General features: G+C 37.0%; 8 protein-coding genes across 9 annotated transcripts in view; 3 read left to right on the top strand and 5 right to left on the bottom strand.

Moving 5' to 3' along the window:
• Positions 1 to 18,979, top strand: part of arhgap17b (Rho GTPase activating protein 17b) — a 50,215-nt gene extending 31,236 nt beyond the window's left edge. Inside the window, 11 exon segments of the mRNA XM_059348025.1 lie at positions 1,843 to 1,954; positions 2,047 to 2,128; positions 2,310 to 2,390; positions 3,552 to 3,665; positions 3,746 to 3,837; positions 4,664 to 4,802; positions 7,428 to 7,724; positions 9,270 to 9,391; positions 10,664 to 10,755; positions 10,757 to 11,078; positions 17,966 to 18,979. Coding sequence (XP_059204008.1) covers positions 1,843 to 1,954; positions 2,047 to 2,128; positions 2,310 to 2,390; positions 3,552 to 3,665; positions 3,746 to 3,837; positions 4,664 to 4,802; positions 7,428 to 7,724; positions 9,270 to 9,391; positions 10,664 to 10,755; positions 10,757 to 11,078; positions 17,966 to 18,111 — 1,599 coding nt within the window. The 3' untranslated portion in view covers positions 18,112 to 18,979.
• A 5,972-nt stretch (positions 18,980 to 24,951) lies between these two features.
• Positions 24,952 to 38,219, bottom strand: slc5a11 (solute carrier family 5 member 11). The gene is made up of 15 exons (XM_059348029.1): positions 37,948 to 38,219; positions 37,427 to 37,498; positions 36,552 to 36,656; positions 36,402 to 36,461; positions 36,201 to 36,305; positions 35,234 to 35,339; positions 34,615 to 34,695; positions 33,573 to 33,778; positions 32,184 to 32,319; positions 30,889 to 30,996; positions 30,623 to 30,773; positions 29,242 to 29,410; positions 28,863 to 29,078; positions 27,175 to 27,349; positions 24,952 to 25,635 (listed from the first exon to the last, which is right to left on the bottom strand). The coding sequence occupies exons 1-15, from the start codon at positions 38,092 to 38,094 to the stop codon at positions 25,400 to 25,402; spliced, it is 2,073 nt and encodes a 690-aa protein (XP_059204012.1). The 5' UTR covers positions 38,095 to 38,219; the 3' UTR covers positions 24,952 to 25,399.
• Positions 38,220 to 45,008: 6,789 nt separating this feature from the next.
• Positions 45,009 to 94,482, bottom strand: grid2ipa (glutamate receptor, ionotropic, delta 2 (Grid2) interacting protein, a). The gene is made up of 23 exons (XM_059348139.1): positions 94,027 to 94,482; positions 90,408 to 90,661; positions 89,012 to 89,344; positions 87,760 to 87,914; positions 71,091 to 71,366; positions 67,398 to 67,483; positions 67,156 to 67,225; positions 65,589 to 65,885; positions 63,282 to 63,433; positions 61,809 to 61,970; positions 60,425 to 60,531; positions 59,609 to 59,756; positions 57,312 to 57,643; positions 52,589 to 55,075; positions 52,383 to 52,470; positions 50,787 to 50,876; positions 50,481 to 50,677; positions 49,038 to 49,193; positions 48,047 to 48,133; positions 47,798 to 47,927; positions 46,894 to 47,012; positions 46,629 to 46,793; positions 45,009 to 45,489 (listed from the first exon to the last, which is right to left on the bottom strand). Exons 1-23 carry the CDS (start codon positions 94,106 to 94,108, stop codon positions 45,409 to 45,411), a joined length of 6,054 nt encoding a protein of 2,017 aa, XP_059204122.1. The 5' UTR covers positions 94,109 to 94,482; the 3' UTR covers positions 45,009 to 45,408.
• A 5,435-nt stretch (positions 94,483 to 99,917) lies between these two features.
• e4f1 (E4F transcription factor 1) lies at positions 99,918 to 111,822 on the bottom strand. 2 transcript variants are annotated; one of them, XM_059347250.1, is made up of 14 exons: positions 111,709 to 111,822; positions 111,350 to 111,456; positions 110,076 to 110,160; positions 109,658 to 109,839; positions 109,146 to 109,266; positions 108,902 to 109,054; positions 107,665 to 107,855; positions 106,067 to 106,789; positions 104,957 to 105,074; positions 104,583 to 104,800; positions 103,566 to 103,764; positions 103,325 to 103,488; positions 101,985 to 102,047; positions 99,918 to 101,245 (listed from the first exon to the last, which is right to left on the bottom strand). In XM_059347250.1, the coding sequence occupies exons 1-14, from the start codon at positions 111,803 to 111,805 to the stop codon at positions 100,871 to 100,873; spliced, it is 2,796 nt and encodes a 931-aa protein (XP_059203233.1). In that variant the 5' UTR covers positions 111,806 to 111,822; the 3' UTR covers positions 99,918 to 100,870. The 2 variants fall into 2 exon arrangements, with proteins under 2 accessions (XP_059203233.1, XP_059203234.1); XM_059347251.1 differs by having other exon boundaries at positions 106,067 to 106,309.
• A 1,407-nt stretch (positions 111,823 to 113,229) lies between these two features.
• On the top strand, positions 113,230 to 121,219 carry narfl (nuclear prelamin A recognition factor-like). The gene is made up of 11 exons (XM_059347252.1): positions 113,230 to 113,307; positions 114,709 to 114,804; positions 114,887 to 115,030; positions 115,938 to 116,067; positions 116,154 to 116,288; positions 117,086 to 117,204; positions 118,074 to 118,203; positions 118,289 to 118,361; positions 118,455 to 118,592; positions 119,126 to 119,283; positions 119,651 to 121,219. The coding sequence occupies exons 1-11, from the start codon at positions 113,242 to 113,244 to the stop codon at positions 119,890 to 119,892; spliced, it is 1,431 nt and encodes a 476-aa protein (XP_059203235.1). The 5' UTR covers positions 113,230 to 113,241; the 3' UTR covers positions 119,893 to 121,219.
• A 4-nt stretch (positions 121,220 to 121,223) lies between these two features.
• Positions 121,224 to 129,039, bottom strand: LOC131982696 (hydroxyacylglutathione hydrolase-like protein). Its single transcript, XM_059347255.1, has 9 exons — positions 128,924 to 129,039; positions 128,543 to 128,683; positions 127,184 to 127,248; positions 126,966 to 127,083; positions 125,710 to 125,818; positions 123,831 to 123,934; positions 123,327 to 123,428; positions 122,376 to 122,455; positions 121,224 to 122,286 (listed from the first exon to the last, which is right to left on the bottom strand). The coding sequence occupies exons 2-9, from the start codon at positions 128,645 to 128,647 to the stop codon at positions 122,136 to 122,138; spliced, it is 834 nt and encodes a 277-aa protein (XP_059203238.1). The 5' UTR covers positions 128,648 to 128,683; positions 128,924 to 129,039; the 3' UTR covers positions 121,224 to 122,135.
• Positions 129,040 to 129,912: 873 nt separating this feature from the next.
• hagh (hydroxyacylglutathione hydrolase) lies at positions 129,913 to 139,606 on the bottom strand. Its single transcript, XM_059347254.1, has 9 exons — positions 139,447 to 139,606; positions 137,414 to 137,598; positions 134,720 to 134,784; positions 134,198 to 134,315; positions 133,078 to 133,186; positions 132,886 to 132,989; positions 131,845 to 131,946; positions 131,669 to 131,748; positions 129,913 to 130,565 (listed from the first exon to the last, which is right to left on the bottom strand). Exons 1-9 carry the CDS (start codon positions 139,511 to 139,513, stop codon positions 130,466 to 130,468), a joined length of 930 nt encoding a protein of 309 aa, XP_059203237.1. The 5' UTR covers positions 139,514 to 139,606; the 3' UTR covers positions 129,913 to 130,465.
• A 1,919-nt stretch (positions 139,607 to 141,525) lies between these two features.
• fahd1 (fumarylacetoacetate hydrolase domain containing 1) lies at positions 141,526 to 143,596 on the top strand. Its single transcript, XM_059347257.1, has one exon. It carries the CDS (start codon positions 141,587 to 141,589, stop codon positions 142,334 to 142,336), a length of 750 nt encoding a protein of 249 aa, XP_059203240.1. The 5' UTR covers positions 141,526 to 141,586; the 3' UTR covers positions 142,337 to 143,596.
• Positions 143,597 to 144,179: the final 583 nt, after the last annotated feature.

Below are 144,179 nucleotides of genomic sequence, written 5' to 3'. Positions count from 1 at the left end.
ACAATTAGGTTGTTTTATAAATATGATAATTAACTGAAACTGTATTGTGAGGTTACAAAACTAACTAAAATTATAGTGAAAATGTCCTTCGTTTTTGTCTTTGTCAACTTTTTTCATACATAATGAAGATGGATCAGACAAAGGAAATAAAGGCAAAATTTACTGGGACCTCTTTTAATCTCCCACCCAACAAATACCCCATTACAAAAAACTAAACTAATAAAAACTAAACTAAAACTAGCAAACTCACTCTAAAAACGAATTAAAAGTAACTGAATTTGAAAACAAAAATTCACAACGAAATTAAAACTAAAACTAATTCAAAATCCAAAACTATTATAACCTTGCAAGGGAATTCACTGTTCCAATGAGGGTCCTCACAAAGTTAGAAGTACAAGAATGTGTGTGTGTGTGTGTGTGCGCAGACATCTGTTACACATTAGCATGTTCACTATTGCTCTCTTAAAATGTATCTCTAGACTCCCCAAGGAGGAGAAGTTTATTAACGGAAACTAAAGTCTAGCTGTCCGTCTGTCTGTCTGCTACTCAGCCTGAAAGAGCCACATCTCTATTCTGCAACAGAAACACTTCAGCTTGTGTTCCATCCACTCATTTAGTGGACGCTTTACTTCTCGCTTTACTTCTCCTTTCTTAATACCAACCCAGACTCACTTCTTTATTGAAACCACACTGCAAAAAAGGTGTTTAGTCTAAAAACCAGATAAAAACACTAAATCTGAGGGAAATGATCTTGCTGCATTGACAGCAAGCAGGACATGGACTTAAATTTAGATTGTTAAATCTAGAAATAAGCATGTTGAACGCTTAAAATAAGAAATTAACTCTTAAAGCAAGATATATTATCTAACACTTCTAAATCTAAAGTTGTTTTTTTTTATCTTGGTAAGAAACAAATAATCATCAGGTCACTCTGCTCGGGCCAGTTCATCACTGCTGGCAGCTTTAATTTATCTTGTTTTAAGACAGGGGTCTCAAACTCAAATTACCTGGGGGCCGCTGGAGGCAGTATCAAAATGACCAAAAAAAGACACAAAATTACAAAAAAAAAGACACAAAATGACAGAAAAAAAATGAAATTACTTAAAAAAAAAGACACAAAATGACAGAAAAAACACTGAATTACTTAAAAAAAGAAAAAAAAATGACCAAAGAAGACACGAATTACCAAAAAAAGACACAAAATTACTAAAAAAAGACACAAAATGACAGAAAAAAAATGAAATTACTTAAAAAAAGACACAAAATGACAGAAAAAACACTGAATTACTTAAAAAAAGAAACAAAAATGACCAAAGAAGACACGTATTACCAAAAAAGACACAGAATTACTAAAAAAAGACACAAAATTACTAAAAAAGACACAAAATTATTTTAAAAAGACACAGAATTACTAAAAAAAGACACAAAATTACTAAAAAAGACACAAAATTATTTTAAAAAGACACAAAATTATTTAAGAAAGTAATGAAAGGGACCTTCCACACACAACACGGTAAAGTGCCATTCATATAAAACATTATTACATTAAACTTTCATATCAAGGTGGGGGCCACAAAATATCATCACGAGGGCCACAATTGGCCCACGGGCCGCGAGTTTGAGACCCCTGTTTTAAGAGTTAATTTCTTATTTTAAGCGCTCAACATGCTTATTTCTAGATTTAATAATCTTAATTTAAGAAATCTTGTCAAGGTAAATTATCTGTCCATGCAGCAAGATCATTTCCCTCAGATTTACTGTTTTTATCTGGTTTTTAGACTAAACACCTTTTTTGCATGTATGTAGATAAAAACACTCATCAGTCATTTTTTTCTCCTGCAGGGTCTCTTCAGAATAGCAGCCGGAGCTTCTAAACTGAAGAAGCTAAAAGCGGCGCTGGACTGCTCCACCTCGCAGCTGGAGGAGTTCTACTCTGATCCGCACGCCGTCGCCGGTACCAGCTTCTTCTTCTTCTTCTACAAATCCTCTAAAAGTGAAACCCTGTGGTCCAGATCATTTTCTCAGAGCTTTTCTCTTCATACACAGGAGCCCTGAAGTCCTATCTCAGGGAACTTCCTGAACCTCTAATGACGTTTGGCTTGTATGATGAGTGGACACAGGCCTCCAAGTAAGAAGACACACACACACACACACACACACACACACACACACACACACACGTCTTTTTAATATCTTGTTAAACAAACTCCTGCTGTGTTAATAAGCACTGAACACACACCTGAGGCAGTGTGTGTGCTTGCAGGTATTCTGATACTTGTGTGACAAGCAAATATGTTGTGTGTTTCCAGTGTGTCTGACTCTGACAAGAGGCTGCAGGCGCTGTGGGTGACATGTGACCGTTTGCCAAAGACTCACAAAGCAAACCTCAGGTAAGAGCATCCTATATTTGCCACAGTTTATTAGTTTAATAAACTGTATATATATATATATAAAATAGAGCATGATAAATATATGTGTATATATATATATATATATATATATATATATATACATATATTTATCATGCTCTATTTTTTAAGTATTTATTGTTTTAATATTTTTTATCTAGCATTTTTACTTTTTATTTTTATTTACTTTTGTTTTTTATTTCATCTTACCTTACTGTATTTTTATTTATTAGATCTAATTTATTTTATTTTATTTTATTATTTATTTTCTACAATTTATTAGTCTATTTTTTATATATATGTATATCCCCGTTGGCTGTCCTTGTCCCTCGTGAGGTTACCCAGAAATTAGAAATCAATTCAACCGCAGTGCTTTTATTTTGAAGGCGGTTTACGTACATCTGCCTGCATGCATACCCACCTGCAAAGAAACGCGTTCCACTAAATACACTGAGTTACCTCGGTACCTTGTCAAAAACAAATAATAATAAGTAATAAATTACTGGTTTACTGCATAACATACATGCTCTATATTGTTTTTGTGGTTTGAATGTATGTTTAGTAGCATTCCTGGCTGAATGACGGGACTGTCACTACCTTTCAAAATTAAAGCACCCGTTTCACACTGGATGGCGCCTTTTCAAAATAAAACCATCACAACATTGTAAAATATCCAGAAAATGTACGAACATGAAAAAAGCTATATAATACAAAAACACCGATAGGAACTTTGCTAAAGGTAAAAGTGATACAGTGATTGGAGTATTTACTACTTTTTACTACTTTATTTGATTTACTCCACATTAACAGTCTTATCATAACATGTATTCTTATCAGTAGCAGCTCAAAACCAGATCATTTACTGTATTTTATAAAGAGATTAAATTAATATTGAGCAGAATTTAGTTCAGAGTTTTGGTCCGGTCCCTGCAACCTTCGTGGTATTGGTCATGTAGCCCCTTGGGAAAATTAATTGCCCACTCCTGCTTGAATTTATACTTTTTTTAAATGGTAAAACACTTCCAAAATGCCAAATTAGTACAATTTAAGAAGAAATGAACCACTATCTTATAATATCAGTTGGATAACTAATGTAAAGGAGTTGCATTAGAGGTTTTTAAAGCAGCTGAGTCTGTGTTTCAGGTATCTGGTGAAGTTTCTGGCTAAACTGGCTCAGGACAGCGACGTTAATAAAATGACTCCCAGTAATATCGCCATCGTCCTCGGGCCAAACCTGCTGTGGGCAAAAACTGAAGGGTAAGAAGTGTTTACTGTTACCTTTTATTGATGTTAGAGCACAAAGTGAAGCTGAGCTTATTGAAGCTTTCTGTGTTCAGGACGCTGGCGGAGATGGCAGCAGCTACTTCTGTCCATGTGGTCGCCATCATTGAGCCCATTATCCAGCACGCTGATTGGTTCTTCCCTGACGGTAAAAAACATTTATTTATTTATTTATTTGTTTGTTTGACTCACGTTAATACAACCAGTCTATAAATAGTAGCAATTTAATAATAAATAAAATAAATTAATAAGATTTGATAAATAAAAATAAAGTAAGGTAGGATAAAAAAAGTAAATAATAATAACAATAAAAAGTTAAAAAGCTCGATTAAAAAATATGAAAACAATAAAAAAATAATTAAAAAGTAGATCATGATAGATAGATAAATAAAAATAAAGTAAGATAAAATAAAATATGATATTATTTATTGATAATACATAAAATAAAAAGCAAAAGTAAATAACAACAATAAAAAGTAAAATGCTAGATAAAAAAGATTAAAACAGTAAATAAATAATTAAAAAGTAGAGCATGATAATATATATATATATATATATATATCAAATAAATAAAATAAATTAATTAGATAAAATAAATACAAATAAAGTAAGGTAAGATAACATAAAATAAAATATAAATAATAATATTTATTAAAAAATAAATATTATAAAAAATAATAAGAAATAAAAAAGTAAATAATAATAACAATAAAAACTAAAAATGCTAGATAAAAAAATATTAAAACAATGAATAAATAATAATAAGTAAAAGTAAAGCATCATATAGCATAATAAATAAATAAATAAATAAATAAATAAATAAATAAATAAATAAAAGAGAACACTAAGATGCATGAGCAGAAAAAACATTAAAAATGGTTCAAGTAAAAGCCAAATTAAAAAGATAAGTTTTAAAAAATCTGATATATCACCTCCCTCTCCTCTTAACTTGCTCCTCCCTCTCTCCCGTCCAGACGTGGACTTCAACGTGTCGGGCATGTTCGCCATGCCCACCCACCCGGCCACCCCGGACCCCGAGCCCGGCCTGGAGAGGAGGCGCCCCGGCAGCCTGGTGGGGCAGGAGGGGGACAGTCACACCCCTCGTAAAGACAGGTACCTGCTCCGCCCCAACCTCAGCCTCAGCCTGCCCCTCACCCTCCCGTCCCGTCCCAAGACACTGAGCAGGCAGGAGTCCCGGGGCCCGGCCGTCTCGGCCCTCTATGTAGTGGCCAACGAGTCCATTACAGTCACAGAAACACCCACTGAAGATCTGCCCAGTCCAGACTTCAAAGCTGTGCAGCAGCCCAATGTAGCCCCCATGAATCCACTCACTGATAAGTAACAAAAAAAGAAGGGAATGATGTTTTGTGTGATTTTTGCACCACAGTTCTGTTATGTTTGGGTGATTTCAGCACAAGATAATCAGTTATGTTTACTCAACATTGGTACTGAACATGATGAAAAAGCGGTTCTTTTGAGACAAAACATTTTGAAGCATATTGTCTAGAGCAGGGGGCGGCAACCTTTATGAGCAAAAGAGCCACTGTTGGCCAGAAACAGTGGAAAAATGTGGGAATGGAGCCGAAAACCATATCTCAAACCTTACAAACAGCCTGCTAAGTCTAAACTAGCATAATTAGCATTTATCAGTATGATTTTGTCATAAAGCAGTGAGAACCAAAGTGCAAATGAGATGCTTGAAAATTGACAAATATCTCAGGAGATTTGAAATTGAAAGCTAGAGAAGCTAGGGAAACTAATACTAGACTTGAAGTTATCAAAATGTAGAGGTTGTGTGTCATAGACTTTTTTTTTTTTTTTTTTTTGAAAATTATATTTATTGGGTTTTTAGAATTAACATGACACATACATTAATGAGGGTTTACATGCCCACATTCATAGATAAAGAAAAGACAAAACCAAGAACCAAAACAAAGAAACAAAAACAAAGAACAAAACAAAAACAATAGATAAATAAATAAATAAAAAATAAATAAAAAAATAAATAAATTATCACCCTTTATTTCCTATGTAGCTGCTGTGTCGTAGACTTTTGTAAGCTATGATGCACATTCAAGTTAACCAAAAAGTAAAAAAAAAAAAATGTTTGTATGCCGTATAAAAGCTGCACATTTTTACAGTTGAAGAACACAAATTGTTTTGGGTCTACACCAACGTTAAATAAAAATTAAAACGTAAACAAATAACCCTTTTCTTTCGTATAAATGGCCTGAAGGGCCACATGTGGCTCTGGAGCCGCAGGTTGCCTCCCCCTGGTCTATAGCTATAAATCTCATGTGTTACGCTTGTGTACTCCTGTGTTATGTCCTTTGTTTCTCAATTAAAGCTTAGGACACTCTGTAGGTTGCTGGTTTTATGTTCTGTGTGGGCTTCTTCCTCTGTTGCATTTTGTTTGTATGCTGTTGGCATCTTGTCTCTTCTGTCCCTGCAAAGATGTCGCAGTTCTATTTAAAAAGGTCACTGTCGTTTGGTTTTATGTCCTTTTTTTTGGGTTCTTCTCTCTGAACTGGTTTCATTGAACTCAGGAAGTGGCGTCTTTTTTTCTGTTCGCACCATCTCTCTCTGTCGAACCTGGTCTCACAGGAATCCGTGAAATAGCCACGGATTCGCTTAACTCAAAATCCGTGGAATAGCCACGGAATCACTCAAATTGTCAAAGACACGGATTTCGCTACAATGCAAGTTAATGACAGTCATATCCCGTGGCTATTCCATGGATATTTTTTCCTATTGGTTTGTTCCAAGTCACGTGACTTTCAAGGTCCCGGCGGTCAGAACAAAAAACATGGCGGACAGTCCTCTCATTTTTAGTGAAAAAAATCAATATTTTGACTTAGTTTCTGCCTAAAAATAGCCTGGCTAACACCAGACTAATCACAAATGAGATTAGTCTGGAAACCAGCCATTCATTTCTCCGTAGAGGAGGTGTGGTTTACGATACTCCGGAGCCGTTTATTGGGCGCTTAGAATGTCTATCATAAGCGTCTGTAGGTAGCTCTTAGCCAATCGTATCAGTTATACCAGATGACGTATGTAGAGCGACAGAAATTGATGTTTACATAGCCAGACTAGCCCATCTCTACTTTGAGGCTAAAATCCTCAATTCTGCTTCTGCAACGTTTTTCTGCAACATGTTCACATTCAGCCACACACATCCACTGATTTTATGGGCAATAAACAAGCTGCTGCGGGTCTCTCGGCGGCTCCGCTGTCCCCCGGCTTGTAGCAAGATCATCGGTGTTACGGTGGCGGGGCTAGTAGCGGCGCTAGTAGCGGGGCTAGTAGCGGCACTACAAGACTACAAGCTTCCGTCTGCCGAGTAGTACCGTCATCGTCTTGCCGTCCCTCCCCGTTCTGTGATTGGATCCCTAAAACAGGGCTAAGAAACGGCCCTGGTTGCCAGACTACCTGGAGGTTCGAAATGAAATTTGAGCGCGCAAGGCAGTATGGGTATACCCAGGCTAGCATAAAAATGGACTTTGACTGTCATTAACTTGCATTGTAGCGAAATCCGTGTCAGTTTCACAGAAATTTGAGTTATTCCGTGGCTATTCCTCGGATTTTGAGTTAAGCGAATCCGTGGCTATTTCACAGATTCCTGTGAGACCTGCAGGTTGCTCAGTCTGTCTCTGCTCTCGCTGTTTCTCCGTCTCTCTCCGTCTCTTTCACTGTGTGGTTCTCCCTCCTGAACTCTCTCCCCTCTCCCCCCCTCCCTAGCACTGTTAACAAACACCCGGAGCCCACTCCTCGTAGAGCCAGCACTGTTAATAGAAAGCAGCCACAGCTAACCTCACCCACCTTCCAGCCCCCCCTGCCCCCTCTGGAGGCCTGGGCTGCCGTCCATCCCGAGCCCCAGCCCCAGCTTCCTGCAGAGGCTGAGCAGCCCGGCCTGGGTGCTGCTGCTGGTGCTAGTGGTGGTGGTGGTGTTGGTGGTGGTGGTCTGGGTGGTGGTGGGGTCCAGGTAGCCACTGGGCCGCCTCAGGTTGTAACCCAGCTCAGCGCAGAGGAGAGCAGGTAAGGAGGAGCGAGCTGAGGCAGCTACAATACTCCGATACCGCCTGCTCGCAGCCAATCAGCCAATCAGGAGCTCACTCGCCCTTTTTTATGTTTGTTTTATGTGTTTGATTGGTCTTTGAGTTGTCACATGTTCACATGTCGGAAGTCCTAAAAAAGAAATCATGAGAATAACAATGTCTGTAATGTCCACTTCATCTTCTTAAAGGGACAGTACGCCCCAAAATCATAAAGAAATACATACAGGTGCATCTTAATTAATTAGAATATGATGGAAAAGTCCATTTCCACCACACTGCAAAAAATAAAAATTAACTCAAAAAAAAACACACACACAAAAACACATTAAAAAATGACAAAAAACACATGTAAAAATGCACACAATCTAGAAATAAGCATTTTGAACGCTTAAAAATTTGTTTTATGTGTTTGATTGGTCTTTGAGTTGTCACATGTTCACGTCGGAAGTCCTGAAATAGAAATCATGAGAATAACAATGTCAAATCTAGAAATAAGCATGTTGTTATGTGTTTAAAATAAGAAATTAAATCACAAAAACACACTAAAAAAATGACAAAAAACACATAAAAACACAAAAAATGTAAAAAAAAAAAAAAAAAAAAAAGACAAAAAACACATAAATATGATTAAAAAAACACATGTAAAAACGCATACAATCTAGAAATAAGCGTGTTGAACACTTAAAAATTTGTTTTATGTGTTTCATTGGTCTTTGAGTTGTTACATGTTCACATGTCGGAATTGTATAAAATACAACAGATGTGACCCATTTTGCATTAAATTTAATATAAATAAAATAAATTTAAAGTAATAATTAATAAACAATGCATAAGAAATTAAATGAATGAAGACATGAAGTGTTTCATTCTGTGTGTAATGGATCTATATAATGTGTTATTTCCACTTTTTGAATTGAATTAAACTTTTCTATGATATTCTAATTCATTGAGATGTACCTGTACATTTCTCTTACCTGCCACTCAGAGTTATAAAAGGCCGATATCTCTAAATCTCCAACAACTCACACCACAAAACCATCTAGGTTGATAAATAAAACAACAGGTGAGAAGAAAAATTTGTTTTTTTGGGGTGAATTGTCCCTTTGAATTTTGCTTCATTTTAACAAATGAAATAATGTAATGCAAGAAAAAAATCATGTGACGCTTTAATTACAGGCAACTTTTATCCTCCATCCTGCTTGTTTCTTTAAATAAATTAAAGAAACGCTCCACCTCCTTCTTGCCTGCGTGTCTGTCTGTCCGAGTGATTTTTTAATGTCTTTTATGATTTTGCATGTAACAAATGACTGAACTTCTAAACAAATTTTCTGATGATGCATCCTCGTCATTATGTTGTTTTGTGAGTTATTCCACGTGTGATAATCTTCATCTAATGTCGCTTTTGAATGGAAATATGTGCAATTGTTTTGTATATTTTGCATGCGTTCTTGCAGCATTTCCTTGTTGAAATCTGTCCTGATGACTTGTTGATGGATTAACATTTGGACTCGTTGTATTCCCACAGCCCCGCCCGGGAGCTCATGTCCACCCCTCCCCCCCAGAGGAATGGTTCGGTCCATCTCTCAGTAGGAGCCCCCCACTCTCAGGGCGGGTCCAGAGGGCCCAGTCCACACATGGTCCGCAGAGGTGAGAGGTTCTGAATATTTTGATACCATTAATATTGTCAGTTGTCAGTGTTTCAAAAGATGTCTAAAAGCCCTTTTAACCTTCTATGGTACGGTGTTGCCCCATTTTTGGCCTGTCAAATTTCTACAATGCATCTTTTTAAGTGATGCAATACTTTAAAACAGAGGGAAGAGTATAGGGAACCAATAGCAATGCTTTAATTTTGCAGCAGTCTCTCCCAGCTGCAGAGCCGGAGTCTGCAAATTGCTAACAGGCTAACAGTTAGCTCTGTAGCAGTACAGTGTGTATGTGCTAACAGGCTAACAGTTAGCTCTGTAGCAGTACAGTGTGCATGTGCTAACAGGCTAACAGTTAGCTCTGTAGCAGTACAGTGTGTATGTGCTAACAGGCTAACAGTTAGCTCTGTAGCAGTACAGTGTGTATGTGCTAACAGGCTAACAGTTAGCTCTGTAGCAGTACAGTGTGTTAAAATCTCGTCTCGTCTCGTTCTCATGAAAGCTTATTTTTTGTTACAAGGCTAAGTTTAAACCCATTTAACAATTCTAATCCGTTAATAGGGTGTCCTGTATTGCATTTAACCCTATTAGGGTTTATTTGTTTTTATTTATTATTGATTTATTATTATTTTGGTACTTAAAAACAAATCTGAAAAATAATTAGTTGTTAATCAGCACTATTAATGTCACAATTTTTTTAAATATATGTTGTGGAGATGTAAAGAAAAAGGCACATTTAGTTTATTTATATTAAAATAAGAAATTTCCTAAAAATAAATACCATAAACGGCCAATGTAACATTTATGTCACATCACAAATCTTCGACATTTAGGGTTAGTATTTTTAAATAACATCATAAATGTGTTATGTGGTCCACTTGGTCTGTGGTATATCCCCCATAATTCTCCTTTAAGGATAAATAGATCTGGGTTTCTATGGGTTAAAAAACTCTCGTTTCCACCGTTATGGTACAATGTTGCCTGGTACAAACAAACCCCCAAAACTTCCACCAAAAAAAAACATTTCTTCAGATTATCCTAACTGGCATCATAATGCGTACCATAGAGGGTTAACTGCTTGGTTTTTGTTGTTGATTTTATACATTTTTTTTCTATTATCAGTTTATTACTCTCTTATAACTATGACATTTTACGTGGAGGCTTTAAATAAGCCCATCTGGGTTTTCTGCCCTGTTACCTTTGTCATTTTATGTAATTCTGTCTGTGCAAATAACTAAACCAATATATTAATATAAGTAATAATCGTTCCCTGAAGGCACCAAGAAGCAGGCCCCGGCCCCGCCCAAACAGTTCAGCCCCTTCGCCTCCCATCCCGGCGGCACCCAGACCCCCGGCTCCCCCCACCACCCCCCCCATCACCCCCCGACGCCACACCACCAAAGAGAGCCCCATCCACGCCCCGAGCCACCCGCCGCCCCAGCCTCCTCCAGGCCACGCCCACCAGGGGGAGTCGGAGCCCTCCCCCCCCAGCACCCCCACCCCTCCTGACACTCCGCCTCACGATGGGCCCCAGTCCCACCCGCTGTCCTTCCACCACTCTGGGTCTCTGCCCCGCCCCGCCAGGCCGGCCCCCAAGCCCCGCCCCCGGCCCAGCATGCCGCCGCCGCCGCAGCCTGCAGCCAACGACAACGGAGACGGCCTCTGCAGCTCCGCCTCCAAGATTATAACAGGTAAAGGTCTTTTTCTAGATCCTGTTTTTCAATATTTTTATTTTTATTTATTATATAAGAAATAGTGGGCGGTATCATATATTTAAATGTCATCTAATGTTACCTTTACATCAGAAAAGATTTGGAAAAGACTCCTGGAAACTATCAGCTCCCATCTAAAGACAAGTGTTTAGAGTTTCTAGTCTCACTGAGATTTTAGACAGACTGTCAATCTAGCAGGGAAACTATTTACAAGACTACAACTAGATTCTTTTAGCAGTTTTTCCATCATGCTCTTAGTAAAAACTGACTAAATGGAGGAGAAGCAGCTTTTGGCTCCAGCTGCTCTAGTGTGTGCAGTGGTTTGTGTTGAAAAAAACAACAACAACAAAAGGAAGAGAAGACGCCACAAAATGCCCCTCACAAAGCTGAAAAATGGTTTCTGTTTTTATCACATGAAAAGTTGACTATTTTACAGTAAAAATAGATATAAGGAAGAATAAAGGAAAGGAACATTTAGAAATGAATTCATGATATACATTTATGTCCTATTTAATTATAATGTGTTTAATTGAATAATTATATTTATCAGCTCTATCAACTTTCATTTAGTTAATCAAACATTAATCATCCATTATTTATTACTTATTTATGTATACATTTATTGATACATTTTAACTGGGTCTCCTTACTGTTCTTTTTACTAAGAAACATCTAAATATATGACATCACTGTATTTTTATTGAGGCATTATTGTAATGTTCCTTTTTCCTGTGGAAGTGGTTTTACTGGCCAGTCTGTGACTCCAGTAAGACTCCTAGATTTACTAAAGACTTTCAGCTTTTAGTCTGGGACTGGGAAAATCTTTTGGTGGAAGCCCAGCATAAGCAACAAAACTAGTTAAGAATTAGGTTTCAAATGATAAATGCACACCAGGCAGCCAAAAGAAATACCAAAAACGTACTTGTAATGTAACAAAAATGTTGTAAGAAAAGTGTGTGTGTGTGTTTGTGTGCACAACATCTGTACTGTATGATCAAGTTTTTCCGATGGAAGCTCTCATCCGGCTCCAAATAGAGAAACAGAGCAGGATCTTTGATCTGGCTACTTGTGTGGTGCTGTGGTGCTCAGATCAAAGGCAGTCAGTGGTAGAAGAAGTTTTCAGATCACTGACTCAACTCACAGCACTGTAGCAAAACTTAAATAAAATAAAAAAAACTCCATTTCAAGTAGAGATGTTCCGATTCTTCCAATTACCAATTTTCCCCTCCTGATACCAATTCCGATACCAGTATGTCATGAAAAAAATTAGATTAAAGGTTAAACTCTTTGTAAAACATGAATAAATACAGCAGATTCAAGCCATTTATTTATACATTTACTTTGAAATAAAACAGTATACAAAACAGTAATGCAACAGAAAACTTAAACAAAAAATAAATCGGGGGTCCGGGGCCATGCTCCCCCAGAGAACATTTTTGCCCTAAAAGCCTAAATTTGGTGCCCCTCACACATTATAATGCCACTATTCCACCTTAATCATTGCATATTTTACTGAATTATTGTAAAGGAGAATAAGGGTTCTTCTATGTTTTATTGAAGGCGTCTTATTTTGACAGTCTTCTTGTAAATTCTGTGGTGGATTCTGCTAACACATCCATATGCTCTTATTTTGAAAGCTACATGTGTTTCCTTAAACGCACCATTAGCCGCCGGATTCTCTGTGTGCTGCAATGTAAATAGTCTAACTAACGGAACATTAATCCTATGTTTTACCAGCGATGTTGGACTCTGCTAACACATCCATGTGCTCTTATTTTGAAAGCTACATGTGTTTGCTTTTATTTTGAAGGCAGGTCTAACACGTATGGTGTGTTTAATTGACACTCAAAGTCTGAACTTGGAGCTCAGAACAATACTGGTATCGGAATCGAAACAACTCTAATTTCAAGTGAAAGTCGTGTATTCAAAATGCATCTTAAATGAGAGGACAGAAGAATTTAGCAAAATGCACTTTAAGGTATCTTTTAGTAAAAATACTCATTATGTAAAGGCTCCTGTACTGTTAGTGTTCTGCTCATTTGTTATGTCAGCGCGATTTTAATGTTGCTTGAGGTTTAGCTAATTAATTGCATCACATGCTGTTGAGTACAGATTAAACTGAAGTCCAATACTTGAGTGAATGTACTTTTGCAGCATTTTTATTAAATAATTGTACACTGCAAAAAAAGAAAAGTTGGGTGAACTCAAAATTTCAAGGCAACAAACTTCGATAAAATTTTAAGTTGGACAATTAAACTAAATATTTTAAGTTTTGTTTTTAAGTTTGCTCAACTCTGAATTTCTCTGGCATCTTGCCGCTATGAAATGTCAGCTAATGTTGCGACCACAATTTTGAGTTAGCATTGATATGCTAATGGCTACTCTTGTAGCTGTAACAAGCAGCGCCGCTAGCATCAGTTAGCGGCTAGCTTTCGCTAATGACCGAATTTCACAACAAAGAAATAAGAGTTATCAGAACTATTGTCCCTTGTTGTGAACCCCAACTTAAAGATATAAGTAACAACAACTCTCCAACTTGTTTCTGAGCAGACAACTGGCTTCCTTTGTTGTGCTAACTTACATTATTGCCCTAAATGTCAATAATTTATATTTCCAAGTTTTACCAACTTAAATCACTGTTTTAGGCCAAAAAATACAAGTTGGCTTTTTTGCAGTGTAGAATTTCAGCTGTAATGAACCAGCGTGCATGATAAAACATGAACAGCAGCTCATCTTTAGCCTTGTTTAACATGCTTTAACACCATTTCTTCTTCTGTGTAGACGTTGCAATGACTGAGATCACTCTCTGGCCGTCTGCTGATACTGTTCTCAGTATCGAGTGATTTCAGCTTCCTCTCAGGGCATTGCTGTTTTTATCCTCCCTGCTTTTGGTTTCACTGTGTTATCGTGCCTCGCACACTAAATAAAACTGTGGTGATGTGATGCATGACAGGAAATGTGTAAATATTACAGATGTGTGAGCTGCTGGTCTGCCTGTAAGATGAGCTTTGCAAGGCAGGTAATGGTAAGGATCTGATTGGCTGATGTGTTGGTTTGCTTCTGTGTCCCTGCATGTGTGTGTTGCTGTGCACATACTCTATGCATTTATTAATGTGTATTAGTATTCGTGCACTTTAACCTGCTGCCTTACAACACTAACATGCTTCTGTTTCAAAAAGTCTGCAGTGCTGCCTGCTAACAGTTTACAGGAACATCTAGAATAATTAGAATATCATGAAAAAGTTCAATATTTTTTGTCAGTTATTTCAGAAAGTGAAACTCATACATTATATAGATTCATTACACAGAGAGTGAAATATTTCAAGCCTGTTTTTCTTCTAATTTTGATGATTCTGGCTTAGAGATAATGAAAACACAAAACAAAAAAATAGATAATTTTGAAAAGAAAATCTAAAATTTATGAGAAAAATACAAATTTACATGGAAAAAATCACAAATTTACATGGAAAAAAATCACAAATTTACATGGAAAAAATCACAAATTTAAGAGAAAAAATCTCATAAATTTGCAAGAAAAAATCTCATATTTATGAGAAAAAAATCACAAATTGTGTGAGAAAAAAAAAATCTCAATTTTCAGAGAAAAAACTCATTAATTTACAAGAAAAAAATCATAAATTGACAAGAAAAAGCTCATAAATTTACAAGGAAAAATCATACATTTACAAGAAAAAAATAAAAAATTTAAGACAAAAAATACAAATTTGTGATAAAAAAAATTATCTAAAAATTCATGAGAAAAATACAAATTTACGAGAGAAAAAATCATCAAAATTACAAGAAAAACAGGCTAGAAATATTTCACTATGTGTAATGAATCTATATAATGTATGAGTTTCACTTTCTGAAATAACTGACAAAAAATATTGAACTTTTTCATGATATTCTAATTTTCTGAGATGTACCTGTATAATGATAACTAACTAAACAGACTTTAAACTGACCGTGTGCTGTTATCCTCTATGTGCATTCATCTTGAACATATTTATTTATATATTTATGTAGAAAATAAGTCATATTTTACAATTAACACACCAAGGATACACTCCAATAACGGCCTCTGCCTCTAAAAACGTTCCTTAACTGGTATTATAATTGCAATATGTAATTGACTGAATATAATCCTCAATCCTTGGTGTCCTAATGAGTGTGTAAAGGTGGTGTGTGTGTGCTCCCCAGTGTGAAACCATGTGTGTGTGTGTTGCTACTGGGTCATTCCACACCAGTACACCAACATGTAGATCTCCCAGTTTATCTCAATGATATAACCAAATATATGTTAAATTTGCAACCTTTGTTCACATTTGCAACATTTAAAATTCTTTCTTGAGCATGATAGTGTTTTGAAAGTAAAAAAAAGATTCAAAATCACATTTTATGTTGGACTAAAGGACTAAAAAAGACACAAAATGACTAAAAAAAGACACAAAATGACAAAAATTTCGTGTTTTGCACAAAATCGCACAAAATCCCATTTATGTTGTTTTTTCTTTGTTTCTTTTGGGTTGAAAATGTTTTTGTCCAGTAAGTCAGAATAAAAAATAAATTATTATTAGGTCATATAGGTGAGATTGTGCTGAAAAACAAAACAAACCAACATGGCATTATAAACATTTTTAAGAGGTGTATACAGGCAGGATGAAAAGAATTCAAAAATGGATGAAATAGCTCAAAACTCCATAGAGTTAATGTCATTATTTTTATAATTCTTTTTATCCCCTGGTAGACTCAAAAACATGATAATTGCCCTCTTGGTTGCCTTTTAATGGGGAAAACATGATGAAGTGCCTCTAGACAGGTTTTTTTGACTCTTTGCACCTAGAAACACTTTTTCCCCCAAACACTCAGCCAACCTGCTGTTTATATTTCCATTCTAAGCTTCACCAGTTGCCCTTTTTTCCACTTGATTGTGTTGAAATTTGAACCAAACCAACATTGAAGAACCCCTGAGGATCATGTGCAACATGAATTCATGCAAATAGTTGTTGCGGCTAATTATGTTGCAATCCATTTGGCAATGATCCGTCTGCTTTCAGGTGGATTAGCTCAGATTGGCTTTATCGTTTCCTAATGCCACGAGGTAATGATGCCAGGAATTTGTTTAGAAAAGTTTTAAATTGCTAAATATTGTGCGTGTTGTTCTGAGGAAGTAAATGCAATCATTCCTCCAGACACACAACATGAACGACATGGCATCATGTAGTATAGACAGGACCAAATTGGGGAAAAACCCTTCAGAAAAAGTGTTTTCTTTGTTGTTCCTCTAGTATTTTTTTGTGCTGAATCCATTTCTGCTGGATGTCAAGCTGTAAAAGTTACGGTTTAGTCATAATTATTGATTAACTAGCATAATGATTGATTAATCGCCCAATATTAGAAATGGCTTTTTCCAATATGTGAATATATTATGTCTGGTTGTTTGGTATCATTGTAAAGGAGACATCCATGGCTTTCATTTAACCCAAAGTTGTATCTTTCTGACAAACACAGAGGTCACATGACCTCTTTAAACCATAACTTACACACATTTTCCCACAATTTCCGCCTAAACTCTCTAGTTGATGTGATCCCTGTAGGATCAAGGGACATCAGGGACCCAAAAACCAACAACTGCAATACTTAATAGACTCTGTCAGTTCAGGAAAAGTATAATATAGCCAAACTATTTCTTAGTGAGAGGTTATTGTGAGCCTTAAATTAGAAGTCAGCGGCTCAGGCCAGTTCACCTCCATTCATTCTTTGGAGCAGTTTGTCAGAAAGATCCAACTTTGGGCTTCAATGAAAGCCATGGATCCTCCTTTACAATGATACCGTCACTTTTACAGCTTGACATCCAGCAGAAATGGATTCAGCACAAAAAAATACTAGAGGAACAACCAAGAAAACACTTTTACCCCAAAATGCCTCCAGAGTTCTGAAGTTACAGCCCTGTCTAGTACGCAACAAACCAAAACATTACAAGCTGTAACTTGAAAATGTTCCAGTGAAAAACAGGCTCGATAGCAATCACACAATTACAAAACCCTGAAGTCAACATAATGTCGACAGGATTTTTGACATGTGGAGACAAACACAATATTCTCTAAATTCCATGTAATGTACAGCCACTTTAAACCTCTATTTGCAATTGTTTTATCCATCAAACAAACTTAATTATCCTAATCTATATAGAACATATTATTCATAGTTGGACAGTTTTAATGGCTTTTATTATTTTTATTTTTTACTTTATTTACATTTTTTCCCTCCCTTCTCTGTTTTTATAATAATAATAACAATAATAATAATAATAATAATTATTATTATCATTTTATAATATATAATAATAATAATAATTATTATTATTATTATCAATAATAATGATAATAATAAAAATAATAATTACATAATAAATGAAAGTTGCCCCTGAATTATCTTATTATGATTATCTTTTATTATTATTTTTTTTTACTTTATTTACATTTTTTTCCTCCCTTCTCTGTTTTTATAATAATAATTATTATTATTATTAATTATTTTTATAATAATAATAATAATAATAATAATTATTATATATTATATAATCATAACAACAATAATAATTAAAATAAAATAAAAAATGATATAATAAATGAGAGTTGCCCCTGAATTATCTCATGAGTATAAAACTGAATTAATTAATTTAGACTAGAGCGATTTTATATGCAAGTTTTCATGATTTAAATTAAAAATAATAAATACTAAACCTGAACTGGGAGGTCCAGGTGACTTGTTGTGGAATGACCCTGTTCTGTTGCTTCAGCTCATGTTGAAGACGTGTCTAACAGGTTTATGTGCTGACCCGTCCCTCTAACTGTCCCGTCCAGATGGAGGCCTGGTCCTGAAGGGGGTCGGGCGAGCCTTCGTCCCTGAGGTGATTGCGGACCAACACGGGGACGGCTCTGCTGGTCAGGAGCCCGGCGTCCCCCCAGACCTGCAGCTAGACCCTCACATCCAGTTCACCGCTCTGTGAGGGGAAACAAGGACCCAGGTCCTCCTCCTTCACTCAGCTGGTCCCTGATCCAACATTTGAATGTTTAGAATCAAATATCAGACTCAAACGCACCGGTTCATCATGCCAGACCGCTTTCTGGTAAACATGGCTGCCTTTTTCTTGTGTTTTGCTGAAACCAGAAACCTCAAAACCTTAAAACTTCTGTCCAGCTATTAGACTTCATATCTCTCTCCTTTTGTTCTTTAGACTGCTGGGTAAACTGCAAAAAAAAGGAGTGTCTAAAAACCAGATAAAAACAGAAAATCTGAGGGAAATGATCTTGCTGCATGGACAGATAATTTACCTTGACAAGATTTCTTGAATTAAGATTGTTAAATCTAGAAATAAGCATGTTGAACACTTAAAATAAGAAATGAACCCTTAAAACAAGAATAAAACAGAATAAAACTACATAAAACCAGAATAAAACCATTTAAAACCAGAATAAAACCAAGAGATTTCTTAAATTAAGATTATTAAATCTAGAAATAAGCATGTTGTACGCTTAAAATAAGAAATGAACTCTTAAAACCAGAATAAAACCACATAAAACCAGTTAAAACCAGAATAAAACTACATAAAACCAGAATAAAACCAAGAGATTTCTGCAATAAAACCAGTTCAAACCACTTAAAACCAGAATAAAACCACATAAAAGCAGAATAAAACCAAAATAAAACCATATAAAACCAGAATAAAACCATTTAAAACTGGAAACAAAACCAAGAGATGTCTTAAATTAAGATTATTAAATCTAGAAATAAGCATGTTGAACGCTTAAAATAAGAAATTAACTCTTAAAACAAGATAAATTATCTAACACTTCTAAATCTAAAGTTTTTTTTTATCTTGGTAAGAAACAAAATAAATTTCATTTATCTTGTTTTAAGAGATCATTTCTTATTTTAAGTGTTCAACATGCTTATTTCTAGATTTAATAATCCTAATTTAATAAATCTTGTCAAGGTAAATTATCTGTCCATGCAGCAAGATCATTTCCCTCAGATTTACTGTTTTTTCTGGTTTTAGACCTCTTTTTTGCAGTGTATTTTAGGAGCCTTGCTAGCCTCGAGGCTTTTGGGATGTAACTATATATAATCTGGACACATAGCAGCTAAACTCAGAGGGTGCTACGTTTTAAAGCTTTCACTTGTCTGCTTTTTTAAAATCTTGCTATTGATACTAAAGATTTAACTCTATGGATGTTTTTGGAGATCTGTGAATCTGGCGCCACCAACTGGACAACTAGTGTTTTTGGTAACACTTTATATTAGGGAACACATATTCAACATTAATTAGTTGCTTATTAGCATGCAAATAAGTATCATATTGGCTCTTAATTAGTCATTATTAAGTAGTTATTAATGCCTTATTCTACATGGCCTTATTATACAACCAGTAAGACATTAACTAAGAGTTTTCCCTCAATAACCTCAGAATTATTGCTTATTAGTAGTAAGTAAGGAAGTTGTTGTATATGAGTTAAACGATCTTAAACTCTTAGTTAATGTCTTACTGGTTGTATAATAAGGCCATGCAGAATAAGGCATTAATAACTACTTAATAATGACTAATAAAGAGCCAATATGTGTCTTATTTGCATGCTAATAAGCAACTAATTAATGTTGAATATGTGTTCCTTAATATAAAGTGTTACCGTATTTTCTATTCAGAGTTTTTAGGAGATATTTGAGTGTTAGCCAGCCACTGATGATCTATTTATCATTTTCAAATTTGTCAGTTTCAACTTGGCTAAATGCCTGTAAGCACCCGATAATGTAATCATTTCCTGAAAATAATAAAAAAAATTGCACTTAACCCTTCTAATGCACAACATAACACATTCATTTCCCATGTTATTTAATGCTGCTGTGTGTTTCTGTGCTCTATCTTTTTAAATCAATTAATTTTATGATTGAATAGTCCAAGTATTCTTTAAATATCTTGTTTTTGATAACAACAGATCATTTACATTTTTCTTCTCATACTTTATGAAGAAAAAATGTGTGTAATATGTGTAATATGTAATATGTAATAATACAAAAACAAAAATACATAGCCCAGAAGTTAGCTAAGTAGTTAGCTTAGCAAGCTACTTAGCTAAATACTTAGCCAAGAAGTTCGCTAATAGTTAGCTTAGCAAGCTACTTAGCTAAATACTTAGCCAAGAAGTTCGCTAATAGTTAGCTTAGCAAGCTACTTAGCTAAATACTTAGCCAAGAAGTTCGCTAATAGTTAGCTTAGCAAGCTACTTAGCTTAATACTTAGCCAAGAAGTTCGCTAATAGTTAGCTTAGCAAGCTACTTAGCTAAAAAATGGATATGGGTCATTTTTGACCCATGTTGTGCATTAGAATAGTAGTGACACAAAAAGGGATTTTATTCAAAAAATAATAAAGATCATTATATCCATTTTTCCTTTCATACTTTATGAAGAAAAGTAGTTTTTGTATTATTACCATTTCAATTTTACACACATGGGTGAAAAATGACTCATTCACCAAAATTTGCTTTAAAATTAAATGGCCTAATAATGTAATAATAGTAATTTGTTTCAAATAGTTACTTTAGCAGTAAGAGGGGCCAAACACTCATAAATTTAATATATTTAACATGTTTATGTATCATTTTTTTCACACATACAGTGTATCTGGAAGGTTTTCACAGCGCTTCACTTTTTCCACATTTTGTTATGTTACAGCCTTATTCTAAAATTGATTAGTCATTTTTCCTTAAAATTATACACACAATACCCCATAATGAAATGTTTTGCTCATGTTGTGCATTAGAAGCGTAATGATACAAAAAGGGTTTTTATTCAAAAAGTAAATGAAAATAAATAATTAGGATGTATGATGATCAAAAACAAGTTATTTGAGGAAAACCTGGAATACTGAATGATGAAATTAATTTATTGCAAAGATATAGAAAATAAAAACTTTAGACCCATGTTGTGCATCAAAGGGTTAACCTGATCAAAAATGTAATAAAATCCCACAGTAATAACTATTATGATAACATTTTTTAGCAGTAATGCAATACCTTTTACCTTACTGGAAATGTATTATATTGGATACAAATTATGATATTTTTGTATATTTGCACACTTTTACATTTATGAGAAAAAAGCATGCTTTTTCCACATTATTACATTATTATCAAAGTTATTTTTTAGGGGGGAAAAACTCTTCTGAAGGGTATTACATTATCAGTAAAAGTGTTATTACAGTATCAGTCAGGACATTTTATTACCTTATTGGTCAAGTTATTCTATTATTATTTGGTTTTATTATATATTTGATCTGGTTAAATGCAAATTTTAATACATTTTAACCCATAAGAACCCATGGTGACACGCGTGTAACAAACACTTTAATTCAAGGGTCTCAAACTCAAATTACCTGGGGGCCACTGGAGGCAGTATCAAAATGACCAAAAACAGACACAAAATGCCAAAAAAAAAAGACACAAAATTACCAAAAAAGTATTTAAAAAAGACACAAAATTATTTAAAAAAGACAGAATTACTAAAAAAGACACAAAATTATTTTAAAAGACACAAAATTAACAAAAAGACACAAAATTACTTTAAAAAAAGACATAAAATTAACAAATTGGTAATTTTGTGTCTTTTTTAAAAATACTTTTGTGTCTTTTTTAAAATAATTTTGTTTAAAAAAGTTATTTTTTTTTAATCATTCTGTGTCTTTTTTGGTCATTCTGTGTCTTTTTTCTGTCATTTTGTCTTTTTTTAAGTAACTTAATGTTTTTTAAGTCATTTTGTGTCTTTTTTGTGTCATTTTGTGTCTTTTTTTGGTCATTTTGACACTGCCTCCAACGGCCCCCAGGTAATTTGAGTTTGAGACCCTTGTTTTGAAATAATATCAACATAAATTCCATAAACGCTCAATGTAAAATATGTAAATGTCACATCACAGATCTTTGACATATAGGGGTAGTACATTTTTTATTTTTTTTAAACATCATAAATGTGTTCTATGTGGTCCACTTGGTCTGTGCTATATCCCCTATGATGTTCCTTCAAGGATAAATATATCTGGGTTTTTATGGGTTACGGTGTTATTACATTTCCAGAATGACGTTACATTATTGGGTGAAACAGTAATTTGCTTTTCAATAATTGTCACAAACTTCAGCACCACACTAAACTAAAAGGACCAAAGAAATCGATAAGGGCCAAAGGAAAATTATAGAAAATTTAGAGCTGCTCTGCTTCTATCATGGTTGTTTATGACCAAATATTTTGTGCAATATTAAATGCAGTTTTCTCCAAGCACACAGGCTGTAATTATGATATTTCAGCTAGTTTTTCCTTCTAGTAATCCATTGGGGGTAGACTTGTTTTTTTTGTTTTCCATCTGAATTTTATTTGATTTAAAAACCTGATTTTCCAAACTCAACGAGCTCAAAGATGAGCTTTTTATCATTAAAAGGGATTTTTTTTTTGTGATAAATGTATTTGATGCATAGCTTGTAACGATCACTCCCACTCCAGCTCAAAGCTATGACCAAATACAGACAAATTCTTCTTTGTGTATAATTTTTTTTTACTACGGCTGACAATCTTTACCTTGTTGGGGTGTTTTTCAACTCTTTGATTATGTTTTTTTAATTTTTATTTCTTCTCAGCATTTTTATGTTGGCTTTTCTGCACATAATGCATCATACAATGCATCATTACTCTTGATAATTAAAGGTTGTTCAACATTTTGAAGTGTTGTCGGCGTCTTTTCATCATTTACTTGTCAAAAAGTTGGACATAAAGTGTAAAAAACATTAGTTTTCACAGTTGGTTTGGGTAAATTTTCATAAGTCTGACATTTGTGTTTAAAATATCCTTTTTTTTATTGATCTTATGTAATATTCTAATTTTCTGAGACACTGAGTTTTGGGTTTTCATTATCTCTAAGCCAGAATCATCAAAATTACAAGAAAAAAACGATGAAAAATGATAATAAAAAAAATCTAAAATTTATGAGAAAAAGACAAATTTTCAAGGAAGAAAATCACAAATTATGTGAGAAAAAATCACAAATTTAAGGAAAAAAAATCTAATTTACAAGAAAAAAAGAAAACATTTACAACAACAAAATACAAATTCATGATTTAAAAAAATCTAAAAATTAATGTGAAAAATACAAATTCATGATTAAAAAAAATCTAAAAATTAATGCGAAAAATACAAATTTACGAGGAAAAAATCTAAAATGTATGATAAAAAAATTCCAATTTACAAGAAAAAAATATAGTATATATATTTAGTGTATATATATATATATATATATATATACATTGCATATATATATAATTATATATATATATATATATACTAATTTAAACATAAAAATAATTGAAATTATAAGTTTATTTGAAAGGGAAATTGTTATCTAGATAGTGATGAAGTAAAAAAGTGAGATAAAATTATATTAAGACTAAAATATAACATTTCTTTATAATATTGAGTCTAAAATACACAAATCTTTGAATAGAGTTGTTAAACACTTTTAAATACACTTCTAACAAAATCAATTTGAAAATGTTTATTCACTGAATAAACAAAATACAAAAGCTGAAAGAAGACAACAACATTGTTGTTACTGCTTATTTTTTTGGGGAAAACTCTTCTGAAGGGTATTACATTATCAGTAAAAGTGTTATTACAGTATCAGTCTGGACATTTTATTACCTTATTGGTCAAGTTATTCTATTATTATTTGGTTTTATTATATATTTGATCTGATTAAATGTACATTTTATACATTTTATTACATTTCCAGAATGACATTACATTATTGATTTAAGAGATTTAAAGCCTCCGCCCCTCCCTTACCCCCCACACTGCTGCCATCCTCGTCCACAGCCTCGTCACTTCCCGTCTGGATTATTGCAACTCTCTCCTCTTTGGCCTCCCTCAAAAATCACTCCATAAACTTCAACTGGTCCAGAATTCAGCTGCCCGCATCATTACAAGAACCGCCTCTATCCACCACATCACCCCTGTCCTCCAACAGCTCCACTGGCTCCCGGTTCAGTTCCGCATTCAATACAAAGTCCTCCTGGTAACTTTCAAGGCTATCCACAACCTCGCCCCCCCATATCTGTCTGACCTCCTCCATGTTCCCACTCCCTCCCGTTCCCTCAGATCCTCTTCCTCAATACACCTGTCTGTCCCCTCCGCCCGTCTCACCACCATGGGGAGCAGAGCATTCAGCCGCTCTGCTCCCCGCCTCTGGAACTCACTACCACCCCAACTCAGGAACATTGACTCACTCCCCCATTTCAAATCACAACTCAAAACACATCTGTTTAAAACTGCTTATTCCCTCTGATCACAATTACCCTGTCCAATCTATCTTTTGTATTGTATTGTTATTAATTCTGTGTATTTTATTGTATTTTATTGCTGAATCTTTTCTATCTTTTTGTACGGTGTCCTTGAGTGCCAAGAAAGGCGCCTCCAAATAAAATGTATTATTATTATTATTAAAGTGGCAAATCTGCGCAAAAAAAAATGCAGATTTACGAGAAAAAAGTGGGGGCAAACTAACAAACAACTTTTTTCTCGCAGATTCTCCACTTTAAATCTCATAAATCTGCATTTTTTTTTCTTGTAGATTTGCCACTTTAATCTCGTAATTTTTTTTACCATTAATTTGACATATTTTTGGTCACAAATTTTCTTTTTTCTCACAAATTTGTAACTTTTTTTTTTACCGTTGATTTGAGATTTTTTTTGTCATAAATTTGGAACTTTTTTCTCAAATATGACCCCCCTCCCTCTGGTCCGTTTTTTACACATTCTGACTGTATGTAATATCCTCCAATATTCTCTAGGGTTGAAATTTGGAATTTGCAAGTATTTCAATGAGTGCCTTATTAAGGGTTAACAGCAAAACCAGAGTGCAGTAACTACATTTTTTGGGGTTAAAGGTAAAATAAATCGTCATGATTTTTTAGCATAAAAATGACATCATCAATACATGTAGAAATAAGTGTCATATCACTTATCTACCTATTACTAATATGGCTGGCCAGTTAAAACACGTCAAAAAACTTTAAAGCCGTTTTTTCTCAGTTTTTCCCTTTGCTAGTTACTGCAGTTAGACTTTGTGGGACAGACTAGACAGTCAGAATTTCTTGGAATTTCTTCTCACACTGTGGGAGAAACCAAACATCTGTACAACCCGCCCCACACACACACCAGGTGTCCATAGAGAGTCAGAGCTGTGTGTGTGTGTGTGTGTGTGTCAGGCCCAGTAGCCGATGATGAAGATGGCTACAGAGAGGCAGATCATGAGGTTGACGTTGACGACGTGTCGTAGACGAGGCTTCTCCTCCAGAGAGCAGGAGGCCTGAGGAGGAGCAGGAGGCGCCAAAGGATCCTCGTCTCCCTCCTTCCTCCTCCTCTCCATCCCACACAGCCAGTAGAGGGCAGACACCAGCCGGGACCGGCTCACCGAGGACGAGGAGGACGAGGAAGAGTCTGCAGAGTAGAATATTGTGAAAAAAGTTCGATATTTTTTATCAGTTATTTCAGAAAGTGAAACTCATACATTATATAGATTCATTACATATAGAGTGGAATATTTCAAGCCTGTTTTTCTTGTCATTTTGCTGATTCTGGCTTAGAGATAATGAAAACACTAAACTCTATTCTATATTACTTCTATATTGCAATTATATTACTATGAATTATAAAAATAATGACATTAAGCTCTAAGGGCCAAATTTAACACAAGTTTAAAAAAAAGTATTTGGAGGAAATCTACAGGATTCTGCAAGGTCTAAATGAGTTGGAAATCAGTTTTCACATGATTATTTTCCCCTAGAAAACCATTGAGGTAAACTGGGAGATCTACATGTAGGAGTACTGGTGTGGAATGACCCAGTAGCAACACACACACACACACGGTTTCACACTGGGGAGCACACACACACACACCACCTTTACACACTCATTAAGACACCAAGGATTGAGGATTATATTCAGTCAATTACATATTGCAATTATAATACCAGTTAAGTAATGTTTTTAGAGGCAGAGGCCGTTATTGGAGCGTATCCTTGGTGTGTTAATTGTAAAATATGACTTATTTTCTATATAAATATATAAATAAATATGTTCAAGATGAATACACATAAAGGATAACAGCACACGGTCAGTTTAAAGTCTGTTTAGTTAGTTATCATTATACAGGTACATCTCAAAACATTAGAATATCGTGAAAAAGTTTGATATTTTTTGTCAATTATTTCAGAAAGTGAAACTCATACATTATATGGATTCATTACACATAGAATGAAATATTTCAAGCCTGTTTTTATTCTAATTTTGATGATTCTGGCTTAGAGATAATGAAAACACAAAACTCAGTGTCTCAGAAAATTAGAATATTACATAAGATCAATAAAAAAAAAAGGATATTTTAACCCTCTGGAGTCCATCTATTTATTGAAAATACACGTTTTATTTACAGTAATAACTTTATTTATATATGATATGTAGACAAGCTGAAAAAGCCAGACCATTTTTAAATTGTGAATTTTCTTTCTACAATGAAAACTATTACTATTTTTAATTTACATGCACATTGACTGTAGTTTTATTATTTATTATTTTTCTGCTGTTTTTGTGTGTATAAATGGTAAAAAAAAAAAAAATAGGTACATTTCCATAGACACCTGTGTCTTTTGTTTGTATTTTGGGTTCCTGGCAGATTTATACTTTGTTAATTAAAATAAATGAAAAATCTGACTGATAGCCAAGTTTGTGTGGAGAAAAAGGAGCCATGCATGTGATGTAAGGACAGACTGAAAGATGATAAACAGGGACAGAAATTAATGCATAAGAAGTTAAAAAATTTGAACCAAAATCTCCTGGACTTCAGAGGTTTAAGGTGCATTTTGAATACATGACTTTCACTTGAAAAATATTGAACTTTTTCATTATTCTAGTGCAGGAGGGTGTGTTCAATGGTAAAACTGCTAAAATGGTTAATGACATCATACGAGAGAGACCCACCTTTCCTGTGATGACATGTTTTCCCGTTGCTGGTCTCCTGTTCTCCTCCTGTCACCTCCATCTCATTGGTCTGACTGGTGATCGTCTCCAAACTGGTGGTGCTGCGTTCCACGGAGAACACCTGCTGTTTGGGTTCCACCGGGTCAAACCTGGTGAACCAGGTGAGGCGACTTACCTGCTCAAGGAAAGACAAACAGGTAAACTCTAAAGAAACACCACAATAGTTTTGGTTTACAGTACTACACAACAAGACAACAACCCTCCCACCCACTAATCACCCCAAAAAATAAGTAAATGTATTAAATTTAAATTTAAATATTCATTTTATTTTTGTGTCTTTTTTTGTAATTTTGTGTCTTTTTGGGTCATTTTGTGTCTTTTAAAAAACATAATTTTGTGTCTTTTTTGGCCATTTTGTTTCTTTTTTAAGTAATTTATTTTTTTCTGTCATTTTGTGATTTTTTTTTTGTCATTTTTGTGTCTTTTTTTAGTAATTGTGTGTCTTTTTTAAGTAATTTAGATTTTCTGTCATTTTGTGTATTTTTTTAGTCTTTTTTTGGTCATTTTGTGTCTTTTTTTGGTCATTTTGATACTGCCTCCAGCGGCCCCCAGGTAATTTGAGTTTGAGACCTCTGCCATAGACCATAAATAAGGTTGACAAACAGACAATAACATAAAGCAGTTACAGTGATGTATGTGATCCAGTCTGGTGTCAATTCCAGCAAAAAATAGGCCAATGTACTTTACTAAAGGAGCTGATTAATGAACATTTTGCATTAATGGACCGTATATAGACCTGTGAAAGAGAGAAAAAGACAGATAAAAGCTGTTGGTTTGCTTATAATAAAACTTCAGAGTTCGACCTGCAGTGTGGAACTTTTGTCTCCCCCCTCTGGCTGTTAGAGTAATTACACAAATACTGTTGACTGAGCTCACTGCATCGCTCCAGCAGAATCTCTTCAGGTTTTCTGTGCAAATATGTCTATACTTCCTCCACTGGTATTTTTACATAAACCAGCCTGTGCAAAACCAGTAAAATGAAGCAGCATGTTTCCCTGCTGTCAGCTTCCTTCTAAAGTTTTGGCTTTTCCAGAAGTTTCCATGTCCAATTTAGTGCCTCAACTCTTTTTCAGCAAAGGTAAAAATCACCACAATCAAGTGTAACATGATATTATGATATTTGATTTTTTGCAGAGATTTTTCAAATGTTGCAATTGTCCGTTCCAACATATTTAATGCAATCTTTTGTGTTTACTGTTTTTTTTTTCCTATGATTTTGGGGTATTTTTTGTGTGACAAAGTGTAAAGTGTTATATTCCCTTTTTTTTGTCGATATTTTCAAATTCTGCAGTGTGCATTCAGCATTTTAATGTAATCTTTTTAATTTAATGTTTTTTGTGATTTTTGTGTATTTTTAAGTGTGTTTTTTGTATTTTTTTGTGCATTTTTTTTATTTTGTGTTTTTGTAATTTTTTGTGTTTTTATGTTTTTATGTGTGTTTTATGAGTGTTTTTTGTGTGTTTTTATATGTGTTTTTTGTTATTTTTTGTGTGTTTTATGTGTGTTTTTTGTATTTTTTATGTGTGTGGTTTTAAAAAAAAATAGTTATACGTGAGGTTGTGCTGAAAAAAACCCCAGACAGAATGAAAAGGAGTCAAAATAAACTCCAAAGGGTGAAGTGGGCTGACCTGCTCTGCTTTGGGCTCCTCTGTAGCCAGACTGACTCCAACCACCAGAACCAGGGTGAGGAAGGACAGCAGCGTGGAGAAGTAAAGGTAGTGGACGTACTTCAGCAGCCCGGGCCGGTCGTCCTCCTCGTAGCAAAGAGGCGCTGGGTAAGTGAAGTCTAATATCATGCGGATGCAGCCGACCAACAGGCCGACCACCAGCCCCCAGAATGCACCCTGATGGATGGAAGGAGAGGAAAAGTGAGGCTCAATCAGCTGGATAACTGATTCATAATAACTTTCAGTAACTCTGCAGGATTTCTGTCTACTGCAGTATTTTCTTTCTTTCTGAATGTCTCAGTTTTACAGACCCAAGCGGCTGGAGGCTGGACCACGTTACCTTCTCATTGGTCCTGGTCCAGAAGCAGCCTGTGATGAAGATGATGGAGACGGGGGGCTGCAGGTAGGTGCTGATGGCCTGGATGTAGATGAAGAGCTGCCCACTCTGACTGGCCTGGATGATCGGGATCCACAGCACAGACACCGCCACCAGAACGAGCACAAACACCCTGCAGAACACAGCAAACACAACATCTGTCTTCAGTTCTACGAAGATATTTTACACAGCTTGCAGGGGAGTGAAAATCTGTATCTGAACAGAACTTTTCAACAGCACTTTATATCTCTCTCCTGGCCTGGGAACGCCTCGGGGTCCCCCAGGAGGAGCTGGACGTTGTGGCTGGGGAGAGGGACGTCTGGAATGCCCTGCTTAGCCTGCTGCCCCCGCGACCCGGCCCCGGATAAGCGGAAGAAAATGGATGGATGGATGGATGGACTTTTCATCCGGCTATGAGGGTGTGTGTGTGTGCGTGTGTTGCCTAGAGTGCCTTTCGTTTAAACGGTGACGGCGTTTTTTGGGGCTTAAAAACGCAAAAATCTTACTCGTCGAGCCAGACGGCTATGGACGAGACCTGGGAGTGTTGTGTATTAATTTGAAGATGTATTTAAATATCTGACATATAGCAGTTTAAATATGCATCAAATATGTTTTGATAAACACACAGAAATCTGACTAACAGTCACAGTCTCTTTACAGGAAACTTCTGCTTGATATGAGCAGCTCTGATTTAGGAAATCCCACTGCACCATTTGGAATAATAAAAGGAAAGCAAGAGACCTGACATACGAACATTAGGTATAATAGTGACAGAAATATTGAAACCTATGGAGTTGCTGTTCGAACCAAGGACCTGTTTTTGTGTATCTTGAATATTGTATCTGTTTTGTGATACTTGTCAATAAATCCCGCAAATCCTGCTCTAATCGCTTCAAGTAAAGAACTTCGACCATTTCAAGAAAAAAATTGCAAATTTACTAGATTAAAGTGGCAAATCTACAAGAAAAAAAGTTGCAGATTTAAGAGATTTAAAGTGGCAAATCTGCGTGAAAAGAGTCACAGATTTACAAGGAAAAAAGTGGAAAAAAGCAACATTTTTGTCGCAGATTCACCACTTTAAATCACATAAATCTGCACATTTTTTCTCATAGATTTGCCACTTTAATCTTGTAAACTTTTTAAAAAAAAAATTACCCCCCTCCCCCGGGTCCATATGTTTTTTTTACACATTCTGGCAGTATGTAATATCCTCCAATATTCTCTAGGGTTGAAATCTGGAATTTGCAAGTATTTCAATGAGTGCCCTATTAAGGGTTAATCATGCTTAAACCAGCGCGGCAGTATTGCCATACTCTAGGTTAGGCCTGCACAGGTGCTCACACACCTGCCCACAATCATGAGTTCCCACTCGGATGCTCTGGATCTGAAAGTCTTCCATAGATCCATGGTGAAAATGGTGCTGGCGCTGTTGAAGATGGAGGTCAGAGACGACATGAGGGCTGCAATCATGACCGCCATCATCAGACCTCGCAGCCCTGACAGGGAAAAACAACGACACACACAGATTGATGGGTTTATATATAAGAGACGGTTTCTATGAAGAGAGCCACAGGCAGCACAGGAGGTGTAACAATGGAAACAGTTTCTCACCTGTAGGGAGCAGCTCCATCACCAGGCGGGCGTAGGCCGTATCTGAGCAACCCACTGGGTTGCCACAAATTTGTTGACACACCTCAGGGTCCACACACGCCACATCATCTACCATATACAGTAAACACAATACTCATCAGAGCCTCTCAACACATCAACATGACATAAATGCAACCAATCTATGGGCTGAAATATGTGCCACCAGAAACTGAATTTTAATTGCTTAACTTGAATTATTGCATTAAAAACCTGAATTTGAATTACATAATTTGAATTTGCCTCAACTACACGGATGTTCGTCGCAGAAAATTGAAATTGAATTTTGCCAACTGAATTTGAATTGTGAGAACTGAATGTTCAGTTCCAAACTAATAAATTCAATTTCAAATTACAATTCAGATTCAGTTTTTCAATGCAACAAAGGTTGACTACTCCTCCCAGAATTTTGGTCTCACATACACTAAAAAGGTTTTAAATCAACCGGCTCGGCCATGACAAGTGTGCTATGACTTTTCTAAGGGTTTCGATAAACGGTTCTTAAATTATTCGGCAAAAACACGCCAAAAAATCCCCCAATGTTACCCTATGGAGAGGCTAGAGTGGATGACATCACTGCTAGAGTGTAGAGGGAAAGAAAAATTTGTCAAAAAATACATTTGGAATCCGCACTCGAGGCCGCAAATGCAACTCTAGAGAAATAATTAATACATAGAAACGTAGGAAAATTCGTCCTCTCCTTCACATTGGTGTGGTAAAGCTGTCAGAGTTATAGTTTGGGCGTAGGATGCACAGATGATCCACCAACACCACCCACAGCCTCATAGACCGCCATGGTAAAAAGGCGGGAACATTTCTAGAGGAAAGCAGAGGTACCAGTTTCTTCTGATTGCTCTTAAAAAAACAATTTCTTCATTTTTCTTCACAAAACACATGTAGACCTTCAGGAAGAACTCACGATGCTCAAAGTGAAGTTGGATTGATCATAGGAGCTACGGTTTGGCCAAAAATGCTTTCTGTTCGAGGGGAACATTTTGCTGTTTTTCGATCTCTGTCAGTGGCTTCACAGGAGCAGTTGATTTCAGTTGATTGCTCTGCTCTGATTGGTGGCTGCCACCTGGTTGCTTAGCTACCAAAGCCTGTTAATAGTGTAATCTAATAATGTATGGATGAGAGTCACGGGCCAGAGTCAAGCACACTCAGAATGTCTTTAGAAATGTTCTAGGTTTTAAGCTGTCCTTGCCTAAAAAAACCTTGACAAACTCTGAATAAAAACATTTCAGCATTTCATACTGTACCTGTGTAAAGTATCCTGCTGATCATGCCCGGCAGCATGATGATAAAGAAAGGCAGAATCTTAAGATAAGCAGCCAAGAGTGAGCCGCCTTTTGCATGAGTCAGGGTCTTAGCAGACAAGGATCGCTGCACAATCACCTGCAGAGAATCACAGTTGACCTCAGTTATCCACCAGGGTTACATGGTTAATAATTAAGGGATGCAGCCTTTTGTAAGTACATTTTAATGGGGGTTGTTTAATCACAGGAGATAAGGAAATCACAAAGCTTACAGCTGTGACTAAGTCTGGCAGCTATCAAGGGTAAAAGTTTTATGTGTACAAATCAGATACTGATAGTGCTGAACTGAGAAGACAGGAAATGCTTATTAACCCTTTGATGCACAACATGGGTCTAATGTGACCCGACAGAGTTTTTATGTTCTATATCTTTGTAATCAATTATTTTCATCATTCAGTATTCCAGGTTTTCATCAATTAGTTTGTTTTTGATCATCATACATCCTAATTTTATGTTTTCCTTTATTCATTTTTGAATAAAATCCCTTTTTGTGTCACTACTCACATGGCTAAGTATTTAGCTAAGTAGCTTGCTAAGGTAACTACTTAGCTAACTTCTTGGCTAAGTATTTAGCTACGTAGCTTGTTAAGCTAACTACTAAGATAACTTCTTGGCTAAGTATTTAGCTAAGTAGCTTGCTAAGCTAACTACTTAGCTAACTTCTTGGCTAAGTAGTTAGCTTAACAATCTACTTAGCCAAGTAGTTAGCTTTGTAATAATACAAAAACTTTTTTTCTTCATAAAGTATGAGAGGCAAAATGGAAATAATGATCTGTTGTCATCAAAAACAAGATATTTAAAGAATACTTGGAATATTCAATCATAAAATAAGTTGATGTCAAAATATAGGTCATTTTTGACCCACGTTTTGCATTAGAAGTGGTGTCAATATGTTGTGCATCAAAGGGTTAATAAAACATGTGACTTTCATTGTGAAAGGTTTTGGCTGAACTATCACTCTGATTTTGTTTAAAAGGAATATTAAAACTCTCTGAAGAGAAAAACATGCCAAATTCCCAAGATAAGGATTAGGCTATCAGATGAAGAGTCTTTCATACTAAACTTCAGAGGAATTTTGTGGGACAGCATAAACAGGATGGAAAAACACTAAACTACACTTTCATCTTGTATAGATGAAAAACCATGTGGCATTTTACAAGTTTAATAAATAAAAAACATGTTTGAAATATGCTTGTTGGCAGCTCTGCGTCCCTATATGCTCTTAGCAGCACTCCCTGTAGAGATCAGGCATTCCCTAATCTAGTTTAAATTAAAAAGACTGTTACAAAGGCTTCTTTTGTCAAACAAAAATGCTCCCTTTAATCCCAGTACCTGATCCGAACACCAGTACCACATACTGGGGATGCTCATGCCGAAGATGACCCCGGGCCAAGGCAGATCAGAGCTCACCGGGTCTCTGAATATGTGGAAGGAGTCGTCTCGAGGGATACCACATGTTGAGTTTGGTACACGGATGGAAGGGATGGCGTTCATGTACCCGCTCATCAGAGCGTCCCAGCCTCCGACCTCGGCGAAGCCTCAACACACGGACAGCAGAGTTAGACAGAGCTGTAGCTTCTGGATCCCTGGAGGCATTTTGGGGTAAAAGTGTTTTCTTGGTTGTTCCTGTAGTATTTTTTGTGCTGAATCCATTTCTGCCGGATGTCAAGCTGTAAAAGTGACGGTATCATTGTAAAGGAGGATCCATGGCTTTCATTGAAGCCCAAAGTTGGATCTTTCTGACAAACTGCTCCAAAGAATGAATGGAGGTGAACTGGCCTGAGCCGCTGACTTCTAATTTAAGGCTCACAATAACCTCTCACAAAGAAATAGTTTGGGTATATTATACTTTTCCTGACTTGACAGAGTCTATTAAGTATTGCAGTTGTTGGTTTTTGGGTCCCTGATGTCCCTTGATCCTACAGGGATCACATCAACTAGATAGTTTAGGAGAAAATTGCGGGAAAATATGTGTAATTTATGGTTTAAAGAGGTCATGTGACCTCTGTGTTTGTCAGAAAGATACAACTTTGGGCTTAAATGAAAGCCATGGATGTCTCCTTTACAATGATACCAAACAACCAGATATAAAATATTCACAAATTGGAAAATTATAGCCATTTCTAATATTGAGCGTTAATCAATCATTATGCTAACTAATCAATAATTATGACTAAACCGTAACTTTTACAGCTTGACATCCAGCAGAAATGGATTCAGCACACAAAAATACTATAGGAACAACCAAGAAAACACTTTTACCCCAAAATGCCTCATTTTTTGAAGGGTTTTTCCCAAATTCAGTCTTGTCTAAGTTAGATAAAGAGTTCTACAAAGTGCTGCTGATGGCATGCTGTCATCAGATCTGACTTACTGAAGCCCATGAGGGTGAGAGCTCCTGCCAGCATGATGGCAGTTTGAGCAGCATCTGTGTAGATAACTGCAGCCAGACCACCTAAGAAACAACATGCAACAGCCAGTCACACACACAGAACAAGAAAAGTAAACTATTCAAACCCTGAGACCAATTTCTAAAAACCAGATAAAACAGTAAATCTGAGGGAAATGATCTTGCTGCATGGACAGATAATTTACCTTGACATGATTTCTCAAACTAAGATTGTTAAATCTAGAAATAAGCACGTTGTATGCTTAAAATAAGAAATTAACTCTTAAAACAACAAATTATCTAACACTTCTAAATCTAAAGTTTTTTTTTTATCTTGGTAAGAAACAAATAATCATCAGGTCACTCTGCTCGGGCCAGTTCATCACTGCTTGCAGCTTTAATTGAGTTAATTTCTTATTTTAAGCGTTCAACATGCTTATTTCTAGATTTAATAATCTTCATTTAAGAAATCTTGTGAAGGTAAATTATCTGTCCATGCAGCAAGATCATTTCCCTCAGATTTACTGTTTTTATCTGGTTTTTAGACACATGTTTTTTGCAGTGGTGGTTTTGTAAATGGCGAGGGAAGAAGAAGAAAGCTCACCTGCTACGGTGTAGATAGCAGTGATTGACAGCAGCATCACCACAGCGAGGTAGAGGTTCCACTGTAGGGCGAGCTGAATGAACAAAGCACCAGCGTACATGTCCACCTGCCAGCAACACACACACCAGCAACACACACACACACACACACACACACACAGCAGGACACAAAGGCTTTCAAATACATGCACAAATATATTTGTGCATGTATTTGTTATGTATGGTGGCCCTGAGAGCTCTCTCAAAGCGCTGCAACTCAAGAAAACACATGCAAATACACAAAACACAAGCAAATTGAGAAAACATCTTCATCAATTTGACAACACAAGAGCAGCATTTAGAAAAAGACCACAAAGACCACAACACAACAGAAGTGTTTCTAGAGGACACTTAAAAGTGATGCACATGTCTGGCCACGCTTATGATATTATCAAATTTCACGTTGTAACGTTATAACGTGAACTTACCACATTATTTCATGATAATGATATTTTCATGTTATAACGTGATATATAGCGTTAGCCCGCTAGCCTGTATCAATCACATTGCAGTTAAACAAATCAAATAAATGAATGATACACGTTTCAGCATCGAGTTTGTCTTGGTCTTGCTAGCCTGCTAACGTTAGCACGCTATCGATCGCCGGCTAACGTTAGCACGCTATGATCGTTATAATGTTATAACGTTATAATGTGAAATTATAATTATCTTGAAATAACGTGATAATATCACAAGTGAGTGCACCACTTTTAAGTGTCCTCTGGAAACACTTCTGTTGTGTTGTGGTCTTTGCATCACGTTTTCTAAAGGCTGCTCTTGTGTTGTCAAATTGATGAAGATGTTTTCTCAATTTGCTTGTGTTTTGTGTATTTGCATGTGTTTTCTTAAGTTGCAGCGCTGTGAGCTCTCAGGGCCACCGTGGTTATGGAATATAAACACTAGAGAATTAGTGTGAATTTTTATCATACCGATATCTTTGTAAAGATGTAAATAACTAAGGAAAGCACAGCTATAACCATCTGTATTCTTCTACCACCGAACCGTTTCTGCAGATATTCTGGCATGGTCATCACCTGGAGAAGAGTTTAAACATTGTTATGTAAATACATTATACATATACATTCATCATGCATGTGCAAATGTGATGTTTCACATGTAGTTATTCTCACCCCAGAGGAGATATAAATGGGCAGGAAGAGCCAACTCAGGAGCAGCACGAACAGCATGCCCTGTTCATAACCAGATATGAACTTTGAACAAGTAATTTCTTATCAGAGTACATTGGCAGGTCTACACAGCATAAATATATAATCTCTTACATTCCACTCATAGGCAATAGCCCCGATTCCTGCAGCAGCTCCTGACCCCGCCAGGCCGATGAAATGTCCGCTGCCAATGTTACTGGCAAAAAGCGAAGCGCCCACCTAAATATAGATCAGAGAGTCCGATTTAGTGATTCACTTTGATCTGCAGAACATTTTGCCTCCATCTGAATTTCAAAGTGTTAAAATGTCCTAGACTTGAGCGCTACAGTTTCAATAAGTCTGTCTATCTGTGATGGGAATTGATTTGATTGATTTGATTGACAACCACTGCCATTGTCAATTTTTATTGACAATGGCTTATTGCCATTATTGGCTTATTGGCCCAATTTATTATTTATTGAGTCCCTTAAAGATTCCTGATCAATTCTCTGTGTGGGGAACAAAAGAAGGCCTCGTAAAAACAGAGCAGACAAACCAGGAAGTGCCTTCAGTTGCATTCTACCATAAATTCCAGCAGGGGGCTGCAGAAGCATTTTAGTCCATTCATTTCGATACAAAATGAGAAAACCTCTCACTTGATTTATTACCTCAGAAATTTTTTTTAAGGACAACACTATGGTCACAATCGCTAGTAAAAAATCTTCTTCAAGATAATCTGATGTTAATAGTGTAAAGAATGGCCCCATTTAGAAGAAAATAGAAGATAAAGAATCGTATGATTTGGGCCGTTTCTTCTTTCTTACTCTCCACCATGACTACTTCTTGTTGCAAGTAAGCAGCATAGACGGAAAGTTTGACATCATAATTTTGCAGTGCACTACTGTCAAAAAAAATGCCGGTATTGAAAAGCTTCAAGGCATTGGGTTCTGATAGATCGGACGATTTGAAACTGGTTTGTGAAAAAACAACAACATATTTGTTGGACTCACCGGCCACCAGGTCATGCTCTTCCCAGCCAAGAAGTATCCATCCACCGTGCTGCGCTTCGTCCTCCACATGGACTGGTAGAAAAATAGGACACCTCTTAAAGATACAGTTGCGGATATGTTGATTTATAAACAAAGGCTCAGGGGCCTTCAGCGACAAAATGTTACTGAAGGAGACACGTAATGAACAGAAAGAGACTCAAAATGACCACAAAGTTACATAAAACAACTGCAAGACATACAAAAAGACTACAAAGAGATGCGAAGAAACACAAAGAGACTCACAACGACTTTGAAAAAGGAAAAAAACTTCTTCATGTGAACTATATGAAACATTTGTCTTTGTCTGTCACTGAAATTCTACATTCCCTGCAAGTATTTTTGGACTTATTTTAAGACAATTGTTTTTCCAGTGCCTAGATATTTTAACTTGTTTCAAGCATGCATTTCCTAAATTCTAGTTATTTATTTCTTATTTTTTATATCAGTTGGTTGTTGCAGTGCAGTTTCTCTCCTGTACTCACCCAGAAACCAACAGCCAGAATCAGCAGAAAGTAAACCACCAGCACCACGATATCCACAGCACCCAGAGTGTTTCTGTCCCCGGGAGACGGAGACGGAGACGGGGGCATGCTGGTGGCGCTGCGGCCTTCTGCAAGGCCAAACGTCATCTGAAAACAAAGAATTAAACAAATTCTATCCCTGTGTTAGAGATTAATAAAATTAGCAATGGTCTTTTAGCATTAAGACCTTTAGTAAAATGCTGCTTAGAGGTGTATCTGGCGGAGCATGGAACACATTTTATGTGCCAGGCACAGCACACAGAATAAGGAGTATCAAAAGAAAGGACATACTGATAACGATTCGCACATAATCACATATTTGAGGGCAGATGAAACACTGTTGGTGCAACAATTCAAGGCCACGGGCCCAGGTGGAGACAGGCACTGACCAACACTAGACTAGATACAGAAGTGTGCTGTTAGCTTTTTTCCTCCACAGGGCGGTGACCAGGAGCTGAAGCACCAAGAGGCTAGGACTAGCCAAAGAGCCATTGTTGGCTAAATAAAGAGAAAAAATTACAGAATGGAGTCGCAAACCTTATTTTGAGCCTTACAAGAAAGATAAAACAGCCTAAATCTGGGTCTAAATTAGCCTACCAACATTACAAATTGGTCATAATGAGCATTTGTAAATATGTTTTTGTCAGAATGCAGCAAAGACCCAAGTGTAAATGAGGCTGGACACCGAAGAAATGTCTCAAGAGATTTGAATCGAAAGCTATCCTAGCTGGGAAAACTCAAAACTAGACTTGAAGTTTGCAAAATTTAGAGGTAACACTGGACCCTAGACTTTTGTAAGCTGTGATCTGAACTTTTACAATAAAGAATACAGATTGCTTTGGGCCCACACCAATGATAAATGAAAATGTAAAGATATTAAAGTTTCATTTCGTATCAGGAGGCTCCGGAGCCGCAGGTTGCCGACCCCTGATCTAGCCTATGTGCCAACAAAATGGGTGGACCGAGTCTAAACCAGGTGCTGCCCCAACAGATTTAACCAATCAGATAGTCACACATTCACATTATAGACACAGCTGTAACTTCAAAAGTCTGGATACCTGGAGGCATTTTGAGGTAAAAGTGTTTTCTTGGTTGTTCCTGTAGTATTTTTTGTGCTGAATCCATTTCTGCTGGATGTCAAGCTGTAAAAGTGACGGTATCATTGTAAAGGAGGATCCATGGCTTTCATTGAAGCCCAAAGTTGGATCTTTCTGACAAACTGCTCCAAAGAATGAATGGAGGTGAACTGGCCTGAGCTGCTGACTTCTAATTTAAGGCTCACAATAACCTCTCACTAAGAAATAGTTTGGGTATATTATACTTTTCCTGAACTGACAGAGTCTATTAAGTATTGCAGTTGTTGGTTTTTGGGTCCCTGATGTCCCTTGATCCTACAGGGATCACATCAACTAGATAGTTTAGGAGAAAATTGTGGGAAAATGTGTGTAATTTATGGTTTAAAGAGGTCATGTGACCTCTGTGTTTGTCAGAAAGATACAACTTTGGGTTAAATGAAAGCCATGGATGCCCCCTTTACAACTAACTTTTTTTAGTTTTCATTTTTTTTTTTAGTAACTTTTACAGCTTGACATCCAGCAGAAATGGATTCAGCACAAACAATACTATAAGAACAACCAAGAAAACACTTTTACCCCAAAATGCCTCATTTTCTGAAGAGTTTTTCCCAAATTTGGTCCTGTCTAATATAAAACTCTGTGTAAAAGTAAGTTAGGTATCCTTTTCTGTGAGGTGGTTACAGCTAACTGCTTAGCAGCCTGTGATTACTGAACAGAGAAGATCTAACTGTTTTTTTATTTTACAGTAAAGAAACCAGTATTGTAAATAAAACTGAAATCACAGTGTTTGTTTTTTATTTTACAGTATAAAAAAACAGTACTGTAAATAAAAACACAGTTGTTCTATTGTAAATAATAATTACAGTAAGTTATTTGTTAATTGCTGCCAATAAGTTACTGTAAAAATCACAGTAAATTCTTTACAGTGCATATGAGCAAAATGAATGTAATAAAAACTCATTAATTTGCTGTCGAAGACGGTAGTAGATATCTACTACTACGACTGTCTAGTATTATCTGGTAAACAAATAAACTCACCTTTTAGTCAGCTGTCACACTGTGTATTCCTGTGGCCCAAACAATACAACGAGCCCAGCAATCTCATGTTTTCACCGTATTTCCTTCACACGCCGGAAGATCAAACTCCACTGAACAACAATAGTTAAAATGTAAATGATTCATGGCTCTAACAGGGTCATAAAGTCTGTTAATGGGACAACCAAATTATTTCTGAATGAGCTCTAATAGCATGTTAGTAACACCCAAAAACACAGCAGTGATAAGATGATATTAAAACAAGGAACGGGCAGTGTGTGTGTGTGTGTGTGTGTGTGTGTGTGTGTGTGTGTGTGTACAGGTTTGTCTCAGAAAACAAAGTTAATGTGAGCTTTAACTCCTCCTGCAGCAGGAGATAACCTGGTTGCAGTGATAGTGGGCGTGTCAGCTTCGTGAACTTTTTCATGATATTCTATTTTTTTTTTAGATGTACCTGTAAATGGACAACCAACCTTTTTTAACATGATCTCTCCTTTTGTCAGAGAAGAGTCTGTGACACAAAATTGCTAAAAAAAAAAGACACAAAATTACCCCAAAAAGACACAAAATGACCAAAAAAAGACACAAAATGACCAAAAAAGTCACAAAATGACCAAAAAGACATACAATTACTAAAAAAGACACAAAATGACCAAAAAAACCCCACAATATTACCAAAAAAAGACACAAAATTACTAAAAAAGACACAAAATGACACAAAATGACCCAAAAAGACACAAAATGACCAAAAAAAGACACAAAATTACAAAAAAGGACACAATATGACCAAAAAAATACACAAAATGACCAAAAAAAGACACAAAATGACCAAAAAAACCCCACAATATTACCAAAAAAGACACACAATTACTAAAAAAGACACAAAATTACTAAAAAAGACACAAAATGACACAAAATGACCCAAAAAGACACAAAATGACCAAAAAAAGACACAAAATTACAAAAAAGGACACAAAATGACCAAAAAAATACACAAAATGACCAAAAAAGACACAAAATTACTAAAAAAGACACAAAATGACCAACAAATACACAATATTACCTAAAAAAGACACAAAATGACCAAAAAAAGACACAAAATTATTCAAAAAGACACAAAATGACCCAAAAAGACAGAAAATGACCGAAAAAAGACAGAAAATTACCAAAAAAAGACGTGTCTGTGTCCCCAAAACGTTGTTATTAAATGTGAAGTGAATGATATATATATATATATATATATGTATGCACATATAATCCAATATCGTGCATCCCTAATCAAAAGTTTCAAAAACACACAGACATCCAGGTAGATTTCACTCTACATTTTTATATTCTTCAGCATTGTAAGGATACAATACAAAATACAGACTTAACACTTTATAGGCCTTGAATGGACAGCCAAGCTTTAGAGGTTTACATTCTGTCATTTAAGCAGGAAAAACATTAGAAAACAAAGCTTTTTTATGAGCAGCACACATTATTCTTATCATAATAATTTGCCTTACCATTGGAAAGTATCACTTGAAGACTAAGATGAATGTTTCACAGAGCACTGGCACATCTCAGAAGCTGCATTATTAGCTGTTTGTATGTAAAATGATGCATCTGCTACACGGACTTAATGACATTTGGGTCCTCTCAGTGGAATAACAATCAGAAAAGAAATATGAACAGGAAAGTAACATAGAGCTTCATATATTATAGCATCTGAATCTGTTTATATCCAATCTCTTTCTGTATTCTGCCCTAAAAAGTCTAACTGCAGTAACTACATTTTTGGTCGAAATTCAGTTAAAACTAAAAATGAACTCCTTGATGTCTGTTTTATCTTGTGACAAAGTTTTAAAACTCAGAGAAAAAAGTGCAGTAACTACAAAATCCGACTCTGTGGTAAGTGGAATTACTACGGTCTGCTTTATATATGCATATATATATATATATATATATATATATATATATATATAAATATATATTTATTGCTTTGACTGTGATACAATGTAGGCTTGTAGGCTTCTTCATTGTGTTTATTAGTGAAGACAAGAATAATAACTTTATAATTATAGTATAATAATAAGTTTTTTAGTATAGTAATAAGTTTATTTAATAGGGAAATTATTATCTAGATCAGGGGTCTCAAACTCAAATTACCTGGGGCCGCTGGAGGCAATATCAAAATGACCAAAAAAAAGACACAAAATTACTTAAAAAAAGAAGCAAAATGACCCCAAAAAGACATAAAATGACCAAAAAATTACCCCAAAAATACACAAAATTATTAAAAGACAGAAAATGACCAAAAAAAGACAGAAAATTACTCAAAAAGACACAAAATTATTAAAAAAAAGACACAAAATTACCAAAAAAGACACAAAATTACCAAAAAAGACACAAAATTATCAAAAAAGACAAAAAAAATATTAAAAAAGACACAAAATGACCAAAAAAAACAACACAAAATTACTAAAAAAGACACAAAATTATCAACAACAAAAAAGACACAGAATTACCAAAAAAAGTAATGTGGGGGCCACAAAATATCATCACGAGGGCTGCAATTGGCCCACGGGCCGCGAGTTTGGGACCCCTGATCTAGATAGTGATTAAGTAAAAAAGTGAGAAAAAAATATTTTAAGACTTAAATATAACATTACTTTATAATCTTTAGTCTAAAATAGACACATCTTTAAATAGAGTTGTTAAACACTTTTAAATACATTCATAACAAAATCAATTTGAAAATGTTTATTCACTGAAAACTAAATATAAAAGCTAAAAGAAGTTATTGCACTCTGATTTTGCATTACTGTAAAATGCTCTAATATTTATGCAAAACCAGAGTACAATAACTGAATTTTTGGGGTCAAAGGTCAAATAAATTTTTGAGCATAAAAATTACATCAATGATACATGTAGAAATAAGTGGCTGGCCAGTTAAAAAACGTTAAAAACAACAACTTGAAAGCAGTTTTTCTCAGTTTTACCTTTTGCGTAGTTACTGCAGTTAGACTTTATAGGGCAGAATAGGACAAAAGCAATATATCTCTGGCATTGTTTCATATAGTGTAATAACATTTAGTATAATATCCACATATATTGCACGCTGCCCGCCGTAAACTCCACATAATCCCACATTTAATACCTAGAATAAGTGTGTTAAAGCAGTTAAAAATGATCCTTGGAACAGTTAAAATTGTCTTTTTATAAAAACAAACAATAAGTGCCAACTTCTCACTAAAGTTTTCTCATATATACACGTTAATAATAACACAAGTTTGAACAATACCATTTAGAAAAAAAAAAGACTTATATGACTATAACAGACGTGGTAACAGGGATTCTGACAAAGATATACAAAGCAGAAAATGACGCATTTATTTGATAAAATAAGCTACACTTAGTAGAGAACTTATGTTACATTCAGTGTGGTGGGCGGCTTACAAAAATAATAAAATAACATGTAAACTAACAGGAAAACTGCTTTTGTAGTTTTCTTTCAAACCACCAAGAGAACATGGATGTATTTTAATTAACTATCTAGAACAGGATAAAAGTCATTTTTTATATAAATCTATGTCTTATTTGTGGATTTCCGGACAATAATTTGCTGCAGGATTGTACATAATAGCACACTTACACTCTTAGGCTTAGAGAAAGAAAACTACTGAGTAACTGTCTGTCATATAGTAGAGAAACATGGTTGTTTTTTATGTCTTAGAGCAGTAGTTCTCAACCTTTTTGAGTCACGACCCCCAATTTAACATGCATGTTGTCTGCAACCCCCGCTCACTGGACAGAATTTCACACGCACAGTTCAGATCACCCAAAAAAAGGAAACAAAATGACCAAAAAAGACACAAAATGACCAAAAAAGAAACAAAATTACCAAAAAAAGTTACAAAATTACCAAAAAAGACACAAATTGACCAAAAAAAACCACAAAATTACCAGAAAAGACACAAATTGACCAAAAAAGACACAAAATGACCAAAAAAGGAAACAAAATGACCAAAAAACACACAAATTGACCACAAAATGATCAAAAATAAAACACAAAATGACCAAAAAAAGACATTAAGTGGCCAAAAAGACTAAAACACATTAACACATGAACACTTTAACACAGTGGAGACAGAGCTGACTTCCAAAATGATTTGGCGACCCCCAGAAATCATCTCCCGACCCCAATTGGGGTCCCGACCCCAAGGTTGAGAATAGCTGTCTTAGACTACAACACAAACTCTGTTTCCTTCTGAAAGGATGTACAGCGTAGACTATACCACTGGTATAAAGCTAAATCGTCCATCTTTGATGCTACAGACATTTTTATTGTCTCGTGTCAAAGTTTCTCCCTCCATCACTTTCACCAAAAACACATTAATACATACAATGTTGGTGTTTTTTGCTCCAAATTGTGCATTGAGTGGAGTGTTTGTGCATGTAGACACAGTGGCCCTCATTTATAAAACGAGCGTACAACAGAAAATGAGCGTAAAGTGGGCGTACGATCATTTCTACGCAAGGCTCGACATTTATCAATTTGGACCAGGCGGCAACCTCCTGGTCTGAGCAGGGAGGCAAACCAGGAAGTGCCTTAAGCTGCATTCTACCATAAATTCCAGCAGGGGGCGCTAAGTTTGGCTGCAAAAACATTTTTGTCCATTCATTTCAGTGCAAAATGAGAAAACTTTTCACTTGATTTATTACCTCAGAATTTTTTTTTAGGACAACACTATGGTCTCAATCACTAGTAAAAAATCTTCTTCAAGACAATTTGATGTTAATAGTTCAAAGAAAATAGAAGATAAAGAATCGTATGATTTGGGGCGGGGCTACCTTTGATTGACAGGTCACTAACAAGGCGAGCAGTCATCAGGAGAGAAGCAGAACAATGCGTATCCAGGGCAACGTGTCAATAAAGTTATATATAACGTTATATAGATATAAAAAAAGGACGTTTAGCGGTTTGGTCTCATAACTTTGACCCTTTCACTGTATTTTCACTTAATGACGGTTTATTTGAGCGTTTTGTTCAGTAAAAATGTCTTGTTCAGTGTTTGGTTGGACTAACAGACACTCCAAGGAGTCGCTGCTCAGTTTTCTGAGGTCAGTAACAAACATTTTGTTTTTGTTTTTTGCTAGCCAAATTGCTAACATCCCAGTTAATGCTAACATGAATTAGCAGCAGCTTCTCTCAGTCAGGTTGAGGTGTAGAGAGACGCTCGTTTGATAAATGAGGGCCAGTGTGTGTGTATGTTTACATGTCATCTCCATATGTTAGTGTGTGTGTGTGTGTGTGTGTGTGTGTGTGTTACCAGGCCAGTGGGGAGGCCATGCGTGGACTTCTGGGGCTCTTGGGGATTTCTGCAGCTTGTTGATCACTGAGAGCTCTCTGTGGTGGAGAAACAGCAGCATTTAAAAGAAGCTTATTATAATTACAATTATGACTGAAACAGATTTCAAGGAGAATTGGTGCCCTAGATGTGAACCTGCTGCTCAGACTGAGAGAGCTGCTGAATGAAAATAAATATATTTAAAATAACTTATTTCAAATTTGTTTGTTTATCATTTTTGTTATTCAGATCTGTCTTTCTGAGGGGCCTGCCGTGCTTCAACACATCGCTCAGTGATCCTGCCACCGTTTGTAGCTCATTATTAAACCGTAGCCTGGCAGACTTTCTCTCTACAGCTTTGATGAAATGCAGGCTGTGCTCATTACTAAACACACTGCATGGGCCTTTATAAAAACAAAACACAGGCAGAGGAGAGAATCTAGGACGTAATGAGGTAATCATAAGGGTGTTTATCTGCAACCATTAAGGTTGTGAATCAGGTGCCGTTTGAAGAAAAATTTAGTGGGTTTTAAAAATAGAATATCATGAAAAAGTTCAGTATTTTTTGTCAATCATTTCAGAAAGTGAAACTCATACATTATATAGATTCATTACACATAGAGTGAAATATTTCAAGCCTGTTTTTCTTGTAAATTTGTGATTTTTTTGTCTTAAATTTGTCATCTTTTTCTTCTAAATTGGAATTTTTTGATCATAAATTTGAGATTTTTTCTCTCGTAAATTTGCACTTTACACATGATTTTTTTTATTTTTTTGTCTTAAATTTGTATTTTTTTGTCTTAATTTTTTTTTTTTAATTTTCTTGTAAATTTGATTTTTTTTCTCTTAACTTTGTCATTTTTTTACTTGTAAATTTGGGTTTTTTCTCTTAAATTTGTCATTTTTTTCTCTTAAATTTGTCATTTTTTCTTGTGAATTGGAATTTTTTGATCATAAATTTGAGATTTTTTTCTCGTAAATTTGTATTTTTCACAGGAACTTTTCGATTTTTTTTATCAGAAATTTGTATTGTTTTGTCTTAAATTTTTGATTTTTCACAGGAATTTTAGGATTGTTTTTCTTGTAAAATTGATTTTTTTTCTTAAATTTTTCATTTTTTTTCTCTTAAATTTGTCATTTTTTTCTCTTAAATTTGTCATTTTTTTCTCTTAAATTGGAATTTTTTTTCATTGCTCACCTCAAATTTGCCAATAAACTCGGCAAAGATACCAAAGAAGGCCTCAGTGTTTGTGGCTTTGCTGTCTTCTCCAAAGTAAGAGGCAGTTTTGCTGAATTCCTCCATAGCTCTCTGCTGCAGGGACTCCAGAGACTGGACTGCTGGGTGACTGTTCTCCAGGAAGTTCTACACGTTCTGGAGTTAAGGAGCATGAAGATTTAATTTATCCTACTACACTTGTTTTCGTTTCATCAGCCTGATTATCTCTGTCTTTAGCAAAGGATACACTCATGACGACCGTGAAGCGGTCCTCAGAAGTGGAAGGCATCTTCTGACAGGCTGAGCGAATGTCCTGGATGGTTGTAAGAAGATCGTTCATATCTGATGTGATAATCCTCTGGTTTACTGTCGACGGGAAAGAGAAGAAGAAAAAGGTAAAATCAGCAGGGGTGGAAAAAGTATCCAGATCTCTTATTCAACCCTCTATGGTATGGTGTTGTCCCATTTTTGGCCTGTCAGATTTCTACAATTCATCTTTTTGAGTGATGCAATACTTTTAAAAAGAAGGAAGAGTATAGGGAACCAATAGCAATGCTTTAATTTGTCACATGACCTCCAGGAGGCGACCCCCAATTTAACATGCATGTTGTCTGCGACCCCCGCTCAATGAACAGAATTTCACACGCACAGTTCAGATCACCCAAAAAAGACACAAATTGACCACAAAACGATTAAAAAAGACACAAAATGACCAAAAAAGACACAAAATGACCAAAAAAGGAAACAAAATGACCAAAAGAAGACACATATTGACCACAAAATGATCAAAAAGTCACAAAATGACCAAAAAAGACACAAAATGACAAAAAAAGACACAAAATGACCAAAAAAGACACAAAATGACCAAAAAAGGAAACAAAATGACCAAAAAAATGGAAACAAAATGACCAGAAAAGACACATATTGACCACAAAATGATCAAAAAAAGACACAAAATGACCAAAAAGAAACAAAATGACCAAAAAACCCCACAAAATGACCATAAAAAGACTAAAACACATGAACACTTTAACACAGTGGAGACAGAGCTGACTTCCATAATGATTTGGCGACCCCCAGAAATCATCTCGTGACCCCAATTGGGGTCCCGAAGAATTGAGAATAGCTGGTGCAGAGGACAATGTGTTTACCTTTGGCAGCAAGAGGAACCATTGTTAAATCTTTGGAAAAATCCAACACCTCAGGGAAGTGATGACATAACGACTTCACCAGAATATGTAGAAATGTTGACTTCCCATCCACCGTTTTAGTTGTGCTCAACTGCAGAGGACACAATGACGTTATTAACTTTATAAACATAATAAGCTGAGAGAAAAAAAACATAGACTGCTATGAAAAACCTTTGATCAAGTGATTTAAATGTGTATTATTATATGTACCTCTGTCAGGAAGTTGATCTTGAAGCCTGTAGTCTTGTTGGGTTTGGGCTGGCTGTTATTCAGGTAGTTCCCCATCGCCAACACAAACTAATGAAAGACAGAATGCAGCAAGACTCTCCATTAACTCATTTATATACAGATTTTAATTACAAATCATAAATAAGTCAACTTAAATGACCTTTTTATGTAGACGTGTACTTGTAAATGTCATGGTGTCTGTAGTGTCTGATATGTTTTATGTTCAAAATGAGGAAAATCAATAAAGAGTTGAAAAAACACACACAAAAAAAAACATTTGTTGCATTGTGTGCGATTATCTTCTTTCATATTTAATAATCATAATCTAACCAGCAGGGTTTTTAAACTATAAAGAACATATTAATTTTCATTATTAACCCTTTGATGCACAACATGGGTGTAAAGTGACCCGACAGAGTTTTTATGTTCTATATCTTTGCAATAAATTATTTTCATCATTCAGGTTTTCCTCAATTAGTTTGTTTTTGATCATCATACATCCTCATTTTATGTTAATTCCTTTATCAATTTTTTAATAAAATCTCTTTTTGTGTCACTACTCTTCTAATGTACAACATGGGTCAAAAATGACCCATATCCATTTTTTAGCTAAGTAGCTTGCTAAGCTAACTACTAAGCAAACTTCTTGGCTAAGTATTTAGCTAAGTAGCTTGCTAAGCTAACTACTAAGCTAACTTCTTGGCTAAGTAGTTATCTTAGCAAGCTACTTAGCCAAGTAGTTAGCTATGTAATAATACAAAAACTATTTTTGTTCATAAAGTATGAGAGGCAAAATGGAAATAATGATCTGTTGTTATCAAAAACAAGAATACTTGGAATATTCAATCATAAAATAAGTTGATATCAAAAGATAGAGCACAGAAACACACAGCAGCATTAAATAACATGGGGAATGAATGTGACCCATGTTGTGCATCAAAGGGTTAATGTACTTTGCTGATATTCAAGCTACCTCTAGTATCTTGGCCAGCTTCTTGCTCGTCTTCAGCTCCATCGAAGCCTTGTAGAGGCAGTCGTACGCTCCCCTCAGCTCCTCCGTCTTCTCCTGCAGGGAGCACTTGAAGAGGAGGCTCTCCAGGCGGGTTTGGTACTCCGGTACTGATAACATCTGATGGAGATAACACAGTAAAGAAGTGAGTGATAATAAACATAGACACAGCAAACAATTAGAAAAGAAATATGAACAGGAAAGTAACAAAGAGCTTCATGTATTGTAGCATTTGTATCTGTTTATATCCAATCTCTTTCTGTACAGGACAAACACAATACATCTCTGGCATTGTTTCATATAGTTTAACATTTAGTATAATATCCAACAGTGGAACACAGCTAAACATTCACATATTGCACGCTGCCCGCCGTAAACTCCACATAATCCCACATTTAATACCTATAAAAAGTGTGTTAATGACTGCAGAGCAGTTAAAAATGATCCTTGGAACAGTTAAAATTGTCTTTTATAAAAACAAATAATAAGTGCGAACTTCTCACTAAAGTTTTCTCATATATACATGTTAATAATAACACAAGTTTGAACAATACCATTTAGAAAAATTGGTATGGGGCCGCCGTCGCTAACTGTGCACAACGTCAGCAGCTGATCATAAACAAACCAGCATGGCTAATTATGCACAGCTTCTCCGCTGATCATAAACATAGTGATCGTGAATTAACCGGCATCACTAACTGTGCACAGTGTCCGGTGCTTGTTGTAAACAAACAGAGATCGCTAAGTGAACACCTCCTGCAGCAGCAGCACATACACACTGTACTGCTACAGAGCTAACTGCTAGCCTATTAGCAATTTGCAGACTGGACGCTAAGGGGTTAACATCCCCTCTGGCTCTGCAGCTGGGAGAGACTGCTGCAGGAGGACTGTGCCGCTTCGACTCTTACCCTCTCTTCTTACCCTTCATAACGAGCCGTGGCTCTAAGTAAGAGTAAGTAAGTAAGAGTCTCCAATACCACCAAAAAAAGTTGCTGAATTTGTCTCCAGTCGCTTTCTTGAAAAATAGTTGCTAAGGGGGTCTGAAAAGTCACTAAATATAGCAACAAAGTCGCTAAGGTGGGAACACTACTTCGCCGGTTGTCGTGTAGAGTACTACGTCACATCCTGCTTAGTGATCTATCCAATCAGTAACCAGGCTTTTTTCAGGGGAGAAAAAAGCCCCTGCTCTTCTACAGGGACTAAAAAAGTCCCGACAAAAGCCCGATCCGGACGACTCGTATTCAAATTAGGGGCGTTTCGGCGAGTGAGACCCGCCTCATTCCGGGTATTGCCCGGTGGTGGAAAAACAGCCCTTATGTCTGTCATATAGTAGAGAAACCTCGACGGCTGAACATGGTTGTTTTCTACGTCTTAGACTACAACACAAACTCTGTTTCCTTTTGTTACCTGCAACACAAACTGGTCTGGCTCACTGAGTTTGCTTGGGTCCTGTCTGTACTCTTCGTACTTCTTCACCTCCTCTGCATCGGGAGCGTACAGCAGCAGCTGCTTGATGTGGGCCGGCTCCAGACGCTCACTCACCATGTTCATCAGCACCTGACGGAGCTCGCCAGGAGACAGCTTTAGGTGGGCTATCAGGATGGCTAAAGGAAGATAAACAGGGGTTATTAAGCACTAATAGAACATAAATTAATCCATGAATATTGTCTAATGGCTAATGGAAATAAATGCTCATATATTATTTATACTTACAAGCATTATAGGCCTTCTTATGAGACAGAATCTCAATCACATCTTTCTTCTTGAAGGCTTCAGGCAGGAGGGTGGGCTCCGGAGCAGGCACTATTAATAAGATCAGTCCGTTAAATGCCCATCAGTTATGGAGATACATAGTGGACAGACAGTAAAGAGATAATTAGGTATAAAGATTTTGTGTTTTACAATTTTTGCAGCAGGCTCAGAAAGTGCAGAATAAACTTGAATCACACAATTACAGTGAGAGAAATGTTGGGAAAGGTGATTAAAAGTAAGCAAGTAATTTAAAAAAAATGTTGTTGGGTTTTATTTTGTTTTTAGATCAAATGGACATTGAATTCAGGGTTTTTTAATGACTAAATAATCACACTCCAAGGATGCAGAGATCCATGAACCTGCATAATAATTTGCAAAGAAATAATGGTGCACAGTATGTTACAAATATTTTAATCAGAATAATGGGTGCATAATTATTGTTTTGCACATAATTATCCAGATTCTTAGATCTCTGCATCCTTGGAGTGTGATTATTTAGTCATTAAAGCTACAATATTTTACCCCTGAATTATTTGTCCATCTGATCTAAAACAACAACTCATGAATCCCCAGCCAATTACTTTCCCCAGCATTTCTCTCTTGTTTGACTAATTGTTGTGTGGGGATTAGTGAGGCCTATTGATGTCTTGTCATATCATCTTATGATAAAGACTGCAACAATAGGGGTGTTTCCATTACAGTCCAATACGCGGAATGAGGCGGGTCTCACTCGCCGAAATGCCCCTAATTTGAATATAAGCCGTCCTGAGCGGTCTTTTGACCAGAATTTTTTTGGCCCTGTTGAACAGGGCCATTTTTCTCCCCTGAAAAAAGCCTAGTTGCTGATTGGATAGAACGCTAAGCAGGATATGACATAGTAGTCCACACCCCAAACCCAGACCCCCCTAGCGACTATTTTTCAAGTGACTAGCGACAAATCCAACAACTTTTTCTGGTGTTATTGGAGACTTTTGGAGACTCATTCTTACTCTTCTTAACAAGCCGTGGGGCAAAGAGTAAGAACTAGTTGAAACGGCACATTCCTCCTGCAGCAGTCTCTCCCAGCTGCAGTCACAGAGCTGTCCAGTCTGCAAATTACTATTAGGCTAACAGTTAGCTCTGTAGCAGTACAGTGTGTATGTGATGCTGCTGCAGGAGGTGTTCACTTTGCGGTCTCTGTTTGTTTACAACAAGCACCGGACACTCACAGTGCACAGTGATCGGCGGAGACGCTGTGCATAATTAGCCATGCTTGTTTGTTTATGATTAGCGGCGGACGTTGTGCACAGTTAGGGACGGGGGCAACAGTTACGTCTACCGTGTTTATCCGTTGCGTATGTGATCACGGTTTACGGTTGAAACTGTTGCTAAGCGATTACGTGACGATCGAAAACCATACGTCATCTCCGGAGTCTCTAAATCCCTCTGGAGGCCTTTTTTGTAATGGAGACACACTGAGTGAGCGGACATTTGAGAGGGCGTGGCCTGAAACTTTCCCAGCTGCCACTCTTCCCCCTAAGGGAAACACTGCTTATGTCTACAGCCACTTAAACTCACTGGCACTCTTCTGTGTCCCAAAGTGCAGCTCCAGGTCCAGATACTTCACCATGTCGTGGAGTTTGTCATAGTCAGAATTTGCTCCCAACTACCAAAGACATGTAAAAATGGTGCTATGTGAATAATGTTGTAGCTTTTTGTAAGATTTCTTTTTTAAATTTTGAATTAGAAATCTAAATAAATGTCCAAACCTTGCAGGAGCTCACCTGTCCCCAGATGGTCCCCTCTGAGTTCTCCACCTGCTCCCAGCGCAACCTCTTCACACTCATGTGGTTGGAGTCCATCCTGGAGAGCGAAGGCCTGGGCAGCGGTGGAGGGGAGCAGGGTGGGGGCAGGGGTGGAGGCGGAGGGGGCTCCAGGTGCTCCGAAGGGTCGGACAGCGAGTGGGGGAGCGACTGGGGCTGGCCCTGGCCGTGGGACTGCTTGTGGTGGGACTGGGTTTGGGGCTGGTGGTGCAGCAGGTGATGTGAGGGCTGGGACTGCGGACGGGGGGCTTGGGTGGAGGGCTGGACTTGGTGCTGGGACTGGTGGTGCTGGGGCAGAGGCTGGAAAGTGGAGAGGGTGGGCTGGTGGGGCTGGAGGGGCTGAAAGGTGGAGAGAAGCGGCTGAGGCCTGTGGGGCTGCTGGGGAGGGTGGATGACATGGATCTGGTGTTGGTAGTCCTGCGGAGGGGGCTGTGGGGTCATATGGTGGATGTGGTGGATCTGAGGGGTGCTGGAGTGGTGGTGGGTCTGCTGGATCGAGTGGGGTCTTTGGGGAGAGGGTTTGGTGGGCTGGGGGTGATGGGTTTGGAGGATCTGCTGTTCTTGGTGTCTGCCTTGAGGTGACACTTGGGGCTGATGGTGACTTTTAAGACTTCTCCGACTCTGGTGGGAGTGGCTGTCCCGGTTTAACTGAACTGGAAGAGAGGGAGGGTCTTGCTGGGCCTGATGGAGCAGCTCTGTGGAGGAGTGATGCGGTTTTGTTTGGTGCATCTGGTGGGCCTGGTGGAGCAGCTCCGTGGAGGAGTGGTGGGGCTTTGTTTGGTGCATCTGGTGGGCCTGGTGGAGCAGCTCCGTGGAGGAGTGATGCGGTTTTGTTTGGTGCATCTGTTGGGCTTGATGGAGCAGCTCTGTGGAGGAATGGTGCGCTTGTCCCCGATGCATCTGGTGCGCTTGGTGGAGGAGTTCGGTGGAGGAGTGGTGGGGCTGCATTTGCTGCATCTGATGACCCTGGTGCAGGACCTCCGTTGAGGAATGATGGGCCTTGGTTTTGTGTATTTGGTGGAGCATTTCTGAAGACGAGAAGTGGCCGTGGGCCTGTTGCATCTGCTGGAGCATCTCGGCAGATGAGTGGTGCGTCTGGGATTGCACCAACTGGTGGAGCATCTCGGTGGAGGAGTGGTCGGCTGGGGCTTGGTGCATCTGGTGGAGCATCTCTGCAGAGGAATGGTGGCCCTGGGTTCTCAGGCCCTGGTGACTTTGGTAGATGCCCTCAGCGTACTGAGCCTGTTGGTTGGGGTGTGCTGTCGGTTGGGGCGACGGCTGGTGTGGAGGTGGGGCTGAACGGGACAGACGGCGGTGGTGGTGACTCTGGTGGGCTTGTTGCTGCTGTGCTTGCCGCATCATAAACAGAGGGTGGCTACTGTGCTGATGGGTGGAGTCCGGAGAGGGGAGCGGCGGTAAGGACTGGTGGAGTTGTTGCAGAGGCAGTGGCGAGTGGGCTTTCTGCTGCGTCGGCTGGTTAGGCATCGAGTGGTGGCTCTGGTAGATCTGCTGCTCCTGATACGCTTGTTGCTCCTCGTAGGCCTGGCGCTCCTCGTAAGCTTTTTGTTCCTCGTAAGCTTTACGTTCTTCGTAAGCTTTTTGCTCCTGGTAGGCTTGAAGCTCCTCGAGCGCTTTCTGCTCCTTGTAGGCTTGACGCTGTTCGTAAGCTTTTTGTTCTTGGTAGGCTTGGCGCTGTTCGTACGCTTGTCTTTCTTGGTAGGCTTGTTGCTCCTGGTACAACTGTTGCTCTTCGAAGGCTTTTTGCTCCTCATACGCTTTCTGCTCCTCATAAGCCTGTCTCTCCTTGAAAATCTTCTCCTGGTAGGCCTGTTGTTCCTGGTACGCCTGCTGCTCTTGGAAAAGTTGTTGCTCCTCAAAGGCTTTCTGCTCCTCGTACGCCTGCCGCTCCTTATATGCTTGCTGCTCCTCATACGCCTGCCTTTCCTTGAAGACTTTTTGCTCTTGGAAGGCTTTCAGCTCTTGTATGGTAGCGTGGACCTGGAGGTCGTCTCTTGAAGGCATCACCTTGTGTAAGGAGTGCCGTTTAGGTGGTGGATTACTGCGAGGAGGAGGTGGCGGAGGGGGTCCAGATTTCCGGCGGATGGGAACATATCCCCGTGGGGAGTGTTCAGGGGTGTAGCTTAGCAGCTGCTGCTGTTGTTGGTGCTGAGGCTGAGTCTGTACAGGTGCTGGAGGAGGAGGAGGAGGAGGCGGGTCGTTGAACTGAACAGGTGGAGGTGGAGGAGGAGTCATCGGAGGTGGAGGGATGTGATCGGAGGAGGAAGAGTAGGTGAGGGAGGAGGCGTTCTCTTCTCCACTGCTGCTCTGAACGTCACTCGGGCTGCTGAGCTCTGGAGCCACAAATCCTCCATTTTCATCTTCGTCCACCCCCAGCTCCTCCTCATTATCCTCATCTTCCTCATCTGGGAATCCCATCTGCACAACATCCTGGTATTAACACCAATTACACTGCATTAGCCCTTTAACGTCAAAGTTGAACTTGTGAAATTCTACAATGAGTCTACTTGCTATAACTAGGCCTGTCACCATAACAAATTTTTTAAGGCGATATATTTTCCCAGAAACTATTAGATAAAATTAGATTAGATTAGATTAGATTCGACTTAATCCCACAGTGGGGAAATTTCTTTGTTACAGCCGACCACAAAAATTGCACATAAAATGATTTCCCTTTAAGATAAAGATAAAGATAAAAATAAACAATCTAATAGAAAAAGGCATTTAACAATATACAATATACTATATACAACTTAGTGCACATTAAGTGAAGAAAACTATCACGATAAACGACAGTATTGTTGTATCGATGTTGTTTTAGTTTTATAACGATATTAGAGCATAATAAATTCATCCTTTTCCACAGCAATGCATTTTTTAATCTTGAGAATATTAAATATTGGAATTCAAATGTGGACAAGAAATATTAAAATATCCTATATAAATAAATAAACTACAACCAAAACAAATAAAATACACTTTCAGGCTCTGTTAACAAAACATTGCAATGAGATAAACATTATGTATCATAATATTTTATTATTAAAATAACATATAAACAGCTGGACACAAAAGACACAAAACTACTAAAAAAAAGACACAAAATGACAGAAAAAAAGCTAAATTAGTTAAAAAAAGACACAAAATAACCAAAAAAGACTCAAAATTACAAAAAAAAAGACACAAAATGACCAAAAAAGACACACAATGACTGAAAAAACACTAAATTATTTTTTTAAAAATACACAAAATTACCCAAAAAATACACAAAATTACTCAAAAAAAGCTTGAAGAGCCATGCTTTAAACACATAAAAGCAACAAAAGTCGCATATGTAAACGACAATATATTGAGTCCAGAAAAAAAACGATTGTGTTTATTTTAATATATTGAACGATAAGTCAATATAGTTATTATCGTGACAGGCCTAGCTATAACATGATTATTCTATTTCTGTGACTGAAACAAACTTAACAGGACAACATATATAGAAAGAAAGCTGTTGTATGTGAAGCCATTTGTGTTGCAATATAACCCTAAGATTATTCTCTAAACCTTGTTTTATTCTAAATCTTGAGTTCAGTTGTCACTAGTTTTACAGGAGAGTATGTTCTGTACCCGTTCTGTATGTGTGTCAAGGGGTCTGTCCTATTTCACAGTCCGACACAAGGCTAGAATTCCTCAGGGAATCAGTGTACTGTGCAGATTTAACCCGCTATTACCAGAAGCTATGGAAATAGCAGTAACTATATTTTTGGTCAAAATTGAGTTATAACTAAAAATGAACTCCTTGATGTCTGTTTTATCTTGTGATAAAGTTTTAGATTTCAATTTTGCTTTATTTCAGAGAAATAATGACATAAAAAACACAAAATCCAACTCAAAACCAAGCAGTAACTGCATTTACCACGGTCTGCTTTGGATATATAAACTAATTTAAACATAAAAATAATAGAAATTTTAAGTTTATTTGAAAGGGAAATTATGATCTAGATAGTGATGAAGTAAAAAAAGTGAGATAAAATTATATTAAGACTAAATTATAACATTTCTTTATAACATTAAGTCTAAAATACAGAAATCTTTGAATAGAGTTGTTAAATACACTTATAACAAAAGCAATTTCATAATGTTTATTCACTGAAAACAAAATATAAAAGCTGAAAGAACACAACAACATTGTTGTTAGTCCACTCTGTTTTTGCATTACTATTAGAAGCTTTTACAGCAATGCAGTAACTACGTTTTTGGGGTCAAAGGTCAAATAAATCATCATGATTTTTGAGCATTAAAAAATGACATCATCAATACATGTAGAAATAAGTGTCATATCACTTATCTATCTATAACCTATTTGGCTGGCCAGTTAAAACACGTTAAAAAACTTTAAAGCAGTTTTTCTCAGTTTTACCTTTTGTCTAGTTACTGCAGTTAAACTTTGTAGGGCAGTATAGACTTTATGATATTTGTATTTTTTTTCTCTACATCAAACAAAACTGCCTTTACAATCAATTTTAAGAGACCGTCTGAAGCTTCTCTACTGTCCTTCTTTTACTTCTGTAGAGTAGTAGAAAAATTATCATTAAGGTGCAGCATGCACCAATAAAAAGTTAACTGATAACATATGCACATGCTTACCTAACAATCAATAATCCTGTGAGCCTACCTCCTCATAGTCGTTCTCCGGAGTCAAGAAGTCATCAATGATGGCCACCCTCTGTCCCAGCTGCTCGCTCAGAGCGTCCAGGAAGCGATCCGTGTCTTCTGAACGTGGCGGTTTGGAGAAGGTGTAGCGCCGTTTGTTCCTGAGGTGGGCGGGGGGGCTGGTCGGGTAGTCCGGGGGCTCTGGAGGTGATGGAGGGGGGCTGTCCAGGCTGATGTAGGGGTTGGACTCCCCACTGGTCTGGCTCGTCAGCCCTGACGAGTAGAACTGGGAGGGAGGGGGGCTGGGGAGGGGCTCGGGCCAGGAGGTGGGGGGCGGGGGGCCTTTACGGCTACCTGAGATACACAGGAGACAAACAGTGGTAATAGAACAAATACATAAAGGCTATGAATGACTAGATTGGTTCAGGAAAGTGTGCATAATATCACATATAAATCCCATCCAGTAGTAACAAACTGTCCAACACTGATCGACACAAATTACCCCCAATCCCTCACCACCACATCCAATATTAACCCATTTAGGTCTAAAACGCCTGGAAAAAATGCCTGTGTATGTGTTTTCTAGTTCCATTTCCACCATCACCATATCCTCCTTTCTGTATGAGGTTCAGTTTTTCTGGAGTATATTAGACTACTGTGTGCCTTCCTTCCACCACACGTCTGCCTGATGTGGATTATATATATATATTCCTATTTATCTCCTTTGATGCACTCAGGATCCCTGTCCTTTGTTTTGTATGTAGTCACACCAAAATACAAAAAACAAATAAAAATACTATACTTTGCACTGCAAAAAACATGAAGCTTACCAAGTATTTTTTTCTTATATCTAGCAATAGTATCTTAATTATCTTGTTTTGAGTATAATTTACCTACTGACCATAGCTTCATGTGCTAATTTTAAGAACAAGTGTCTTTTTGTAACAACAATGAGTGAATAACCTCTTCACAGGGATTTCAGTCTTGTGTAAAGACTTGTTTTTAGGATTGACATTGTGAGCTTTTTCATGCTTTTCAATCTATTCAACTGTTGAATATAATGAGTTGTTCCCTAAAATATTGGCTCCAATTGAGAGTTTTAGTTGCATGTAGTTTAAATACTATTTCAGAACCATTTTTTTACCCACAAGTATCTACCATCAGATACTGAAATGACTAAAAAAAACTTGCTTGTATCAAGTCTTGCTGGCTTATTTTAATGTTATTGCTTTTCAAGCCACAATTACTCAAAATAAGTATTTTTGGATTTATTTGAAGACATCATTGTTTTTCCAGTGCCAAGATATTTTTTACTTATTTAAAGAATTCTTACAGAATACAGAAGAAAAATGTAATTACTGCACTAGCAGATAACTTTAATTGTTTCAAGCATGTATTTGCTTAATTCTAGCTATTTATTCCTCATTTTTTGTCAGTTGGGTTTTTGCAGTGTGAGGTGTATATTTATGCATATGAAATCCCCCAAATGCTGTTAATATAAAATTCAAGGGTATTCAGTTGAGTCAGAAATGGGTTGGCTACCTTGGGATTTATCATTGTTGCACTGCAGTTCTCTTTTAACGTTTCCTTATCCTCCCTCTCTTACTCAGCACTCACACACTCATGCACACAATCAATCTGCATATAACTTATTTTATACAGGCAGTTTAACCTCCTGAGACCCAAGCTTTTGTTTGGTATGTATTGTTAGTTTCTCCTAGATATTTTGGATTTGCAGGACCTGATAAGTACAAAAACTAAGCATTGTCTTTGAACAGGAAGTAGTTTTTGAAAAAAAATAATGGGTTAATTTTACTGTATAACACAATTAATTAAACATATAAAAAATTTTCATTTCCTTATTTACACTCTCTCTTTGGAAGAACGGTAGTTAAAGTCTATTCATTCTCAAATGACTAATTCCTGATTAGCATTGTCGTAGCTTGTTGCTATTGCTAAAAATAGTCAAAATTGCACAGAATATCAAACTACAAACATTATTAAGCACAAATAAACACGTTTTAACCATAAAATCGCATCAGATTTTGTACCTGGTCCACTTTTCTCTGGGGATAAGCTGTTGATTGACTTTACCAAGATGCTGTCATCTAAGCTGCCATCTGATTTTTGCACTAATTGATGTATTGTGTTTTTTCTAGAGCGTGTACTACTGAGGACAACATGTTATAGTAATGCAGAATTAAGTATAAGGTCCATAAAACCTAAAATGAAATGTCCACATATGAGGACGCAGGGTCACAGGAGGTTAATATAATTCCAGCTGCTATGAGTTTAGTGTAAATTTATGCTTTCAGCTACCTGTGTTAGCGAGTATTGTAGGGGAGGGTGTGCGTGACGGAGGCTCCAGGTCCAGCAAACTCTCGGGGGCGGGAGCAGGACGACTCTTCAGGGACTTGGACCTCTTGCTTGAGTACATGTTCTCCAATTCAGCGTACACTGCTGACAGCTTGTATGGTGGAAATGTACAAAGAAACCAGAGTGAGACCTCTTTGCTCTAATGATGATAATGATGATGAATCCTACAGTGATATTTATTGTTTATCTTTTCCCATAAAGATGTTGGCACCAAGGTTATTATAGTTAATGAAAACTAACGAAATAACGAAAACTAGAACTGAACAAACATTATTTCGTTAACTGAAACAGAAATAAAACCAAATAAATAAATAAAAACGATAACTAACTGAAACTGTATTTTGTGGTTACAAAAGTAATTAAAACTAACTAAAATTATAGTGAAAATGTTCGTTTTCATTTTTGTCAACTTTTTTCATACGTAAACCTTTTTGGTTGACATGAAATCTATTTCATCTATCTGGTTTTATGACTTCATAAACTTATTGGGGCTGAGATGGATCAGACAAAGGAAATAAAGGAAACATTTATTATGACTTTTTTAAATCTCGCCCCCAACAAAAACCCCATTACAAAAATACAAAGACTAACACTAAAACTAATAAAAACTAAGCATTTTTCAAGAAAAAAAAAAAGAATTAAAACTGAAAAACTCACTCTAAAACTAACTGAATTTGACAAAAAAAATCACAACGAAATGAAAACTAAAACTAATGAAAAATCTACTATTATACTATGATAACCTTGGTTGGTACATACATTGGTGAGGTTGTTGGGAGTCTCAGGAAGGGAGGTACCGTCTCCTGACTGTCTCTCTCCTGGAGCCAACCTCATCCCTGTTTCCAGCAAAGTCTCTGTACGGAGCCCTACGACAATACACCCATTAGTACGACTGAAATACCACTAGGGCTGCACAATTAATCGAATTTTAATCGTGATTACGATTTTGGCCGCCACGATTAAATTAACCTGATCGTCGGCAATATTTCCATTTTAAAATGCTTCTCTCCTGCATATCTAATCAAGCACTTTCTACACCAGTAGTCCACCAACCACCAGGGGGCGGGGCCGTTTTTCTCCCCTGAAAGAAGCCTGGTTGCTGATTGGATAGAACGCTAAGCAGGATGTACACGCAGGTTGCAGGTTTTTAGGATGAGGGAGGGTTTGGGCTCCTTTGGGCTGACATCAAGCTACAAGCTACATGGGAATATAAAACTAGAATTAAACTATTATTTATTATATAAAATATGTCATAAAATATACAGAATGAACTGAACAACAATAGTATGAGTGACATTGGCCAAAGAAACAGGTTATACAAAAGAAAAAAATCAAACTAAGATTCAACAGAACTTTATGTGATTATGATTACAATGACAATATAATGTGAATCCTAAAAATAATAGCAATGATGGTGAAAAGAATCAAAGGTATGGTCGTAGTGTTACGGCGTGTTCACACCAAATGCAAAGCAAAGTTTATTATTCGTATTATTAAATCTAGAAATAAGCATGTTGAACGCTTAAAATAAGAAATTAACTCTTAAAACAAGATAAATTAAAGCTGCAAGCAGTGATGAACTGGCCCGAGCAGACCTGATGATTATTTGTTTCTTACCAAGTTAAAAAAAACCTTTTTGTGTCTTTTTTTGGTGATTTTACGTCTTTTGTGTCCTTTTTTTTGGTGTTTTTTGGTCTTTTTGTGGTCTTTTTTGTATTTTTTGTCATTTTGTGTCTTTTTACATCTTCTTTTGGTCACAAAATGACCAAAAAAGACAAAAAATGCACAAAAGAGATAAAATTAAAGCTGCAAGCAGCGATGAACTGGCCCAAGCAGAGTGACCTGACAATTATTTGTTTCTTACCAAGATAAAAAAAATATTTAGATTTAGAAGTATTAGATAAATGATCTTGTTTTTGGAGTTAATTTCTTATTTTAAGCGTTCAACATGCTTATTTCTAGATTTAACAATCTTAATTTAAGAAAAGGTAAATTATCTGTCCATGTAGAAAGATCATTTCCCTCAGATTTACTGTTTTTATCCTGTTTTTAGACACAACGTGAGGTAAAAATTTGCTTTGCATTTGGTGCGAACACACCACAACTTGGTATAGATGATAGTGAAGATAATGAAGATCTGTACCCATGCCCAAGTGTGTGCCAATGACCAGGTCATCAGAGCTACGGCCCCTCACACTGCTCCTGTACGTGGTCCCTGTCACCCTCATGGAGCTGCTACGTCGGTGGGGCTCGGGGGCAACCTCGGGCTCCGGAGGAGGGGGAGGAGGAGGAGGTGGTGGTGGAACTGGAACACACACACATATCGGCAATGCAGAGGAAGAGGTGGATGAAGGGCTGCAGCACCTGAGCTGATTGCATTTTTACTGAGCCAAGTGCAACACTGCAAAAAGCCACCTCTCAAAAACAAGAAAAAGTGCATAAATTAGGTGTATTTTGCTTAAGAATAGCAAAAATGATCTGCCAATGGAACAAGAAAATTTGTCTTGTCAAGACTTTCCAAAATATCTAATCTTAACCCTCTGGAGTCCACGAAAGCGATGGAGCATGACTTCTTCATGACGTCAAAAAAAGACACAAAATGACTAGAAAAAAAGACACAAAATGACCAAAAAAGACACAAAATAACAAAAAAAAAAGACACAACAGACACAAAATGACCAAAAAAGACACAAAATGACCAAAAAAGACACAAAATGACCAGAAAAGACACAAAATGACCAAAAAAGGCACAAAATGACCAAAAAAGGCATAAAATGACCAAAAAAGATGCAAAATGACTAAAAAAGACACAAAATGACCAAAAAAGACACAAAATGACCAAAAACACTAATAATGTGACTAAAACACATTAACACATGAACACTTTAACACAGTGGAGACAGAGCTGACTTCCAAAATGATTTGGCGACCCCCAGAAATCATCTCACGACCCCAATTGGGGTCGGGACCCCAAGGTTTAGAATAGCTGTTCTAACTAATAACAAGTGCATTTTTCTTGATTCTAATGAAATACACGTGATCTATTTTCTCAATATGTTGAAAAATATTCTTGAATTAATAATAAGTAAATGCTAGAGCCATCATCTTGACATAATGATAAGATTAGGCATTATATTTCTTGAAACCAGCAAAGTCATAATAAAAACCAGTAAACTTTTCTTGTTACAGCTACAAATATTTCCATCTGGCTGCTTGTTTTAAGTATGTGAAGAGTTTATTACTTTGAAATAGCAGTTTTATACTTGAAACTGAAACTGCTTTGTAACTGTTGATATTCTAGTTTCAAGCATGTATTTACTCAGTTTAGGTCATAAAATCTCAGTAACAAGCTGTAATATCTGATTTAAATAATTAAGGACCAAAACTCTTAAAACAAGTGAAACAGTCTAAAATAAAAACTGCTGACTAAGATATTTCATCTTACTTAGATTTCAGTTTTTGCAGTGAATTTATTAAAGCTCCCCATGACAGCATCCATCTCTCTCTCTCCCCTTCTTCATTCAGATACACACAATCCTCAAAAGGCACATACAACAAAAAGAATTATAAAGGCGCACACACACACACACACACACACACACACACACACACACACCTGGTGCTTTGTATCCAAGGAAGCGTGAGATCTTGCTCTGGCAGTGTTCCTGCTCCTCGTACGTCAGCAGCTGGTAAACAAACTGCCATATCACCTGTTTGGCTGGAGTATCCAGCACCGGGAACACATCCACGATCAGAGTGTCAACATTCCTGTTGCCATGGAAACACAGGCAAGGTGACAGAGAGCTCCTGGCTGTCCAATCAGAGGTTCAGAAGTTAAGCTCATAGAGACAGAGCGCCACCTGTCATACCGTGAAGACCACGCCCCAAACCATCACTCTGCATTGACTTTGTATTGGAGGAAGGAGCCTCCTGGACTATTGTGTTAGCAAAAGGAAATGTCAAAAAGCTGCTGTGTGGTAAAATGGGGAGCGCGTCCATGTTCCCCGAGCTAATGGTCAAAAGCTAGCTTAGATTTCATCATATCATATCATTATTTTTGCACTCTATGTCTACCAGAAAGTTGGCTGTTAGCAAGCTAATGTTAGCTATATGTTAGCAAGCTAATGTTAGCAAGCTAAGGTCCTATGCTCCCCTCTTTGTATGAGACTGGCGAACATAGGACCCTTTTTCCCCGCTTTTCCCAAAAAGGGTCCTATGTTCCCCGGTGTGTTACTTACTTTTTCCACATCTTTTAAAACCACTCTTTTAACCCTAACCCTAAAAAAGAAAGTAGCTGCTGTGCAAGTTTTGGGCTGATTGAAGGTGGGCCATGTGTAGTAGGCCTGCTGGCCATGCCGAGAGTCTACCATAAAGATTGATAGATTGTGGGGAAAAGGGTCCTATATGTTAGCAACTCAACTCAATTCAACTCAATTCAAACTTTTTTTTTCAAGCACAGATATCGTATTTGCAGGAAATAAGGTAAAAACTCAAGCAGCCCAAAACTTTAATTTGCACAGCAGCGCATACTTCCTGGTTACTTTGCAGTTCATTTTTTGGCTTTTTTAATAGGGTTAGGGTTAGGGTTAGGCCTAATTGCCATGGAATTTGGCAGTAATGGTGGAAAAAGTAACAGATCGGGGAACATAGGACCCTTTTTGGGAAAAGCAGGGAAAAAGGGTCCTATGTTCCCCGGTCTCATACAAAGAGGGGAACATAAGACCTTAGCTTGCTAACATATAGCTAACATTAGCTTGCTAACATATAGCTAACATTAGCTTGCTAACATATAGCTTACATTAGCTTGCTAACATATAGCTTACATTAGCTTGCTAACAGTTAACTTTCTGGTAGACATAGAGTGCTAAAAAAGTATGATATGATGAAATCCAAGCTAGCTTTTGACCATTTCTCTGATTTCTGCTAGCAGACGAAATTTTCAAAGAAGCACCGTCTACAAAGTGAATGGAGAGAGAGAGAGGGTTTGTTTCCCCCCAATGCGCTCTGTCTCTATGGGCATAATCCCCCATGTATGCAAGAAACTAAACACAAACATAAAGGGGCACTCCACACATCAGCAAGCTAACTCGTCAGGAAGATTGTCATTATTTGTATCATTCTCAGGCTCAGGGTAAACTATGTTTAGACTTTGGGACTAAAAATATGGATCAGGAATCCAAGTAGGGAGGCTCCAATGAAATGATGCTCAGTGTTGCCAACTCCTCAGTAAGGAAAGTAGCTATAGGCTGTCCTAAAAGTCGCTAAATGACATCATCACCTAATTTGCATAATTTACCATGTGCATGTACTTGTAATGTACGCTGTAGGAGAGAGGAATAATGTCGTGGGGAAGACAAAAAGAGTAAAAACACCCTAAATATGTTTAGAACTGCAAGTGTATTGCATTTTGCTTTTCCTTTGGTCAGTCAGGATTTTATGGGTAACAATTTCTGGGTATTTATTTCTGGCCTTGTGTGACCACTCAATGTGTAGTCCTGTTTTAGAAATGTAGATATGTATACTATGATAATGTCTTGCTGTGAATGTTGTGTATTGTACCTTGCTTGTTCTTTGTCTATGTTCTTTTTGTAATACTTGAATTATATCAAAATGCAATAAACACATATGTAAAAAAAAAAAAAGAATGAGTCACCAAAAGTCTCCAATAACACCAGAAAAAGTCGCTAGATTTGTTGCTAGTCGCTTTTAAAAAAAATAGCCGTTAGGAGGGTCTGAAAAGTCGCTAAATCTAGCGACAAAGTCGTTGAGTTGGCAACACTGATGATGCTCATAGGAAATGTAGGCTGTAGATCCAGTGTTTGGGAGCTTGACCTTTACAAGGGACTTAAAGTGAGGATATAAAAAAATATATAAAATTCTGAATTAGGGTTGTACGAGGGGCTTATCCCTGCTGTTTACTAACCTGTGCTGGAAGAAGTTCTCCAGAGCCTTGCAGATGGTGTACCTCTCCTGGATGGTCAGCAGGTGCTCCAGCTGCTGTCCGAAGGTTCGGCCCTGAACTCGGATGCTGGGCGGCAGGATTTCTGCCACCCACTGCAGGGAGCTGAGCACCGGGGAGCGGGCTCGCTCCGAGGGGATGCCCCCCCCAGCCAGGTCCTGCTCCGACAGGGAGAAGGTAGGAGGACCGTCCTCCACCACCAGAGTGGGCATGGCCCCACTGCCCTGCAGCATGGACACCACCTTCTCATGGGAGGACGTCCTACAGGCACACACATCATAACACACATTAAAACTAGGGCTGGGACTTTAACGCGTTAATTAAGATTAATTAATTAAAGAAAAATTAACGCGTTAAAAGATTGACACATTTTAATCGCCCTTATTTTTGCACCGCGGAACGTTTCTCACTGGATGAGTTTCAGGCGGACCGATTATACTGGAGCACCAACTAGCGTTGATGAGTTGAGACAACAACAAACCACAGTGAACATGAAGGAAGAAGCTGATGAGACCTTTGGTTGGCCCCGTGGATGATGGGACATTTAGTTACTAAAAACCAACGGATGGAAGCGTCCATAAGAGCATGGTTGTGTTGCTATGCAACAAGGAATTCACATATCACCGCAGCACATCCAGCCTCAAGTATCACCTCAATGCTAAACATATAGCAGCTAGCGGCTAGTGTGGTAGCTAGCTAGGATGCTACACTTAATGGCAAAAATTGCACTGGTCTGTTGGACTTGAACGAAAATAAACAATATTTTTGTTGCTTAAGCTTATGTATTCCGTCATTATTCAATGGTATACTAAAAATCCATGTGAAAAAAATTACTTCTCACTGTTCTCAGGTCAAATATTTATATGCGATTAAATTGCGATTAATTTCGATTAATCAATTACAAAGCCTCTAATTAATTAGATTAATTTTTTTAATTGAGTCCCGGCCCCAATTAAAACACAGGCACACAACACAACGTTGTATATCATTGTATCAGCGGCACAAAAAAAACAAAAAAACATCAACAATACTATTGTTTATCGTCATAGTTTCCCTGAAAATATATCATCCTAAAAAATGTGTTATTGTGTGTTATCCTAACTGTGATAGCCTTTCAAATGCATGTGGCATTTTTTATTTTGGAAAGAAGCTAGATCCCTTTTTAATTTAGTTATTTCTCTTTACTGATGTGTAAATAAATAAACAACATATGAAAAGCTTTGTGTTTTCTGCAGAGGATGTTGCTTATACTGGAGAATAAAGACAGCTTTTACATTCTCTGGGGAGCTGCTTCATCACTGTTTGTCTTTTAACCTCAGCTATTTTCAGGAAACTGTTGTTTTTCTGCCAAATCCGTCTGAAATCCTTCAACAACTGTGTGAGCTCCACAAACAACAAAACATCTTCAACAATAGAACCGTATTACCATATTTATGTTTATCTATAAATAAGCTTTAGAAGCTGCATGGCTTATGTGGCACTTGGTTACTTTACAAAGAATTTGTAAAGTAACAGTGAGTAAGATCTCAACCTCATGTCCAGTCCATTGAGAAACAGGATCCGGTCTCCTGGTTTTAGACCGGCCTTGTCTGCTGGACTTCCTGCAGAGCAGAAAAGTACCAGAGTGTAAAACATGTCTGATTTGATTGATACACTCAGGAGAGTATAATGCTAATATTACAACCTGATAATGAAAAGCACTCATATATGACAACACCATGATCTTTAAGACAAATAACAATGATGAGCTAGATAAATAAATGTTTGACTTACCAGGGATGACAGAGTCAATCCACACCGGAGCATGGCCTCTAAGAGTGAAGCCAAAACTTGTGTTACCCTTACACACTCTCACTGTCCTAAAGAGACAAATTTGAGCTTTGATTAATGGCAAGACTGAGGAACACACATTTATTCATTGATTTAGAGACTCTGGAGGTGACGTATGGTTTTAGATCGTTGCGACGGATTAAACACGGGAGACGCAACTGTGGCCGCCGTCGCTAAATGTGCACAACGTCAGCAGCTGATCATAAACAAACCAGCATGGCTAATTATGCACAGCTTCTCTGCTGATCATAAACATAGTGATGGTGAATTAACCAGCATCACTAACTGTGCACAGAGTGTCTGGTTCTTGTTGTAAACAAACAGAGATCGCTAAGTGAACACCTCCTGCAGCAGCAGCACATACACACTGTACTGCTACAGAGCTAACTGTTAGCCTGTTAGCACATACACACTGTACTGCTACAGAGCTAACTGTTAGCCTGTTAGCACATACACACTGTACTGCTACAGAGCTAACTGTTAGCCTGTTAGGACATACACACTGTACTGCTACAGAGCTAACTGTTAGCCTGTTAGCACATACACACTGTACTGCTACAGAGCTAACTGTTAGCCTGTTAGCACATACACACTGTACTGCTACAGAGCTAACTGTTAGCCTGTTAGCACATACACACTGTACTGCTACAGAGCTAACTGTTAGCCTGTTAGCACATACACACTGTACTGCTACAGAGCTAACTGTTAGCCTGTTAGCACATACACACTGTACTGCTACAGAGCTAACTGTTAGCCTGTTAGCACATACACACTGTACTGCTACAGAGCTAACTGTTAGCCTGTTAGCACATACACACTGTACTGCTACAGAGCTAACTGTTAGCCTGTTAGCACATACACACTGTACTGCTACAGAGCTAACTGTTAGCCTGTTAGCACATACACACTGTACTGCTACAGAGCTAACTGTTCGCCTGTTAGCACATACACACTGTACTGCTACAGAGCTAACTGTTAGCCGGCTCTGTGACTGCAGCTGGGAGAGACGAGCTGCCGGCCCCCGCAGCTCGTTAAGAAGGGCCGAAAAGTTGCTAATTATAGCAACAAAGTCGCTAAGTTGGCAACACTGCTTCACCAGCTTTTACAAATGGCGCGTGTTGTTGGGGCGTCGAGTTCTACATCACATCCTGCTTAGCATTCTATCCAATCAGCAACCAGGCTTTTTTCAGGGGAGAAAAACGACCCTGCACTTCTACAGGGACGAAAAATGTCAAATTAGGGGCGTTTCAGCGAGTGAGACCCGCCTCATTCCGGGTATTGCCTGGAAGTGGAAACAGCCCTATATATTTTAATTTATTCTATATTTAATGACCAGGATTGACTGATACTTAACATGCACTGATGTTTATTTAGCTATTTATTTAATTTTTTCTTTATTACCTCTACCAAGAAGTTTATGTTTTTCGATCTGTTTGCTTTGTTTGACTGTTTGTCAGCAGCATTACGATAAAAACTACTTGACCAATTTTCATGAAACTGGTTGGAAGGCTTCAGCGGTTATAACACTTGTTTAATTTTTTTTTTAAGTGGATATGAACATGCGCGCAGATGGCACTCCAGTAAAACTCCTAGATTTACTAAAGACTTTCAGCTTTTATTCTGGGACTGGGGACATCTTTTAGTGTATGCCCAGCATTAATGGACAAAAACTGTGTTTAAGTAAGTGTGGTAGAAATGATTAATCACTATAGCTCATTGAACAGTGTTGTGTGTCTACAATCTGTTCAAAAAGTTTTCTGCAATGAGACAAATAATGCAGTTTCATCCAGAGCGTCTGGACCTCCTGCAGATTTCCATATTCAGCAGACTACTTTAAATTCACATGCTGCATAAATAACCAAACTTAAATATGGACAGTTTCTCCCAGAGGAGCTGTGTAACATCCTCATAAGCCAGAGCCAGAGAAGAGATTAGGGCCACTTTAATCCTATAACTTCAAGAGATAGTGATGGCATGTTTGGAATCGTGTTATTTTTGTGGGTTTTTTGCAAAACATGAATTTGATCAGGATGTTTTTCTTTAATCGAGGCAGAGAAATCATGGAGACACGACAGGAAATAACGTCAGAGCAGATGAAGGGAACCAGAGAACAGGCGTGACTGTCTAAATAGGTTTATGTTGCCATTGGCTGAATCACCGGAGGGTCTATTTTCTCTCGACTCCCACTCATCTGGATTCACATTAATTCCATGGTTAAAAAGGAAGCCCGGTCACAGCGGTTCTCACGCAGACTGGTTGTAAATTTGATCAGACGTAAGGAGAGAGGAGAGAGTTATTTTTGGAAAAGGGTTTTCTTTGAAAGCTAAAAATGACACTGGAGCTGTGTAGCTGGTGGGGAATGGGATGGTGGTGGTGGTGGGTCTCCAGCTGATTAACCCTTTAATGCACAACATGGGTCTAAAGCAGGGGTCTCCAACTCAAATTACCTGGGGGCCACTGGAGGCAGAATCAAAATGACCAAAAAAGACACAAAATCACTAAAAAAAGACACAAAATGACAGAAAAAAACTAAATTACTTAAAAAAGACACAAAATTACAAAAAAGACACAAAATGACAGAAAAAACTAAATTACTTAAAAAAGACACAAAATGACCACAAAATACACAAAATTACTAAAAAAAAAAGGACACAAAATTACCAAAAAAGACACAAAATTATTTAAAAGACACAAAATTACCAAAAAAGACACAAAATGACAGAAAAAAAACTAAATTACTTAAAAAAGACACAAAATTACTAAAAAAAGACAAAAAATGACCAAAAAAAGACACAAAATTATTTAAAAGACACAAAATTACAAAAAAAGACACAAAATTACAAAAGAAACACACAGAATGACCCAAAAAAGACACATAATGACTGAAAAAACACAAAATTACTTAAAAAAGACACAAAATGCAGCAGACGCGAAACTCTCTTTCTTTCTAGCTGACGGTGTTTAAAATAGTTTAGAGCGACAGTAGATTTTAAAAGAAGAACAACGTTTGACTTTACACTGTTGTTTCACCACCAAAAAGGATGTTTTAGCTTTGCTTCCGACAGGATTTGGCCAGAGCCTAATCTACCAGCTAGCCCCGCTACCGCTCGCTGCTGTAACCACGGTGATCTGGCTACGAGCCGGGGGACAGCGGAGCCGCCAGAGACCCCCAGCAGCTTGTCTATTGGCCATAAAATCAGTGGATGTGTGTGGCTGAATGACATGAGGGGGAAATAAGGTTCAGCCAGAGTCAGAACATGCTGCAGAAAAACGTTGCAGAAGCACAATTGATCATTTTAGTCTCAAAGTAGAGATGGGCTAGTCCGGCTATGTAAACATCCATTTCTGTCGCTCTACATACGTCATCTGGTATAACTGATCTGATTGGCTAAGAGCTACCTACAGACGCTTTTGATAGACATTCTAAGCGCCCAATAAACGGCTCTGGAGGATCGTAAACCACGCCTCCTCTACGGAGAAATGAATGGCTGGTTCTCAGACTAATCTCATTCGTGATTAGTCTGGCGTTAGCCAGGCTACATCAAAGGGTTAAAAGGCCAAAAAACACAAGAATTAAAAAAAACAAAAAACAGGATGAGCAAAATAAAAACCTGCACCATGACACTTAATACACACCTGCAGTTGGTGGTGGAGCCGCTGGAGTGTCCAGCTATGAGGGAGGTGGTCTTCCGCATGCCGCGGGTGGGCGGGGCCACGCCTTCCTCTGCGTGGGTGCGTGGCACTGAGCTGGCGCGGGTGGAGACCAGGAGGCGCTCGGGGTGGTCCTCGCTCCGGCTGCGGCGCAGGTGGTTGCGGCTGGGGTCGCTGAAGCTCCGCCCCTTCAGCCGGCTCATCAGGCTCTGGGACACGACCTCGTCGAAACGCTCCCGGTGCTTCTTGGGAATGAAGATCCTGACGAACATTGTGGAACCAGAAGAGAAATAATTCAGAGTGACACCAACAACACGATCACATCAAAGCAGCATTTCAACCCAAAAAAAAGCAAAAAAGAAGCAAAATTCTTCATCCTGATTTCTCAAAGCATCCTAAAAAGTATCCAGAAAAATCAGAGGGATTCTTATTGTGGCTGTGTTATTGTTCCAGCTGCAGGATGCACTTAATTGGTTCAAAAATAGTTCAGTCCATATGGTCCCATGGGAGGGCTGAGGCAGGTAGAAGGGATTGGTCCAACATCAGTTTGTGTGTGTGAGAGAATGAAAGCTTTCTTTTTTGTGTGGTCCTGTCATATTAGCAGCTGCAGGTAAGGCTGTTCAGTAGCAGTGACAGCTCCCTGCTAATGTGAGAAAAGAAGGAAGCTCAGAGCCACCTCTGGGAGAAAAGCTCCTCCACTCCCCCTCCCAGTGTTATTCTCCCCTCCCATAATCAACTCCCAATGCTTTCATCCTCTTAAAGGAAAAACCCACCCACCCTCGGATACTCAGATTTATTATCACTTTATGAGGTTTTTAATGTGTTCCAGAGGTGGTTTTGTTGGCGTCATGCACCCACTTTCCTTCACTTTGGTATGTGTGCTACATACATGACAATAAAAAAAAGAAAGTGCTCAGTCAGTAAAATGAAGATTAAAGGGTTTAAGATTTCAGATATTTATGTTTTTTTTTCCTTATTTGTTTTTGTTTGCTTTGTGATTGATATGAAAGTTTAATGTGAGTTTTTAATGAATGGCACTTTACCATGTTGTATGTGGAAGGTCCCTTTAATTACTTTTTTGGGTAATTTTGTGTCTTTTTTTTGGTAATTTTGTGTCTTTTTTAAATGATTTAGTGTCTTTTTTAAAATAATTTTGTGCCTTTTTTTGGTAATTCTGTCTTTTTAAAATAATTTTGTGTATTTTTTTTGTCATTTTGTGTCTTTTTTGGTCATTTTGTGTCTTTTTTAAGTAATTTTGTGTCTTTTTTTGGTCATTTTGACACTGCCTCCATCGGCCCCCAGGTAATTTGAGTTTGAGACCCGTCTTAAGTCATGCTTTGGATATTTTATGATTGTATTTTAACGTTAATGCATGTTTCTGCATGGGACAAGTTGATGAAAGCATAGAACCAGTATGTGCCGTTTCTCGTTGTGTTGACAGAATTGACCCAGTTTCCTTGTGAGTGCGGCTTAAATATCGTCACTTAATAAAAGCAAGTACGTGGTTTTAAAAAAAAAAAAATAAATAAAGAAAATAAAATGAAGGTTGGAGCGTGTGGTGGCATCAAACTTGTCAAAGAATTCTTGTATTTAAGCTGCAAGAATGAGGCTCGGTGTAAAAACTGGTGTCCCTTCTTTGACGGATCTCGCAGTGCAAGATTGTTTAATGTCAGCACACAATTGTAACAAAAAGCTGCACTTCCTGTCTGTTTCCCAAAAACAAAAAAGACATTTCCAACTGATGTTTAGTTTAGTTTGAAACGTCTACACCCATTAAAATGCCTTGTAGCTGTGCTGTCTGCTGGTTTATATTAGGCCAATTATCTGCAAGAACAAGATACATAACAAAACAACAGAAATGACCCAGAAATGGAAGATTCATTGCCAATAACTGTGTTTCAGGCTGAGATTCTCCTTTTTATATAGGACGCCGTTTTCCTTCTTTTCTCCTCTTTTATCTGTTGGTTCTGGGTACATAAACACAACCTCAATCTCACACCTCATTTGTCCCTTTTCTATTTTGCATATCTTCTCCCCCCCAATTCCGCCTACAAAACGATGATGCCTCCACCTTCAACATAAGCCTGTCTCTATCTCTCTGCCTTCATCATGAATCTCCAGGGTACTTCCACTGTGCAGAGGAGAAAAAAAAGAGAGAGAGTGCTTTTGTTTTTCTGAGTGCATCAGTTCCAATGTGCATCCAGATACACAGCACAACTCCTCTTTACTTTTGAGAATAAGGCTCGGAGGTGCAGTTTGGTTTTCAAAGCTGTCACAGACGCTTTGCAGGTACATTTGGGGAACATTGTTAGGAAGACAAGGATAAAAAGGATTTAGTAGTTTCAGAAAAGCGTACAGGAAGTATCGGGCTGTAATTAAGAGTGACACATGAACTGAACTGCCAGAGTTAACCCTCTGGAGTCACCAAAAGCTCCAAATAATCCAGACTTGTTGCCTCCATCCAGACTAGAAAACAAAGCAGCGTGGAGCCCGACTGTAAATTTACCTCTAAAGTTCTGGCTGTAAACTCCATGAGGCCAGTTTCAGTTTGATGATGATATACCAACCACCTTTGTTCACATTTGCAACGTTTAAAATTCTTTATTGAGCATGGTAGTGTTTTGAAGGTACAAAAAAATTTTAAATCATATTTTATGTTGGACTAAAGGACTAAAAAAGACACAAAATGACCAAAAAAAAGACAGAAAATGATCCAAAAAAGACACAAAATGACAAAAAAATCACAAAAAATGACAGAAAATGAGTAAAAAAAGACAGAAAATGACAAAAAGACACAAAATGACAAAAAAAGACACAAAATGACTAAAAAAAGACACAAAATGACTTAAAAAAGACACAAAATGACTAAAAAAAGACACAAAATGACTTAAAAAAGACACAAAATGACTAAAAAAGACACAAAATGACAAAAAAGACACAAAATGACTTTAAAAAAAAGACACAAAATGACTAAAAAAGAAACAAAATGACTAAAAAAAGACACAAAATGACCAAAATTGTCATGCTAAACACACAAGACACAAATAAAATAGAGTCCCACTAGAATAAAAAACAGAGTTGATGACAGGATCACACACAGTAACAAGATCACATTTATGTTGGTTTTTCTTTGGTTCTTTTTGGTTCAAAATGTTGATCCAGTAAGTCAGAATAAAAAATAAATTATTATCAGGTCATATAAGTGAGGTTGTGCTGAAAAAAAATATACCAACATGGCATTTAAACATTTTTTAAGTGGTGTATACAGGCAGGATGAAAAGGATTCAGAAATGGACAAAATAGCCCAAAACTCCATAGAGTTAAAGGAAGCTAAGAGATATTTCCCCTCTGGAGGTTTCTTACAGCTCAAAAATCTGACTCACTAAAGTTCAGAGCCTGTAATTACAGCGATCCCAGACACCCTCACATTGATCCTATAAAATGTGGGACTTTATCCAGAGACAATCTCTGTGTAGGTGTCACAAAAACTTTGTAACTTTTTATAAATCAGGTCATAAACTCTTAAGCTGAAGATCCAAATTAAACTACTCCCAAGTAATCCAAACCGACAGCCTTCACTCTTCATCCATAAAAATAGTGAATTCAATACACTCACCATTCAAGTAATGCCACTTAGATTAAAAAAATGACTTTCAGGGTTACACTGATTTAGATTTCTAAATGTAGTTTTAAGCTGCATTTAATCATACAAGAATATAAATATCACAAGGCTGATTTTCTGCTTTGAAATCTATGCGTCAGATTCTTGTATCCCATTATAGCATGACACAGTTGCATCTTATTTATGGTTGTATATCGCACTTGAAATTGACTGGAACACAACAAATCAACATCCCTGCAGCAACAGTACCATTTGTCCCTTTAATATTTTCTACAAGTCATACACACACATTGCAGTTGCATAACAGGAGCACTGGTCCCTACAGCGATAACTGTAGGGACCAGTGCTTGGGGCGAGACTCCATTTGAACTTTAAACAGTAGACACAATTCTTGTGTATCGGTGTATTAATCCACGTTTCGATAGGTCATATAGTTTTTTATCAATCCCTGTTCAATGACCATGATCATTTTTGGAGAAATTCTGAGATTATAATGGGTGTGTATTGCACGGAATGTTCGTGTCACAGTGTGTGACATCATCGCCAGAGTGTAGAGGCAGAGAAAAAACTGTCAAAAAATAAATTTGAAAACTGCGCTCCAGGCCGCAAATTCCACTCTACAGAAATAATTTATACATAGAAACGTAGGAAAATTAGTCTTCTCCCTCACAATCCTCTGGTAAAGCTGTCAGAGTTATAGTTTGGGCGTAGGACTCACAGATGCTCCACCAACACGCACCAACAGCCTCATTGGCTCCCATATTAAAAACGCAGGAAGATTTCTGAAAAAGGGAGATGTAACAGTTTTTTTTAGATTGCTCTAAGCTATTTTTAAATTTTTCTTTAAAAACAACATATGTAGACGTTCACGAAGAACTCAGGACGCTCAAAGTGAAGTCGGATCAATGATAGGTATTATGGTTTTGCCAAAAATGCTTTCTGTTCGAGGCCAGAAATTCCAGTTTGTCCACCTCTGTTTCCGATGGAAATCCCCAGTAAGACTCATAAGATGCACACTGTCACAGCTGCTAACAAATATCTGCATGAGTCAAAAACAGTTAATTTGTTATATGGTGTTCCACAGGGATCAATCATGGCTCCCCCTTTGTTTCACTTCAATTTTAAATGTACTTAAGCATTTTAAACAAATCATGCTTCATTACATGATTATAATGATGATATACAATCATGAATGAGCTTAATTTATCAGAACATTCTCTGTATAGAGTGAACATACACAAGTGCTATAGTTTAACTGTTAAACAACAGAAATGATGACAGGACAAAAAAAACAAAAAAATGAAGGCTGATCTTGAAAGAATAACTTCCATAGACACAATTTCATCTGCTTACCATAAAGACATCCATATAAATTAAAGCCATGGGAGGTAGTGTATGTAGGTGACAGTGATTAAGTGCTCAGTGTGTTCATGCAGCAAGTCAAAACTTCCCCGGAGGGCTGAAATGTGCTCGTCTGCAACGCCAGAAATTTTTGTATGGCAAAAGTAGAACTGCAACAACTTGAGTTAGAGACATAAAACGGCAGCATTAATCAATTAATTAGTATTACACTTAGTAAACTTAGCCCATAGAAAGGCAGAGGGAGTGACAAAGAAACATGAAAAGAGTCAAAAGTGACGAATCCAATAAGGGACAAGTTGTAGAGATAGATATGAAGTCACAAGCAGTCAAATATGACAGAGTCAGAGACAAGGAAAGAGAGAAAGTGGAGAACTGGAGCTCTTTCTAGGCCAGGGCCATGTAACTATTGGGAATGAAGGAGGCTAGTATGTGATTACAGGCGATGTAGGCCACAGAACTTTCCCAAACTACACTCATTCATCAACATGGTTGCTCGGACAAATGGCGGATAGGGAAAACTAAGCAGAATGGGGCCATTTAATGTGTAGTTATGACCGTCACAGGGCCTGGACTCTCTGATTGAGTTTGCCTCTGTCATGTTACGATCATAATCAAAGAATATTTGAACTTAGTACTTGTAAACCAGCTAAAATGAGTTAGCAGAAACTTCACAGCTTCCCTCCGTTGAAGTTGGATGTAGGCCTTGGGATGCCCTCAATTATAAGGAGGGCGAGAGGAGTCTATAATTAGGCCCGAAGGAGGGGTGGATCAAGGACACAGCACACAGAGGGATGAATGACAATTGCAATCAGTTGCAAGAACCATTATTATCAGACCCACTTCTGATCAGCTAATTTGACAACTGGCCTGGGTATGATATTGCAAACACAAAGTGTTGCTGAAGACACAGAGTTGATTTACAAAGCTAGCGAAATGAAGAAAAAAGTATTTGTAGATATTTGGGAATGTCAAACTCTATATACTCTATAGTCTTGCAGTTTTCTGGAATCAGATTTATGGAGAGTTTCTTATTTTTAACACACAATACTAATCATCAATGCAAACTTCATAACAAACACACAGAAAATAGTTGCACAACAAGACTTCAGATACAAGTCAGCACAAATAACACAAAGCACAGTGAACGCTGCAGAGATCAAAGGAAAAGTGGCATACCGAAAGTGTCTGGAAAGGCTCCTATCCCTTCCCATGGCTCTTCGGGGCTTTGAGGAAGTGCCTGAGCTCAGTTAAGCAATGCAAATGCCTCTCCTCTATCTCGGTGAGTCCCCATCTAGTTTGAACAAACAAACTCTCCCGGACAAAGTGGAAAGAAGAGAAAGATGAGAAAAAGGAAGGTGTCCTGGATCTCAAAAGCGCTTGCTGCAGGCTCGGAAAGCAGCCAGATGAAGAAGGAGAGAGAATGAGAGAGAGGGAGGGAGCAAACTGTAAGAGTGGCTGAGGTTCACATCCCTCCACACCTCCAAAACAGCCTCAGGTAGCATCATCAGCTGTTCTCCAACTTCATGTTTGGGGCAGCGTTCTGTTTTATTTCCCATCTTTTGTCCCCTTCTTCTTCCAAAGAAGCCAGGGTTGGTCGAGGTCACCGCGGGGCACTCGTCTCGGTCACGGTTTAAAGGATAATCCTCGTCACGGAGTCGTCCATCAATTTGCAGTAAGAGGTAGTGAGTGACAAATCTTCTCTTCCCTCAGCGGAGGAGGAAGGAAAGAATGACATGAACAGAGGAGTAAGTGAGGAGGGAGAGAGGAGAGAAGTGGAGGAGAGAGGAGAGCCCCAGTGGAATTTCATAGGCAGGTCAGCACAATGTGTGTGCAAGAACCAACAGTTTGTACAGAAGTGATTGTACAGAAACGTTGATGTCTGCGTGACATCTATGACAACATCTATCCAAATGTATCCTAACCATGCGCGCAGATGGCACTAGGGACGACCCTAACCCTAACCATAACCCTAAACCTAACCCTAACCCTAAAACTAACCCTAACCCTAAACCTAACCCTAAAACTAACCCTAACCCTAACCCTAAAACTAACCCTAACCCTAACCCTAAACCTAACCCTAAAACTAACCCTAACCCTAACCCTAAAACTAACCCTAACCCTAACCCTAAACCTAACCGTGCCCCCCGTAGCACTCTCCAAGAGTGCTGCGTTTTAACTGAAACCTAACCTTGCCAGAGCCAGGGGATCAAACTCCTTTAAGCACCTTTATGTTTTTTTCCAATAATATTCCTGTTGCTTTCTTTTATCATCCAGCCGTTTTACCCTGTTTTTTAAGTGTGACTTGTTTTAATAGATTTGGCCCCGACCTCAACCACCTTTTAAATCATTTTTATTGGTTTTATTCATTTGATTTATTTATTTATTTATTTATTTATTTTATTCGTTTTATTCTTTTTTTCTTTTACAAAATGTTTTTCTACAGATATAGGCCTATATTGTACTCTTTTAAACAAACAAACCCCATTGTTTTATTCCTTTGTTTATTTTTTTATACAGGCCTATATCAAATTATTTATTCTTCACGTGCCCCCCGTAGCACTCTCCAAGAGTGCTGCGTCTTAACCCAAACCTAAACCTAACCCTAAACCTAACCCTAGGAAAAGTATACACAAAAAAGACATGGATTTTAATAAAATAGTAACAAAATAAAAACACAAAAAATAACTGCATATCTACCTATTCTCTGTGCCCTTAATAAACTGTTTATTGGCAACTTACTGTTCCTCTAAACTTGCTGTTTTGTTCATTTGATCACTTTATTATTTCTTTATAAAAAAAATTTTTTTATGTATTACATTTTTAACCAAACAATATGGGCGAATCACACAGGGAGTTTTTAACATATATAAGGATTAACTAGTGCCCGTGCACGTGGCAAAACAATCTTCTGTTTTGCCACCCTTTTCTATCCATTACCTAACCCCCTAAATCCTGACAGACAAGTAATTTCCCAGCAGTATATTCAGGGTAATAAAGGAGGAGAGATGTTTTTGGGTCCTTCACTGAGTCAGCTTCAAGTCAGTAAATTTGTTTGGCTGCACTGGGAATCTCATGTACAAACTTCTTTTATGTAAAAATGTTGGTTGTTGTTTACAGTACAGTTCATTTAAAATGCTTAAATAAAACATATTTTGGTTAAGGCATGGGGTGGAAAAATAACTAATTGAGTTGAAATAATTTGGTGAGCTTGGTCCCCCCAGTTCAAAAATCCCACCTGCGCCCCTGCTCCTAACATTTCCAGCTCAAAACAACTTGACTTGATTCATAAAACATTTGTAAAAGACAGAGAGACTCTGTAATCCCCATAAGAATGGAAATAACATCACTGCATCATGGGTTGATAATGCAGCAGTATAATTAATTCACATCTTTGAAGTCTATATACAGCTAGAGTATCAGACAAAGGCCTTCGGTTCACTATAATTACATTCAATTACCAAAACACTACAGATCGGCATGAACAAAAGAGTGAATAGATGTTCCAAGATTGACTCTAATGACACTCCAGATACATATCTTCTGATCTTTTTGCATAACTTTCAAGTGTTGAAGCGCCCGCTAAACCCTAGGTTTCAGAGCCATTTAAAAATCAACGCTGGCAAATGTGTCAGAAACCTAAGAGAGAATTTATTAAAAGAAGTAGGCTGCTTAAAAATAGAACACATCCTGCGGGAGGGCGAGGCAAATCGGCGAGGGGACAGAGGCAGACTGAGCGGAGCGCCGCGGCCCAGCTGGTCAAGTTTTACAAGGCAAAACAGAAAAAATAACTTCCTAATCTGTTAAGCACACCTCATATCCTCTGGTACACGACCTCTAATTATTGGACTGAAGTGCGGTGGGTGGAGGAGGGTTTTATGTGTGTGTGTGTGTGTGGCTGTCACAGGACGTGACAGTGATTAAGGGGAAAAATGGAGAGAGACTGACAGATTGGCAGACAAATAGCAGGAGGAGACATCAGGCGAATAGAAGACGGAGATTCGGCTTCAGTGGCAGACACATAGATTCTCCACGCCTCAAACCACAACACTGGCACCCAGCTCATGACTAACTAACAATCTCTGGCTTCTTAATCTTTTAGCACAAAGGCTGGTGTTTCTGCTGGGGAGGTGCACAGCAATTCAGATCAACGAATACATTGGAAAGGAGGAAATATACAACAATGGACAATCAACATACTCAGAATAGCTCTCACTCTCTATCCTTTGTTTACCTTCCCGTTTTCACACCTAACCTTGAGCCATTTGGAACCAAAAATAAATTGGTTCAGAGCCTGAAATGTTCCAATAGGAACCAAAAAATATCTTGATTTCCTCATCTTGAAGTACCAACCTTTACAACATCAGTGGGCGTGTCATAAGGGCTGTTTTTCCACTACCGCCCAAAACGCCCCTAATTTGAATACGAGCCGTCCAGTGCGGGCTTTTGTTGGGAATTTTTTTCGTCCCTGTCGAAGAGCTTTCCAAAATGTAGTATATTAGCCGTGTTTCCTTTAGGGGGAAGAGTGGCCACTGGGAAAGTCTCAGGCCACGCCCTCTCTAAAGTCCCTCACTCTGCGTGATTTAGAGACTCTGGAGGTGACGTATGGTTTTAGATTGTTGCGACAGATTAAACACGGGAGACTCAACTGTGGCCACCATCGCTAACTGTGCACAAAGTCAGCAGCTGATCATAAACCAACCAGCATGGCTAAATAAGTACAGCTTCTCCGCTGATCATAAACATAGTGATCGTGAATTAACTGGCATCGCTTACTGTGCACAGAGTGTCTGGTGCTTGTTGTAAACAAACAGAGATCGCTAAGTGAACACCTCCTGCAGCAGCAGCACAAATATATACTTATAAATAAAGTATATATTTTTATAAAAAATATATACTTACTTATATATATACTTATACTTTTAAACAAACAATAGGAACAGTTTTTAGTGTCTGGTGCTTGTTGTAAACAAACAGAGATCGCTAAGTAAACACCTCCTGCAGCAGCAGCACATACACACTGTACTGCTACAGAGCTAACTGTTAGCCTGTTAGCACATACACACTGTACTGCTACAGAGCTAACTGTTAGCCTGTTAGCACATACACACTGTACTGCTACAGAGCTAACTGTTAGTCTGTTAGCACATACACACTGTACTTCTACGGAGCTAACTGTTAGCCGGCTCTGTGACTGCAGCTGGGAGAGACTGCTGCAGGAGGACTGTGCTGCTTCAACTCGTTCTTACTCTTTGTTGACTTTGTTGCTATAATTAGCAACTTTTCGTCTCTTCTTAACGAGCCGCCGGCCCCGCAGCTCGTTAAGAAGAGACGAAAAGTTGCTAATTATAGCAACAAAGTCATTAAGTTGGCAACACTGCTTCGCTGGCTTTTACAAATGGTGTGTGTTGTTGTGGCGTCGAGTACTACGTCACATCCTGCTTAGCGCTCTATCCAATCAGCAACCAGGCTTTTTTCAGGGAAGAAAAAAGACCCTGCTCTTCTACAGGGACGAAAAAAGTCCAGACAAAAAAACGCTCAGGATGGCTCGTATTCAAATTAGGGGCGTTTCGGCGAGTGAGACCCGCCCCATTCCGGGTATTGCCTGGTAGTGGAAACAGCCCTTATATGATCAACAACAAATTTCCCCCAAAACAGAGAACTTCCACATTACATTTCTTCCCCAGGTGCCTGAGACATTTCATTGTCATCAGCAGCCATTAATAACACCAACACCACCCTGAGGCAAAACTCCCTCAGGCTCCCAACACACAAACATGTTCACCAGATCCTGCCGTAAACATCAGGAGCTATACCAACCTAGAATATAAATAATATTTCTTTTAATCCCTTTCTAGAGTCAGATTTGTGCAGCCTTAAGAACACGTTGTTGCACAAAATTACAACACAATGACACAGCAGGCAGAGGACAGGAAGAGGAGAAACTTTGCGTATCAAAGCCAGTCAAGGTTACAGCGCACCTGAACTAAACACACCAGGATGGAATTATGGGTAACTACTGAAGCAGATACATCTAAAGAGAGATTCAGGCTCTTATTGGGAGAGTTGCTGTACTTTTCTCACTAGGTAAGAGTGAGGAAAACAGCTAAAACTGTGCCCAGTCCTCTATGGATACTGCTTATGCATAATTAATAGAACTCCTGTGCAAGACAAACATTACAAAGCATTTTCACCGGCAGCTTTCTAAGGAAGGAAATGTGCCATTAAAGCTGGTGATACAGACAGCTGTGTCGGAGGAAACGGAGATAGATGGACAGCTTTGTTTTTTGGCTGGAAGGATGATAATTTACTCCAAAACATAATTTAGAGTGATACTATAGAATGCATTCAATGCACTACAGCTTACTTTATGGAATATTATAAATGAAAAGAAACTTAAAGAGCAGTTTCATGCGACAAAATCTGCAAAAGCACAATGACAAATTGTTTTTTCAGTACTCACCTAAGGCAGCAATTCATAATTTCTTCCCACATAGAAGTTCAAAGCGAGGATTGCATGCATGTGTGTGTGAACAGCAGCACCGTGTGTGCATCCGCATGTTATTCTGTTATCGTACGTGTGCATATCTCAACCAGCGGCTGCAAACTGAGAGCTGTGGCGTGCAGAGGAGGGAATAAAGAGCATCCAGTGATGTGATCCACACAGGATTGGTGCGTGAATCAAAGAGTGCATCACAGCTGACAGGGAAGAAAGAAAGAAAGAGACCGACAGAGAGAAAGTCAAAGTGAGAGGAAACGGCAGAGGTATTGTGTTTTGGGTTTTGATTTTCCGATCAGTGCTGAGGAGGAAGAAATGCAATATTCTGCGGTGAATTTCTAAACATACTCTTGTGTATTGAACCTGAGAAGGGCAGCAGGCAGATATTCACATGTGCTCTCAGTGTAAACCTCTCCCACATTCACAGGAAAATCCTGAGAGAGAGAGTTCCTAAACTATTGATTTCATGAAGTTATTAAGGAGGATTTTACTCCCTTATTGTTCCCTTATTGTTAACCCATTTAGGCCTAAAACGCCTGGAAAAAATGCCTGTAAAACCTATATTTGAGAGCTTATACATGTGGCTTTTATAAGAAGTTGAGTGTATTTGTCCAAACCTTCAATAAAGTTTTTGTTTTCTTTAAATCAATGTGTTGCATTGTGACACTCCCACATGTATTCTGATGCATTTCATTGGCCAAGAGACCGAAAAGAGGTGGAAAAAACTACAAATTCTACAAAACGACGTATCCGCTTTCCCGGCTTTAATGGGTTAAAGGTTGAACTGTACAGTGAATCCTACAGCTGAACGGTCTCAAAACCAAGGTCATTATAGTTAACGAAAACTAACGAAATAACGAAAAATAGAATTGGAAAAACATTTTTGTTAACTGAAATAAAAAATAAAAACAAGAGTTTTAAAAAAAGGATAACTAACTGAAACTGTATTGTGTGGTTACAAAACGAACATAAACTAACTAAAAGTGAAAATGTCCTTCGTTTTCGTCTTTGTCAACTTTTTTCATACATAATGAAAATGGATCAGACAAAGGAAATAAAGGCAAAAATTTACTGTGACCTCTTTTAATCTCCCACCCAACAAATACCCCATTACAAAAAGGGAGTTCACTATTCCAATGAGGGTCCTCACAAAGATAAAAGTACAAGAATGTGTGTGTGTGTGTGTGTGTGTGTGTGTGTGTGTGTGTGTGTGTTCTTGTTCTTCCTACATAGTGAGGACCAGGACACGTTTTTAACCAACAGAGTGAGGACATTTTTGCAAAGTGAGGACATTTTGGCCGGTCCTCACTTCTTTAAAGGCTTTTTTGAGATTTCAGACTTTGTTATAAGGGTTAAAGGTTACATTAGGTTTATGCTTTAAAAAAGATAATTACGGTACTTAACTAACTGAAACTGTATTTTATGGTTACAAAACTAAAACTAACTAAAATTATAGTGAAAATGTCCTTCGTTTTCCTCTTTGTCAACTTTTTTTTTTTTTGCCAATTTTTGTCTGTACTGTTTTAGTGTTGTTTGTTATTACTACTGCCATTGCTGTTTTTATTATTATTGTTTTATTTTCAATTGTTTATTGTGAGGCGAACTTGAGAGTCCTAAAAGGCGCCTATAAATAAAATGCATTATTATTATTATTATTTATTATATTTTCCCCAAGAAGAATTATTAGGATTTTCTTGGAACTTTTTAATGGCAAAGCATTACTATTCATTGCAGATTATATATATATATTTTTTTTTTAAAGTAAAGGTTTTATACAGTTTTAGTTCTCATTGTTTGAGAAAACTTGCAGCACTTTTAGGTCATTATCTGCATGGAGATTTCACTCAGTGTTGTTTAATATTAATTTCCCCACTCCACCAAACAGAATAACTCATAAATGGGTGGTTGCTTTAGTTTTAAGTTTCTGGAGATTTCCTTCTTTTTTGTGTGTCAAAAAGCATTAATTATTTATTAAGATGCACACTTTTGGATTAGTTTAAAGTTGTTTGTTGGCTGTTAATAAACTGTGCTCATATGCTTCGTTAATGTTTTACAGTTCAGCTGTAATTTACTGAAGTTTAAACTGGGCTCATAGGCCGAAAATCTGCTGAGTCATCACTGAATGTTTAACTTATTTACATCAATATATACAGTCCTACAAAGTCTAACTGCAGTAACTACATTTTTGGTGGAAATTAAGTTATAATTTAAAATGAACTCCTTGATGTCTGTTTTATCTTGTGACAAAGTTTTAGATTTCAATTTTGCTTTATTTCAGAGAAATAATGATATAAAAATTGCAGTAACTACAAAATCCAACTCAAAACCAAAGCAGACCGCAGTAATTACACTTATCACGGTCTGATTTGGATACATATATCTTTTCAAAAAGGCCTTTTACTAAATGTATCGTTGTGCTTTGGCTTTTAAACCTGTTTTTTTTTTTTTTTTAAATCTTGTTGTATTCTGTAGCACCTTGGGATTGCTTTTAACAATGAAAAGTGCTTTACAAATAAAATGTATTATTATTATTATCACAATATATAAATTTAAACATAAAATCAAAGCAGACCGCAGTAACTTCACTTTGACCGTGATACATTGTAGCTTTGTATTTCTTCATTGTGTTGAATAGTGAAAACAAGAATCGAAATGATAAGTTTATTTGATAGGGGAATTATTATCTAGATCGTGATCAAGTAAAAAGAGTGAGATAAAATTATATTCAGACTAAAGTATAACATTACTTTATAATATTAAGTCTAAAATGTGCAAATCTTTGAATAGAGTTTAAAACAAAATCAATTTGAAAATATTTATTTACTGAAAACAAAATATAAAAGCTGAAAGAAGACGACAACATTACTATTAGAACCTTTTACAGCAAAACCAGAGTGCAGTAACTACATTTTTGGGGGTCAAAGGTTAAATAAATCATCGTGATTTTTTAGCATAAAAATTACATCATCAATACATGTAGAAATAAGTGTCATGTCACTAACCTACCTATAACCCATTTGGCTGGCCAGTTAAAAAATGTTAAATAACTTTAAAGCAGTTTTTCTCAGTTTTATCTTTTGTGTAGTTACTGCAGTTAGACTTTGTAGGGCAGAATATATTTTTACACTTTTCTTGGTCTTAATATGTCAAACAATGACTAAAACATGCTTTTATCGTACATACACAAAAAAATAGATTGGAAACTGGTTTAACAACAGAATGTAAGTTGCTCTGATATTCTGATTCACACACAACATATCACAGTTTAACTGTTGGAAATAATTCTAACAAAACTAACAAATCTAACAAGAGTTTTTTGTTTTTTTAGGTACTCCAGTTCCTTCCCAACAAGCCAAACTAAAATGCAACTCTAAATTCACAAACATCTCCACCCTGTGAGAGTTCAGACTGAAAACAGAGCTGCAGGCTGAAATATTAATGCAGCGTCCTGGTTACATCACTGGAAGTGACAGAAACACCATGTAAAGCCACTGTAGAAGGACTTCTGTCGCACAGTGGATCTTTTTGATTTAGACTTTTTGTTTTTGATTTTTTTATTATATGCAGAGGAATCAGTTTTAGTGCTTTGGGAGGGGGGGGGGGGGGGGGGTAAACTGTTTTAAAGGAAGTGTCTGTCTGTATCTGACAAGGTTTCTTTGATCACTTTCTTTGAAGAACTAAAAGGCTGGTTTGTCACACACATGCATTCAGATATCCCCCAGATTCATAGTGATCCTCATAGGATTAATGTTCCGTTAGTTAGACTATTTACATTGCAACACACATAGAGAGTCCGGCTACTAATGGTGCGTTCAAGGTCTACACGATTGTCAGCATTTTCAACGTTGTTCAGAGCTCCAAGTTCCAACTTTCAGTGTTAATAAAACACACCATAAGGCGTTACGTCAGGGGTCTCAAACACAAATTACCTGGGGGCCGCTGGTGGCAGTATCAAAATAACCAAAAAAATACACAAAATGACAGAAAAAAACTAAGTTTCTTAAAAAAGACACAAAAAGACCAATAAAAGACACAAAATGACCAAAAAAAGACACAGAATTACCAGAAGAGACACAAAATGACATGAAAAAACAACAACTAATTACTTAAAAAATTAAACAAAATTACCAAAAAAATTACCAAAAAGAACACAAAATTATTAAAAAGACACACACTTATTAAAAAAGACAAAATTACTTTAAAAAAAGACACAAAATTACCAAAAAAAGTAATTAAAGGGACCTTCCACACAAAACACGGTAAAGTACCATTCATATAAAACTCACATTAAACTTTCATATCAAGGTGGGGGCCATAAAATATCATTATGAGGGCCTCAATTGGCCCACGGGCCGCGATTTTGAGACCCATGACAAAGAAAGTCCGGCTGCTAATGGTGCGTTCAAGGTCTACATGAATGTCAGAATGTTCGACGTTGATCCAAGCTCCAAGTTCAGACTTTCAGTGTAAATTAAACACACCATAAGGCATTACGGTAAGAACGTGTTAGACCTGCCTTCAAAATAAAAGCAAACGCATGTAGCTTTCAAAATAAGAGCACATGGAATGTTAGCAGAGTCCAACACAGAATTTGCAAGAAGACTGTCAAAATAAGACGCCTTGAATAAAACATAGAAGAACCCTTATTCTCCTTTACAATAATTCATAAATATGCAATGATTAAGATGGAATAGTGGCATTAGAATGTGTGAGAGGCACCAAATTTAGGCTTTTAGGGCAAAAAACTTCCCCTACTTTGTTTGGGTCCCCCCATCATAATTACAGAGAATCCTGACAGACAAGAAGTTTCCCAGCAGTATGTTCAGGGTGATAAAGGAGGAGAGATGTTTTTGGGTCCTTCATTGAGTCAGCTTCAAGTCAGTAAATGTGTTTGGCTGCACTGGAAATTACAAACTTAATTTTACAAACTTATTTTTATTTATGTAAATATGTTGGTTGTTGTTTAAACTACAGTTCATTTAAAAATGCTTAAATAAAACATGTTTGTTTTGTGTTAAGGCATGGAGTGTAAAAATAACTAATTGAGATGAAATCATTTTGTGACAAAAATCCCATCTTTGCCCCTGGTCACACAGAATCAAAACAGGACAAATACAACATAAAAACAGATGTTGTTTGATGTATATCATGTGTCTGAGCAGCTGATTGGCTACCTGACGTTGTCGATCAGCTGCTGATGCTCCTCAGTGATCAGGATGTCGGGCAGCGCCTCGGCCAGACTCTCCACGTCTCGCTCAGCTGCGTACTGCTTCAGCACCTCAAACAGCTGCTCCTTCACATCTGGCTCCTCCCCCAGCACCTCCTCCACCTGACGGGTCAATAAACGCAATGTGTAAATATACAGAATGCGGGACGCATAAAAATCCAAAAATCTACGTCTAGGACCCTCAGGTCTTTTTGCCTTTTAATTAAACCAAAAGTTAGACCGTGGTCCACATTGGTGGAAGACCTGAAGACCTGAGGCCCTCAGAGACGCTTCAGATTTTTAAAAGCAAACTTAAGACTTATCTTCTTAATTTGGCTTTTACTTGAACCATTTTTCTTTATTTAGAATCACATTTCAATAGCACGTTGTGATCAATATTTTCAGATTTTTATCTAGTTATCAACAAATGAACAGAACTTGGGGGTGTTTCCATCGACAGCAAGAAGTAAAACAGAATAAAAAAATAAAAATAATGAAAGTTACATAATATTAAACAAAAGAAAGGCGTTTCGGGGTGATGTACAATCCCCACTTCTCCCAGATTTCCTCATATTTGGCTTTCTGAAGCCTTTTTTTATTTTATCTTACCTTACTTACCTTAAATCTAATTTATTTTATTTATTTATTTGCTACTATTTATTAGTCTCTCTCTCTCTCTCTATATATATATATATATATATGTATATATATATATATATATATATATATATATACATATATATTTATCATGCTCTACTTTTTAATTATTTATTTATTGTTTTAATCTTTCTTATCTAGCTTCTTTACTTTTTATTATTATTATTTGCTTTTTATGTTATTTTATTTTATCTTACCTTACTTTATTTTTATTTATTATATCTAATTTAATAATTAGTATTTTTAATTATTTATTTATTGTTTTCATCTTTTTTATCTAGCTTTTTTACTTTCTATTGCTATTATTTACTTTTGTTTTTTTATATTTTATTTGATCTTGCCTTACTTTATTATTATTTATTTAATCTAATTAATTTCTAACCTGCCTCCAGTGTTTTCTCAGTTTGTGCCTTGTTTTTAATGGGATGGAGGGAGTTTGTTTGTTTCTATGTTATATTATTATTTATTTATTTTTTCCTTTTATTTTTTATGTGAAGCAATTTGTATTACATCTCTCTTGTATGAAAAGTGCTCTATAAATAAAGTCTGATTGATTGACCCACTTTCTTGTTGAACTCCATGGCCTTGTGTGCGCGGCTCTCCCGGACGCTGTCCCCGCTCTGAGACAGGACCCTCATGCTGCTGCTGAGCCTCTTGGGTCTTCGGGCCATACTGAGGACGCCCAGACGTAGAGGCCGGCCCTGGGCCGCTTTGATCATGGCCGCCGCCGTCTCGTGATGCTTCACCGGGATCCCGTTGACCTCCATGACGTAGTCCCCGGCCTTCAGGCCGTTACGGCCGGCGGGTCCGTTGGGCATACAGTCCTCCACCATCAGGGGGCTGTCTCCTACGATGGTGAAGCCAAAACGACCGTCTGGACCAGGAGTGATGTCAATCTGAGGGAGGAGGGACAGGAAGTGATGTCTTTACCTGAATACTGACTCAATCTTCTTTTATGATACACGTGATTTTATATCTCAATAACAATTCATGTCATGATATAACCCACTATGGGGTTAACATACATTATATACACTTATATACACTCATTCACTCATTCATTCACACACACATTCATACTGGTGGCCGAGGCTACAGGACGAAAGCTTTACCAACTGAGCCACAGCCGCCCCTCTTTTTGGTCATTTGTCTTTTTTTGGTCATTTTGTGTCGACCAAAAAAGACACAAAATGACCAGAAAAAAACACAAAATGACCAAAAACTACACAAAATGACCAGAAAAAAGCACAAAATGACCAAAAACTACACAAAATGACCAGAAAAAAGCACGAAATTACCAAAAAAGACACAAAATGACAAGAAAAAACACAAAATGACCAAAAAAGACACAAAATGACCAGAAAAAAGCACGAAATTACCAAAAAAGACACAAAATGACAAGAAAAAACACAAAATGACCAAAAAAGACACAAAATGACCAAAAAAAGACACAAAATGACAAAATAAAACACAAAAAGGGCAAAAAAAAAGACACAAAATGACTAAAAAAAGACATAAAATGACTAAAAAAAAGACACAAAATGACCAAAAAAGACACAAAATGATCAAAAACGACACAAAATTACAAAAAAGACACAACATGACCAAAAATAGGCACAAAATGACCAAAAAAAAGACACAAAATTACAAAAAAAAGACACAAAATGACCAAAAAAGACACAAAATGATCAAAAACGACACAAAATTACAAAAAAGACACAACATGACCAAAAATAGGCACAAAATGACCAAAAAAAGACACAAAATGACCAAAAAAGACACAAAATGGGCAAAAAAGACATTAAATGACCAAAAAGGTTGAGAATAGCTGCTGTATATTACAGCTAATGGGTATCCAAATAAAACAAACAAACAAACAATATGACCAGCCCTACCTGAATTTTGTGTGTTCTTAGTGTTTTAAAAGTCCAACATGTGTATAAGTGTACTCCAGCTGACCTGTTCGACCCGGGACACCACTCCGATGCTGGGTGGGACCGTCTTCAGGGTCTGAGCCAGAGCGATCAGAGCCGGCGTGCTGAGGTTGGTCACATCCTGGCCCTCGATGTCCACCACCTGGTCCCCGGGCTGCAGACCGGCCAGATACGCACTGCTGCCCTCCACCACGGACAGGATGTAGCTGGGCCCCGTGCCACCCAGACGGAAGCCAAAAGCCTCGGGCCAGTTCTGGTTGGTGGGCGGGAGGCCGAGGACTGGAGGACGGACAGGAGACAGACAGTTGGAAAAGATGCAAGTACATTAAAGGGACAGTTTGTCCCCAAATCAACCAAACTTTACGTTTCTTATTTTTAGCTCTGTATAAGAATCCTTTTGTTATTCTCTACACCTCAACCTGACTGAGAGAAGCTGCTGCTAATTCATGTTAGCATTAACTGGACCATTAACTGGGATGTTAGTTTTGGCTAGCAAAAAAAACAAAAAACAAATGTTTGTTACTTACCTCAGAAAACTGAGCAGCTACGTCCATTATTTATATACAGTCTATGGTTTTCAATCAACCCTGAACCGACATAAAGCTGACAGGTTGGGTCTTTTCTATCTATTCTATTTTCTATTGTTTGCTGCCTATCTTACTTGTTTGTAATTTGTGTGGTATCTGTTTCTCTTTCTACACCCTTTGTTGACAAGTTCAATCTAGATTGAAAAATAGCTCAAGATAAAAACATTATATTTTATTATCAGGTGAACTGTACCTTTAAAAAGGAGCTTAATGTAAAAAAAAAAAAAAGAAGCCAGATAAGTATAATAACCCATTAAAGTAGACTCTTTCTTTAGTTTTTTTATCTGGAGGTGAAATGTTTTTCTTCTTGTATTCCATATTAACATGCAGGTAGGTGTCTAATCTGGTGCAAGCTGCTCATAGAGACAGCAGGACGTGAGCCGTAAATGGAGGTCAAACAGTCCCTGGTTTAAGTAGGACAAGTCAGGATAGGGAGTCCATGTTAGGAAGCTACTAATAGAGAGACACAGGAAAACGAATCTGTCAGTCTTAAAAAAAATGCTTTTGATGTGACTTCTGTCAGTTAAATGCCAGTAAAAGAATAGACAGAAGGAGGTTAATTCTGACTGTTGGTTTCTGGCCCATCTGACCTGCTGCCTTCCCCTGATCACTGGCCTCATTCACTGCAGCAGGAACCTCCCACCAGGCTCACTGGACTTCATCTACAGCCATCCAGATACGTCAAAGATATATATAGGACATGTAGAGAACCGTGAGTCCACTTTATGATTCTTGTTGTTAAAGCTTTACCGTGTTGTGTGTGGAAGGTCCCTTTAATTACTTTTTTGGGTAATTTTGTGTCTTTTTAAAATAATTTTGTGTCTTTTTTAAAAATAATTTTGTGTCTTTTTAAAATAATTTTGTGTCTTTTTTGGTAATGTGTCTTTTTAAAATAATTTTGTGTCTTTTAAAAAAAAAAAAAATGTGTCTTTTTAAATAATTTTGTGTATTTTTTGGTAATGTGTCCTTTTTAGTAATTTTGTGTCTTTTTTAAAAATAATTTTGTGTTTTTTTTGGTCATTTTGTGTCTTTTAGTAATTTTGTTTCTTTTTTAGTAATTTTGTGTCTTTTTTAATAATTGTGTGTCTATTTTAAAACAATGTTGTGTCTTTTGTAATTGTGTGTCTTTTTTAGTAATTTTGTGTCTTTTTTTGGTCATTTTGTGTCTTTCTTAGGTAATTTAGTTTTTCTGTAATTTAGTGTCTTTTTTTTTTTTTTTTTTTTTTAGAAATATAGTGTCTTTTTTTGGGTCATTTAGTGTCTTTTTTGGTCATTTCGATACTACCTCCTGTGGCCCCCAGGTAATTTGAGTTTGAGACCCCTGTGTTAAAGGTTTCTCACCAAACACCCTAAAACCACTTCTTATTCTGCATCACAACATGAATATCTACAACACTTCTCTTTTTTCCTCTGTATTTGTATTAAAAAGCTACTTGAAATATGGCAAATATGGCAGACTTAGCAACTTCACCGCGTCTGATTTCTGTGTAAAAAAAGCTGAAAAAATGAACATAAGTCATTTAAAGAAAGCCAAGCCAAGCGACTCCGGCACCAGCAAAGATTTTAAGACTCCAAGATGCAAAATTAGAAGGAAAAATTTGACATTGGGAAATGTAACAGAGCTGACTTGTGTGAGATAAATCACAAAAGTGCAGATACACAAACAACTGCATGCAGTCAACCATCAAACAAGCAGCAGCATCAAACCGCAGTTTTTCTTCTTTTTTGCAGTTGATCAGAGGCAAACAGAGAGATGGAGACGGAGGAAAAGTGAAACAGACGGAGAAAAGACTAAATTAGAGACGGGAAGTAAGGAAAGTAACAAAAAAAAAGTGTGAGAATAAGTCTGTACGAGACTTTGCAAAGAAATGTAGAAATGTCAGATCAGCTTCAATGCAAAAGAGAAAAGAAAAAAAAATCAGATCTTACAGGAGCAGAGGGCTAAATATCCAGGGTGAGATGTGGCGGAGTGAATAAAACATATATCAAATCCAAAGACTGACAAAGAGCCAGAGAATGTGGTGTCATCTTGCTGAGAGGAAACATCAAACTGCAGCTGATTACTGATCTAAAATAGATTGGGAAATCACTTCCACAGAGCTCAGAATAATTTTTTTTCTCCCAGCTCTCAGAGGATTGTCAAGACTTCTTTCTGTCCTGTTCTCCTCAGCCTGCGACCCAGTTACACAATGTCAGCTCCAGCCCCTTTGTCTTACCTCCAGCAGGTGAAACAGTTCGGGAACATCATGTGAAACCTACCATTCAGAGATTTCAAGTCAAGTCAATTTTATTTTATAGAGCCCAAAATCACAAATTTGCCTCAAAGGGCTTTACAAACTGTACATGGTGCCTTAGACCCTCATATCGGCCAGAGAAAAACTCCTTTTTACAGAAAAAACCCTTTACTCTGGGAAAAATTCCTCAAAAAACCCTTTTAACAAGGAAAAAATCCTCCAAACCCCTTTTTACAGGGAAAAACTCCTCAAAAAACCCTTTTAACAGGGAAAATCTCCTCAAAAAACCCTTGAAATATTTCAAGCCTGTATTTCTTGTAATTTTGATGATTCTGGCCTATTTACAGGGAAAAACTCCTCAAAAACCCGTTTAACAGGGAAAATTCCTCAAAAACATTACATTACATGTCATTTAGCTGACTCTTTTGTCCAAAGCGACTCACAATAAGTGCATTCAACCTGAGGGTACTAGACTTAGACCACAGGAATAAATAAACCCTTTTTACAGGGAAAAACACCTCAAAAAACCCTTTTTACAGGGAAAAACTCCTAAAAAAACCCTTTTTACAGGGAAAAACTCCTCAAAACCCCTTTTTACAGGGAAAAACTCCTCAAAAAACCCTTTATACAGGGAAAAACTCCTCAAAACCCCTTTTAACAGGGAAAAACTCCTCAAAAACCCCCTTTTACAGGGAAAAACTCCTCAAAAACCCCTTTTTAGAGAGGAAAAAGAAGAAGAAACCAGGGGGGATCCATCTCCCAGGACGGACAGACGTGCAATAAATGTCATTGTACAGGACAGATCAACAGAAAACACACTTACAGAAATCTTTGGAGGCGCTCCGGGTCCCAGACTTGCTCTGGCGCAGGGAGAAGCGGCCCTTTCTGCTCAGGAAACGCCTCATCCTTGCCCGGCTTGCGGCGGGGCACGTTCCAGCCAGCCTCCCTTCGCCCCCAACCTGGAGGTCTCTGCAGCCCAAAGAGTGCCCTCAGACACCTTTGTGCTGCTCTTCACCTGCCTCCAAAAAGCCCCTAAAAACCCCAGTTAAGCGAATCAAGTGGACCCTCAAAAGGTCACATCTGTGGGTGAGCTGCTCCTCCCTGTTCTCAATCAGAGAACCAGCGTTCTGCAGCCGAGCAGAAGGAGGCCGGAGGAGAACGGAGGCTCTCCATCCTGGGCGAGGCGCTCCAGCCTCAGCCTCAGTCCAAACCCAGTGGCTGGCTGAGCGCTGAGCAGGAAACTGGGACACGCTCACTTGGTCCTGAAATGGTTCTTTGCAAGAAAAAGGTACTGCGAAGCCCCATTTTTCTATAAATACCTTCCCCTCTCTCTCTCTCTCTGTTGCTCATGTGGATCGGGCCTCTCAGAGGGCTGACGAGTGACCCAGAAACCAGTGTGTGGTGTAGCAGCCAGGGACACTTCTCTGATTATAGCGGCTGTGTGTTAACCTCGCCACTGGAGCACCCGTTACAGACACGGAGCCTGCAGATGGGCTCAAGGTTGCCTGAAATATTCACAGCTAATCCAATCAGCTGTGAATTTAGCGTGGGATGGCAAAGACTAATACTAGAAAATTTCCTCTGGGGAAATTCTGAAAGGGCCACGGGGGCTACTGCCGGTGTGTGTACACTATGATGAGATTCTTCAGAGATTTCAAACAATTAATACTAGTAATGTGATGATACTATATAATATACAAGGAGCACACCTACGACAAGCATTCCTTTTCAAGTATTTATTAAGACAGCAACCTATGACCTTTAACCTCAAAGCATGTGTATCTGGGGGAGTGTGCACGCTTATGCGCATGTCTGTGTGCATGTATCTGTAACTGTAATCACATCAAAGGATCAAAGGCAATCAGAGCAATCAACAGAATTAACTGCCACCAACTGCCAATTGTTCGGAACAGCCAGAGGTGGACAGACCGGAATTTCTGGCCTGGAACAGAAAGCATTTTTGGCAAAACCATAATACCTATCATTGATCCGACTTCACTTTGAGCGTCCTGAGTTCTTCCTGAATGTCTACATATGTTTTTTTTTAAAGAAAAATGAAAAAATAGCTTCATTAGAGCGATCTAAAAAAACTGTTACATCTCCCTTTTCAGAAATCTTCCTGCATTTTTAATATAGGAGCCAATGAGGCTGTTGGTGCGTGTTGGTGGATCATTTGTGCGTCCTACGCCCAAACTATAACTCTGACAGCTTTACCAGAGGATTGTGAGGGAGAAGACTAATTTTCCTACGTTTCTATGTATAAATTATTTCTGTAGAGTGGAATTTGCGGCCTGGAGCGCAGTTTTCAAATTTATTTTTTGACAGTTTTTTCTCTTCCTCTACACTCTGGCGATGATGTCATACACTGAGACACGAACATTCCGTGCAATACACACCCATTATAATCTCAGAATTTCTCCAAAAATGATCATGGTCATTGAGCAGGGATTGATAAAAAACTATATAACCTATCGAAACGTGGATTAATACACCGATACACAAGACTTGTGTCTACTATTTAAAGTTTAAATGGAGTCTCTAGGTGAAATTATGCCGGAGAAGTAGACGTTTAAAAATCTCCAATTATTGTTCTTTTTCGCTCATTTTTATTCGGCCGTCCCATTCACTTCAAACATTTCTTACAGCATGGAGGAGATCAGCCTACAGCACCATGTTGCTTTTATAGCAGCCTTCAGCTCATCTGGTGTCTCTCAGCTTCCTCTTGACAACAGCCCATAGACTCCTGTGGGAAGTTTGCTGGCCAGTCCAGCCCAGTAACACCATGGTCATTGAAGCAGCTTTTGGTACCTTTGCCAGTGTGGGCAGGTGCCAAGTCCTGCTGGGAAATGAAAGCAGCATCTCCAAAGAGCTTGTGGAAGCATGAAGACTCTAAAATGTCCTGCTAGATGGCTGCTATGTTGACTGTGGACTTCAGAAAACACAGTGGAGCAACAGCAGCAGAGGACATGGCCCCAAACCACCACTGACCCAGGACCAGCACATTACACTCACCAGCAATATTCTACTTTTATACTGACACACTGAGTTTTGTGTTTTCATTATCTCTAAGGCAGAATCTTCAAAATTACAAGAAAAAAAACAACAAATTTAAGAGAAAAAAAATCTCAAATTTACAATCAAAAAATTCAAATTTACGAGGAAAAAAAAATCATGAATTTAAGAGAAAAAAATACAAAATTATGATTAAAAAAATCTAAAATTTATAAGAAAAAGACAAATTTACAAGGAAAAAAATCACAAATTTAAGAGAAAAAAATCATAAATGTACAAGAAAAACAGGCTTGAAATATTCACTCTATGTGTAATGAATCTATATAATGTACGGGTTTCACTTTCTGACATGATTGACAAAAAATATTGAACTTTTTCATATTCTAATATTTTTTTTCACTGTAAAAACCAAACTTGCTTCAACTTAAATATTTAAGTGTCAATGCTGCGAAATAAGTTTTTTAGATGTTCTGGTACAAGCCTTGTGGTGTGTTCAAGTGTCCCAGAAGATGTGTGTGTTTTACCTGGCATTAAGTGTGTGTGTGGTTTCAAAGCAGGTGGTATTCCCATGATGAGATGGTAGATGACATTCACTCTACAGCCACACACACTTCTAAAAACAAAGGGAAGAAATGAAAATAGGACAACGACAAACAAAGGATGATATAAATAATACAATAATAAGATGATCTCAGTATGTCGTCACTGGCAAGAAGTTGGCCGACTTTCAGGTGTTTTTCACTAAAGTTGGGGAAGCACAACTATGAAAGAGAAGATTAGAAACAAGCACATAAACAGTAACTACTTCTGTAATAGAAATATACATGTGATCGCACACACAAACATCACAATAAAAAAGTCAGACATTCTTCTCAATCAATCCCAAAAGTTAAGATAAACAGAGCCAGCTGTATAAGAAAATAGCATTTATTTGATGCAAACTCTGCTTGAGTAAACTGATCACATCTTAACATCTGCTGTATCCGTCATGCTTGGAGATGCATTATTATTATTATAACACTGTACCATAAGAAGTTTATATTCTCCTCAAATGGCCTTTAACAGGCAGGCACACACGCACAGTTTTGGATCGGTCAGTCCTTAAAAAGCAACACATTAAAAGTCCCTCTCCAGCTTTAAAGTATGTTAATTATTTTGTCCAATATAGTTTACTCACATTAAAACAACAACTTTGAGAAGGAGCTGGAAACACACCACTCATTCTCCACCATTGAAAAATCTATGTAATGTATAATATGTGCCAACAGTAACTGAATTTGAATTACTTATATTTGAATTTGAATTGCTTAACTTGCTTAAATTGCATTAAAAACCTGAATTTGAATCACATAATTTGAATTTGTATTGTTCAATTTGAATCATTGCATTGAAAAACTGAATCTGAATTGTAATTTGAAACTGAATTTATTAGTTTGGAACTGAACATTCAGTTCTCACAATTCAAATTCAGTTCGCAAAATTCAATTTTAATTTTCTACGACAAACATCCGGGTAGTTGATGAAGAACAATCAAGCGCAGAAAATGGATGTGCTGATTGGCCAAAGAGGTGCTATGGCAACCGGGTGGCAACAAATTATACAAAAAAAAACAAAAAACGGAGGTGGTAATTGGCAGAAGAGGCGCTATAGCAACCGGGTAGCAACAAATGTTACAAAAATAAACAGAGGTGTTGATTGGCTGAAGAGGTGCCATGGCAACCGTGTAGCAACAAATGTTACAAAAGAAAACGGAGGTGCTGATTGGCCGAAGAGGCGCTTTGTGTATCTGTGCTCGATTGCTCTGCCTCAACTACCCGGATGTTCGTCGCATAAAATTGAAATAGAAATTTGCGAACTGAATTTGAATTGTGAGAACTGAATGTTCAGTTCCAAACTAATGAATTCAATTTCAAATTATAATTCAGATTCAGTTTTTCAATGCAATGATTTAAGTTAAGCAATTCAAATTCAAATATAATAAATAATTCAAATTCAGTTTCTGGTGGCACATATTTCATTCCACACAGCCTCATCATGTTTCAATAAGGAAAATCTGAATAAGTTTCCATTAACTGGTTTAGAGCGAATAAACAAAGCTGCATTAACATACTTTCGTCAGAAGATGGCAGTGTGATGTAATACTGTCAGTAAACAGTAGAAGAAGAAAAGATTACGCAAGAGAGAGAAAACAAACAAAAAAAGAGGTTGATAATCGGAGAACTTTGGCCACCCACGAGAGAAAACGAGAAGTTTTCAGGAATTTCATTCAACTGGGCAATTCATAATTGTTCTTTCATGTCAGAGCAGAAACAGCTGATCAGTCATGTGAGTTAAACGTTCGCTTCATCAGAACGTATTCAGAAAAAACGTTTCTATCACTCGTTTAGTGCATTATCTATTTTTCAAAAAAGAAAAACTACCTCAAGCCTTTACGTTTTATAGAATTTTGGTGTTTCCTTCAAGCTTTTCTCATGCAAATCTTCAAAACACGCATTGAAAACCGCTGATTGACACAGGACTACACTGTAAAAACCAAACTTGTTTCAACTTAAATATTTAAGTGTCAATGCTGCGAAATAATTTTTATGTCAAGACAACAAAGACGATGGGGTTAATGACTTTTTGCACAAATCTTTGTCGTATTGAAAAGGAAATTTGCTATAATAACAAACAAGCAACATTGGGTTTTACAGTGTAGTGTGTTTTGTCCAGGAATTTTGTGTTTTTTATATAATTATTTCTCTGAAATAAAGCAAAATTGAAATCAAAAAACTTTGTCACAAGATAAAACAGACATCAAGGAGTTAATTTTTAGTTATAACTCAATTTTGACCAAAAATGTAGTTACTGCAGTTAGACTTTGTAGGACAGAATAGTTAAGGTTGGACATTTGAGGGGACCTAAACTTAAAAAAATAAAAAATAAAACCACATTTTTGACTGGAGGGGGACTTGAAAAGCTTGACTGTAGTCAACCCAGACACCAGTGAGCAAAACTGCAATAATTATGCCGTTTTTAGGTAGTAACATAAACACATAAAATAAAACATAAAAGGAAAACTCACTTTTTCAAAGCAAACTGACCCGGCAACAACAGATGAAGGCAATAAGACAGTTTGTACCACCTAAAAAGAAATACGCATCTTTTCAAGCCTTCAAAATTAAAACATTGAGAAAACATGAGAAAATTCATCTGGTTAGTTCTTCTTTTAAGCTGTTTGCACCAAAACATTATAGTCAGAATACTGAATGCAGCGCCTCGTTTTAGTGAATCAATAAACAAAATTAAAAAAGACATGAAGTCTTCATGCACGCACTGCAAAAAGGTGTGTTTAAAAACCAGATAAAACAGTAAATCTGAGGGAAATGATCTTGCTGCATGGACAGATAATTTACCTTGACAAGATTTCTTAAATTAAGATTATTAAATCTAGAAATAAGCATGTTGAACACTTAAAATAAGAAATTTAATTAAATTAAAGCTGCCAGCAGCGATGAACTGGCCCGAGCAGAGTGACCTGATGATTATTTGTTTCTTACCAAGATAAAAAAAACTTTAGATTTAGAAGTGTTACATAATTTATCTTGTTTTAAGAGTTAATTTCTTATTTTAAGCATTCAACATGCTTATTTCTAGATTTAATAATCTTAATTTAAGAAATCTATTGGTTTTATGTGGTTTTATTTTGGTTTTATTCTGATTTTAACTGGTTTTATTCTTGTTTTAAGAGTTAATTACTTCTTTTAACCCTTCAAAATGCTTATTTCTAGATTTAACAATCTTAATTTAAGAAATCTATAGGGCTGCAACTAACGATTATTTTCATTATCGATTAATCTGTCATTATTTAAACGATTAATCCATTAGTTGTTTGGTCAATAAAATGTATAAAAATATCAATGAGTGTTTCCCAAACCACAAGATGACGTCCTCACATCTCTTGTTTTGTCCACAAACCAAAGAGATATTCAGTTTATTGTCATAAAGGAACAAAGAAACCAGAAATATTCACATTGAAGAAGCTGAAATCAGAGAATTTGGACTTATTGTCGTTAAAAAAACTGCTCAAACCAATTATTGGATTATCAAAATAGTTGACGATTAATTTAATAATCGATTATTGTTCGATTAATCGAATAATTGTTGCAGCTCCAGAAATCTTGTCAAGTGAAATTATCTGTCCATGCAGCAAGATAATTTCCCTCAGATTTACTGTTTTTAGACACACTTTTGCAGTTTGGGGAGGTCATTTTAGGCCTATTCTTGGTAATTTTGTGTATTTTTCTGTCATTTTATGCCAGATTTTTGTAATTATGTGTATTTTTCTGTCATATTATGCCTGTTTTTTTGTCATTTTGTGTCCATTTTGGTCATTTTATGCCAGATTTTTGTCATTTTGTGTAATTTATCTCATCAAGTGAAATTATCTGTCCATGCAGCAAGATCATTTCCCTCAGATTTAGTGTTTTTATCTGGTTTTTAGACACCTTTCTTTTTGCAGTGCACTCGTTCTTTGTGCTTCACACAGACGTGTCTTTGTATCTTGTTCCATTCCTGTAACTAGAAACCTTACAAACACTTTGGCCTTTGTTTTATAATCACTCTCACACATATAAACTCTACAGTAAATCAGTCCACAGTTAGTGTCTCCTCCATCATACGATGACAGTCTGAATCTCCACCTCCTCTGGGGAGGTGATGACATACTCCTCTTGCTGCTGCACCATCTCCATCCCCTCCTCCACTGTTTCCTCCGTGGTAACCATGGTAACCGTCCCGTCCGCCGTCTCCACGGTGCCGGCCGTGGCCAGCAGCGTGCCGTCGCTGATGGCGGAGGCCAGCGTCATGGCGACCTGCTCCGTCAGGCTCTCGGGCGTGGCGATGGTGATGGTGTCGCCGCAGTCGGAGATGGATGGGCCGTCCTCGTTCAGCGCCACGTTACGCACGATGATCTGGTGGCTGCCGGAGCCGCCGCCGGCCTGAGACTGGCTGACGATTCGCTGCACCACCTTCATGATGTGGTTCCCCATCTGGAACAGAGAGGTTTGATATGAAATCAGGCAATATGATGAACAGCTCTTAACAGATCCATTTGCTCCAACACTCAAAAGTACAGGTACATCTCAAAAACATTAGAATATCATGAAAAAGTTCAATATTTGTTGTCAGTCATTTCAGAAAGTGAAACTCGTATATTATATAGATTCATTACACATAAAGTGAAATATTTCAAGCCTGTTTTTCTTGTAAATTTGTGATTCTTTTTTCATAAATTTGTATTTTTTTGTCTTTAATAATTTTTTCTTGTAAATTTGAGGTTTTTCTCATAAATTAGACATTTTTTTCTTGTAAATTGGAATTTTTTGATCATACATTTTTAGATTTTTTTCATCATAAATTTGTATTTTGATTGTGATTTTTTTTTTGGTCCATTTGTATTTTTTTCTCGTAAATTTGAGATTTTTTTCTCGTAAATTTGTTTTTTCTTGTAATTTTGGTGATTCTGGCTTAGAGATATGTAATATTCTCATTTTCTGAGACACTGAGTTTGGTGTTTTCATTATCTCTGTGTGTAATGAATCTATATAATATAGATTCACTTTCTGAAATAACTGACAAAAAATACTGAACTTTTTCACGATATTCACATTTTTTGAGATGTACCTGTATAACATGTTAATCAAGCCAATGTTTAGAAACCATGCAATTCTCTCCAACTGCAGTAAATCATACAGATGTTCTCATGTGTGTGTATTTGTGTCCACTGACCTCGTTCTGGCTGTCTTGAATGAGTGTAACCTCCTCCTCCTGCACCTCCTCCTCCGTTTGAGTCTACAGGATGTGACAGAAGCAGAGCAAACACAATAAACGACAAAAGCAAGAAGTATGTTACACCAAGCGTTACAGTTTCTTCTTAACAATGACCTGAAATCAAATAAAGGAGCGAATAACAGAAATAAATGAGTCATTTAAGTCCATCTAGTTTGCACTCAAAAAGACCATAATCATACATTCAGTCTTTTCTTCAGTCAGTTATTTAATAAAAGCACACAATTTGTGATCTGAGCCTATATTTCCTTTATATACCACATAATATTTACTATACCCATGTTTGGTATTTGGTATTTTCTCAGCACAACTTCAACATGATCTGACGGTTATTTTTTCACTTTAACCCACTTTATTAACATATTGAGCCCAAAAATACACAAAAATCATGAAATCTGAAATAAAATTAGATTATTTATGAAAATAAAAACCACAAATATGCTCAATGAACTGTTTCGGACTTGAAAAATTAAACACAGGTTGCAAATATGAACATATAAAAGGTAAAATTCAAATTTAATAAAACTATACACAAAAAATGACCTTAAAAACAAGTTTATGACCTGGCCTGGGAAAAAGATGCAGAGTTATAGAGTGATAAGCGATCAAACTTGAGTATGTATTATATTGTCTTCTTTGGTCTCCCTGATTGCCCCCATTTTTATTTATATTTATTTATTTAATTTATTTATTGTTTTATTTTTTTCCTTTTACTATGCCAGGCTTAAATGTCTGTATTTTGTGCACTATTATTAGTGATACGTTTTCTCTGTCGCTTCTGCTTAGCAAGACATTTTTTTATAAAAACATGTTTGCAAAAAGTTTATTTATATGAACAGTGTTAGATGATTAGACCCCTTTTTTACCCCCATTGTTTAAGCATAAATTTGTATTTTTTGTCTTAAATTTTAGATTTTTTTTTCTTGTAAATTTTAGTTTTTTCTCTTAAATTTGTCTTTTTTTTCTTGTAAATTGGAATTTTTTGATCATAAATGAGATTTTCTTTCTCGTAAATTTGTATTTTTTGCATGAATTTTTTATATTTTTTCATCATAAATTTGTATTTTTATATTTATTTATTTTATTTTTTTCTTGTAAATGAGTTTTTTCTCTTAAATGTGTTTTTTTCTCGCATAATTTGTGATTTTTTTCCTTGTAAATTTTTTCTTTTTCTCATAAATTTTTGATGTTTTATCATAATTTTGTAGTTTTTTTTCTCTGAGATGTACCTGTATAAGGGGAGAAACCACGCGGCTGCCCCCTGCTTCCCTTTGTCTCACCTTGATGATGTACTCCTGTGTGTCCGCCACCACCGAGGAGAACTCCACCAGGACGGCGTGAGGATCCTCGGAGATGATGGCGGCCGTGGCGAGGTTGTCCACGGACGTCTGCTCCTCCGTTACTGCGTCCTGCTGCTCCGTGGAGTCGTCCTTCTGGCAGCCTCCTGCTGGAAATCACAGGTTTGGTTATCATGTCCATTTGTGTCTGTGCTGCGTGATTCTTTCTTTAAAAGTCACAGACCTTTTGCACGCATGTGGCGATTGAGCGTCCCGTGCTCTGCAAAGCCTCGGCCGCACTTTGGACACTTGAAGGGTTTCTCTCCGGTGTGGTGGCGGATATGTCGCACCAGAGAGCCTTTCTCCCTGAAGCCTCGCAAGCAGAACTGACACACGTATGGTTTCTCATCCCCGTGAGTCCGCTGATGCACCTGCAAGGCATTCTGGGAAAGACAGAGAGAAATGTTAAGAGACCTAAGTGTGGGAAAAAATCGATACAGCTTAGTCTCGCGATATTTTGCGTGATATTATATCGATTCATGGCTGCCAAGTATTGATATTTAGCGTTCCGTCAGTATTTTTGCAGTTGTTTTTTTTGGAGGCCGTAGCAGGCTTACTTTTAGGAATATAGTGGAGATCCTGGTATCATATGAAACTAGGAGATCTATGATAATTATAGGTAACATGGGCTTCATGACATCGTGTCCAGGAATCTTTTTGAAATTACGCTGCAAAGTTAGGAGTTTTTATGTGTAATTAAAAAAAATTCTGAGCAGTGAAGCTTAAAGCAAGGTTATAATAGTTTTGTATTATTCATTAGTTTTAGTTTTAATTTCGTTGTCAATTTTTGTTTTCAAATTCAGTTAGTTTTAATGAGTTTTTAGAGTGTTTGCTAGTTTGTGAGTTATTTTGTAATGAAGAGTTAATTTCTCATTTTAACATGTTCAACATGCTTATTTCTAGATTTAACAATCTTAAATTAAGAAATCTTGTCAAGTGAAATTATCTGTCCATGCAGCAAGATCATTTCCCTCAGATTTAGTGATTTTATTTTGTTTTTAGACACACCTTTATTGCAGTGCACCATATCGCAAAATGCTTAAAATTGCAATACTATCCTATCGTGACTCAAGTATCTGCCTCTGGGGATTCACATCTCTAGTTAGAAATGGATTAAAAGCCCTTTTCTGTTTCTGAATTTGAACAAACTCAACAAGGAAGCGCTTCAATGCAACGTAAAGACTAACATCTCCACAGTTACCTTGGTTTTGTATCCCTTGTTGCATCTGGTGCAGCGGTACGGTCTCTCATCAGAGTGGGCTCTCATGTGCTCACGGACGTGCCCGATGGTTTTGTACAGTTTGCCACATTCACCACACTTGTACCTCCTCTCACTCACATGGACCTCCATGTGTTTCTTCAGCAGGTAACCAGTCAGAAACTCCTTATGGCACAGTGTGCACTTAAAGGGCTTGTAACCTGCAGAAAGACAAAGGAAAAAAAATTACCTATGGGCCAACAAAAAGGTCTGAATATCAACTGCTTTCTTTTGATTTCACATTTTGTTAAAAGTTGAACAAAATGATTTTTAGAGTGATGCTTTGGGTCATTATTAGTAGTTATGGATGGACTCACCTAAATGGCCTTTGACATGAAAGCGGAAGTAATTGAGACCCTTGAAGGAGCGATTACAGTGTGGACACGTGTGCAATTTTGAGGATGTTTGATCATCTCCGTCTCCATCAGCTGCTTCCTGCAACAGAAGCAAAAGCAGACAGTAAGATCGGGCTCCTCACGCTATACAGGTACATCTCAAAAAAATTAGAATATCATGAAAAAGTTAAATATTTTTTGTCAGTTATTACAGAAAGTGAAACTCGTATATTATATAGATTCATTACATAGAGTGAAATATTTCAAGTCTGTTTTTCTTGTAATAGTGATGATTCTGGCTTAGAGATAATGAAAACACAAAACTCAGTGTCTCAGTATAAAATGAGAATATTGAGAAGAAGGAGGAGCAGGAGGAGGAGAAAAAAGAGGGGGAGGAGGAGGAGGAGGAGGAGGAGCAGCAGGAGAGAAGGAGAAAAAATAGGAGGAGGAGAGGAGAGGAGAGTAGGAGAAGAAGGAGAGGAGGAGGACGAGAACAAGGAAGAGAGAAGCTGAGGAGAAAAAAGAGGAGGAGACGAGGAGGAGGAGGAGAAAAAGGAGGAGGAGTGGAGGAGTGGAGGAGAGAGATGAGGAGGAGGAAAAGAGGAGGAGGAGAGGAGGACAAGGAGGAGGAGGAGAAAAAAGGAGGAGGCGAGGAGGAGGAGGAAAAAAAGAGGAGGAGGCGAGGAGGAAGATCAGGAGAGGAGGGGAGGAGGAGGAGGAGAGGAGAGAAGGAGGAGGAGAAAAAAGAGGAGGAGGAGGAGGATCAGGAGAGGGGGGGAGGAGGAGAGAAGGAGGAGGAGAAGAAGAGAGGATGAGGAAGAGGAGGAGTATGGGAGGAGGAGAGGAGGAGAAGAGGAGAGAAGAGAAGAGGAGGAGAAAAAAGAGGAGGAGGAGGAGAGGAGGAGGAGAGAAGAGAAGAGGAGGAGAAAAAAGAGGAGGAGGAGCAGGAGAGGAGGAGAGGAGGAGGAGAGAAGAGAAGAGGAGGAGAAAAAAGAGGAGGAGGAGCAGGAGAGGAGGAGAAAAAAAGAGAAGGAGGAGGAGAGGAGGAGGAGGCAATGTAATGCCCTAAACGTCCTCCTTATTGATCCTTACCTCTGTCTCCATCTCAACAAACTCCTCTTTGACCTGGACCTCAGTGATTCCTTCTTCAGCATCAGGACAGTCAGAGACCTCCTTCTCCATCTCCTCCTCGGCCGTCTGTGTCGTCTCCTCCACCACCGCCTCCTCCTCCGTCCCCAGAGCGATGCCAGAGTTGATGATGGCCTGACAGATGAGGTTGTTTCCTGCTGCAGCAGCAGCAGCCAGAGCTTCAGCCTGAGACTGTTCTACTACCACCTGAGGAGGAGAACCAGGAGAACACAACAGAGCTTCAGCCTGAGACTGTTCTACTACCACCTGAGGAGGAGAACCAGGAGAACACAACAGAGCTTCAGCCTGAGACTGTTCTACTACCACCTGAGGAGGAGAACCAGGAGAACACAACAGAGCTTCAGCCTGAGACTGTTCTACTACCACCTGAGGAGGAGAACCAGGAGAACACAACAGAGCTTCAGCCTGAGACTGTTCTACTACCACCTGAGGAGGAGAACCAGGAGAACACAACAGAGCTTCAGCCTGAGACTGTTCTACTACCACCTGAGGAGGAGAACCAGGAGAACACAACAGAGCTTCAGCCTGAGACTGTTCTACTACCACCTGAGGAGGAGAACCAGGAGAACACAACAGAGCTTCAGCCTGAGACTGTTCTACTACCACCTGAGGAGGAGAACCAGGAGAACACAACAGAGCTTCAGCCTGAGACTGTTCTACTACCACCTGAGGAGGAGAACCAGGAGAACACAACAGAGCTGGAGGAGACTTACAGGAAATAATATCGCATAAGAAATCTATATGCTGTGCACCCCTTGGCCATAAATCATGTGTGAATATAAATGTTATTAATTAACTAATTAATTACCAAAAAAGACACAAAATTATTAAAAAAGACACAAAATAAAATTACTAAAAAAACCTTCAGGTTTTATGGGGTTATTTTAAAATTGCCCAGAGGTTTTACAGGCATTTTTTCCAGCCGTTTTAGGCCTAAATGGGTTTTTAAAAAAAGACACAGAATTACCAAATAAAGGCACAACATTACTATAAAAAAAAGACAGAATTTCCAAAAAAAGACACAAAACTACAAAAAAAAGGACACAGAATTACCAAAAAAAGAAATAAAATACTAAAAAAAACTTCAGGTTTTAGGGTTTTTTTAAAGATCACCCGGAGGTTTTACAGGCATTTTTTCCAGCCGTTTTAGGCCTCAATGGGTTAAAAAAAAAGACACAAAATTACCAAAAAAAGACACAAAATTACTATTTAAAAAAAAGACACAGAATTACCAAAAAAAAAGACATTACATTATTATTACAAGAAATTACTAAAAAAAAAACGTTTTAGGGGGTTATTTTAAAAGCAGAGGTTTTACAGGCATTTTTTCCAGCCGTTTTAGGCCTAAATGGGTTAATATCACACAACACATAACAGAGAAACATTACATGGCTGATAAACATAAACTCTGTGCTCATTGAACTCTTCTGTTTAGAGCAGTAATGGCTGCAGGGATCAGGCTTTTTCCCAGGCGAGCCCTTCTACACCTTATAGTCCTTATATTCAGGTTTTCTGGCTAAATGTTCCCGTTCTCTACTGACCTGTTGCTCCTGCGTTGTTCCATTCACCTCCATGGTGAAGTGGAGCTGGTGGAGCACCTCCTGGGAGCCGGCCTCCACCACACTGACCACAGCAGTCTGACCCTCCACCAGCTCCTGCTCCTCTGGCTGCTGCTCCACCACCATCACCTCCTGCTGCTGGACGGACACAGCAGACAGGTCCTGCTCCACTCCTGGACACACACACACACACACACACACACACACACACACACACCTGTCAGTGGAGTTTCACCTCCTAAAGCCTTCTACAGGTACATCTCAAAAAATTAGAATGTTGTGAAAAAGTTCAATATTTTTTGGTCAATTATTTCAGAAAGTGAAACTCATACATTATATAGATTCATTACACAGAGTGAAATATTTCAAGCCTGTTTTTCTTCTAATTTTGATGATTCTGGCTTAGAGAAAATGAAAACACAACGACCATCATATTCAACCTCCTCCTCCTCCTTTCCTCCACCTGATCCTCCTCTTCCTCCTCTCCTCTTCCTCCTCACCTCTTTCTCCTTCTCCTCTCCTCCTCCTCTCTCCATCTCCCTTTCCTCTTCCTCCTCTCCTCCTCCTCCTGATCCTCCTCTTCCTCCTTCTCCTCCTCTCTCCTTCTCCCTTTCCTCTTCCTCCTCTACTCTTCCTCCTCCTCTTCCTCCTACTCCTCCTCTCCCTCCTCTCCTCCTCTTACGTACTCTTCTCCTCCTTCTCTCCTCCTCCTCCTCTCCTCCTCTCCATTTCTCTTCCTCTTCTCCCCTACCTCCTCCTTTCCTCCTTCTCTTCCTCCCCCTCCTCCCTTTCCTCCTCCTCATCTCCTCTTCCTCCTCCTCCTCTTTTTTCTCCTCCTCCTCATCTCCTCCTCCTATTTTTTCTCCTCCTCCTCATCTCCCCCTCCTATTTTTTCTCCTCGTCTCCTCTGAGACTGAGTTTTGTGTTTCCATTATCTCTAAGCCAGAATCATTAAAATTACAAGAAAAACAGGCTTGAAATATTTCACTCTATGTGTAATGAATCTATATAATGTAGGAGTTTCACTTTCTGAAATAAATGACAAAAAATATTGAACTTTTTCACGATATGTACCTGTAAATCTGTTCTTAAATTCCAGTAACTACATTGTCAACTTTTAAAATTCTGAAGTATTCCGACACAAATTTGCTCTGACAGAGTGTCAAACTGTGAAGACACACTTGGCGTACGGTAACATCTCCTGCTGTATCAGACCGACCTTTTTGTCGGCCATCTTTGCTGACCAAGATCTCCTTGTACTGAACAAAGCGGATCTTCTCTGTGCAGGGTGTGAGGGCCTTCAGGTGCCTGGTGAGGGCCCCCGACTCTCTGAAGGACTGGCCACAGAGGGTGCAGCGGTACGGTCTCTCATCTGCAAGACAACAGGGAGAAAGCAGCAGTGTTATCTCTGGGTAAAATGTATGAGAGGAGAGCTAAAAACAGTCCGTGTTTACGGTCTGTACCAGTGTGACGACGGTTGTGACGAATCAAGGAGCCTTTAGTACGAAACGAGGTTCCACATAAGTCACAGGAGAAGTTCTTCAGGTCGCTGTGGGTTTTCAAGTGAGTTCTCAAGATGTTGGTCTGTTGGATGAGAAGAGAACTATTAGATAAATGCCGATAACATAAAATAATTTATTTAATATATATATTAATATTCGTATTAATATTCATCTCTAAAGCCAAAAAAAACGTGTAGTATCACAGCCAAAATTATTGCCAAAACAAAAGTGGAAAAATGACAAATATGGCTGAAAATGTCAGGTGATACAAAAACAATAAAATGGTCCCAGATTTTTTTATCCAAAAAATGTGTTATGACAAAAACTATATTGTATTCTATATTATTTTTTTATTCATTGTTGTTTGTTATTTTTGCAGGAGTTTATTATTATTATTATTTTTATAAGAGTTACATAACATAACCAACATTTTCTAACAAAAGACAAACACACAGATGAACGGTCCGACTCACAGTTTTAAACGTCTTGTCACAAAGCTCACAGATGTAGCGTCCCTCGTGGTTGACTTTATAAACAGACTTGTTGCCGTCGGCGATGTCGGACAAAGATCCGTCGGTCCCGTCGGAGTGGTCGGCAGCTTTCACTGAAACTGTTTTCTTCCTGCGTCCTCGACCCAACGACCCGCTGCTCTCATCTGGGTTACAAACAGACAAAATAACTATTCAGCTGCTGCAGATCTAAAATCTAGGTATATAACACTTTATATCAGGGAACACATATTGTTCCATTTTCTCCCCACGGAAAGAGCACCAAGGATATTACTCAGTTTCAGTATTCAACTTTTGTTTGTTTATTTTGTAATTTATGAAAAAAATAATTGGCAAATGAACTGATGATAAATTGTGTGTTGCGGTCCTAATGTAGACGCACCATTAGTAGCCTTCACTGGTTCATCCGGAGATGCACCTTCAGCTGATTTCACCTCTGAAGAAGAACTTCCGTTGGTTGCAGTAACCTGAGAAAATGTCAGAATCAGAATTAACTTTAATGGCAAAAAGTTTGTGTGTATTCATATTAATTTGACTCTGTTTTTCTCTTTAGGTTCCCACAGAAAGCTGAACAACAAAGCTGAAGAAAATGAACATTTGGCTACAGAAAACAAAAAATTGACTATTATGTTCAGATAGAAATATATATATATATACACAGAAATGTTTCTGTATATATAATACTGCCCTACAATGCTATGCAAAACTATGTAAAGCGTAAAACTGAGAAAAACAGCTTTAACGTTTTTTAACTGGCCAGCCAAATGGGTTATATGTAGGTAAGTGATATGACACTTATTTCTACATGTTTTGATGATGTGATTTTTATGCTCAAAAATCATGATGATTTATTTGACCTTTGACCTAAAAAATGTAGTTACTGGACTCTGGATTTGCTGTAAAAGGTTCCAATAGTAATGCACAAACAAACAACCTTTTATATTTTGCTATATAAACATGTAAACATTTCCAAATTGATTTTGTTATCAGTATTTTATTACATTACATTACATGTCATTTAGCAGACGCTAAGTTTAAAAGTGTTTAACAACTCTATTCAAAGATTTGTTTATTTGAGAGTTAATATTATAAAATAATGTTATATTTTAGTCTTAATATCACTTTATCTCACTTTTTTACTTCATCACTATCTAGATAATAATTTTCCTATCAAATAAACGTATAATTTCTATTATTTTAATGTTTAAATTTGTATATATATCCAAAGCAGACTGTGGTAAGTGCAATTACTGCTTGGTTTTGAGTTGGATTTTGTGGTTTTCATATCATTACTCTGAAATAAAGCACAATTGAAATCTAAAACTTTGTCACAAGATAAAACAGACATCAAGGAGTTCATTTATAGTTATAACTCAATTTTGACCAAAAATGTAGTTAATGCAGTTAGGGCAGAATAGCTTTGAAGGAAATAATATTTACATATAGATTTTCTTAAAAGGCTGGAAAATGTGTATATCATTTTAAGATTTTTTTACAAAAGGTAATTGGACTTTTATTCCAAGTAAAGTTACTGCAGTTAGGCTATGTAGGACAATATAGGCTGACAATGACTTGTTCTGCCTCTACTGTTTATAGTGTTTACTGAAAATAAACACACGCACACACACACACACACACACACACACAGCTCCATACCTCTTGTGCTTCCACTCGTCTGCAGGTCTGCTGCAGCTTGTGCTGGATAAAAGCCTCCAGAGTGGAGAACTCGGACTGACAGCGACCACACTTGTGCACATCTTCATCTGTCAGCACAGAGACATTCACATCACTAAATGCATCAACTTTAATAAGTATTAGTGCCCCCAGCTCCCCCCTAGCTGCTGCTGCTGCTGCTTTCTAATGTGAGTAAAGCTGCAGCAGGAGAAGCTAATGTTGTTGTTGCTAACGGCAGCTAGCTCGCTTAGCTAACATTCCGTGATGGAGGAAGTTAGCTAGGCCCAAAGACAACATGTAATAAATAGTAGAGTGTTGTGTGAGCAGGATAAAGAGCCGACCTTCGTCTCCCAGAGTGGTCTGGATGGTGATGGTCTCGCTGCCGTCCGTCGGTGTCTCCCTCTCGGTTTCTGCCGTATGATTATTTTCTACATTCATGTCGTGGTTTGAGCTCTCCGTCTCTGTCGCAACGCCGCTGAGAGGAGGGAAAACATGGCGGATTTACGACCGCGTAGTCATAACAACAAAAGGGCGCGTGCGTGTGTCTTTTCATCATCAAGTAAACATGAATATATCAACAAGTAAACGTGATTTCACCTGATTTTTGGCCATAAATCATGTCAAGTCACGTCAAAGTTTATTAATAGAGCACATTTAAAAATATAGATAGATAGATAGATAGATAGATAGATAGATAGATAGATAGATAGATAGATAGATAGATAGACAGACAGACAGACAGATAGATAGATAGATAGATAGATAGACAATATATCATATCGTGTGTGTGTGTATATATATATATATATATATATATATATATATATATATACATATATAAATTGACACATACACGCACATATATAAGATATATACACATATATAAGATATATATATATATATATATACATATACATATATATATACACATACACGCACATATATAAGATATATATATATATATATATATACACACACACACATATATACACATTTACATAATATATATTATGTTATGTATGTACAACAATAGAAAAAAACACAGAATAGAACAAGGACACTTAAGAAGCTAAAAAGAAGATCAGTTGGTAGGTAAGGTACAGTGGCAAGATGATGGTAGTTATACTGATGATATGATGATAATAAAGTTATTGTGACTAGACATTATATAATAATGGTATATCAGTATATAGTAATAATAGTAATGGCAGCAACAGTATAGGTATATAATAATAATCATAATAGTAGTAGTAGTACATACATTAGATAACATAAGTAGAATGTGCAAAAGGACAAGAATATTGTATAAAAATGATATATAATATCAATGCGATTAATACACATATCACATATGACGTGAAGTATATGTGCCAGTATTTAGAGTAGAGTGTTGAACAGTTAAAAAGTGACAGTAGATTTAGTGCAGTTCAGTAATAGTGGCTCTGACACTATTGACACTCTGTGTGTCCAATGAGGGAGATTAAGTCATTTTTTCAAACATCTATTTAATGTTAAGAATATAATATAAGATAATGTTATATCCCTAATTCATGTATTTCTGACTTAGTTTGTATATTTCTGTATATATATATATATTTGTTAGTCGTAATTTCATTAGATTTATGTTTGACTGTTGCTACACCGCTTTTATTTTAATTCCCTCTAAATATGTTTACTGTATACACGAAACACCAAAGCAAATGTCTTGCCAGTGAAAACCTACCTGGCCATAGATTTTATTCTATTCTATTTTAATAGTAAAGATGACAGGTAAGCACGACAGTGACCCCTGCTTGACGGCTGATAGTGGAGTTGAATGAAGGATTGCTATTCACGACACAAAAGTAAACATCAGCTACTTTACGGCAGCAGACATGGCTTCTCAGTTCAGCGGTGTGCTGCAGCTGACAGACCTCGATGACTTTATAACCCCATCTCAGGTAGATACACTATTATTATTACATGTTATAGCATCAGGTTTATTCTAAAACAAAATAATCTAGTTACTGTTAATGATTCACGTCTTTAATAAAAGCAGCTGAAGGCGAAAACGTGGTGAAATAGTTAGTCAGCATGTTTGGTAACTGTTAGCTGTCCTTGTCAGTGCTGCTGTGTGAGAAACTTAAAAATAATCTCAGTCTTGAATAACAAAAGCTGATCATAATTCAGTGTTAACTAACTGGTTTAACTGTTATTGATCATAAAACCCGCTAACGTCAAAAACAACCAGCTGCGTGATGACTAGTTAGCTCGATGCTAATGCTAGCACTGATGTAACTGGTGAACAATAGTGTTGGGTAACAACTTTTTTTGGCCCAAAAAAGATGTTCTTTGTTCTTTTATTCATTTTAACAAATCTGTTGAATTTGTAACCAATTTCTTAATTCTCTCTTGTAAGTTATTTATACACAAACACAGATTTCTCAAAGCTAAGCCAAAGTTTAAGGTGTTTTTACTTGAATTCTCTTCTGTCAGGTGCCTTTCGATATTTTTGTAAATGACCCTTTTTATCTTGTTTAAAGTTTTTTTTTTGTCATTCAATACATACATGTATTCAGGGGTTTGGTTTACATTAGAACTGCAATTATAATTAGTTAATTGACGAAAAAATTGTTACTTCGTGTTTTGATAATCAATTAATTGTAGAAAATGTATTGTCTGTAGCTTCTCAAATATGGAGATTTCCTGCTTTTTTCTGAATTATATCATATGAAACTGGACATCTTTGGGTTTAGGACAGACAAAATAAGACATTTAAAAACATCACCTTCGACTTTTAGATACTGGGACAGACATTTCTACTCATATTAACAAATCTATTGAATTTGTAACCAATTTCTTAATTATCTCTTGTAAGTTCTTTATACACAAACACAGATTTCTCAAAGCTAAGCCAAAGTTTAAGGTGTTTTTACTTGAATTCGCTTCTGTCAGGTGCCTTTCGATATTTTTGTCAATTACCCTTTTTATCTTGTTTAAAGTTTTTTTTTGTCATTCAATACATACATGTATTCAGGGGTTTGGTTTACATTAGAACTGCAATTATAATTAGTTAATTGACGAAAAAATTGTTACTTAGTGTTTTGATAATCGATTAATCATAGAAAATGTATTGTCTGTAGCTTCTCAAATATGGAGATTTCCTGCTTTTCTCTGAATTATATCAGATGAAACTGGACATCTTTGGGTTTAGGACAGACAGAATAAGACATTTAAACACATCACCTTCCACTTTTAGATCTTGACATTTTTCACTTTTTTTCCTGACATTTTAGAGAGCAAACAATTAAATCGATGATGATGTCACAGCTGTAATTACATGTGTGGTTTCTGTTTTGCAGGAATGTGTCAAACCTGTTAAAGTAGAGAAGAAACAAGGTAAATCTGTGGCCAAAATTCAAATAGAAGATGATGGCAGTTATGTCCAGGTCAACCAGGTGGGTAATTAAAACATTTGTGATATCTAAGGCACTGCACGCACCACTATATATCTTGAATTAATCTGCCTTGTGTTTGCAGGATGGTGGGAAGCAGAAGCTGGAGAAAGCAAAGATCACACTGAATGACTGTTTGGCCTGCAGTGGCTGCATCACATCTGCTGAGAGCGTTCTCATCACACAGCAGAGCCACGAGGAGCTTCTTAAAGTGCTGCAAAATAACAAGGTAGAGGTGGATGTATGTGTTGGCAGTGTCTGTAGTATGTGTCTGATTATGATTGCTTTGCAGCCTTTTTTTCTGTGATAGTAAAAATCATGGGGGTCAACATACAGGTACATCTAAAAAAAAAATTAGAATATTGTGAAAAAATTCAATATTTGTTGTCAGTTATTTCAGAAAGTGAAACTTGTATAATATATATATTCATATAGATTACACATAGAGTGAAATATTTCAAGCCTTTTTTTCTTGTAATTTTGATGATTCTGACCGAAAAGAGACATAAAATACCAAGGAAATACATAAAATGACCAAAAAAGGACGTAAAATGACCAAAAAAATAACAAAAAAGACAAATTTACAAAAAGAGACACAAAATACCAAGGAAATACATAAAATTACCAAAATAGGGGCGTAAAATGACCAAAAAAGACGCAAAATTACCAACAGAGACACTACATAACTAAGAAAATACATAAAACGACCAAACAGACACAGAAAAGACACAAAATGACTAAAATGAGACATAAAATGACCAAAAAAAGACACAAAAATTACCAAAAGACTTGGGTCTCCTTTTGCATGAATTACTGCAATAATACAACATTGACTTCAGAAAACACAGTGGACCAACAGCAGCAGAGGACATGGCCCCAAACCACCACTGACTGTGTACTCACATAATTAACTCTTTCACAATATTCTAATTTTCTGAGACACTGAGTTTAGTGTTTTCATTATCTCTAAGCCAGAATCATCAAAATTAGATTAAAAACAGTCTTGAAATATTTCACTCTATGTGTAATGAATCTATATAATGTATGAGTTTCACTTTCTGAAATGATTGACAAAAATATTGAACTTTTTCATGATATTCTAATTTTTTGAGATGTGCCTGTATGCTTCATCACAGAGCAGCGAGACGGAGCAGAAGGTGGTGGTGGTGTCGGTGTCTCCTCAGTCCAGAGCGTCTCTGGCAGCTTACTTTGACCTCAGCAGCAGCGAGGCAGGCAGGAGGCTCACGTCTTTCTTCAAAGGCCTTGGTGAGTGAAACTATTACTTTATGAGGTGAGATGCTGATGTAGTTAGACACACTTGTCACTCCTGAACATTCTTGTCATCACTGCAGGAGTTCATCATGTGTTTGAAACCAGCTTCAGTCGGACCTTCAGCCTGCTGGAGAGCCAGAGGGAGTTTGTGGAGCGTTTCCAGATGAAGGAGCAGGACAGCACCTGTCTGCCCATGATGACATCAGCCTGTCCAGGTATTCTACTGAAAAGTAGAGACGGGTGAAGCTCGCTGTGTCGGAGCTTGTGTCCAAAGAAAAACACAACGTGAAGCTTAAAACTCCACTGATTCTTCATCTGGTGCATCTCAATAAATTAGAATATCATAGAAAGTTTATTTATGTCAGTAATTCAATTCAAAAAGTGGAAATAACACATTATATAGATCCATTACACACAGAATGAAACATTTCATGTCTTCATTTATTTAATTTATTCTAATTATAATGATTATGGCTTACATTTAATTAATACCTAAAATTCGGTGTCTCAAAAAAAAAAAAAATACAAAAGAGCAATGTTAGAAAGTATGTTTAATATGGAAATGTTGGCCTCTGAAAAGTATGTCATCTATATGCACTCAATACTTGGTATTTGGTATTTGACTTGAATGACCGAGAACATTGACTTTTCCCTGATATTCTAATTTATTGAGATGCATCTGTAGATTACAGTTCAACTTTGTGATTGGCATGAGTGGGATAAAAAGTGAGGAGAATAATTTAGACATGTACCAATCTACGCTAGAAAGATGAAATGCCAAGCAATTATGTAATACAATTATTATCAGCTAATTTAATGAATACCATTCTATAATCACAATTCAGTGACATATATGAAATGTGACATAAATATCAACTATGAACTTAAAGTTAAAGAGAAAAGGCACCATGAGACACAGTATATCATCATACTTACATCTCCTTTGTGTGTGTGTGTGTGTGTGTGTGTGTGTGTGTGTGTGTGTGTGTGTGTGTGTGTGTGTGTTGCTCAGGGTGGATTTGTTATGCAGAGAAGACTCACGGCCAGTTCATCCTCCCTTACATCAGCACCACTCGCTCCCCCCAGCAGATGATGGGCTCTCTGGTTAAAGGCTATTTTGCTGAACAACAGGTACACTAACACCTGCATCAGATACTGGAGTCACACAGAGAGCTACACCTCATAGAGGTTAAAGGGATTTATCGGTACAAATGACCTGTTTGTACCTAAGAAATAAACAACTGAATGAAATATTTCAACCAATGAAAAGCATGAAAAATGAGCTATTTAAGAGTAAAAGCAAGATTTGTTTTTGAAAATATGTTTCAAGAAAATTGGAATAATCATTCTTTGGGAAACTACACAAATACAAATAAAGTCTACAATACAATACAATGCTTCACATAATTAAAATTTGGTTACTAGAAACTGAAAACTAGTGGATATATTCATTTTTGAAAATCTGAGATTATGCATTTTGGTGTATATATCACTAGATGATTATTATAATAGGTCATATACAGTACATGTATTCTGAAAAATGTATAACATGCACTAAAGTTGCAAGTGTCTGTAGTGCTGATGCATGAAGGCACACTGGAATTGAAAAGATATTTGTAGTTGTAAATGTAATAAATGATAAAAGTGAAGCTAAAAAAGTTTAATTAAATGTATTCATGTTATCAATTTTTCAGAATACATGCACTGTATATGACCTATATTAATATATGTCAGACCGCTTAGGAACTGAGTTGGAAATTAAGTTAATACATGGCCAAAATGAACATATCTATTTGATCAAATAATCATCTAGTGATATTCTCAATAGCTTTAAATGATTATTCGACCCAAAAAATGTATATTTTGACATTAAAATTGAACTTGTTGAGCATGTGGAAAAAAATTGGTGCTTTTGTCCGGCATGTCCCCATTCTTCTAAAATCTGGTACTAAGCTGCCTGACTATAATAAAATAGTGTGTTGCTATTGTGTGTGTTTCAGGGTCTGAGTCCTCAGCAGATCTACCATGTGGCAGTGATGCCCTGCTTTGACAAGAAACTGGAGGCCTCGAGGTCGGACTTCTACCTGGACAAAGCTGAGACTAGAGAAGTGGACTGTGTCATCACGTCTGGTACAGCAGAGACTCTTACAGAGCTCTTTGTCTTTATGAATGTGGAGTATCATCTCTTAACATACTTCTCTCCTGTCTGCTGTAGGAGAGGTTCAGAAAATGCTGGAGGAGAAAAGTGTGTCTCTTAATGATGTGGAACCTGCTCCGTTAGATACATTGTGAGTTCTGTCACATTTAGTCTTTGACTGCCGTAGCATTAATGATTCTCCAGAAGAGAAGATGAACTCACACACTACGTCTTATTGTTCCAGGTTCAGCAGTGTGAGTGGGGGGGAGTACCTGAGCCACGCTGGCAGCGGGTCGGGGGGTTACCTCCATCACGTCTTCACCTACGCTGCCAAACAGCTGTTTGGAGAGGAGCTGAAGGATCTCACCTACAAGACCCTCAGGTGAGTTTAAGAAGCATAAATTAATGTTTTAGAGCAGGGGGACTCAAATACAAAGGTTAAAGGGAAATATATATATATATATATATATATATATATATATATATATAAATACAGGGCTTGAAGACCTCCGGCACGTTGCTGGAAATCCGGGTCTGGATTTTTTTACGTAATGTTGATGTGAAGTAGTTTGAGGCTGCATGAACTACGTATTATTTTAATTTGAAAGGCGTACAATTTCTGACAGGATACTGTATTTTGATCTCGTTAACAATTTCAGTCAATGCAAGAATGTCAGTTTTCCAGTTATGCAGTATTTGTTTTGGTGAACCACTATATATAAAATAATAGTTTGGGGGCCACAAATCGGCGACCGTCTATTGAGTACCACTGTTTTAGAGGCTGAGAGGACCGGCTGATCATTTGTATCAACAGAATTGCATCAACAGAATTGCATCAGCATACTTGTGTTGTACCTCATGTGTATAAGAACGTCGGCCTCACTCTCTTTCCCCACCTCGACTTCTCTGCCACAGGAACAATGACTTCCGGGAAGTGACTCTAGAGAGAGATGGGAAGGTCCTGTTGTGTTTTGCTTCCACTTACGGCTTCCGCAACATCCAGAACCTGGTGCAGAAACTCAAGAGGGGGAAGTCTCCGTACCACTTTGTGGAAGTCATGGCCTGTCCATCAGGTAAAAAACAAGAAATATGCACATAGAAACTTTTTGCACATTGGCATGATATATTTGACCGGTGAATATCATGCAATTAATCTTCTTTCCATATTTACCTGGTATTTAGCCTGGTTATGTAACATTTTATTCTGAAACAGAAAACCGTACGTCGACACAAGAAATACATTTTCGGCGCAACGCAATTTTATTATTTCTATACTGAAAAAAAGTGACCACAACAACAATGAAAACAACGATACACCAGTACAAAGCCACACGACGAAAACAGATGAAAAAATTAAAATAAAAAAAAAAGCTCAGTTTTCTGAGGTCAGAAATGAACTTACATGTTGCATGTTTCCCCTGATCTCTTCTTCTTCTTCAGGCTGTCTGAATGGAGGCGGACAGCTGAAGCCCAAACCAGGTCAGAACCCGAAGGAGCTCCTGCAGAAGGTGGAGGAGCTCTACAGGGCGGAGCGGCCCCTGTCTCCGGAGGAGGACCTCCGCGTGGCCGAGCTCTACCAGTCGTGGCTCCACAGCGTGGGGGAGGAGCGAGCCAGAGAGCTGCTGCACACACACTACCACACGGTGGAGAAGATGACCAACGGACTCACCATGAAGTGGTGAAGAAGAAAGATTCTGCTACCATTAGTGGAGAAAACATCAGGAAACACTGATGACAAAACCGTCCAAATATACACAATGTGATTATTTATGTTTCTCTTCAGAGAGAAGTCGAACAAAAACTGGTTTGATGTAACCACAACTTTTCGCCTCATCTGAAAGTTTTTTTATGCCTGGTAAACAAAGTCTAACTGCAGTAACTATATTTTTGGTCAAAATTGAGTTATAACTGAAAATGAACTCCTTGATGTTTGTTTTATCTAGTGACAAAGTTTTCAATTTTGCTTTATTTCAGAGAAATAATTATATAAAAAACACAAAATCCAACTCAAAACCAAGCAGTAATTGCACTTAACACAGTCTGCTTTGGATTTATAAACTAATTTAAACACAAATAATTATAGAAATTATCATTTTATTTGATAGGGGAATTCCCATCTAGATCAGGGGTCTCAAACTCAAATTACCTGGGGGCCGCTGGAGGCAGTATCAAAATGACCAAAAAAAGACACAAAATTACAAAAAAAAATACACAGAATTACCCAAAAAAGACACAAAATGATTTTAAAAAAGATACAAAAGTAAAATAAAGTGCCATTCATATAAAACTCACATTAAACTTTCATATCAAGGTGGGGGCCACAAACTATCGTCACGAGGGCCGCAATTGGCCCGCGGGCCGCGAGTTTGAGACCCCTGCTCTAGATAGTGATTAAGTAAAAAAGTGAGATAAAATTATATTAAGACTAAAATATAACATTTCTTTATAATATTAAGTCTTATACACTTATAACAAAATCAATTTGAAAATGTTTATTCACTGAAAACTAAATATAAAAGCTGAAGGAAGACAACAACATTACTATTAGAACCTTTTACAGCAAAACCAGAGTGCACTTACTACATTTTTGGGGTCAAAGGTCAAATAAATCATGATTTTTGAGCATAAAAATCACATCAATACATGTAGAAATAAGTGTCATATCACTAACCTACCTAATAACTAATTTGATTGGCCAGTTAAAAAACATTGAAACACTTTAAAGCAGTTTTTTTCAGTTGTACCTTTTGTGTAGTTACTGCAGTTAGACTTTGTAGGGCAGAGTAAAGAGATAATGGACACAATGCTGAGCCAAATTATATATTATGGTGTGATTATTATTATTTGCTCTTATACTGCTGATTGTCCTTTGAAATATATAGTGAATCATTCATTTGTATGGGACTTGTTGCTGAAATAACACAAAGCAGAATATATTCATTCCTTGTTTGTTTTTTTAACTGTAGGATTATATATATATTGAGAAAATAAAGACTTTATTTAATTGTAGACATTTTGCTGCGTAAGTTCTTTTTATTTAAAAATATGTCCACCAGAATAAGATGTCTGATATCTTTTATTCAATAATCTGATGTACAATTCATCATAAGATCAGCAATTTACATTCACAGTGATGTACAGTGCATATTTTTTTTCTTAGTGTTTTTACAATTTATGAGTTATCAATTGCAGCGTCCAACTGCAAAAGTAAGTAAGAAAGCAGCTTTACTTATATAGTTTTATATGCATATATAGTATTTATACCAAGGTTATTATAGTTAACAAAACCAGAATTGAAAAAACATTTTCGTTAACTGAAATAAAAATAAAAACAAGTGTTTTTAAAAAAAAACGATAAACTGTATTTTTATGGTTACAAAACTAGCTAAAACTAACTAAAATTATAGTGAAAATGTCCTTCGTTTTCATCTTTATCAACTTTTTTCATCCGTAAACCTTTTTGGTTGATATGAAATCTATTTCATCTATCTGGTTTTATGACTTAATAAACTTATTGGGGCTGAGATGGATCAGACAAAGGAAATAAAGGAAACATTTAATGTGACCTTATTGAATCTGGCACCCAACAAATACCCCATTACAAAAAAAAACAACTAATAAAAACTAAACTAAAACTAGCAAACTCACTCTAAAAACGAATTAAAACTAACTGAAAACTAAAAAAAAAGAAAAGAAAAAAACGAATGATAAATCAAACTATTATAACCTTGGTTTATGTATAGAAAAACAATATTATATTTTGGCCCTTTAAACCCCCAAAAGTGCGAGACATAATTTCATAACCACTAAAACACACACACGGGTCAGGAAGGTTCCCGGCAGTTTAAATTGGTTAAATCTAGTGTTAAAGCAGCAAAAACTACTCCACGTGGAGTATTTCACATGTCCAGGTCTCTAGAGGACCTCAGGGTCTGAGGAGACCCCACTCCAGAGCCAACATGGCGTGATGAGGAAGTCTCTCTTTGGGCTTCTTGAACTTGTCCTTCTCCTTCCTCAGGACCCTCAGAACCTCGACGGGGTCCGTCTTCCCCGTGAACTTCTGTACTCCTTCCTCCCTGCAGCAGAGGAAGAAGGGATTCACAATCAAGACAAAGAGTAAAGAACAAAATGATGCCTGAAAAAGCATATAAATGTCCAGACTCACGAGAGGCGAAGAAAAGGGTTGTACTCAAACTCCTCCATGAGGGTGGACGGCACCGTGGGTTTATCATCATCATCTCTGGCCTGAAGACCCACAAAATATATGTTTAAATTTAAGGATAATTCTACGTAAACATCATAAGACTTTTGGTCATTTTTTTTCTGTCTTTTTTTTTTTTTATCATTTCAACATCTATTTTTGGTCATTTTGGTTCTTATTTAGTCATTTTTACATCTATTTTTGGTCATTTTGTGTCTTTTTTGATCATTTTTACATCTATTTTTGGTCATTTTGTGTCTTATTTAGTAATTTTTACATCTATTTTCGGTCATTTTATGTCTTTTTTGGTCATTTTTACATCTATTTTTGGTCATTTTGTGTCTTTTAAAAAAATATTTTTTACATCTATTTTTGGTAATTTTGTGTCTTATTTAGTCATTTTTACATCTATTTTTGGTCAATTTGTGTCTATTTCCATAATTTTGTGTCCTGTTTTGGTCATTTTTACATCTACAGTCAAGGAAACATTCTTGATAATAACCAAAATCATTGTGAATAAAACCAAGACTAGGAAAAGACTGATATGAAACAGAGCAGATTACTACCTTAAACTTAACGATGGAGATGACGGAGCGCCGTGACTCCAGTAAAACTCCTAGATTTACTAAAGACTCTCAGCTTTTAGTCTGGGACTGGTGAATTTTTGGTGTTAGCCCAGCATAAGACTGACAATATTCTTTATTTTTTTCAACAAATCCATAAAAAGACCAAAACCAGCAGTTCATTTCTCCTACTAATAGTGCTCCTGGTGCCTAAAATAGCTTATTTCACCGTTCCATAGACCTCTATTGCTTCTCTACTTCTTAAGGTTGTGGTCTTTTGCTTACAACAATAAAAGCAGAGAATATATCAAGCTTTATTCTATAAGCAGTTATAATAAGTTGTATTTCTCACCCGGGCCCAGCTCAGCATCTCTTTCACCTTTTCGTTCTCCGGCTCCACCAACATGGCAAACTTCAGGTTCTTAATGGTGTATTCATGTCCACAGAACACCTTCTGCACATGAACAAAGCATACAGAGTTTAAATCAGGATTCCTAAAATCAAAAATACATATTTCCCACTTACACTGCTAACTAATTAACTACATTTTTTTCAGAAAGATACAACTTTGGGCTTAAATGAAAGCCATGGATGCCCCCTTTACAATGATAGATCAAACAACCATATATAATATATTCCCAAATTGCAAAATTATAGCCATTTCTAATATTGGGCGATTAATTAATCAATAATTATGACTAAACTGTAACTTTTACAGCTTGACATCTGGCAGAAATGGATTCAGCACAAAAAAATACTACAGGAACAACCAAGAAAACACTTTCACCCCAAAATGGCTCACTTTCTGAAGGGTTTTTCCCAAATTCGGTCCTGTCTAATATCTGCAGCCACTCACCGTGTCCTGAGGCAGGGAGCCCAGCACCGTGGTCAGGTTGTGGTACATCTGTTCTGCCGTTCCCTCAAAAAAACGGCCGCATCCTCCGATAAACAACGTATCTCCTAAAGAACAAAAAAGAGGACAAGTGGAGGCGGTCCCTGTCATTTCACCCAGCAACAACAAGGAACAACATGCTAGCCAATGAGGATTCATAACTCTAGACACTGAAAATGAAGTTATTATGGTACAGGTACAACATCTCTCCAACCCAGCTATTCTCAACCTTGGGGTCGGGACCCCAATCGGGGTCGCGAGATGATTTCTGGGGGTCGCCAAATCATTTTGAAAGTCAGCTCTGTCTCCACTGTGTTAAAGTGTTCATGTGTTAATGTGTTTTAGTCTTTTTGGTCACTTAATGTCTTTTTTTTGTCATTTTGTGTGGTTTTTTGATCATTTTGTGGTCAATTTGTGTCTTTTTTGGTCATTTTGTTTCCTTTTTTTGGTAATTTTGTGTCTTTTTTTAGTCATTTTGTGTCCTTTTTGGTCATTTTGTTTCCTTTTTTTGGTAATTTTGTGTCTTTTTTTAGTCATTTTGTGTCTTTTTGGTAATTTTGTTTCTTTTTTGGGTCATTTTGTGTCTTTTTTGGTAATTTTGTGTCTTTTCTAGTCATTTTGTGTCTTTTCTAGTCATTTTGTGGTCAATTTGTGTCTTTTTTGGGTCATTTTGTGTCTTTTTTGGTAATTTTGTGTCTATTTGGGTGATCTGAACTGTGCGTGTGAGATTGTGTTCAGTGAGCGGGGGTCGCGGACAACATGCATGTTAAATTGGGGGTCGCGACTCAAAAAGGTTGAGAACTACTGCTCCAACCCACTGGCTGCCTGGGAGTTTTAGAATTGATTTAAGCTTTTATTACTTGTTTTTAAAGCCCTAAATGGTCAGGCTCCTGCCTATATCCATGACATGCTTTTTCCAAATGTATTTTTTGACAATTGTTTCTCTCCCTCTCCACTCTAGTGATGATGTCATCCACTCTAGCCTCTCCATAGGGTAACATTGGGGGGATTTCTCGGTGTGTTTTTGCCGAATAATTTGAAAGCCAGTCGATTTGATACCTTTTTAGTGTATGTGCGACCAAAACTCTGGGAGGAGTAGTCGAACGAAAAAAAAACACAGAAGAAACTGAAGAATAAAACATAAGCCTGGTGAATAACAATTAGTGTGCTTTTGCAAGCAAGCACACAAAAGTATTTCGCAGTTTCCAAATTTTTCGCTCCCTCTCCACTCTGGCGATGATAGGGTAACATTGGGGGGATTTTTTTACGCGTTTTTGCCGAATAATTTGAAAACCGTTTGTTGAAACCCTTAGAAAAGTCATAGCACACTTGATTTTGCAAGCAAGCACACAAAAACCTGTTAAACCTGAGCCTTGTGAGCTACAATCAAGTTTACTGCTAAATTGAGAAAATCTACCACATCGTCGTGTTTATAATACTTAAAATTAATTATCGGGGCGTCCCGGTGGCTCACGCTGGTAGAGTGCTTACCACATGGCCGTGTGCTTGCTGCAGCGGACCCGGGTTCGAATCCGGCCTGAGGTCCCTTTGCTGCATGTCTTCCCCTCTGTCTCCCCCTTTCAATCTGTCTCTATCCAATAAAAAAGCAGTAAAAATGCCCAAAAAATAATCTTTAAAGAAAATTCATTATCATATTGGATGGGTTGTGGTGGCTGGTTTGGATTATTGACTGGGTGGTGGCAACATACCCATTCCCCCCATGAATTACACCTATGATTATAAATGTATATTTAATATCGATGCCACATGAAGCTGTGTTGTCAAAAATGTACTTGTCAGGTTTTAACCGGTCCCACAGCTCTTTATGTTTCCAGACAAAGACCTGTGAACACAGCGGGGGCGTCAGAGCACTCATCCTCCCACACAAAGTAGCACATGTGACCAGAGGTATGGCACGGAGTGAACAGGCAGCGCACGTTGATGGAGTCAAACTGTGGATGGAGAAAACACAGACACAACAAGAAAACATGGAGGTTTTAATGTATGATTAGCATGGGCTTAAATATGTCTCATTAATACCTGTAAACACACAGAGGGTGATCTACAAATAGTCCTTGATTTGCGAAAAACTGCTTGATATGTTTTATTTCTATCCACAAATACAAATTTCTAATTTCTAACTTGTATTTTGTTTTGTTTTTACAAACAAGTGTGTATTTGTAAAAAGGTTATTATAGTTAACGAAAATTAAGGAAATAAGGAAAACTAGAATTGAAAAAACATTTTCGTTCACTGAAATAAAAATAAAAACAAGAGTTTTTTAAAAATGATAACTAACTGAAACTGTATTTTGTGGTTACAAAACTAACTAAAATTATAGTGAAAATGTCCTTTGTCAACTTTTTTCATACATAAACCTTTTTGGTTGATATGAACTCTATTTCATCTATCTGGTTTTATGACTTAATAAACTTATTGGGGCTGAGATGGATCAGACAAAGGAAATAAAGGAAACATTTATTGGGACTTTTTTAAATCTCGCACCCAACAAATACAAAAATTTTACAATTTTCCCATTACAAAAAAACTAAAACTAACACTTAAACTAATAAAAACTAATCGAAAAATAAGAATTTTCCAAAAAATAAAAACGAATTAAAACTATCAAACTCATTCTAAAAACTCATTAAAACTAACTGAATTTGAAACCAAAAATCGCAATGAAATTAAAACTAAAACTAATGAAAAATCCAAAACTATTATAACCTTGATTTGTCAATATATAGTTTATTTGTAAATACCCAATTTTTCATTTCTAAAAACAAAAAAGACATTTGTAAAACAGAGATTTTTCAGTTTTGAGTTTGACGAAGTATGAAGACGTTTTTGACAAGATCAACACAAATCCACAAACAAATAGCTTGTGATTCACAAAAACACACTTATTTTTTAAAAACCAAAATACAAGTTACAATTGAGAAATTTGTATTTGTGGATAGAAATAAAACACATGTGCAAATCAAGGACTATTTGTAGATCACCCTGTGTGTGTTTACAGGTATTAATGAGACTTATTTAAGCCCATAGATTAGCATGTTGACATCATTCCTGCAGACATTTCTCTGTTTGTGTGGGCACCTTGAGTTCCTGTCCGTCAGTCACTTTATCCGTCAGACCTCCGATCCGTTCATCAGCCCCGTAAACCCTCAGACCAGGAACGTCCTTCAGCAGAGCCTCGTTCCCCCGAGCATGGTCCCTGATCAGAAAAAACAGCTGAGTTCATTATTATTTATTAGTGATTTATTAGATATCTAGTAACACTGATGTACTTCCCCTCTCCTGATCCAGACTCTTACCAGTGATGGTGTGTGGTGAGGATGGCCGTCAGAGATAAACCCTCTCTCTTCACTATTTCTAGCAGCTGTTAAAAGAACCCAGACCTATTAGCAACATTATATATATATTTACTGTGAACTTTCTGCCCATACATTTTTTCCGTTGTCTCTACATAAATGGTTACACGTGTTTCTTTTTTCACCCCTATTTATTCTTCCTTTAAATCATTTTTTGATTAATGTATTATTATTTTGCTCCTTATGCAAACTAAGGCTAAAAAAAACACCTGTAACTAGAAAATTTGAAATTAAAGAAATTGTGAGTGTGCTTGACTCTGGCCCGTGATTCTCTCCCACACATTATTAGATTAAAATTTGAACTGTTTTCAAAATGGAAAAATGGAGAAAGTCATGTAAGGTAATAAATCAGGTGTTGGTGTGTGTGTTTGTCCGCATGTGTCTGTGTCTGTCAGTCTGAAAGTACTGTGAAACTCATCAGTTAGTGTCTAAAACTCGTCAGTTAGTGTCTAAAACTCGTCAGTTAGTGTCTAAAACTTGTCAGTTAGTGTCTAAAACTCGTCAGTTAGTGTCTAAAACTTGTCAGTTAGTGTCTAAAACTCGTCAGTTAGTGTCTAAAACTCGTCAGTTAGTGTCTAAAACTTGTCAGTTAGAGTCTAAAACTCGTCAGTTTGTGTCTAAAACTCGTCAGTTAGTGTCTAAAACTCGTCAGTTAGAGTCTAAAACTCGTCAGTTAGTGTCTAAAACTTGTCAGTTAGAGTCTAAAACTCGTCAGTTAGTGTCTAAAACTCGTCAGTTAGTGTCTAAAACTCGTCAGTTAGAGTCTAAAACTCGTCAGTTAGTGTCTAAAACTTGTCAGTTAGTGTCTAAAACTCGTCAGTTAGTGTCTAAAACTCGTCAGTTTGTGTCTAAAACTTGTCAGTTAGTGTCTAAAACGTGTCAGTTAGTGTAAACTGACAGTTTTCAGTTAGTGTGTGTGTGTTTTGGGGGGGCTGGGGGGGGCAGGCTTTGGTAGCTAAGCAACCAGGGCCAATCACAACAGAGCAATCAACTGAAATCAACTGCTCCTGTGAAGCCACAGACAAAACGTTCTCTTCGAACAGAGAGCATTTTTGGCCATACCTAGCTCCTATCATTGATCCGACTTCACTTTGAGCATCCCGAGTTCTTCCTGAACGTCTACATATGTGTTTTGTAAAGAAAAATGAAGAAATAGTCTTTTTAGAGCGATCAGAAGAAACTGGTACCTCTGCTTTCCTCCAGAAATGTTCCCGCCTTTTTTCCAGCAGACTCAATTAATGTGCATGACATGGACCTAAACATGAGCTTGTGTTTCTCATAGATATCTATGGTGTGTCTCACCCGGTGAGGCACCGCAGGGTCCACAGCTAGGGCCTGTCGGCTCTGCTCCTCGATCACCAGGTACATGTAGTTGTCCTCCAGGATGGAGATCACCTTTACCTTCATGGCACCCTCGACGCATGCGCACCAGAGTACGCCACACTTGAGGAAGAGTTAGTCAATATTATTCATATCCTCTCACGATCAATATGCACCAACCAGCTGTTAGTTTATCACTCATACTGCTAATAAAACTAATAAAAACAGGTTCCTGTTCTGTTAACAGCGTTTTAATTTAACTACCTCTAGATCAGCTGTTGTGTCATTAAACTAAACATTTTCTACAGCTTGGGCATTAATGACTAAATAAAGAAAAACTATACACAATAAAAACACACTTACCTCAGTTGAAGTGATTATTGTGAGGTTGTTTTTATCTCTGTCCGGCTGCGATGCTCTGATAAATATTATTCTACATCTCTGCAGATAGACTGACAAGTTATCGCGAGAACATGAGAAGTTATCGCGACAACAAGTCAAATCCAAGACAGTTTAATCGAGCCGGAAACATTCAACTAGGAATTTCCATCTGTTTTTAAATGAACAAGATATTGTTGTAAAGCCTTTATGAAATATGAATTACTCCTTATTTTATTAATTATGTTCTTGAAGGATGTGAATAATCTTTTCTTTTTTTTCAAGTATTTATATGCATATATAATGCCGGTACAATATATCATAATATATCATATATTGTATTTGTGTTTTTTTATGCACACTGTTCACTGCACCTTGTTTGTTTCACGGCACCTATATTTTATATTTAATTTTTATTTAATATTTTTTTAATATTTATTTTTTTATCTTCGACTTGATTAATAAAAAAATGTGATTTCCCAATTATAAGGACTTAAATCTGGATTCAAAATACTACAAAATAGGACCTTTATATTGATCGTCTTTTATGCAGAAATGGAAGAAAATGTTGAAATATTCAAATGCATATCTGTGGACAAATGTCTGATTTGGAGGCATGAATCGGATCAAAATATCCAAAAATTATAATTTGATTTCATCATATTGTTTAAGTGCAGTGGCTCATTTCTTTCTCTCTTTTTTTGGATCTGTTGATTCGTTTTTTTAAATCTTTGCATCTTTAAAAATGATAAATAAATAAATATTTAAACTGTCTCAGTACTTGCATAGTAGTGACTGCATGAGCGCTTTTTGAATGCAAGACTTTTATTTCCACTGACTTAAAATGTTTTATTACTTTTTTCCAAAGAACAACATGCAATATTCTCTGTAAGATTGTACTTTTCCATGCAGAATATTAAATTCACGATATCCAACACTTAATGCTAATTAATGCACCAATAAGTACACAACGCTTTGCAGACAAAATGCTTTTAAAAAAAAGAAAAAAGAAAAAGCACTTGTGCTAAATTATACATAATAAACAATCAAACTAACAGCTTCCAGGCAAATACGAAAAGAAAATGCCATGAGGAAACATTAAAAAATAAAAGCATTCATAACAACTTTTTACACATACTTCAAAATTATTTCCTCAAGCAGCTCCCTGTTAAAGGTTATGGATTTTATAACACTTCATGAAGTTTCACTTTGTACATTCATATATTACAACATTAACTAAATAGACTCTAAAACTCAGATTTTTACAGATTAGAAAAAACTTAAAGCATTCAATTAATGGCCATATATTCCTTAAAACGATCACACCAATCTCATCCAAACAAACTAAAAACAACAATTTATGGCCATATCAGGGCTGAATGTATGACTGTGTGACTGAATGGAGCAGATCTAATTTTAGTTTAGTTTAAATTGATTGCAGATCATTTCTGTGGTATCTATTGAAAGCTTGAAAGCAGTTTTTTGTCAGCATTTGTTGAGAAATATTCAGCATGAATGAAGTGGACATCACTCCTTGGGAACCCGGAAGCTGTCTTTTTCTTTCCGGAGACTTCTCATGGTTTCAATCGGGCTGGTTTGCTTCACGTGGTCCTGGACGGATTTCTCTCTGAATAAAGAGGAAAAAAAATGGAATACATTTTAAATAAAACAACCAGAAGAAAGGGGACACGTTGGACAAAAGCTCCACATTTTTTCGACATGCTCTCTATCACTATAGGTTTCAATTTTTGATGGGAGCCACTTCATCAAGATGGCGGATCGGAGATGGCAGCCATATAAAGTCTATGAGAACCAATATATCTTCCAAGCCACTCAGAAGGTCAATCTTGGTGTCAAAATCTACATTTTCTGGGTCAAGAAATCATTTAAAGCTGTTGAGAATATCACTAGATGATTCTTTGATCAATTTTGCTTCCAAAATTGCATCAAAAAACACAAAAGATTCTTTGGTCTAATTCTAAATGTGTTAAATGTATTGTCTTCGTGCAGTTTTCAGTTGAAAATATGTCACAAAAGATCAAATTACCATATTGTGTCTTCTTTACATTTAACACAACTGTTTTGGAATTGAGGTTGTATCTCCATCTTAAAAACTGCAAAAACTAAATGAGAGCCATATAAAATCTATGAAAACAAATACATCTTCCAAGCCACTTAAAAGGTCAATCTTGGTGTCAAAATCTACATTTTCTGGTTCAAGGAAACATTTAAAGTTATTGAGAATATCACGAGATGATTATTGATTACAAATAGATATGTTCATTTTTGCCATGAATCCATGTAATTTCCAAGTTCCTAAGCAGTCAGACATATATTAATAAAGGTCATATGCAGTACACATATTCTGAAAAATGAATAACATGCATACATTTAACTAAACTTTATTAGCTTCACTTGTATTATTTGTACTCATTTACTTCCTGCATGAGCAACTGAGTTGAAAATTAAATAAATACATGGTGAAAATGAACATATCTATTTGATCGTATAATCATGTAGTGATATTCTCAATAGCTTTAAATGATTCTTTGACCCAGAAAATGTAGATTTTGACACTAAGATTGATCTTCTAAGTGGCTTGGAAGATATATTGGTTCTCATAGTCTTTATATTTGCTATTTGCTTTTATTTAGCTCAGCCGTCTGACTAACACGTCTTGTAAGCAAATAATAATGACTAATAATTCGTATTAAAGCATGCTTGACATACTTTACTCTCATAAAGGGGTTAAATGTGAATTCATCTGCCAGAGTGGACGGGATGGTCGGTTCTCCGTTGCTGCATTTCTCCTACAGGAATACAAACACAGAGAGGCAAAGCTGTTTTCATTATTGATCATCTGATTGATGCAATGATTCCTGTGATGTGACATGTCAGGTAAATACCTTTGCCCATGCGAGCTTCTTCTCAATGACTTCATTGTCCGGTTCCACATGACGTGCAAACTTCAGATTGCTGACGGTGTACTCGTGACCGCAGTAAACACGCTGCACAACAAACAAACAAACAAACATACAAACACCACAGTGTCATTATCAGTCTGTCATAAAGCTTTATTGTCAAACTTTACTCAACTTTAAGCTCTGAATTCTTTTGAATGAAACATAAAAAAGTCTAACTTTGCAGTGTTTGACAACTTCCTGAAACGATATCCTGATGAATGTTGCCTCTAGATTCCTTAGATCTTCTAATTTCATATGCTCCCAATATCTATCTAAAAGTGAGCCCGCTACGGCCTCTGGGGGAAAAAAAACTGTGAAAATACTGACGCTAAGCGCTAAATATCGATACTTGGCGGCCATGAATCGATATAATATTGCCATGCAAAATATTGCGATACTATGCTGTATCAATTTTTTCCCCCAACCTCTAATATACACTATTTGAAAGCCCATTTCCGTGAAATAATAATTTAGTATCTCAAAATAATGAGAAACTCTCAAAAATAATGATTTAGAATCAGAATCTGAAAGAACAAAAAAGTGTGTGCGTGTCTGTGTGTGTGTGTGTGTGTGTGTGTGTGAGTGTGTGTGTGTAATTACATTTAGCAGCAAAATTTCATGTGATATTGCACAGTTGAATTATTATTATTATTATAGTGTTTGTAAAAAAATAAAAAATAACCCTCTAATAATGCAATGTCCCTGGGATATGTGCTGTTTTTTAGTCTGTTTGTTCAAGTTTTTAGTATTTCAGTTTTTCAGTATTCCATAATGACTTTGTATCATTTGAAATGGTTTCTCATTGAGAGATTACATCATTGTTTTGTGATAAGTATGTAATTAATTTTTGAGAATGTCATTTTTTAAGAAAGTGGTTTTACTGGCTTTACTTTCAGTTTTTCATCTGGGACTGTAGAAATCTCTTGGTGTCAGCCCAGCATTACACAGACATTACAGATGGATTACAGCATATTGTATATTTACCGTTTCAGGAGGAAGGCGTCCCAGAATCTCTATCAAGGCTTTGTGCATCTGCTCTGCTGTCCCCTCGAAGAATTTTCCACATCCAGCCATGAACAGAGTGTCTCCTGCACGGGAAGAAACAGTCCTCTGTGCATTGGATTGTATTTTGTATTAATTTGTGCATGCAATATGTCCTAATGTGAGGAGACATACCTGTGAAAACAGCTGGTGGCTCAGTGCTGTTTTCTTTTGTCACATAGTAGCAGATGTGACCAGTTGTGTGACACGGTGTAAACAGGCATTTAACATTGAGAGATCCAACCTGGGACAGAAAGACACCAGTGGAAAAAAAAAAAAGAGTAATTTGAGGAAAGAGCTGCAACAAGAAAACTTATTGGCAACTATTTTGATTATTTAATCATCTTTTTAGTCCATTTGTAATCAAATACTTGCTGTTATCATGCATCTTAGATTCAAGAATTTGATGATTTTCTTTCTCATACTAGCCTGGCTAACACCAGACTAATCACAAATGAGATTAGTCTGCACACTACCTATTCATTTCTCCGTAGAGGAGGTGTGGTTTACGATCCTCCAGAGCTGTTTATTGGGCGCTACGAATGTCTATCAAATGCGTCTGTAGGTAGCTCTTAGCCAATCGTATCAGTTATACCAGATGATGTAGTAGAGCGACAGAAATTGATGTTTACATAGCCAGACTAGCCCATCTAGCCTTTGGCCAAATCCTGTCGGAAGCAAGGCTAAAACATCCTTTTTGGTGGTGAAACAGGAGTTTAAAGTAAAACGTTGTTCTTCTTTTAAAATAAACTTTCGCTCTAAACTATTTAAAGCGCTGTCTACAGCTAGATTGAGAGAGAGCTTCGCGTCTGCTGCAGCCATGTTGGATCTGTAAGAAAACTACAAAACGACAAGCTTCCGTCTGTCGAGTAGTACGCGTCATCGTCTCACCGTCCCTCCCCGTTCTGTGATTGGATCCCTAAAACAGGGCCAAGAAACGGCCTTGGTTTCCAGACTGCCTGCAGGTTCAAAATGAAATCGAGCGTGCAAGGCAGTATGGGTATACCCAGGCTATTCTCATACATGATGATAAACTGAATAACTGTGGATTTTGTATTGTTGGTCAGTTGAAAACATTTTAAAGAGATCATCTTGGAAATTACAGAGGGGAATTTTTCACAATTTTCTGACAACTATAGACAACATACATTGAGAAAATAGTTTTCAGATGAATTGACGACGACAATATTTGATAGCTGCAGCCCTATTTGAGGCTTATTTTTGGATTGTAGAACAGACAGTTTGGTGTTCTTACTTTGAAGCTGTTGTTATGAGACACTTTCTTTGTGATAGCGTCGACTCTGTCGTCTCCTCCGTAGACCCTCAGTCCTGGCAGGAACTTCACCAGCTTCTCATTTCCACTGGCGTGATCCCTGAGGAGCCAAAATTACATCAGGTTATTGTTACTATTCTATCTAAAAAACACCAAAATAAATGATCTTAACTCTGAGCTGTGACGGTGGAAATCATACAGTACTCTCTGGAGCTCCCGGCCCACCACCTCAATTCCTCTGCGTGAAGTTTTAAAAACCAACCCCAAAAAAATTTAATAAAAACAGTGTTTACAGAAATCTGATGTGGCCAGACCTATAACCCTTCTTATACTACAGATTATGAACAGTTAATAAGAGCCTTCCTAAACGCAGCTCTCGTATTTAAAGAAATAGCGACAGACTCTGGTTAGCCATAGAGTTTTCAGAACGCTCTCATAAACATATTTGCAAACAGTAGCAAGTGTAACATTATTTGTAAAATAAAAGATAAACTTGGAGCTTACCAGTGGTGATGAGTGGTCAGCACCGTTGTGAGTTTTACGCCATGTTTTCTAACAGCTTCCACGACCTGTTGAAAGCACGAAAGGCTCAAACTGCAGCAGAGCTTCAATGATTTATCAACAGAAAGAAAATTAAATACCAATAATTAAGATAACTGTTTTAAAAAATGTTTAAAAAGTGCAGAATATATGCAGCTGAATTTTCCCTAAATGTACTTCCATCCCTATTCTGCCCTACAAAGTCTAACTGCAGTAACTACATTTTTGGTCAAAATTGAGTTATAACTAAAAAATGTTACGTCTGTTTTATCTTGTTAAGATAAAAATATCAGGATATATATCGTATATCGATATTCAGCCTTAATATATCAGGATATGACTTTTGGTCCATATCGCCCAGCTCTAATAAATAGAAATATATAGCACATCGATCACTGTCAGTTTGGGGTAGATTTCTTTTGTTTTGTTTTGTGCTTTGTTGTCTGGTTTGTTTTTGTTTTTTTCTAATATTTGTGCTTATAAAAATTAAAAACCAATAAAAAAGAGTATTAGAAAAAAAAGAAAAAAGTGCAAAATATGTGTTTGTTGCAGCCACTCCACAATTTTTTCTGTTTCTTTCTGTTGTAACACTGTAACCAGGGTTAAACATTATCAGCAACCTCCAGCCAAATGCTGGTAAAATATGCAAGTGGCTTAGAGATTAACAGCCCCTCTAAAATATGGTTATCTATTGAGTTGCTGGTAGATTTTGGAATCCATCGGCAGCAGTGGCACAGGAAATAAAAGTTAATTTCCAACCCATGAAGTGCTTTAAAAGCAGTCAGTTTGGTCTCAAAACCAGTTTTATAACTTACTGGAGAGGCTAAAATCAGACGGATGTGATCTGGACTTCTGGTGTTTGTTAATAGCTGAGAAGCTGCATTTTATTATTATTATTATTATTATTATTATTATTATTATTATTTAACTAAAGGCATGAGATGTTTCTTTGGCTCACCAAGAAGTAATTGAATACAGTGAATTCAAATAATCAAATGAAGAAGAAATAAAAGCATGAATGACTTTCTTGAGATCACGTAGACAAAAAAAACCTTTTGTTTCAATCTGATTTGAATCTGAAAATGTATTCAATGCAGCACTTTTATTTGCAGTTGTGTATTTAAAATCTTACTTTATTATTATTATTACAGAAACAGCCAGTAGTATTTGTTTGTGGCAGTTGGTCAAGGTGGATGTATATTTATTGAGTTTCAACATTATGTATTGATGTATGTAAGTACAGGTACATCCCAAAAAATTACAATATGTGAAAAAGTTCAACATTTTTTGTCAATTATTTCAGAAAGTGAAACTCATACATTATATAGATTCATTACACATAGAGTGAAATATTTCAAGCCTGTTTTTCTTGTCCTTTTGATTATTAAACACAAAACTCGGTGTCCTCAGAAAATGAGAATATTGATCAGAAGTTGAATATGATGGTCCTTGGTCAGTGGTGGTTTGGGGCCATGTATTTTTTTTATCTTAAATTTTTGATTTCCTTGTTCATAAATTTGTGTTTTTTTTCCTCATAATTTTGTATTTTTTTTCTCTTAAATTTGTCATTTTATTTCTTGTAAATTTGAATCTTTTGATTGTAAATTTGAGATTTTTTTTTCTCGTAAATTTGAGATTTTTTTCTTGTAATTTTGATGATTCTGGCTTACAGATAATGAAAACACAAAACTCAGTGTCTGAGAAAGTTAGAATATTACATAAGATCAATTTAAAAAAAAAGGATATTTTAAACACAAATGTCAGGCTTCTGAAAAGTCTGTTCATATGAGTTTCACTTTCTGAAGTGATTGACAAAAAATATTGAACTTTTTCATGATATTCTAATTGTTTTTAGATGTACCTGTATGTCTACTTAATCATATCCAGTATTAACTATCTGCTGATAGTGGTATATGGAAGTAGTTCTCAACCTTTTTGAGTCGCGACCCCCAATTTAACATGCATGTTGTCCGCGACCCCCACTCACTGAACACAATCTCACACGCACAGTTTAGATCACCCAAAAAAGACACAAAATGACCAAAAAAGACACAAAATGACCAAAAAGACACAAAATGACCAAAAAAGACACAAAATGACCAAAAAAAGACACAAAATTACTAAAAAGGAAACAAAATGACCATAAAGACACAAAATGACCAAAAAAAGACACAAAATGACCAAAAAAAGAAACAAAATGACCAAAAAAGACACAAAATCACCAAAAAAGACACAAAATGACCAAAAAAAGACACAAAATTACTAAAAAAGGAAACAAAATGACCAAAAAGACACAAAATGACCAAAAAAAGACACAAAATGACCAAAAAAAGACACAAAATCACCAAAAAAGACACAAAATCACCAAAAAAAGACACACAATTACCAAAAAAAGACACAAAATCACCAAAAAAAGACACACAATTACCAAAAAAAGACACACAATTACCAAAAAAAGACACAAAATTACCAAAAAAAGACACAAATTGACCAAAAAGACTAAAACACATTAACACATGAACACTTTAACACAGTGGAAACAGAGCTGACTTCCAAAATGATTTGGCGACCCCCAGAAATCATCTCACGACCCCAATTGGGGTCCCGACCCCAAGGTTGAGAACCACTGGTATATGGGACCTCAAACATACAACAGACCTTTATTGGCTCCACAGGATCAACAACAGCTGCTTCCTTGGAGTCCACATCTATCAGGAGGTACATGTAGTTGTCGCTGAGTGCTGGGAGGAGTTCAACCTTCATGTTTGTTTGTTCCACCAGAGAGGATTTCCTCACCGCGCTGTGAAGGAGGGCAGCTGCCTGGGCCTGGACTTCCACAGGTACTAGGAGAAGATACAGGTCCAGATTTGACATGAGGACTCTCTGTGAAGTCTGGAATTATGCTATCCTTTTAACAAACTGTGGTGTTTACAACAGGCACCCCTTTTCTATTAGGGTTTATTTTAATGCTGTCACAAAAACCATGAAACCAAAGACAGTACACATAGGGCTGGGCGATATATCGATATCAAAAATATATTGATATTTTTTAAAATGTGATATGGAATTGGACCGTATATATCGTATATATCGATATAGTTCAATTTTTTTACTTTCTTTATATATAAATGCTCTTTTCTCTCATATAAATGTAAATATTTTTGGCCATATGATGCTCTAATATTTTTCAATAGATCCATTTGAAGCATTTTTGACAAAAATCAACATATATAGTATGACTTTCTTTTTTTTTTTGAAGGAGTCATTTTGGACATCCCATAATATGGTATTCTTCTGTCATTTCTGGCCATACTACATAATACTTTTTAATGTGTTTCAAAAGACTATAATCAGCCCATTTCAAGCACTTTTAGGCATTTTAAAATTTGACAATTTTTGACAAAATAGACATAGACATCCCATAATGTGGTAATTTCTGTTTTTTTTGTGGTAAAATGTGGTAACAAGTTGATTTCCTAACCTCTAGGCCAAATGATTTCCCATATACAATAGGTTTTTTTTCAGCTACTTTCAGACAAACTGTACCACCATTTTTTCATTTAAATGTGCACTTTATGGAGCTTTCTGTCATATTTGGCTTTGACTATGACTGAACATTTGCTCTCACTTTGCGATAAAAAAAATACCAGGACATATATCATATATTGACATTCAGCCTAAATATATCAGGATATGACTTTTGGTCCATGTCGCCCAGCCCTATTGTCCTTTAACAAACAGGCACCACTTTTCTATGAGGTTTTAATTTATGCTGTCACAAAAAAACAGGATAACAAAGACAGTACACACCTGTAATTACCTGTAAACTAACACGACAACATAAAGTAAACAACGTTAGCTTCAATGCTAACTTTAAAGATAGATAGATAGATAGATAGATAGATAGATAGATAGATAGATAGATAGATAGATAGATAGATTACTTTATTCATCCCCGAAGGGAAATTCACTTGTCACAGCAGTCCGGTATTCAAGTACAATAAAATACAATAGAATAAAATACTGAGGTAGCATTAATAAAAACAACAATAGAAAAAACACAGATCAGAATAGATTCTGATTAGATCAGAACAAGGACACTTAAGAAGTTAAGAAAAGAACATCATCAGTTGGTAGGATGGTTGGCAAGATGATGGTAATAATTAAACTGGTGATATGATGCAACAATGCTATAGTGACTAGACGGTATATAATAATAATAATAGTACAGTATATAATATATATATATATAATATAATATAATATAATATAATATAATATGTAATAGTAGATAATAAACAATATAAAAGTAAAATGAAAAAATATAAATAGAGTAATTACAAGTAAAGTAATATAATATATAATAATAATAATAATAATAATAATAATAATAATAATAATAAATAAGGCCTGTAAGGCCGGTATAATAATAATAGTAGTATATTACAGTATATAGTAATAATAGTAATAATAATAGTAATAATGGCACAGTATTGACCTAAAATGGATGTATACAGCAGGAGGAGGTTATGCAACAAGATGCAGATGTTTGTTAGGACAGATCAGCTGTGCTGCTCTCTTCTTAAAACAAGAAACCTCTTCAGAAACTAGTAAACAATCCTCTAACGTCACAAGCTAACATGCTAAGATAAGATATTTAGATGCGCACTTATAAAATGGTGTGGACGTACCGAGTCTGTAGGCTGTTGCAGCTCCAAGCAGAGTGCAGGCACTCCCTACGAGAGACTTAAATAACATAACAACAGCAAATACACCTTATCTCATTCCTGTAAACCAGAAAAGTTTAGTTCCGCGTCCGTCTGCTGTTCAACTCTGACCTCATCAGGCTCCTCCAATCAAGCCTGGGGGAGTAGATCGGCTATAAGTCCTGCAAAAACACCAATAAATGTGTTAAAGGCGCTTTTAAAATGAACAAATAAATGCGAATACGTTGAGGTACATGTGCTTGGTTTGTTATGTGTTTTGTAGCCCTGATATATTGTCAAAATACATCGTTTTAAAGGGTTTTATTTTATTTTTGAGTTTTCTGTATGTCCCCCTCACGCTTGCCGTAGGTTAGTCATGCCGCTTTAAGGACCGCCTCGGTTAGATGGGAATTTCGGCTCTTTTTAGTGATCCGGATCATTTGTCTCACTTCACCAAGAAGAGCCACACTTTCGGCTCCCAAATGGCGCTTTATTTTACCACTTATACCAGGGTTATAAGTGGTAAAATGGGGTATTTTGTCCCTGTGGCGACAAAAAAAGTCATATGGCATGAACAGTTATTTCTGTTTTCCCTATAAACGATATTAACACAGCCGGCACCTTAACATCTACATTTTGCAAACTTCAAGTCTAGTTTTGAGTTTCTCTAGCTAGACTAGCTTTCGATTCCAAATCTCCTGAGATATTTATTTGGTGTCCAGCCTCTCATTTGCACTTGGCTCCGCGCTGCATTCTGACAAAATCATATTAATAAATGCTAATTTTTACTTATTAGTAATGTTGGTAGGCTAATTTAGACTTAGTAGGCTGTAACATCTTCATTGTGAGGCTCACAATAAGGTTTGCGGCTCCGTTCCGACATCATTTCTCTTTTTTTGCCCAACAAAAATATAAATATATTTTCGAAATATTTTTATTTTATCATTTCATTTTTATTTACTTTTTTAAAAATGTCTTATTCAAGGTAATGTGTTGTGACGAGTGGTGGGGCGGCGCCCTCTATTGGCCCGGCCGCCACTGATTTCACCCCCCGCCCCTCCCTGCTAGATGGTATGATCCTTGTCAATCCTCACATGGTTAGTTTGCCGAGCATATACGTGACACCTGTAGTCAGCGTCCACAGCACCTGCAGGTACTTTTTCTAATGAGAAATAAAAAAAGTAAAAAGAAAAAAAAGAAAGACTCCTGACGGACGTGATCCGACTCCCGTCGTTCACGTAAAAGATCCGAATCTTTTAACCGACTCGTTCTCGAATGACACATCACCAGTGTCGGTCAAAGTTTAGTGTAACCGGTTGTGACAGCTTCAGAGCGGGTCAAACCTTTACATTTCTCTCCACAATGGCAGCAAGAAACATCTCCCAGTTCTGGGAATGGGGCAGGAAGATCATCTGCGTCGGGAGAAACTACGCAGATCACGCCAAAGAGCTGAAAAATGCGAGAGCAAATGTTCAGTCAAAGCCAAATATGACATGTCACAAGTAGTTTTATTGAAACCTTTTATTTAAGTGTAAATACTGTATAACAACAGGAGAACCTTTTTTAAAAAAATCAAAGCTCCATAAAGTGCACATTTACATAAAAAAGAAAATATATATATATATATATGTATCTATGTATATATGAGTTTCACTTTCTGCAATGATTGACAAAAAATATTGAACTTTTTCACGATATTCTCATTTTTTGAGATGTTTATTGTTTATTGTTTATTGTTAAAAAGATCCCCATTAGCTGTCACCAAAAGTGGGACGAGCTAGTCTTCCTGGGGTCCACAAGACAAAACAAAAATCACTTAACAATTAAACATTGTAGACATTATTATATACAGAAATCATTCCGAATAAGTTATTACATTCATATCTATTACATTAATTCTCACTTTCACACAGTAAATAAGTTAATTAGATAATTAGATGTACCTGTATAAAGACATGCAGGACCTTAAACAGTGTTTTTCAATGGAGGTTGTAATAATTCTTTAAAGGCGAGAGACTTTTGACATATTGTGCCTTGCAAAATGTGTGGACTTTCGCAATACGCTAAAATCCGGCTCCCGTCGTTCACTTAAAAGAGTCGAATCTTTGAACCGGCTCGTTCACGAATGACACATCACCAGTGTCGGTCAAAGTTTAGTGTAACCGGTTGTGACAGCTTCAGAGCGGGTCAAACCTTCACATTTCTCTCCACAATGGCAGCAAGAAACATCTCCCAGTTCTGGGAATGGGGCAGGAAGATCATCTGCGTCGGGAGAAATTACGCAGACCACGCCAAAGAGCTGAAAAATGCGATTCCCACAGAGCCCGTCCTGTTCCTGAAGCCCCCTTCTGCATATGTGAGAGAGGGCTCCTCCATCCTGGTGCCCCTCTACTCCACCAACCTGCACCATGAGGTGGAGTTGGGGGTGGTGATCGGGAAAGGGGGCACGGCCATCCCCCAGTCTTGCGCCATGGAGCATGTTGCAGGTTACGCGCTCTGCTTGGACATGACGGCCCGGGACGTGCAGGACGAGTGCAAGTCCAAGGGTCTGCCCTGGACCCTGGCCAAGGCCTTCAACACCTCCTGCCCCGTCAGCGACTTCATCCCCAAGGAGCGCATCCCGGACCCGGGGCAGGTGAAGCTGTGGCTGAAGGTGAACGACCAGCTGCGGCAGGACGGCTGCACCTCCCAGATGATCTTCTCCGTCCCGTATCTGATCAGCTACATCAGCGAGTTCATCACCCTGGAGGAGGGGGACCTCATCCTCACCGGGACCCCGAAAGGAGTCTCCGCCGTGCAGGAGCATGACGAGCTGCAGGCTGGGATCCAGGACGTGGTCACCATGAAGTTCAGAGTGGACAGACAGGAGCACTAGTGAAGAAATACCAAATAGAAATAGAAATACTATAATAAGACCAAGGATGTACAGGTACATGTAAAAAAAAATTAGAATATTGTGGAAAAAGTTCAATATTTGTTGTGGATTATTTCAGAAAGTGAAACTCATACATTATATACACTCTAAAACAGGGGTCTCAAACTCAAATTACCTGGGGGCAGCTGGAGGCAGTATCAAAATGATCAAAACAAGACACAAAATGACAAAAAAAAAACCAAAATAACCAAAAAAGACACAAAATGACTGAAAAAAGACACAAAATTACTGAAAAAAGACAAAATTACTAAGAAAAAAAGACACAGACTTGCCAAAAAGACACAAAATTATTATTTTTTAAAATACAAAATTAACAACAAAAAAAAACACAAAATCACACCAAAAAAAAGTAATTAAAGGGACCTTCCACACACAACACGGTAAAGTGCCATTCATATAAAACTCACATTAAACTTTCATATCAAGGTGGGGGCCACAAAATATCGTCACGAGGGCCGCAATTGGCCCGCGGGCCGCGAGTTTGAGACCCATGCTCTAAAATATGAGAAGTTGAGCTTACTTAAAAGAATTTAGGAAACCAATTGCACTAAAAAATGGTAAGTAAACATAACTGATAGTCTTAAGTTAGGTTTACTTGATATGTACTTGTTAAATTTACTTTAAATCTAAGTGCATTTACTTCATTTTTTAAAGTTAATAAACTTAAAAACAGCAAGTATTATAAACTTGATCTTTCTAATTGTTACCAACTTAAGTTAGCCAAGTTAATCTGACTTAACTGAACAGTTGTGTTTTCTTATTTTTGTTAAGTTATTAAACTTAAAAATAGCAAGTATAATGAACTTTAGTTTTATAAACTATTTTATTAACTATAATAACCTTGTTTCAAGCCTGTTTTTCTTGTAATTTTGATGATTCTGGCTTTGAGAGAATGAAAACACAAAACTCAGTGTCTCAGAAAATTAGAATATTACATAAGATCAATAAAAAAAGGATATTTTAAACACAAATGTCATGCTTCTAAAAAAAAGTGTGTTAATTTCTATATGCTTATGGCTGGGAGATATGGAACAAAAGTCATATCCAGATATATTTAGGCTAAATATCTATATACAATATATATCCTGATGTTTTAGCGCAAAGTGAGAGCAAATGTTCAGTCAAAGTCAAATATCACAAGTAGTTTTATTGAAACCTTTTATTTAAGTGTAAATACTGTATAACATTTTTTTTTTTAAATCAAAGCTCCATAAAGTGCACATTTACATAAAAAAAAAAAAAAAATATATATATATATATATATATATATATATATATGTGTGTGTGTCTATGTATATATGAGTTTCACTTTCTGCAATAATTGACAAAAAATATTTAACTTTTTCATGATATTCTAATTTTTTTGAGATGTACCTGTATAAAGACACTCAGGACCTTAAACAGTGTTTTTACTGGAGGTTGTAATAATTCTTTAAAGGCGAGAGACTCTACCGGCGAAAACATTTTCATGCACTGGTCAATTTTAATAATAATTTTGACATATTGTGCCTTCCAAAATGTGTGGAATTTCGCAATAGTTATTCATTTGCATAGTTTTAAAGCTTTCTCAAAGTGGATCTATTTTTCCCATACACAACATTCTCATCTATATTCTGACGGATTTCAGAGGAGTTCATTCATCACATATAGTCTGACTTTATGTAATTTTATTCATAAAAATGTGTCTTTGCAGTCGGCTGTTTTCTGATTTATGGATTGATAAAACAGATATCTCATTCCCCTTTGTTTAAAAAGACTCAGGTCAAAACATGTCAATAATCCA

Source organism: Centropristis striata, chromosome 13 (assembly GCF_030273125.1).
Source record: "Centropristis striata isolate RG_2023a ecotype Rhode Island chromosome 13, C.striata_1.0, whole genome shotgun sequence".
Taxonomy (NCBI): Eukaryota; Metazoa; Chordata; class Actinopteri; order Perciformes; family Serranidae; genus Centropristis; species Centropristis striata.
This window is presented reverse-complemented; position numbering and strand designations above follow the sequence as displayed.

Bases quoted from the DNA above. Each gene is read 5' to 3' on its own strand.
- fahd1 (XM_059347257.1), top strand. From the start codon at position 141,587: ATGACACATCACCAGTGTCGGTCAAAGTTTAGTGTAACCGGTTGTGAC.
- LOC131982696 (XM_059347255.1), bottom strand. From the start codon at position 128,647: ATGAAGGTAAAGGTGATCTCCATCCTGGAGGACAACTACATGTACCTG. The intron at 127,249-128,542 runs GTGAGACACACC...TTCTTTTAACAG, and splicing joins ACCCTGCGGTGCCTCACCGG to CTGCTAGAAATAGTGAAGAG. The intron at 125,819-126,965 runs GTGCCCACACAA...CTCCATCCACAG, and splicing joins CTGACGGACAGGAACTCAAG to TTTGACTCCATCAACGTGCG.
- narfl (XM_059347252.1), top strand. From the start codon at position 113,242: ATGGCTTCTCAGTTCAGCGGTGTGCTGCAGCTGACAGACCTCGATGAC. The intron at 118,362-118,454 runs GTGAGTTCTGTC...TTATTGTTCCAG, and splicing joins CCTGCTCCGTTAGATACATT to GTTCAGCAGTGTGAGTGGGG. The intron at 118,593-119,125 runs GTGAGTTTAAGA...TCTCTGCCACAG, and splicing joins CTCACCTACAAGACCCTCAG to GAACAATGACTTCCGGGAAG.
- slc5a11 (XM_059348029.1), bottom strand. From the start codon at position 38,094: ATGACGTTTGGCCTTGCAGAAGGCCGCAGCGCCACCAGCATGCCCCCG. The intron at 36,306-36,401 runs GTGAGAATAACT...ACTCTTCTCCAG, and splicing joins CCATTTATATCTCCTCTGGG to GTGATGACCATGCCAGAATA. The intron at 32,320-33,572 runs GTACTGGGATTA...GATTCTCTGCAG, and splicing joins GGTACTGGTGTTCGGATCAG to GTGATTGTGCAGCGATCCTT.
- hagh (XM_059347254.1), bottom strand. From the start codon at position 139,513: ATGTTATTTAAGTCTCTCGTAGGGAGTGCCTGCACTCTGCTTGGAGCT. The intron at 134,316-134,719 runs GTAAGCTCCAAG...TTGGCTCCTCAG, and splicing joins CTGACCACTCATCACCACTG to GGATCACGCCAGTGGAAATG. The intron at 130,566-131,668 runs GTATGTCAAGCA...CTCTTTATTCAG, and splicing joins AACCCCTTTATGAGAGTAAA to AGAGAAATCCGTCCAGGACC.
- e4f1 (XM_059347250.1), bottom strand. From the start codon at position 111,805: ATGAATGTAGAAAATAATCATACGGCAGAAACCGAGAGGGAGACACCG. The intron at 110,161-111,349 runs GTATGGAGCTGT...ACATTTTCTCAG, and splicing joins GACGAGTGGAAGCACAAGAG to GTTACTGCAACCAACGGAAG. The intron at 101,246-101,984 runs GTCAGTGGACAC...TCTCTGTTCCAG, and splicing joins TTCAAGACAGCCAGAACGAG to ATGGGGAACCACATCATGAA.
- grid2ipa (XM_059348139.1), bottom strand. From the start codon at position 94,108: ATGAGGCGTTTCCTGAGCAGAAAGGGCCGCTTCTCCCTGCGCCAGAGC. The intron at 47,013-47,797 runs GTAAACACATTG...TCCCGTCGACAG, and splicing joins GGTTCCTCTTGCTGCCAAAG to TAAACCAGAGGATTATCACA. The intron at 45,490-46,628 runs GTGAGCAATGAA...TCTCCACCACAG, and splicing joins AGTTTATTGGCAAATTTGAG to AGAGCTCTCAGTGATCAACA.